Source organism: Saimiri boliviensis, chromosome 4 (assembly GCF_048565385.1).
Source record: "Saimiri boliviensis isolate mSaiBol1 chromosome 4, mSaiBol1.pri, whole genome shotgun sequence".
Taxonomy (NCBI): Eukaryota; Metazoa; Chordata; class Mammalia; order Primates; family Cebidae; genus Saimiri; species Saimiri boliviensis.
Window position 1 is genome coordinate 46,477,252 of NC_133452.1, and position 144,179 is coordinate 46,621,430.

At 36.1% G+C, this 144,179-nt stretch overlaps 2 protein-coding genes across 2 annotated transcripts; one reads left to right on the top strand and one right to left on the bottom strand.

Annotated features, from left to right (window-relative positions):
• Positions 1–23,370: 23,370 nt before the first annotated feature.
• On the bottom strand, positions 23,371–101,580 carry CLVS2 (clavesin 2). The gene is made up of 6 exons (XM_003932374.4): positions 100,784–101,580; positions 99,389–100,321; positions 86,313–86,487; positions 48,416–48,526; positions 41,838–42,058; positions 23,371–34,506 (listed from the first exon to the last, which is right to left on the bottom strand). Exons 2-6 carry the CDS (start codon positions 99,775–99,777, stop codon positions 34,419–34,421), a joined length of 984 nt encoding a protein of 327 aa, XP_003932423.1. The 5' UTR covers positions 99,778–100,321; positions 100,784–101,580; the 3' UTR covers positions 23,371–34,418.
• Positions 29,760–30,110, top strand: LOC120363209 (mitochondrial import inner membrane translocase subunit TIM14). The gene has a single exon (XM_074397553.1). It carries the CDS (start codon positions 29,760–29,762, stop codon positions 30,108–30,110), a length of 351 nt encoding a protein of 116 aa, XP_074253654.1.
• Positions 101,581–144,179: the final 42,599 nt, after the last annotated feature.

Below are 144,179 nucleotides of genomic sequence, written 5' to 3' on the forward strand. Positions count from 1 at the left end.
TGATAAAACCATCCAGCACTGTAACTTTAAAACATATAAATTGTACAAAAGTAGATGGTAGAAGTTTTTAGTGCTAATACATACTGTACACTCATTCATTCATATCTGTGAGCCATCTCTAAAAAAGAAAAATCATCCTACAAGGAGAAACTGCTATCTTATGTAATTTATATTTATTATTCCAGTTAGTCCTCACAATAAAACTAGTAGTTATATATAATCACATATTGTACATAATGAAAGTAAGGGTCAAAATGTTAACAGTTCTTCAAAGATCAAACTGCCTAGTTGGCAAGTTAAAATTTTAACCCAGGTCTATTTTGCTGAGAGTTTACAAGTTTTCCATTTATTGATTCATTCAACAAATATGTATTGATCGTTCATTATGTCTCCTCAGTGTGCTAAGTGCTGAAATATATAAACGAATAAGACAGACATAATCCAGGTTCTCATAGAGTTATAGTCTATGAGAGTAAAAATGTATTTTAAAAAATATGTATCACTTACAATTTTGGAGTACTTACTGAAATTTTTCAAAGTAATAGCATAAGGAAAAATCTTGACTGCAAATATATTTATTTATTCCACCTAGTATTAGTATGGGGAGAGTTTTTATTATTTGAATTAATTAGAACATTTGTAAATCAGAATATTTTATACTCAGATGCTGTGTCAGTCACTTTGAACTACTAAAACAGAATATTTAAGCAACAGAAATTTATTTTTTTGCAGTCTGGAGGCTTGAAAAATCTCAGATCAAGGTGCTGGCAGATATGGTGTATAGTAAGGGCACTCTTCCTGGTTTGCAAATATCTGTTTTCTCCTTCTATTCTCATATAACAGAAAGAGAGGAACTCTCTCTCTGAAATCACTTTTATAAGAACACAAATATTAACGATGGCTTCACCCTTATTATGTAATTACCTCCCAAAGTCCACACCTTCAAATACTATCACATCAGGAAATTAGGCTTCAACATACCAATTTCTGGAAAACACATTCACTGAATAATAGACACACATGCACGCGCACACGTGCACGCACACACACACACACACACACACACAAGCACGTAAGTCTGGATTCCTGGCTGATCTGAAAAATTAGATAGGGCTGCTGAGCCATAATTCTTCAAGGTAATGATTGACTGGAGTTGAGGAGATTTGGGTTCTTTTAATGACCAGAGGCCTTTGAATTCACCACATTTTCTGGATATTGCAGATGTAATGGAAGTTCTATTCAACTGACTTTAAATTACTCAAAAGGGAGTTTTTCCTGACTAAGGCTGTACTAGTGAGGTCAGCATTTTCAAGGAGGATCTAGAATTCAGACTTGAAGGAGCAGAAATAGTCTCCCGCTGGCCTTGAAGAAGCAAACTGCCATGCTATACAGAGACCCATGTGGCAGGCAATGGTGGTGATCTTTAGGAGTTGAAGTTCTCAACTCTTAGTCACAAGGAGCTGAATTCTACATATGACCATTGATCTTGAAAGTGCACCCAAAGCTTAGATGAGATCATATCCCAGGTTTTTATCTTAATTGCAACCTTATAAGCCCCTAAACAGAACACTCAAGTAAGTTATGCCCAGACTCCTGACTCTTGAAAACTATTGTTTTAAGCTGCCAAATTTGTGTTGATTTTAGATGGCAATAGAAAACCCATAGATATTTTCTAAGCACACAGATGAAGAAAATGTTAAGAATGAGAAGTAGTTTGTGAAAGACACCATAGCAGAGACTGTGTGGGCAACAGTAAAAATGTGCAAGAAAGAGAGCACAGACAGAGCTGCTGGGGACCAGAATGTGCAAGATCTACACTACACATTTTGTATCTAATCCCAAAACATTAGGAAGATTGCCTTGGACAGGTTTTAATTTTAGGATTGGTACACTCAGTCTGGTACTTCAAAAGAATGCATCAAATATGAAAACCAAATAAAATATTATTGAGATATTCCACAAATCTAGGATTAAGGAAGAAGATATAGAAAAATAAATGGATTTGAGAACGATTTAGCAGGCAAAATCAACATGACTTGATAACTGGATGCAGTGTAGATAGAGAGGCGTAAGAGCTAAAATCCAGGTACCATACTTCTATCTCCACCTTCAATCCAAGTCAATGAGTGTCTGTTTCTGGCAGATTAACTATAAACTTATATTTCTTCCAACAGGGGTTACCTGAAAAGCCTGTTAACCATTAAAATTTCACTATTTTCTGTATAGAGTAACTATTGCTTATTGAAGTTTTAGGGGACAAACATGAATAATGATATTTATCATTATAATATTTATAATGATATTTATCATTATAATATTTATAATGATATTTATCATTATAATATTTATAATGATATTTATCATTATAATATTTATAATGATATTTATCATTATAATATTTATAATGATAAATAATGATATTTATCACCATTTACACCTAAACTTTAAAGATTCTCCCTTCTTGGAAATGAAAGTGGGTCATTGAGAGGCTAATTACCTTATTCCTAAAAATAACTCCTTTTTCCAAACACATATAAATGTAGTCATGTATTGCTAACTTGTTGTCCTTTATTCCATTATATGCTGGCCATGCTCTTCAACTATTTAACTTTATTGTCATGTTGAAGAAAGGAAAGGCACTACTTGCTTAAAACCATCCAGAACTTGGCTATAGAGGAGTCCTTTATCTGACTTTAAGGAATTACATTTATTTCTTTTTCTCGTTCTGTTGCATTAGATTTAACAAACATTTGGGGGATCTTCTAAGTATATCACATTAAGAATACTGTGGTAACATACAGTGTTTGCCTACCAAAAGCTTGCAATTTCATGTAGAAAAAGTTAAGCAACTTTAATATATGAGAAAATTGGTATAATGAAGATATATGTGGGATAACATTGAGACCCATAAGGGAAGAACTAACCCAGATTCAGAATGTTCAAGGAAGGCTTCCTGGAGCAGATTACACAGGAGCTGAAAAAATAAGTAAGAATTATCCATTAAAAGGAGTATTAAAGGAAAGACTATTTTAAGTATTTATCAGAGTATGAAAAAGCAGAAAAAGAAGAAATCATCATGAATTCAGTCTCCTGAAACTCATGCTGAAAACAGAAGCAAGTCAGGAACTTATAAATAAAGCCCCACCATCCCAGGGAAGAGCAGCTGGGGATAAAAAAGTGGTTATGAGTTCTCCTGTGGCAGATTTAAACGTACCTGCCCAGAAGCTCTGAATGGAACAATGGAGCTCACAACTCAGCACCTGAGCTCCTAGAAGGTACAGATTGTCTCCTCAAGCAGCTCCCTGATACCTGTATATCCAAAGAGACACCTCATAAAGAAGAGCTCAAGCGGACATCTGGCATCCTTCTAGGACAAAGATAGCAGAAGGAGAAACTGGTAGCAACCCTTACTGTTCTGCATCCACCGCAGGTGATCCCCAGACAAGCAGGGTCCTGCAGCAGAAAGTCCTGACTGTTAGAAGGAAAACTAAAAAACGAAAGAAATAACTTCATCATCAGCAAAAAGGACATCCACTAAGAGACTCCATTAAAAAGTCACCAACTACAAAGACAACAGGTAGATAAATCCATAAAATGGAAAGAAACCAGCACAAAAAGGATGAAAACACCAAAAACCAGAACACCTCTCCTCCTCTAAGAAATTACAACTCCTCACCAGCAAGGGAACACAGCTGAATGGAGAATGAGTTTGATGAATTCACAGAAACAAGCTTCAGAAAGTGGGTAATAACAAACTTCTCAGAGCTAAAAGAACATGTTCTAACCCAAAGCAAAGAAACTAGGAACCTTGAAAAAAGGTTTGATGAAGTGCTAATGAGAATAAACAGCTTAGAGAAGAATATAAATGACTTAATGGAGCTGAATAACACAACAAATAGAACTTCACCAGGCATACACAAGTTTCAATAGCCAAATCAACCAAGCAAAAGAAAGGATATTAGAGATTGAAGATCAACTCAACGAAATAAAACAAGAAGACAAGATTAGACAAAAAAGAGTAAATGGCTAAATGCCCCAATCAAAAGATGCAGACTAGCAAATTGGATAAAAAGTCAAAACCCATCTGTGTGCTGTATCCATAAAACCCATCTCACATGCAAGGATACACATAGGCTCAAAATAAAGGGATGGAGAAAGATATACCAAGCAAATGGTGAGGAAAAAAAAAAAGCAGGAGTTATAATACTAGTGTCTGATAAAATAGACTTTAAACCCCAACAAAGATCAAAAGAGACAAAGAAGGACATTACATAATGGTAAAAGGATCAATGCAACAAGAAAAGCTAATGATCATAAATATATATGCACCTAATACAGGAACACCCAGATACATAAAGCAAGTTCTTAATGATCTACAAGGAGACTTAGACTCCCACACAATAATAGTGGGAGACTTTAACACTCCACTACCAATATTAGACAGATAAATGAGACAGAAAATTAACAAGGATATCCAGGACTTGAACTCAGATCTGGACCAAGCAAACTTAATTGCCATTTACAGAACTCTCCACCCTAAATCCACAGAAAACACATTTTTCTCAGCACCACATCACACCTACTCTAAAACTGACCACATAATTGGAAGTAAATCACTCCTCAGCAAATGCAAAAGAATGGAAATCATAACAAACAGTTTCTCAGACCACAGTGCAATCAAATTAGAACTCAGAATTAAGAAACTAACTCAAAACTGCACAACTTAATGGAAACTAAACAACTGGCTGCTGATTGTTGACTGGATAAACAATGAAATGAAAGCAGAAATAAAGATGTTCTTCGAAACCAGTGAGAATGAAGACACAATGTACCAGAATCTCTGGGACACATTTAAAGCAGTGTCTAGAGGAAAATTTATAGAAATAAATATCCATATGAGAAGTAAGGAAAGATTTAAAATTGACACCCTATCATTAAAATTGAAAGAGCTAGAGGAGCAAGATAAAAAAAAAAAAGTCAAAATCTATCAGAAGACAAGTAACAACTAAGATCCGAGCAGAACTGAAGGAGATAGAGACACAAAAAGACACTTTAAAAAAATCAACAAATCCAGGAGCTGGTTTTTTTAAAAGATCAACAAAATAGACCACTAGCCAGATTAACAAAAAAGAAAAGAAAGAAGAATCCTATAGATGCAATAAAAAAAGGATAAAGGGGATCTCACCACTGATTCCAAACTACCATCAGAGATTACCACAGACAACTCTATGCACATAAACCATAAACCTGAAAGAAATTGATAAATTCCTGGAAACTTGCACCCTCCCAAGCCTAAATCTGAAAGAAGTGGAAACCCTAAATAGACCAATAACAAGGGCTGAAGTTGAGGCAGCAATTAATAGCCTACAAACAACAACAAAAATACCCAGGTCCAGTTGGGTTCACAGCTGAATTCTACCTAACATACATAAAGGAGCTTGTACCACTCCTTCTGAAACTATTCTAAAAAAGAGAATATTTCCCAAATCATTTTATGAGACCAACATCACTCTGAAACCAAAACCCAGCAGAGACTCAACAAGAAAAGAAAACTTCAGGCCAATATCCATGATGAACATAGATGCAAAAATCTTCAATAAAATAATGACAAACCTATTGCAACAGCACATTAAAAAGCTTATCCATCATGATCGAGTAGGCTTCATTCTGGTTATGCAAGGCTGGTTCAACATACGCAAAACTGTAAATGTAATTCACCACATAAACAGGACCAAAGACAAAAACCACATGATTGTTTCAATTGATGCAGAGAAGGTCTTCAATAAAATTCAACAGCCCTTTATGCTAAAAACTGTCAATAAACTAAGTATTGATGGAATGTATTTCAAAATAATAAAAGCTATTTACAACAAACCCACAACCAATATCATACTGAATGGGCAAAAACTGGAAGCATTTCCTTTGAAATCTGGCACTAGACAAGGATGCCCTCTCTCACCACTCTTATTCAATATAGTACTGGAAGTTCTAGCTAGAGCAATAAGGTAAGAAAAAGAAATAAAAGGTATTCAATTAGGAAAGGAGGAAGTCATATTGCCTCTATTTGCAGATGACATGATTGAATATTTAGAAGACCCCATTGTCTCAGCCCAAAATCTCCTGAAACTGATAAGCAACTTCAGCAAAGTCTCAGGATACCAAATCAATGTGCAAAAATCACAAGCATTCCTATACACCAATAACGAACTTAAGGAGAGCCAAATCAAGAGTAAACTCCCATTCACAATTGCTACAAAGAGAATAAAATGCCTAGGAATACAACTAACAAAGGATGTAAAGGACCTCTTCAAGGAGAACTACAAGCCATTGCTCAAGGAAATAATAGAGGACACAAACAGATGAAAACTCATTCCATGTTCAGGGTTAAGAAGAATCAATATTGTGAAAATGGCCATACTGCCCAAAGTAATTTATAGATTCAATGCTATCCCCATCAAGCTACCTATGACCCTCTTCACAGAACTGGAAAAAAAAAACACCTTAAATTTCATATGGAACCAAAAGAGAGCCCGCATAGCCAAGTCAATTCTAAGCAAAAAGAACAAAGCAGAAGGCATCACGCTACCTGACTTTAAAGTATACTACAAGCCTACAGTAATAAAAACAGTGCAGTGCTTGTACCAAAACAGAGATATAGACCAATGGAACAGAACAGAGGCCTTGGAGGCAATGCCACACATCTACAACCATCTTATCTTGGACAAACCTGACAAAAACAAGTAAAGAGGAAAAAATCCCTGTTTAATAAATGGTGTTGGGAAACTGGCTAGTCATGTGCAGAAAGCAGAAACTGGACCCCTTCCTGACATCTTACACTAAAATTAACTCCAGTTGGATTAAAGACTTAAACATAAGACCTAACACCATAAAAACCATAGAAGAAAACCTAGGCAAAACCATTCAGGACATAGGCATAGGCGAGGACTTCATGACTAAAACACCAAAGGCATTGGCAGCAAGAGCCAAAATAGACAAATTGGATCTAATTAAACTCCAGAGCTTCTGCACAACAAAAGAAACAATCATAAGAGTGAACCAGCAACCAACAGAATGAGAAAAAAATTTTGCAATCTACCCATCTGACAAAGCACTAATATCCAGAATCTACAAAGAACTAAAACAGATTTACAAGAAAACAAACAAACAAATCCATTAAAAAGTGGGCAGGCAGAGGATATGAACATACACTTTTCAAAAGAAGACATATATGAGGCCAATAAACATATGAAAAAATGTTCATCATCACTGGTCTTTAGAGAAATGCAAATCAAAACCACACTGAGATATCATCTCACGCCAATTAGAATGGCCATCATTAAAAAATCTGGAGACAACATACGATGGAGAGGATGTGGAAAGACAGAAACACTTTTGTGGGAGTGTAAATTAGTTCAACCATTGTGGAAGACAGTGTGGAGATTTCTCAAGGTCCTAGAAGCAGAAGTTCCATTTGACCCAGCAATCCCATTACTGGTATATATCCAAAGGATTACAAATTGTTCTATTATAAAGACACACGCACATGTATGTTCATTGTGGCACTGTTTGCAATAGCAAAGACCTGGAACCAACCCAAATGCCCATCGATGATAGACTGGACAAGAAAAATGTGGCACATGTACATCGTGGAATACTATGCAGCCATAAAAAACGATGAGTTTGTGACTAGGGGAGGTACAATGTAGAGTAGGGAGTTGGGGAGGAATAACATGGGGAGAAACGCCAGATATAGGTAAGGGGGATGGAGGCAGCAAACCACATTGCCATATATGTACCTATGCAACAATCCTGCAAGTTCTGCATGTACTCCAGAACCTAAAGTGCAATTAAAATATATGTATATTTATGTATATGTATATGTATGTGTGTGTATATATATATATATATGTATATGACATGAACTCATCCTTTTTTATGGCTGCAGAGTATTCCATGGTGTATATGTGCCACATTTTCTTTATCCAGTCTATCTTTGATGGGCATTTGTGTTGGTTCCAAATCTTTGCTATTGTAATAAAAGCCAAAATAGACAAATGGGACCTAATTAAACTTAAGAGCTTCTGCACAGCAAAAGAAATAATCATTAGAGTGAACCAGCAACTAACAGAATGAGAAAAAACTTTTGCAATCTACCCATCTGACAAAGGGCTAATATCCAGAACCTAGAAAAAAATTAAACAAATTTACAAGAAAAAAATAACTCCATCAAAAAGTTGGCAAAGGATGTGAACAGACACTTTTCAAAAGAAGACATTTATGCAGCCAACAAACGTGAAAAAATGCTCATCATCACTTGTCATTAGAGAAATGCAAATCAAAACCACATTGAGATATAATCTCACACCAGTTAGAATATCGATCATTAAAAAATCTGGAGACAACAGATGCTGGAGAGGATGTGGAGCAATAGGAATGCTTTTACGCTGTTGGTGGGAGTGTAAATTAGTTCCACGATTGTGAAAGATAGTATGGCGATTCCTCATCATATTTTTTAATTCTACATTTCTCATTCCACATTACACTGACTTGTGTTTGTTCTTCGGTCTCCCTTATTGGGTTGCAAGGGCCTCAGACGCAAATGCTGCTTTTTATTCATATTTCTATCCCAACAACCAGATGGGGTCCACCAAATATTACAAACCCAACACATGTTTGTTGAGTGCTGGGTTGACTTGAAATGAATCTTGTCACAAGGGAAGCAGTGAATTGGGTTCCCCATGCCCATTGATTTTATTTGTTTACATACCCTACAGAGCAATCAATCATAATTGATTCATAATTCTCCCCTGATAATTATAAAGTGATCTTTGAAAGTCTGTAGTGGTATATGGTGATGATGGTAAACTTGGGTTGTACTTGTAAATGAGAACCTGTAAAGTAAACTTGAGGCCTTAATAACTGAGATTTTCCTTGCATCTGTGTGGTGGCTATGTGCCTAGTTTTTTTCTGCACATAGATTCTGAGTCTACAGTGTCATCCATATTTTCAAATCCTGAGTCTGTGGGGGTATTTTCCCCTTGAGGTTTGGAGATACCTTGGTGACTATGTCAATGAGTCAGTGAGCATTTCTTGTATTCTTTTATTTTTTTTATTGCATTTTAGGTTTTGGGGTACATGTGAAGAACATGCAAGTTTGTTGCATAGGTACACACGTGGCAGTATGATTTGCTGCCTTCCTCTCCCTAACCTGTATCTGGCATTTCTCCCCATGCCATCCCCCCAACTCCCCACCTCCCGCTGTCCCTCCCTTATTTCCCTCCAACAGACCCCAGTGTGTAGTGCTCCCCTCCCTGTGTCCATGTGTTCTCATTGTTCAACACCCACCTATGAATGAGAACATGTGGTGTTTGATTTTCTGCTCCTGTGTCATTTTCTTGTATTCTTAATGTGAGCCCTGAATATGACACCGGACCTGTCTCACTATGAGAACTCAAAGGAAAATCAGACTGAAAAGATCCTCTGCAATACACTGCCAGAATTTCCCCTTATCTGCATTTCATTGAAAGGAAAAATTGGGCCCCAGGCACAAATCGATTTCCGGCATGGCAAAGGCATAGGCTAAGTGGCTTCTCTCCATAATCCTTTAGTAATAAAGCCTTTCTAGCTAGGAATCACATCCTGCCTGTCTGACTTTCACTTAGGAAAACATGTTTATCAACTCAAAGATGAATCATTGCTGCATTTATGCAAAATGGACAAGCCAGGGCTACATAGTTATTTTCCACTGCTATGGCAGCCTTTCTCTTCTATTTACAGCTGAATCTCAGCCCACTCTTGCTGAATAGAAAGTCTGGGCTCCTTCCAGACCTCCCAAATCTGATTATGGAGTCCTCCAAGAAAAAATCTGATTGGTATACACTACCTTGAGGGCCCACTCCAGCTCAGTGAGAGCCTTGCTTCTGTGGTCTAATTTGTGTGTCATGGAAATGTCAGCCATACTGAGTCATCAGCAAACATGAGTTGAAGTACAAGGTGTCCTGAAACTATGCAGGGCAAGGCAGAGGCCGTCTTCAGCTTTGCTCTCTTCTGGCTGCTGATATGTACAAGATATTTAGATTACAATGTTTCACATTGACTTCTCTAATTCCTTAAAAGAAATATCTGTCTTTTGTGAAGCAGTATGTTGTGGTGGTTAAAGACACTGCTATAATCTAAATGTTTATGTGTCTTCAACATTTATATGTTCAAATCCCCAACCCTAAGATGATGGTAGTAGTAAGTGGGAACTTTGGGAGGTTGTTAAGTCAGATGGGCAGAGACCTCATGAATGAGATTGGGGCCTTTATAAAAGAGGCCTTAGATAGACTTCCCTACAGATTGCCATGTAAAGTTAGAGTGAGAAGAGCTGTCTATGAGAAAGCTTGCCATCGTCAGTCACTGAATACACTGGCACCTTGATCTTGGAATTCTCAAGCTCCAGAACTGTGAGAAATAAATTGCCGTTGTTTGTAAGACACTCCATCTGTTGCATTTTGTTATGACATTCCTAATGGACTAAGACAAAGTCCTAGGTTTATGAATGAGAAAAAAATTGGATTCAGATCCTGACACTGTCCTTGAGCAGATTAATTGATGTCACTAAATGGCAGTTTTCTCATTTGAGAATTTTGGCTCATCTTAGTATCCACTCTATAGGATTGTTTTAAAGATTAAATTGAATAAAGCATATAAAAGGAAGAGCAGAGACCCAGGTGTCAGATAAGGGCTACAAAACTGGTGCATATTGTTATGGGTGTTATATTAACTGTCTTATCTCCATAGTAATCTAATGTTCTTTTAGCTGTCACTACCATCATTCATTCTTCTCATATAGTCATTCCCTTGGCTTAACTCTCTTCAGCATGCCCCTTTACTCAAATCTCTTTCAGTTCAAAACAATCCATTTATCCAAAAGGAATAAAGACAAAATTTTCTCATGTCTGACAAGAAGCAGTAATGGGTAACACTACCATTGTTTTTAGGAACTTGAAGACTAACATATCATTAAAATAATGGAAGCCAAAGCGAATTGAAGGTCTGGTTGTACTGTTTGTTTGCTTCTGTTCATTTTTTTCCCCATAGTTTATAATTTTTAACAACAGAAATGGACTTAAATTAGGCAGTTGGACATTAAACCTTGGAGTAATTACTAATATGCCAGAAATTATAGGGTATTAAGTGATAAATAATACAAGCAAAGTATAAAACTCAAAACAAAGAAAGCTATTTGTAACAATAGCTAAAACAAAATGTGTTTCTACTTGTAGACATGACTTATACTTGGGTGTCTAGCTGTGCTGACAATCACCTGATGCTAGAAGAAGGTCATGGACCACCTGATGCTGCTGGAAATGTTTATATGAAGCAATCTGATACTGCCAGCAACTTCGTTGAAAAGGCCATTTGGTATTCCTTTAATATATTCAGTTTCATAGACTAATTAACATGTCTATGTCTGTTCTTTCATCTATTTCTGGGCTTTCAATCTCATATCTTTCCATGCTGTAATAGCTGTATTTATTTGCTGGGGCTTCCAAGTCACAAAGTTTCATGTTACAAAACTCCGTCCTACAAATTACCACAATCTCATTGACTTTAACAACAAAAATACGTTTTTTTTTCCACAGCTGTAAGGCCTGGAAGTCTAAGATCAAGGTGTTGGGAGGTTTGGTTTCTCCTGAAGTCTCCCTCCTTAGACAGTCTCTGTCCTGTTGTGACTTTTTCCTCTGCGTATGTACATTTTATGTCCCTTAGAAAATGATCTTATAGGGACAGTAGTCATATTAAATCAGTGCCCCACTCTTATGACCTCATTTAACATTAATTATCTTTTAAAAGACCCTATTTCCAACCACAGTCATATTGAGGGTTATGCCTTCATCACATGAATTTTGGAGGAACACAATTCAGCACATAAAAACAGTCTCACAGGCTAGTCATTTAATGAGGATCAACCTCTGACTCTCTTTAGTGGAACTGAGATAGCTAAGCACTACCCTATAAGCAGCTTGCACAGAGTACAATGCTCACCTTCAATGGCACCTGGGCCTCACATAACCATATTTTACAGGGTCTGAAAAACATGAACACATATGAGCCTTTTGGGGTGGTTAACAGAATGGAACTTCACAGAAATATTTAATTATGAGGACAATATTTATATAGTGGTAGAGTAAACCAAAATCATGACATTCCTTTTTATGGTGAAATATTTCAAACATACAGGAAATTTTAAAGTATAATACTTACTTACCCCACCATGCATCTTGATCAAAACTTAAAGAAAATTAAGACAAAAAAAAAAAAGAAAGAAAATTAAGACAATTCTTTTTTTAAAAAATACGTATTTTTTAAAAATAAATATATTTAAAGCTACATTAAATTTCTGCTTGATCATACTTCCTTTTCTCCCTCCCCACAGGTAATCAATTTTTGACTTCATTATGTTGTTATAATTTTGCTTTATATGAATAGAGTACTGCTTTTCTTATTCTTAAATTTTATAAAAGTTGCATCATAATATAGGTATCATTCCAAAATTTTCTATACATGTAGCACCAGTTATTTCAATGGTTGTATAGCATTCCAGGGTGAAATATATTACAATGTAACTACTCATTCTTTCCTTGATGAATGTTGAGATTGTTTTCAATTTGTTAGCTATTACAAATCATAGCACAGGGAGAAATATTGTACCTAATCTCACTATGTGCATGCTGAAATTCTTTAGAATATACCCCTGAGGGTGAAAGGATTTCATGTTTCCAATTTTATTAGATACTGCCAAATTGCTTTCCAAAAAGGTGCCACTAATTATACTCTCTCCAGAAACCTCAGCAAAATTTGGTATTATAAAATATTTTGGAGTGTCCTACTCTTTAGGTGTGCTATATTATCATGATGTTACTTTAACTCATATTTCTCTGATATCTAGTGAGCATTCTTTATGTATTTTTTGGCAGTTCAGGTTTCTTATTTTTCTCTTAAATGCTTTGCTCACTTTTCTACTGTATTATCTACCTCTTCTTTTTTATTTTCAGAAGTTATTGATAGATTCCACATTCAAATATTTGTTGGATATGTTCACAAAAAGCATTTACCAGTCTCTAGCTTATCATTTATCTGTGGTAACTTTTTCTGTATAGGGAATTTTGATTTTAATATAAGTAAACTTATCTCTCACTTCCTTTATAATTATTTGGAAGGAGGATTGAATAAATTCTTTCCTATTCTAGCATTAGGTATTCTTCTGTATTTTCTTCTAAAATTTTTATTTTACTTTCATATTCAAGTCCTTAATTTATTGAATGCAAAAACAAGTGTGTGAATCTATTAAGAATGTTGAATAAATAAGTCCTACCGACTTATTTTGTCCTACTGAACATTTACCTATATCATCATCCTTGAATGTTTAATATGTAAAACTTTCAGGGAGATCATATGCTTTTTGCAGTTTCTAGTATCTGTTGATTCTTGTTCATGGTAAATTTGTTTCTCCTGGATTTTAAAACTGCATGGCGAACTTCTATTCAGGAAGCCTTTCCATGTCAAAATCCTGGGAGCATGGGTTTTCCATGTCTTCAAAATTGTGCTTTTGTTTTTGACAGGTCTTCCGGGGTGCTGTCAGTTGGGACTACTTTTTAAACAGGATTTCTGATTATGGTTTTCTGGACCACTCATGTAGTATAAATTGGAACCTATAGTTCACATGAGCAAAACAGAGGTTCATGGTTATGAATTCTCAAAAGAGACTTATATTTGACACCAGAATCCATACTGAGGCTTATCAGCCTCCTTATGAGGGCGAGTTTAACTTTTGGGGTAAGTGGGCTCTTTCCATTCTACCCTATTACTGTGCATATATACATTTGTGGGACCTACCTTAGTGTAAGATCTGAGTTCTGATTTGTCACCCTTTTCTTTGACCTAAAAACAGCAAATTTCACCAAATTCCCCCCACTCCATTCCACAAACCCACCACCCAGTATCATGCAAGTGCTTCAGTACTCTCATTTTATCTTAAATATTTTATTTTCTTGTATGCTCAGGTATTCATTTCAAAAATTTAAGTATCATATGCATTCTAGCTATGTTGCTTGTACGTGTTGCTATAAAGGAATATGCTGTTTTTCTATTCAGAAATATTATGTATCAAGTGGACTCACTGATTTACTGTAATTGAGAAAAGCAGGATTCATGTTATAAAAAATTATCAAAAACTCACTATTCTATGGTTTGTTTTTTCAGTATTTTAATGCATTTTCTTTCTAATCAGGAATCACATGGAGGTAAAGAGTTTACAATTAGGAATCATGTCCCATAAATAGCACTGCACCATGAATTATCAGTTTTCAGAATTTCCATTGACTGTGACTGGCTGCCAAATTCCTTTTGTCATGTAAATTGCAAAAACACCCAAGTGAGATATTGTGCTATCAAGCAATGTTCTCCATCCCCACCACTTGGGAGTGAGAGCTAGGTCAACTCAAATTTTTTTCAAAATATGCCAATGTTTTCACGTCCCGTAAAGAACCTCTCTCTAAGCAGTTTCCCAGTTGATTTGCCCTTTATATTTCCTATCTAGCTATAGAAAGAATCAAATAATTTACTGTATGCTATTTTTTACTTTTCATTCCAGAGGGCTTTATCCAGAAATTTTTTTAAATCAACTAAAATTTTATTTTATATATTTCTTCATCTCTCTATACTTCTTGAATTTTTTTCAAAATATTTGTTACTATTTACTTATGGGAAACTGGTAGGAGGCATATGGTTGATCTAATCAACCAAGCAACAATCTGCTTCAGTTGTTAGAGTTCCCAGAAATCTATTCAACATCTCTTTCACTAGGTCATCTCAAAGAATAAGTAATATGATAAGATCAGACAAAGAATAAGAAATATGATAAGATCAGACAAACCAGCATAAGAGCTCTTCTTAAATTAAAAGAGGTAAAGAGGAAGATGAGCATTTAAATGCTCCTCATGCTATGCATTTTGTCCATTTCACTTACCAAGGCTGTCCAGAGAAAAGAGAGCCAGAGACTCTTCTATGCAATGGAGATCATGTATATCTTAATAAAACCCACTTGTTTATGAATAACAAAACATTAGAGACAGTTTTCTCACACATTTCTTCTTTTATACAGTGCTTTTTAAAATTTGTTTTGAAAAGGAGTCTCATTCACTCTCACCCAGGCTGGAGTGCAGTGGCTCAATCTCGGCTCACTGCAACCTCAGCCACCAGGATTCATGCAATTCTCCCACCTCAGCCTCCTGAGTAGCTGGAATTACAGGTGTGCACCACCATGCCTGGCTAATTCTTGTATTTTCACTAGAGTTTCACCATATTGACCAGGCTGGTCTCATATTACTGACATCAAATGATTTGCTCACCTCAGCCTCCCAAAGTTCTGGGATTACAAGTATAAGCCACCATGCCCGGCCTATAAAATGATTTTGGTTAAAAAGTAAATCTTTAAAAAAATTCTAACACATGTAATGCACATGTCGCATTTGTACTATTTTCAAAGAACATTAGAAGCCATTTCCTGGTGATTATTTCTAAGAGGCTTGAATTTAATATACAAACTTCTAATATTAATCTCCTTTTTGAGAATACCCATTCTTATTTTCAATTCATATATTTTATTTTGCTTTGCATTTGATATAGAAATAATGGCATTTATTCATCATAATTTTCACATCACTAGTCATTACATTGCATTAAAAATCTGTCAAAATATGTAGATAGAACTGTTTTTATGAGATAGACCTTCTGTGTATTTCAGATCTGGCTTTTACTGACACATCATGTGTCAAGAGTGAAAGCCACATTGCAGTAAATAAACATAACAGAGAGAAATTTTGTATTAATATAAAATGACTTAAGATCATTTCCATTAGCAGTTAAATAGGTAATCTAATTATGTAGATTATGCAAAACATATATAACACACTTGATATACTGCACAGTACAACACAAATTGCAAAATCTCTATGAATTAGAATTATATATAAAGCAGAACATCCTGAGTAAAAATCCCTGCCAACACCTCAATCTTGGGCTCTAGACTCCAGAACTGTGAGGACATACATTTATGTTGTCTAAGTCACCTGATCCCTGGCATTTTATTGTAGCATTAGTCCTAATAAAGTAATACAAAGGACTTAAACTCAAGAGTCTGATTTGAGCTACTACTTAACCACCATTCTAGAGTATCCACTCACATGGTTATCATTGTTTGTCCCTTATTTTTTTATAAGTATCAATTGTTCTAATCTATTCATATTATTAACAACCACTGGGAACCTTTTTAACCAGACAATTGTAGAAATATTTAAGAATCTAAAAGTCACCCTAGGTTCTAAGCAATGTTTGATAGGTTCCATGTTGGTCCACAATCAGCAAATCCTGTAAGAGACCATCATAAATCTTATAAAACACAAATTTTGTAAGAAAATTGTGTAATTCTGGACCACTTGTTCTAGAAGATATAAAATAATTTTGTTAATAATCTGCTTTAGAGACAACCTGAAGGTTCTGAAAAATTAGAGGTAGAAAGAATCCTACCCGATTATTTTGGTAAACATTGCCTCCTATAATCCCAAAAGGAATTTGTTTCTGATATGTGATTGTTTAAAAAGAAAGAAGCCAGAAGAAATGACAGACTCCATGTTGAATACGTTTATATATCCATGCCCTCAGAAAGTCCTGCCTAATATTATGGAAGAGTGCACAGGCACCAAGGACAAAGCTTTTTGCCTACGCCAATACATAAATTATCTGTAAGAGAAAAATAAATGATGAAGCAATTGTGATTCCAAGAAAACTTAATGTCAATTACAACCAATATGGAATACTTTAAGGGAAATCTTCAGGTTATAAATACAAGACAGATGTGAGTATCCAAGGAAGGATATCAGAGACTTTCATTAAAGCCACAGAGCTGGATCTTCTGCCTACTTTGCTTCACCTAAAGTTTTGGTTTGAAGAATTACTGAAGGTATGGAATAAAGCCTATGCAAGCCTGGATCATTTGAAACACAGAACAATAAATAATTACCTCAGACTACACTATATCCTGGCTCAATAGGGGAAAAAGCAATATTTGATCTCTACCATTCACTGCATAAAAATATCAATTCCACATAGATCTGGAATTAAACATGAGAGGCAAGGATGTAAAATGTTGTTTTGAAAAAGCATTTGCCAAGGGAAAATCCATCACTTTCAAAATATTTAATATTAGAAAATAGGAAAGACTTAAATTTAATAGTTTTGAACCAAATTAGGAAGTTAAAAACAAGATTCATAAAATTTACACAAGAAAGAAGCAAACAATAAATATTATAGTGAAATTAATGAATAGGAATCAAAGGTAAAGAATCTCAACCAAGTTATATATAGAAGGCTTAAATTAATTAAAATATTAATAATATGAAGAATAGAAAGAAGCAATAAAGATAAATGCAGCGTATGTATTTTTAAAGGTAGAGAATATTATAAAATGCAAGTAAGAATTTTTAAAAACTCAGTGAATGTAATAAAATTTCTACATAAATAAATACAATAACAAAATGGACTCAGTGATAAACTGAAAATAATATTAGCCCTAAAATAATTGCGGGTATGAGATTAATAATTTAAATGTTTCCTTAAGGAAAACACCAACACCAGATAATTTAACTGAATTCTGTTAAATACTTCAAAGAAGTGATCATCCCATGCTTACATGAACTCTTTTGGATAATCAAATTTACGGGAGTGAAAATGTATAATCTTCAGTACATCATGAATGAAAATCAAAAACATACTATTTAGTGCATATAAGAAGTTTGGAAAAATGCATATAGTAAGACATTTATGTAAAGTTCAAACATGTAAAGGTGTATTTTTAGAGATATACACGTAATATTTGATCCCTTACCATTATTTAAGCTACACAAAAAATAAAAATAATAGCATAATATGGGATAGTTAGCTTTGAGCAGAAATCAGAGGCCCTCAAGAGGAAATCAGAGGCAGGCAAGAGGATTTAAAACTATAGATAATTGTCTGTATCTTAGGCTGAGCAGTTTATATACATATATATATACACACACAAACACACACGCAGATGGAATACCACATATATAATTAATAGAATATATACACACATATATATTACAATCTTTAACTATTTGCAATGTCAAAAGAATGTAAGATAATTAAAGATTCAGTCATTTTTTAAAAATTTTCAGTAAGTAATACATTCACAAAGTTCAAAAATGAAAACAAATTGTAGAAAAGTGAAAATTTTCTTCTCGCTTTGTTCCAGTCCACTTAGTTTCTATCTCTTCCCAACAACCAACCAATGTGATTAGCTTGTTATATCCTTCTACATTTCCTTAAGAATATACAAGCAAATACATCCATTTATTTTTATCCTCATTGCCATATTTTTACATAAAACATTACTTATACTATACATAGTGCAATAGTTGTACCTTACTTTTTTCTGAGTAATAAATCTTTGGGATCTATTTCAGCACCTAAAATATTTCCTCACTATTTTTAGATTTGTATAGAATTCTTTTGATTGACTATAACAATTTAAGCAGATTATATTAGATTTATATAGTATTCTCTCTTTGGCAACATTATAAATATTTTTAACATTTTTTAGTTTCCTCAATTTTTTTTTGTTCTTGTAATTTAGCTATGAGTATTCTTGTACATATATTTCTCAAACATGCAAGTATGTTTGAAGGATGCTTTTCTGGAAGAGAAAAGGTGGGTCAAAGGGTACTTCCATTTGTCGTTTTAATAGATATTGCCAAATTGCCATCTACACAAATTTTATCAATGTAGTCTGCTGATAACAAGGTAGGGGAAAGATGTTTCCCATAGCCTCTTTGAGAGTGTGTTATCAAACTACTGCATAGTTTGAGTACGGTATAACATTTTTTCTTATTTTTTGAGCCACTATATTTTATTTTTTCTGAACCATGAGTTCACATTAGCTGTCTATTTTTCTTTCTTTCTTTCTTTTTTTCTTTTCAAGAGATGGAGTCTGGCTCTGCTGCCCAGGCTGGAGTGCAGTGGCACAATCCCGTCGCAATGCAACCTCCACCTCCCGGCTTAAGCGATTCTCCTGCCTCAGCTTCCCAAGTAGCTGGGACTACAGGCTTTTGCCACCACATTCAGCTAATTTTTGTACTTTTTAGTAGAGATGGGGTTTCACTATATATTAGCCAGGCTGGTCTCAAACTCCTGACCTCAAGTAATCTGCCTGCCTCTGCCTCTCAAAGTGCTAGGATTACAGGTGTGAGCCACCTCATCCAGTAGTTGTAGCTGTTTCTATATTATTTCTTTTCTTATTAATTGCTAGAAGCATTTTAATATATTAGAGATGTTAGCTCTATGTCTGTTATATGAATTGAAAATTTTTCCCAGTCAATTGTCTTTTGGTTTTGCTTATAAATGTCACTTGATGAAACTTGTTCTTTTTTTAAACTTCGGAACTTGAATCATTGGCATAAAGGTCCTATGCCAAGGTTACAAAGACATTCTTTCATGCTTTGTACTGACACTTTTATGGTTTTCTTTTTGAATATTAGAAATTTTTAATATATTTTTAGCATATAATACATGGTATAATGCATGGAGCTGTGCTATTTTTAACCATAATTTCCTTTTCTCAGAAATCCTATTTAAAATAGATTACTGTCAGCTTAGAAGAGAATAGTATGATAAATACTGTTTTTAAAAATGTATTATTTTAAGAGAGTATGACTCTGTAATGTTTATATCTTCAGTGTGAGTCTAATACAATGTTTTCACACATTATTTTAAAATCCATATAAAAGCAGTTAAACATTTAGATAAAATGAGAGACCAAGTAACTGCAAGGTTGCCCTTTTCCAAACTCAATAATAGCAATGCTAAAGTAATCTCAAGTAAAATCTGAGGCAGAACTTTCTTATTACCTTATAGCGAACCAAATTAAATATTTTTGCATAGTTAGATTAAACCACTTTATTAAGATCTACAACTTCTCTCCATTTTGTAAGACTTAAGAGAATCCAATGTGTTAACATTCTAATCCATAAACTTACTACAGTAAATCATATGAGAAAAGCACTTCGTAAGTTAATTTAATAGGGGCAAATTCCTGAGTCAACCTTTGGGAAGGACTCTCTCCATGCAGTATCAGAGCTCTCTGATACACTACATACTTGCTTGACAGCTGTAATGGTAGAAAAAGTCAACATCCGGACCTGCTACTTGCCTTAAGTCATTGACAAATGTAGAGAAGAAAGTCAAGAGCTAAGTTGACTACCTGTGTCAAGCTGCTCCCCTTTTAGCCAGCCAAATGAAGGCTATTGCAAGGGAAAGTGAAAAGGGCCCAGAGAAAACAATTTTCTTCTTGAAGTTAGGGAGCACATGCTCCTAAAACCAGGGAAGTTGACTTCCTCAAGTGACTATCATTTGAATAAGACATAGGCCTGTTGAAATCTCATCTTCCTACTAGACTGAGCTCATCCTACATTCATTGATTGCTAAAATCTTGAAAGCCTGAGAATAATCGATATGTACAATCTGTTTCCAATGTAAACATTCCTGAGTATTGTCCCCCTTTGCATTAGTAGATATTTACCTAATATAATACTGATGGAGAATTCTGAGCACATTTAATGATATACAGAAAATTAAATGAGGTCATGTCCAAGTAGAACAGAATTGAATGCAAAAAGTTTTAGCAGAGTCAGGGGAAAGTTATTAAAAGCAACAACAGCATGAATGGACTGGTTGAAATCTTGGTTCTAGTGCTAGTATTTCCCTTGACTAGTGGTGCTAATTTTACCAAGACAGATCTTGTATGTCTCTATCTACATACTAATATAATTAAAGATTTTGATCTTGATTATTTTTTAGATATAGGGTCTTGCTCTGTCACCTGGGCTGGAGTGCCGTGGCATGATCATAGCTTACTGTAGTCTCAAACTCCTGGTCTCAAGTTATCAGCCAGCCTTGGCCTCCCATAGTGCTAGGATTATAGCTGTCAGTTACTGCACCCAGCCAGGTTTTGATGATCTCTAAAGCTCTGAAGGATTTTCAAGAAGTAGCATCTACTATTTGAAAGAAAAAGAAAACAAAAAAGAAGGAAGAAAGAGAGAAGGAAAGAAAGAAAAGAAGGAAGGAAGGAAGGAAAGAAAGAAAAGAAAGAGAAAGCATCAGAGAGGGATGGAAGGAGGGATGGGGGAGGGAAAAGAAAAAGGAAGAAAGGAAGGGAGAAAGGGAGGGGAGAGAAAGAAAGACAAGGAAAGAAAGAAGAAAGAAAGAGAGAAAGGGAAAGAAAGAAAGAAGAAAGAGAGAAAGAAAGAAGAAATATAAAGGGAAGAAGTAGCTTTTGGGCTGAGAAGAAATAGGAAAATTTATATTTTGTGTATTTTGTTAGATGTTGATAATTATCTACTTGGCAGTATCGGTTATTTGAATATTTTACATAATTGCTAAATATCCTCATAATTATTCTAAATTTAAAAACATTTATGCTTAGCTATTTCTAGTTATTTTTAAAATACTGAATTTTTCTACAATTTATTTTATTTTATTATCCTATTTTATTTTTTTGGAAACAGAGTCTCAGCTCACTGCAATATCCACCTCACAGATTCAAGTTCTTCTCCTGTCTCAGCTGATCGAGTAGCTGGTATTACAGGCATGCACCACCACTCCCAGCTAACTTTCTGTATTTTCAGTAGAGATGGGGTTTCATCATGTTGGCCAGGCTGAAATCCTGACCTCAAGTGATTCACCGGTGTTGGCATCCCAACGTGCTGGGATTACAGGCTTGAGCCACTATGCCTGACCTACTTTACTATTTTTGAGAAATTTGTTAAAACGTATTTACAATGTCCACTAAATGACAAAAGAGGAACTGTGGCAGAATAAGGTTTAAAATTATTTCCTCTCAAAAAAATGCTTTCAAATATCTTTCATTAAATAAGTTGCATAAAATATCGATTTACTTGTTTTTTAGAGACTGGCCTAAATCTTCAGTACACAGTCAATGATGGAAATAAGCTTATAACGACTTCATAAAGAAAACAGTTTATATTTTTTTAAAGGCAATCTGAAAACTGTGTGTACCTCCTGCCTCCAAAAATAGGATTCTTTACTATGATCATAATAGATGCTCTGATTTCTCTCCATCATTTTTCTCCATCAAAAATCTAGTGCATCAATCGTTGATGTCCTGAAATATTGCTCTATGAAAATCACATGAAAGAAGAATCAATTTTGTGTTCATTAATTAACATGGCATCCAGCCTATACTAACATAGAAACTTTCCTATAGTAATATTTTGATATGAACAGAAATAGACGTCTGTTTCCTTAAGACAGGTATCATTTGCTGGTTGTTACTGGTTTTTTTCATAAGAGAAACTTTTATTTACTCATGGCTCCTCCTTGATGAGTATAATCAGTACTCATGGTATTTCTGTATTCTGCCCATACTTTGAAACTTTCTTATGGCTTTTTCAAGATGTTTTATAGTATGATCATCATACAAAAAGCAAAAGTTTCCATTACATTTCACATACCAGCCAAAATGATCCTTTTAATACTACCTAAATTAGCACTTCTGAAACCACAATGGTTGGGCCTTCCATCAGCTGTATTACATAAAGCATACCCAAGCCCATCAGTGGAAACCAGGAGTTGTGGTTCTCTCTGTGGGTAAGGGAGAATAACAAATTAAGTAGAAAGAGTGAATTGTGCAATTTTCAGAATTCTTAAATCTTTTGGGGTTTTTTTTGTCTTCTGATGGCAAATCAATGTTGATTTTTCAGTTATAATGAAGCAAAGGAGTATGGAATTTACCTTAAGAGAGAGAAAACTCTGCAGGAGCAGAAAAGCACTGATTAGGAGATGCATTTGCCCTGAGCATCTATAGCCCTGGCAAGCACTGCCACCTCTGAGCAGAAAAACAGAAACCACAGGACCCTGAAGCCATCCTCAAAATAGCATGGATAAGGGGAGATTATATTGGGGTTTTCCATGAAAAAGAAGGAGCCAAGTTTTCAAGAGGATACACAGGAAAACTTAGCTCATATTGTTAGTACAATTATTGCCCCATTTTACTGATGAGAAAACAGTGTGCTGGAGGTCACACAATTAAACTGGTAAGTCTTCATTGCATTTGCAACACTTACCGGCTTTTTATATGTTGTCTCCACTAGAGTGACTTTCAGAAGGGCAAAGGCTTTGTTTTGTTTATTCCTATATCCCCAGTATACAGAACACAGGTAAATGCTCAGTAAATGTGTTAGTGTAAAAAATGAAATTAACTGAAATCATCATTCAATCCAGTCCACTGCTTTAAGAGGAAGATTTTATATATAATTGACAATTTCTTGTATCTCCAATCTTTCATTCTAGAAATCAGGAAGTTCTAGTGACTTCAAGAGAATACCAATGTATCAAATATATTTGATCAAGTCAACAGTAAATTCAAAATACCATTAAAATATAGCCACATATGTTTAAAGTCAGTTTTTAAAGCATTTTATACTTCCGAATTCTAGCACCAAATTCAAATGTCTCCATATTTTAATGACAAATTTCTTCATAGCATTTTATATGATGTTTTTTAAAATTTACAGAAATTTAGTTAATGATAAAAAAACTGAAAGGGCATATACATGCACCCACATTTCTGAATCTGAAATTTCATTTAGTGACATTTTATTTAACAGTATTTCATTCATCCTCAGAAATAAAAAAAGACAGTTTCTCTTTTAAAAAGGAAATAAAATATTAATATAATGGTTTTCAGAATATAACAATGATATGATTTGTAAAGTTATTAAATCCATTATACAATGGATTATAATTAATACAATTTACCAAGGAACATATCCTTAGAATTCAATCATAAAAATTATAAAAAGAAAATTCAACCTAAGAGAACATGAACTATAGTATCTTTTATGTGCTGTGTATACTTGAGCTTGAACTCTATATTTGAAGTGATGCTAAACACATTCATAAAGGTTGGCAAAAAAGGATGTCACAGAGGGAAGTGGTTTCACTGTACAGACTATCAAGGATGAAATATTAAGAAATGTAAGGAAATTCTCCCTTGTTTGTGAGCAAGAATCATTAGTCTCTTCTCTAGAGAATGTTTTCCAAACTGTTAACCCTGATTACCATATCCTTGTGTAACTGACAAGAAACATGATCTATATTGCTTAACAATGTCATACACAGTACACAAAGCAGAACAAAACCTCTACCCATCACAAAGCCACTAAAAAACTGGATAACTTCTGACACATTTTCAAACATCTATCCTTATTCTTCAGGTTATATTTCTTCTTCAACATCACCTGCTGATCCTTTAAATTCGTTGTCTTCTTAATAGAGGTTCTGGTAGGAGATTATAAAACAGGAGGCTCAAATTATTACAGCTTTGGGAAAGGCACAACAATATAGCCAAGGAAAAGGAATAAGATGTGTTTGGCAAGGATTAAAAGTTAAACTGCCGTGGGTAAAAATCAGATACCTATCACACCAAGAACCAATATCTAGGACATTTAGTTACTCAAATTATGGAGAAGTCAGTCCAAATAGGAAATAAAATTTGGGGATAGTTAAAAAGAATTGTGACTGTAAGGCTCTAAAATGATAGCTAGAATTAAAATAAAGAGAAGGGAGCAAGTTGAAAAGCCAGTTCAAATATATATGAGCATGAGCAATTTCTATTATCTTCTGTCACAGCTATAAATTTTCATCATAAAAATTTAAAGATACATAACATGAAACCCAATTGTTAAAAGTGTTCACAGACTAAATGACTATAATATGTAGATTTCAAGATCATGTAAAGACCTTAGAAACACCAAAATACTTCCTCATTCATTTTATAATTGTTGCAGAGAAGGTACGAACACTTTCTTTCCTTTTTCCTCCTCTTCTTCTCTTTTCCATTAAAAGTAACTACATAGTCATATTCTCTTAAACTGGCTTCCAATACTGGAATTATGGTCATTTTAACCCCCCACAATTTTTTAAAAACTGAAATTAACTATGATAATGAATAAAGAACAATTCCCTATAATTTTAATCTCAAAATGACTTTTCACCTGAGCTATCTTGTAGTCTCTCCAAGAGTAAGCCATGTGGATACACATAGGGTCCAGTGACCCTGGAGTAACTTCAGAAGACAAAACTGAAACACTGATGTAAAACTTAGGCTCAGGGATAGAGACCACAATTGAGAAGAGGAGAATATCATTTTTAATTCAGGATTCCATCATTATGAGAGGAAGATAAATAACAAGATTTTTTAAATTAAGAAAACAAGAAACTCTCCTTCAATGCACACTATTGTGTGTTATGTAACTTGCTGAAACAAATTAGGACCTTCATGAAATCATTTTGGATTTGCTAAGTCCCAGGAACTGTTCAAGGCACCAATAATGCAATAGTGAACAGACAGACAGAAATTCCTGCCCTTGTGGGGTTCACATTGCTACTGGGGGAAAATGTAAATTAAATAAATAAGCTGTGTGGTATATCAGACAATAAATGCTATGGAAAGGAAATACAGCAGAAAAGGAGAATGTGAAGAACCACAGGCTGTTTCATCTAAAATTGGGAAAGAGAGTCCTCATAAAGATGACATCTGAGCAAAGACCTGAAGGAGATGAGGGAATAAACCATGAGAATATTTGAAAGAAAGAGGCAAAGGAAACCGCAATGCCAAAGTCCTGAGGTAGAGGCATGCTTTGCAAGTTACCGGAACAGCAAAGATGACAGTTTGGCAGCAGCAGATAAAGGAGAGATTCTTAAGAGATTATCTAAGAAAAGTCAAGAATCGGGTAGAGAACTTCAAAAGCAAAAAATTAAAGTATTTAACAACTATTTTTGCACATTATTGTCAAAAATGCCAGGCCACTCAGAAACCATGGTATGCTGCTATACTGATGCTTACTGCCTTCATATCAACACTTCTCATACCCTGTTATAAAGACATTGGCTTTTGCTCTTTCAGAGGATTTTGAGAACAAAATTATCTGAGCTACATTTTAAGAGACTCACTTTTGCTAATGTGTTGAAAAATCTACTCTAGAAACAAGGAGATGATTTTTTAGATTATTAAAATATTCCAGATTTAAAATGTTGAAGACTTGGGCTAAAACAGTGTTGATGAAGATTAGAGAAGTGGTTAGAGTGTGGATATATTTTAAAGAGCCAACAGCATGAGCTAGCTGATTAGATATAGTTTTGAGAGAAAAAGAGGAGAGAAAGAGAGGATGACTTCAAATTTTTTATTCCTAGAAACTGGAAGATTGGGGTTGACACAGAGTGAGATGAGAAGGCTAAAGGGGAAGCAGGGTCAGAGTGAAAGCAAAGTTTGGTTTTACAAATGTTAAATTCACATATCCATTAGCCATCCAATTAAAATTGTTAGCTATATGAATGAGGAGGAAGGGATATTACCAGTCTTCCCCATGAATCCAAGACACAAAGAACACAATTTTCTAGCACAAAACTTTGTAATTATATTTCATAAAACTTTTAGGCAATAATTCATAAACAAACATGCAAATATTTCAATCATATGCAACTAAGTGAATTATGTTCATATATGTATAATATAGCATTTTTTTCTTAAATGTCAACAAAGTATTTGTGGCTTCTGTTTGATACTTTTGTGATACCAATTAGAAAAAAAAGAGAACAAAACAGCGTATTTAATTTTATTTTTAGAGGAACAAGTAATCCTCAGAGACACGAGTTTTTGATGACATTGCTGTGTGGAAACTCGCTTCACAACAGAGATTTGACCGTCACTTCCCCATGACCTCTTTTCACTTGTCAAGTATTTAACTGTTGATATTAGAAACTCTTGACATTTTGAAATGGCTTTCTGCTTATAATTAAAAATATTTTCTCCTTGGTCCTCCTGAAGAAGGAACACACTTTTTGGCAACCAGAGTGAAAACAATGGCTTTTCCTGTGTTTTTTGGTTGCCTGGGTTCATTCTCACTGCGGATACTACTGTTGGAATCATGGTTCTCCTGGCCTGCCTTCAGGAGGGAGCACCAATAATGATTCTGGATAACCTCAAGGATCCTGTGTAAAGAAAATCCTCTGAGTTTGGACCAAAGAAATTCATGAAATCTACTTATAGATGGTTCTAGGTAAATGTAATTGTGTCTCTTTTACCTTATTAGATAACTTTTCATCCACAGATAGGGTAAGTGAGAAAAACTTACTGAAGACACAAATGTATAGTTAGTGAGTAAACATTCTTTCTCAAATCAGGATGAATTCTTTTTTTAATTTCACAACATATTTTGACCTGGAATTACTTTTTTGAGGATCTGTTTAAACCAATGCTTTCCTGTAATTCAAATTTCTAAATTTAATCTCTTGTCTAATCCATTTTATGTGTAAATGTGAAAACACTAGTTATTTTATTTACTAATCATTCCATTGCTGTATGTAATTAAAATGTTAGCTTACTTCTTTCCAACTGCCATGTGTGTACCTATGCAACAATCTTGCATGTTCTTCACATGTACCCCAAAACCTAAAATGCAATTAAAAAATAAATAAATAAAATAAAATAAACTACTATGTACTAAAAATAAAAAATAAAAAGAAAATAGCTGGAAAAAAGAAAGTTTGACTAGAAGTTATAGAATATTGAATGTCATTTTGATTAAACAACTACTATATATTTTCCTTTTTGATCCCCACACATACAAATATCACAAAATTGGAGGAATCCTAACTTAAATAGCTAAGCACAAGTTCTCTCAAACTAAAAATATTGTTAATTTTTAGACAACTTTTTAAAGACATCTCCATTTTATAGATGCAGCAGATCTGGGACTACCAAATTCAACATCAACCATATGCAAAATAAATGTATACATTTAAAATATAAAATATACAAAATTAAAGTATACACTTCTCTTAAACAGAAATGTATACCTATCCAAAAATTATATTATACTTATTGGAAATTATAACTCCTTCAAAAGGCCAAATTTTGTATAGTACTAAACAAATAATATGTAGTTGTAAAAATAACATTGGAGCAAAATAGCAAATAGTGTGCTCAGTATTCTTCAAGGACTTGTATTTTTCCTCTAGACATCTTTTATTTTTCCTGAAAAGCTTTGAAAACAAAAAATATTTGGTTTTCTGAGTTTTATTTATCATTTAAGCAAATGCAAAAATCTGAAAAATTGGATTAGAAACAAGACAATGATTTGAACCTCTGTTAAATGTAAATGAATTAAAGTTCATTGCAATTTTTTTAAGTAGCTGAGGAATGGCTGACTCTTAAAGCTGTTGTTAAAATTTATTTTGATTTTCACCTAGGGCCATCTCATTCACTAGGAAAAAAACAAATCTTACAGAATAAATGCACTAATATTATCAAGGACAGAAATATTTGCATTGAGACTTGAAACTAAGTCAAACACTGACAAAACACCTTCTAAATTTTAACAATTTCCACTATTTACCATGGCTGTATTGATTATATTAAAGTCCTATAATTAATCAATTTCTAAAATTTTATTTCAATAGCATCAATTGCACTCCTCCTTCTTTGAAAAAGGTCTAACTTGAATGTTTCAATCCACAAAGTTGTTATTTCATATTTTTATAGAGTCCCAGGAAATTCATTCCCATATTTAGTACATAGTAGAATCCACAGCACTATTTTCATGTCTGAGGTTAGCCTCTAAATGTTTATAAAATAAAACTTTAATTCTTAAAAAAGATGACATGACTATGTTCTCTAAGCCATTAACATCATAATATAATATTGTTACAAAGCCAAGCTTCTTTTGTATTTTTACTTATTTGTCCCTTTCATGTAGTAAATAATGTCAAATAGTTTCAGTAGCATATAGGAAGCTATTTTTTTCAACTAAAACAAAAGACCAAAAACAAGAAAACAAACCCTTTTCATTACTGAAGATAATTAATACACCTTGCATATTTAACCAGTCTTCTTTTGTTTCAATACATTGGTTTATAATTTGCCTCTTCTTGTATGATCAGTGACCTCACAAATTTCAAACACATTACTATGTTTCAGGCTATGTATTTATATAGCAGATCTAAAATGCAATATATGCCTATGAGCTTATTGTTGTAAAAAATGTACATATACCATATCTGAAAGTTCAAATATCATGCTAGAGCTCTGCTCATTTTAATTTGTGTGTTGAAAATCTTTCTGAAGTGTCCTCATGGCTGATGGCAACTTTTCATGTAATCATTAATGAATATACACAAAGAAGCTGAGATATTATTCACCCACCACACAAGGCAGACCTTTAAATAAAACAACAGAAGAGTGTACAGTCTCTCAGCAAGCTTTCCTGATGGAACTTATTTAAAGGACAATAGACGTGTCCATAAACCTTTACATTATAAAAGTAAAGGAAGCCTGTCCCTGAAGACATACTCTATGGCTCTGAAGGTTTCTTTTTGTGAAGAGTCATAAATACATTCCCCAGCATCTAAAACAGCTCTCCAATTTCTTGATGCATTAGGACTTCTGTTCCCTCAAGAATATTACAGAAACTTCTCATTTAACAATATGACCTAGTTATCACTATTAAAAGAAGCTAGGGGGGTCGTGCGTGCGGTCGCGGGGGCGTCGCTCTGCTCCCGGTGTGCGGGCGGCGGCCGCTGCCTCTAAGCAGGAATGAGCCGGGCTCGCGGCTGAGGCCATGGCCAGTACAATGGTAGCAGTTGGACTGACCATTGCAGCTGCAGGATTTGCAGGCCGTTATGTTTTGCAAGCCATGAAGCATATGGAGCCTCAAGTAAAACAAGTTTTTCAAAGTCTACCAAAATCTGCCTTCAGTGGTGGCTATTACAGAGGTGGGTTTGAACCCAAAATGACAAAACGGGAAGCAGCATTAATACTAGGTGTAAGCCCTACTGCCAATAAAGGGAAAATAAGAGATGCTCATCGACGAATTATGCTTTTAAATCATCCTGACAAAGGAGGATCTCCTTATATAGCAGCCAAAATCAATGAAGCTAAGGATCTACTAGAAGGTCAAGCTAAAAAATGAAGTAAATGTATCATGAATTTTAAGTACATATTACTTTATGTATATGAGTATTAACTTTTTATAATAAAATGCCTCAGAGTTACAGTTTTAAAAAATGATTTAGCACAAGCTAAATCTCAAAGCCTTGGTATAATTTTTGTTTAAACATGGGGATTTTAAATTAGACTATAGTTTAGAATATTTGCATATTAATTATGGGCAAACACACCATTTGAAGATTAATATTGTTCATTCCTCATTTGGCAGATGATTTGGGACCTATGTCTACTCTTCAAGGCAAAGTGAAGATGACAGTCCTTGCTCTCAGGGAGCCCCCACTTTAATGGGAGGCCAATAAACTGGTCATTGGACTGTGATAAATAGTATGATAGAAATTCACTCAAGCTGGTCAAGTAGGGGGTCTTAAGAGGTTTTAAAAAAAAAGGCTGTTCCAGGTAGAGACAACTGGCCCAGCAACTTGGATACTTGGAACCTTGTATTTAAAAGTGAATTTAGCCACAACTTAGACCTAAGAAATTGACCTAGGGGTGTGGGTGGGTGTGTATGTATTCTATTTACATACATATATTAATAAACAGAGTATTTCAGACATTAAAAACAGTATGATAAAGATTTCAGAGTACCGGTCTGGCACAATCACAGCTCATTGCAGCCTCAACCTCCTGGGCTCAAGCAATCCTCCCACCTCAGCCTCCCAAAGTGCTTGGATTACAGGCATGAGAAGTATTTACTTTGTATTCAGCTAGCCCCTTAAAGGTACTAACCATTTATAAATTATTCCTTCAGTTGGTTATTTCTTGACAATCAAACTTCTGTAATTGTTATGATTAAGCTTAAACACTGTTAGCAAAATGAAATGTCAATATCAAAATATTCCATTTGGACTGTTAATTTATACACTAATAAATGTAAATGATGTTTAAAAAAAAAGCTAGGTATGAATGTATGAATTTTTGGCTTTCCTGCTTATGAATGTATGAATTATTGGTACTATAAAGTTAATAAGTATTCTATATGAAAAACTTAGGCAATATCTCTGTTTACACTTATGCAAACCATTACTGAAATAAAAGAAATCATGCATGCCCACTTCAAAAACTTGCTTGCAAAACTGTTTAATACTTGTATATTGTTTTAGCATAGTGCCAGGTTTATCATTAACATGTGTTAAAGTGTATTTTACATACACAACAGAGACCTAATACTGTATGGGAATACTCAAACAAAGGCCTCAAATATCCTTCAAATATTTCACCTTTATAATAAAGATTTATGTATTTACTTTTTGGAAGAGAGTACAAATAAAATCCATATGCCAGTATCACTGCTTTATTCCATTTTCAAAGAGGCACTTCTTCATATTTCTTAGAGCATATTTTCATGATAATCTCTTCCTTCTTAAACAGTAGTCAAAAATGCAGGCAAATGTCACTGACAACATGGTAAGAGATGTTACTTATTTTTAAACCAGCTTTGGAAGCAGCTGCCCCTGAAATAACTGGAAGAAAAAAAAAGATACCAGAAATAGAAGATGGAACAGGCAGAGGGAAATAAAAATGGACTACTGGCCTATTCCAAGTCAAATGTGGTAATTCTTTGAAGCCCACAGATTTCAAGTGACAAGACAACTAAAATCCCTCTCAAAGTACAGATGCAAATTAATTAGAGCAAACAGTCTAGTGTGTTAGTGTGTGTATAAGAGTGTGTGTCTGAGAGAGAGAGAGGCAGTGAGTGGAGGTATACTATTGCAATTAAAATAAAAGGATATAGGAGTGCTTATAAGTATACAACTATAGGGTATAGATTATACAACAATAAACATAGCTATGTGACACAGAATATCATGAAGGGAAAAAGTCCTAAACAGTGCTAGATACCTGGTGCTGACGGATAAATTTATAAAGTTGAATGAATATCCCTTGACTGAGGTTCACAAGCATTACCATAAAATGAGTTTATTCACAGAATGAACTAGATATGGTAATTTCAAAAGGCATCATCATTGTAATTTGTTCATTCATTTTAAAATATTTTACATAATCTAGCCAACTCTCAATTGCTCATTTAAAGATGAGCAGTAATGCAATGCAAACTTTCCAAATGTGGGTCCGGGAGACAGTGTGAATGATACTTATAATTAGATAGGCATACATATAAAATATGCCTTTCTAGTTATTTTTATATATGACACTAACTTTACGATAGGGGAAAGAAGCTGCCAATGCTGGTTGACATCTGAAACTGGCAGAATTCTGAAAACTGGCAATAAATGATACACATCAAGAGAAATTCATGAGAATAAAATGTTTTCTGCCCTCTGCACTTACAATGTTTCTATTTTATTCCAGTGGATTATACTGCATAAGGTTTATGTAGTCTATAAAGCCCATGGCTACAAAATATATGTCAGGTAGGCAAGAATATAAGAATATCAATGGTTAGAATTCTCAAAAAGGTAAGAACTGCTCAGACATGTCCCCAGTGCCTTCCAACCTCTGTAAAAGTAACAAGGAGAGCAGAATAACTGACACTCATTATTCTTCTGCACATGACTGGAGGTTGGCATTATTAAGGTCTTTCATTTGTGTTAATTAATGTACTTTTACACACAGGAGGCCGTCCATTGATACACTATACACTGATGTACTTAGCTTGCTTTTACAATTTTTGGCTGTAGAATTCTAACAAATTTTGGAAGCTTTTGGTTCAAAAGTGTGAAGGCTGCCACATGCCTTTATTTTTGTTGGTTTCCAAGAGTTTCTGGAGATATTTTTCTTCCAAAAGAATATTTTAAAGATAAACTCTCAATCTCAAAACTTATTACGGGTGATAAAAATCTTTTTTTCACATTGAAATTTTAAATAAAGTTTTGTAAAATTTGCTGTAATTGTATGAATTTTTGAAATAAAATATTAAATATGCAAATTTCTAAATCCATGTATAAACTATTGCATGCTGTCTTAGATGCCTTCAGATGATTTCATTTTATCTCCTGACTAAATGTGTTTTTTTAGCCTTTTCTGAAAAAATCTGTGGACAAATCAGATCTCAAAGATAATTAACCTAAATTTGAAAAATAAAATTGGCTGTCACCTGATGCTACCCTACACTATGTTGAAATCTGTTGCTTCTTTGAAAGAAAAATATAGTTCAAATAAGATGGCACATATCTAAGATTGCATTATATATTAAATTGGAATTCCCTTAAACAGGTACACTGAAAGTCAGTTTCACTGTTTCTCATTTTCATTAACTTCAGTGGAATAGTTTTCCAGTTATCTCATGTAATTATCTATAACATCTTGAAGATCATTGGATATCTATGATTTATTTTATAATCCTGTTACATCAAGGATTTATTAGAGCTCAGTAAAAATATATATGAGTGAATATATATATGTTTTAACCAGTGCACAACAATTAGAAATTAACCCCTTACCTGTAAGCAGAAAATTTTATGTTCAAAATTAGCTGTCAAAACACTATTCACATATAAGTTCTCATTCTCTTGGTCAAAGAGTTTTGGGGGAAGAAATGTACTTAGAGTACATTAGAAAGAAATATAATGGGGTCTTGAATAGAGGGCACATTGTGAAGACAGCAATTTAAAAAGAATCCACTCTCTTACAATTCTATGTCTTAACTGAGGAAACACATCTTTTCACAAGATTCCAGGAATTAAACAACATAGAAGAGTTCAAGTGTTCAGTTTACCAGCTCATCTGCCATTCCTTGCCTCCAAAATGCAAGTGCAATGATAGTTACTAAGACACATTTCTCTGAAATGAAAATCACTAGACAGGAAATACATTAATCATGAAATTTCCTAGAATCATTTAGTTGTGTGCGCCCATTAAAAGTATGTTTGAATACTGACAGAGTTTCAGAAAAAAACAATGCAACAATCACTATGATAGCTGAAATATGGCTTCATAGGAAAGAGGGCTACATTTAATTCGCTTTGATTGTGTCTTTTCTGCTTTTTGTTATAGTTCATATCACTGGCATGGAGTTTTGAGCCAACCTTTTTCCAAATTGAGTTACTACCGAAATTTACAAACTTGACATGAAGATTACATTATATTTACAAAGAACTTGGCACTTACAGAATAAATTATTGACATTTTAAAAATCCAGCTCAGGGCCCCCATGGTTCAGGCCAAGGAAAGCCTGATGCCTTATTATATATTATGCTACATTAACATGAATAAGTCAGTTTCCAGCTGGTAATTCCTCCACAGTGCTGTCCCTGTTGCTGAAAACCAACACTTTCAATTTCTAATCCGTGAAGGAGATGTAGAGAAGTTATTAGTCCAGAGAAAGCAAAGGTTGCATGTTTTCTTCCTCATTTTTATCCATGCGTTTTAGTACTGTAGGATCCACTACTGACTGGGATCTGGAAAGGATAAAGCCAACATCAGTGAGTTATTACCAGATAATTGCGCAGATGACATTCCCTCCTCTGTCTTTTTGTCATTACTTCTCCCGAGAATGTGGATTCCCTTCCTCTATATCAAGGAATTTGTGAACTGTGGATATTGCACATTTAGAGAGAAATCACTGCTGGTGATGTTTTGCACTGGAGTAAGGAAACAATCCTCTCTGGCCTCTAACTAGAATAATGAGTCACCAATGGTTCTGAATAGACAATACTAGGCTTAAGAGTTCTTCATAGTTGAACAAGATTCTTTTCTTTGAGATACCAAAAATTTCTAGTGTAGGATAGATGTTTTCCAATAAAACATCTCCAAATGAAAAAAATTACAGTGAAATGATTATTATGATAAATTAAAAAGAAATAACAGGAGGCTTAATTCCAGTCTTTAAAAAATCTATGAAAAAAATGCAACAAAAATGCACCTTTTTTTCCTTCGGACCGTCATTTTTAGCTTGAATGATCGTATCAACAAAAAGATCAAAATTTGAATGTTTTTATTAAATTTCCTAGTAGAATATCCAGATAAAATCAATCTTAATCTTGAAAGTTTCATGGAACAGTTATAGAATTTTAAAAAGTAAAAACCCCTCTTGTTTAGGCCACAATACGTTATTATTGGGAAAGCACATAATTTGAAAACCTACCTATACATGACTTTGATAGCAGGTGGGGATTATATCTTAATTTATCATTAGGAAATCACATGAGAGTTGGAAAGAGGAAAATCAATGAAACATGCTCCTGTCATGGCAGGAAGCTGCCATCTTAATAGCTATAGCATTTAGGAAGCAGCTGCCCTTTTAGAATTCTCCTGGGTAATGAATTCTTCCCCTGCTGCTGCATTCCAGCCAACTGGCTTTTACTGTGGCAATATGCCTCTTAGCAGACCTCATTAACTGCTGAAAAGACCATAAGCTAAAACACAACTGCACATGCAAATGAAAAAGAACAGCAACGAAACTAATTATCAAAGTAAAAATAATGACAGAATTAACTGATAAACTGACTCAATTTAAATAAACTTAAATTATTTTTCAAAGATGGAATGAAAATGAAGGTAAAAGCATTAAAATATTGAGAGATTTTGTTCCCTAAGTGTCATTTACACTATTTTATCTCAATATTAAGTCGGCATTAGATGCCTATCACAGAAAAAAGCCTGACTAAAGTTGTGTGTATGTGTGTAAGAGAGACAGAGCAGGATGAGGAAAAGAGGGCAACAAGGAGAAAGAACAGAGAGAAGAGAGATTTTGTTTCATATTATTATGCAGTAGTACATAACCATCTTCATTTAAACTACTTTAAACCACCATCTGTATTTAAAGCAAATAAAAGACTTTTTAACAAAGCAGACAACTGCACAAAACACTAAGTAATTAGACTTTTGTTTTTAGGTAAGACCCAACTAAGCAAATTGGCTCTCAGATGAATCCATGTTAAAAGAGAAAGAGGTTCATTTAATGTCCTGTGCTAAAGTATTGACTTGACAACTGATATGCACGAGACTGCAAGTTCCATAAGCAGGGACTTTATCAGTTTCTTTTCTTGTGAATACAATGTGCATCATACAGCTTGGAAAAGAGTAAGGTCTTCATGTCTGGACTTCTAGCCAGTAAACAATTTCCATATTGAAAGAACTTCAGTATGAAGCACTCAAAATGAAGACTAATGGGATAATAGAGAAAGCAATTCTATTTTCTTTATAGAAAATAAATTTTAAATTTTTCCTAAAATTAAATCTATTATATAAATTGTTAAGATATATCCTAATAATATTCCATAAGTATATACCAATGCTTTTCAGACAGTACAAGGCACAAAATTTAAGCATTTGCCATAATATTCTCTTACACATTATGCAGACATGCACACATATACACATTGTAAGTCTGTGTGTTTCAGGACTGTTTTTGAAAAAATATTAGAGAATATGGCATTTTTAACAAAATATTTTAAATTATAGTATACTGTTCAACCTAAGATTAAGTTTCTAGTTTGCTTTTATCATGCATTACAGATATGAAGATTGTTGGATGATGAATGCTGGTTCCATATGCGGAACAATTCCTCAATCACAGACCAAAAGTGAGTCAGAAACAATTTATAATTAATTTTTTTCTTTTTGGTATTTAGTTGTCCCAAGTGTACAGTTATTTTAGTCCAATGTTTTTTTTAACTCTCTTTTATGACAGAACAGGATTATTTGTGCAGATTCAGAAGTGTTAATGAATTTATTTATTCCAGCCACAGTGGAAGGAGATGGCTGTCATTAACTCATACATCTCAGAGGCTTCTGGGTTTTTTTGTTTGTTTTGGTTTGGTTTTGCTTGAGCCAAAGGCTCACTATGTCATCCAGGCTGGAGTGAAGTGGAGCCATTTGGTCTCACTGCAACCTCCGCCTCCTTCAAGTGATCCTCCCAACTTGGCCTCCCCCAAGTAGCCAGGATTACAAGCATGCACCACCACACCTGGCTAATTTTTGTATTTTTAGTAGAGGTGATGTTTCACCATGTTGGCAAGGCTGGTCTCAAACTCCTGACCTCAAGTGATCCGTCCTTCTCAGCCTCCCAAAGTGCTGGGATTACAGGCATGGGCCACCATGTCCAGCCCATCTCGGGGGTTTCTGCATAGCTTCTATTGTTTTCACAATGAATAACTTTTCTTTCTTTCTTGAAAACCAGTAATTTAGGTTTAGGTATCCAATACTCATTTCTCATGCATCTACAATACATAGTGTTTAAGAAACTAGATATCGGACAAAAGTGGATCATAACTGCAGTTGCTAATAATAGCAGTTTGCTAGCTGTATGATCATGAGAAGACTAAACTCTCTAAAATTTTGTTCTCAATTTTTGTAAAATGGGAAAAATAACACCTACATCACACAGTTATAGCGAGGATCAGAGGCAACAATGCATCGATAAACTCTGGCACAAATTCTGGCATATGGTTAAGAAAATGGCTCTGGAATACTATTGCCTATGTACAGATATTAACATCACTACTTCGTAGTTATATCACTTATCTTTCCTGTTTTTCAGTCTCTCTATCAATAAAATGTGGATACTACTACTTTATTAGTAGCTTTAAGAAGCAAATAAGTCGACATATAAAGAGCGTTGGAACAGGGTTTGGCACAGAGTAACAATAAATGCTTAACATTATTCAATAATAATATATTCAATATTCAATAATCAGAAGTGTGTATCATGAAAATAAGTACTGTTACTCACTACTCTTATGTGCCAGGCACTATCATAGGCATTGGCAACGTAAGGTAAAAGACATTCTCCAGTTCTAAAATACTTAGTCTGGTGAACTTTGTGTCTTTACACATGACTATGCTGTTCCTCCATAAATTTAGAGAGGACCTGCCGTTCCTCCAAGAGACAAAGTCATCTTCTTAGGCATCTAGCTACATCTACTCAAAATAAAAATTATGGACAACTTTTTGGTTATGGAATGATTTTCTACCTCTTAATTCTAAAGATAACATAAAACTACGAAAAGGAAAAAGGCCAAGGGGAATCAGCGTGGAACACAGGAGCAATCTTCTCTTTTCCTCAATGGCAAACTGCCATTCGCTGACAAACAGAGCATGACAAGCAAGTGCAACATCTTTCTTAGTCTCATTCTTCAGGAGTTTTCCAATAGAATCATAAATATTCCATACGATACCAAACATACACCAAACAATGCCTAAAATTCTTATCAGCCTATGACACAAGCAAGAAACTCAGGATTTGGGCCGTTAATGGGCTATAAGCAAAGTGTTCAGGGCGGGAAATGGCCTCATTAACTGGAGAAGAGAATCAGTATACAAACGGTGGATAGATTGAATTAAATCTAACAAGACGGGCCTTAATCAATTAAAATAATGTGAACGGAGGACAAAGCTAAACTATAGGAGGACATGGATTGGTAAGTAAAGAGACTTTCCAGTTTTAGGAAGCCCCAGATGAGTCAGCTTTGGCTGCCTGAACAATAGCAACAGTGACAACAACAAGAACCCAAAGAAGCCACTGAGGTCTATCCTGCAAAGCCAGAACTCTGCACCATAAACGCAAGTACTAACACCGGGTCAGATGTCTCCTATTCGGTTACGAATACTGCACTTAAAGGGAACTACTGATGGACAGCAGAGCACCCTCTTCCATGCATTCAACTAGTAATTGCTGACCACCCTCTGTTGTTCCAGGACTTTCTCCAGGCACTGGAGATTCAGAGAACAGGGTAAACACAGTCCATATGGTCTCCATGAAGCTTACTTTGGGGTGGGGATCGGAAATAAAATTAAATAAAATCAGCTATTTCACAGACTAAAAGTGCTATGAAGAGAATAAAATAAAGAAGGGTGATAGACAGGGAGTGACCAGAATGAGGAGAAAGTAGAACTGACTAAGACCAGGTGGGTAACAAAGATCAAAAGACTCTCTCTTGAGAAGCTGACCTTTGATTGGGACCAGCCGTTTGAAGATGAAGGAAAAGAGCATTTCAGATGGTGGTGACAAGGGGACAAAGAGACTATTGTGTCTGAAAAGCAGGGGAAGAGGAAGAAAATGGGATATACCTGGAGGGGAGTGGGAGGCAGGGTCAGACAAGGTAGCATCTTGTAAGCCATGATAAGGAGGTGATTCTATTTATTGCATAAATCGTGGTCATTAAAAATATAAAGCCGAAGCCTGCACAGTGGCTCACACCTGTGATCCCTCGGCTTTGAGAGGCCAAGGCAGGTGGATCACTTGAGGCCAGGAGTTTGACACCAGTCTGGGCAACATAGTGAGACCTGGTCTCTACGAAAGAAACTTTAAAAATTAGCTGGGCTTGGTGACAGGCACTTGTAGTCCCAGCTACTTGGGGGACTGAGGTGGGAGCAGTGCTTGAGCCTGGGAAGGTTCAGGCTGCCATGAGATATGATCACCCCACTGCACTCCAGCCTGGGCAACAAAGGGGGAACCTGCCTCAAAAAAATAAAATAAAGCCAATATGCGAAATGATCTGATTTGTATTTTCAGAAGATTTTTGGATTGCTATGTGGATAATAAATTGGGGATAGGGGAGCAGGTAAGGCTGGAATCAACAAGAGCAGTTAAAAAGTTTTTTAGGGGGTGGGTGCGGCTGAGCAGAATGCAGGTAAGGTGTAGAAGTTATAAAGAAAAATGTGCTCACATGATGGGGCCACATGAGCAGTCATGCCTCAGGCGGAATGGCTGAAGGAAAAGGGCCTCATTAGCTGACAAAGAAGAACACTAGTGGACACCGATGACAGCTGCCTCCAAACCCTTATGTAGTTCAGTTCCTGAGAGAGGGGCTCTGTGCCATCAAGAGTAGGCAGGCTTTATGTCAGTGATGTTAAGGACTCCACACCTCACGCTCTGGAGCCCAGCTCTGCTACATACAGACTAGCTAACGTTGAGGATGCAATATCTGTTTAACAGGGTTGCTGTGAGGATGCAATAAATTAATGTAAAACAAAGCACCTAGTAAGGACCTAACTCATGATGAGTACCTAGTAAATGATAGATAATAACAACTATTATCATTAGGATTATCATTTTATTAGAAGAAAACTACTTTTAGAGGAAGTTGCTTTTAACCACTTTTGCTTTTAAAAACGTTTAAAGAATTTGATGAAATATATGCCTTCTCCACAGAAAATACATGCATGACATATATATATACATTCATACTTATGCACACAAAATTTTGCATACAACTTTTAGCACTTAACAGAATCCTTTGAGAGCCCATCCGTGAACCCCTTAGGAGAGCAGAGATCTCAAGAAGTTCTGTTCTAAAAGAAGGTAGTTAAGAAGCCTAAAGTTGTTTTAAATATAAACTTGCTAACTAGTGAAAAAATCGAGCAAGGAAAGTTTCTGGCCTTTCCATTCTCTCCAAGGACTTGTGCATCAGCCTGGAGAGAGGAAATGATCGCACACACATACTAACAATAATCACCACAGAGGCAGCAGCATAAAACAGCATCCTTAAAGAACAGCCACATTACTCCATGAGTCGGAGTTAGGAGGATAGGACCTTAAGGCTTTCATCAGAGAAGGATGCCAGACATTGGCATGACCTATTCAACATCCTTGCATCTTCCCTAAGCTAGGTATGGAGGCACTTGCAGGGGCTGTGGTGCCCATATTTCTGTGAATGCGAAATGAACCGGAGGAGTAATATTTGTTACTGTTATCTAAATGGACCCCGGGCTGTTGCTGCCTGGGAAGTCTGAGAATTACACATCTACTTGTTTGCAGCAGAATGCAAACTCAGAGCCAGGGATGCATTTGTGCATGCTGACAACCCCCCAGATTATTGATTGAAAGAAAAAAGGCATAAAAGTGCTGTGAGAGTCAAAGCAGGTATTTGGACTCTGACTCAGCAATGAAATTTATAAAGATTAAAACTGAAGGGAAACACAATGTTTTGTACCACTAATGTTTAGATCTTTAGACAAAGACTTGGCAGAGACATTGAAAAAGGACCACAAACTTTGTTGAATACCGTGTTTGAACTGATGTGTTTGTGTGCATCATTGCTTTCTTCAAAAGAAATCTTACACAGAATTCCAATAAATTGCTTAGATAGGAGAGTTGCTCTCACTGCAGGGGAAATGGGCACTCTCTCTACTCTACCTACTTGGTCTGAGGCACTCCATCAAAACCCTTGGTTTCTCAGGATGCAATTTGAAAACCCACCAGATTCGGTCACTTCCAAGGACCCTGCTAGACTGTCTGTGAATTGGGAACAACACTAAGTTTAGGTTACCTCGAATTACTTTATCTTTTTCTTAACTGACAAATAATTGCATATATTTATGAAATACAATATGATGGGAAAATACTGCATGATTTCACTTACATTGGAATCTAAAAAAGTCAAACTCATACAAGTAGAGAGTAGAATGGTGGTTACCAAGCACAGGGATGAGGCAGGGTGGGTTGGGGGTAGATGGGTAGATATTTGTCAAAAAGTACAAAGTTTTAATTAGGAAGAATAAGCTTTGGAAATCTATCATACAGCAAGGTTACTATAGTTTTCAAATATATAATAATGTATTATTATATATTTGAAAACTGCTAAGAGAATAACTTTTAAATGTTTTCACTATAAGAAAAGGACTTTATCTTTGACTCAGAACTCCTAGACATCCAATCATCAGGCATACAGAGTTTAAAAATCACACTAGAAAAATATATACAAAAAAACTAGAAAGCTTAGAGGTTGACTCAGGATGCCACCTCCTGCCCTGACCCCAGCCCACTCCCAGGCTACCTCCAGCATACCTCTTCATGGACTTGGGGGAGAGTTCCTTGTCTACTTCCTTCACAGGCATGCTGTAGGAGTCTACATTGTATTCACTGTCATCGTCATACTCATGGTCTAGCAGCGTTCTTGCCCATGTCCCCATGTCATAAGGAGGCAGCATTCCTCCAAACTCGGAGGGCAGGATCTCAGGATGAATTAGTTGGTGTAGACTGTTCAGGTTGTTACCATGCAAAAATATCTATAAATGCAGGAAGACGGGAGGAAGGGAAAGACACAGAGGAAACTAAATATCATCTAAATACTACATGGAGGAAGTAAGAATAGCAATAGCAAATATGAGTTTTCCACATCTGTTAAAATACTTAAGCCAGTCATCTACTCTGTGAAACAGGCAGGGATGGTACTATTAACCTAATATTCCATATCAAAATCCTGAGACTCAGACACTTTAAGTAGTTTCTGGAAGGTCAGAGAATTATTGGGTAAAAGAGCTGCAACCACAAATTTAGCTTCTGCTTCACATGCAGGAACATGAGCAGAATAATATGTGCATGCTGATCTGTACATCATCCTGGTGTTAGCTGTGCAAATTTGATGATGTGTATAATGAATACTGTGAAAACAGACCCTTCTCATAAGAGACTCATCAATTACAGAGCCTATGCAAGTTATTAGACCCAAAAGCTGTCACTTGCATGGCTTTCTCTTTATCATCAATAAAAATAAGAATATTGTAACCACTAAATTACTGTTTTATAATGCAAAGTGGGTGACGTAAATAACCGAAGTAGATTAGCATAATCATAATGAAAGGCTGAGTGAAGTTCATGTCCCAAAGTACATTATGTTCTGCAATGTTGCCAGTATCTTCTCTGCTAAAGATTTTCATACTTACTGTCAAGATAGAAAATGAAACAATAGATTAAAAATGTAAAGCTGTATGCATACCTTAATTATTTTGTCTAGATAGTGCTTTTTCAAAAACTGGAGACATATTCAAGACACATACTCAAGCTTTGTTTTTCCATAAATTCCTACCTTTCCTCTCTTTCCATTTCAGTTTTAAAATTGCAGTGGCCTTCTCAGCTATAGTACTGTTGTCTCATCTAAATTTATATAATATATATTTCAACATTATAGTTTATAAGTAACAAAAATAATTTCATTTTTCAGTTCAAGAAGAATAAGTTGACACATTCATATTTGCTTTCTGTGCCTTTAGAATCCACCAAAGTAAATATATAGGAAAACAAAGAAAGATTACTCTAAAATATCAAATAAAATCTGAAGACAGTAGTTACCAATTAATAAGCATTTTCAACAAATCATAGAAGAGGAAAAGCAGATAACCACAGGTCACTAGCCAAAACAGGCAGAGCAAATGGCTGTCTGGAGTATGTGACATGAGACCCACAGGAGGTGAAAGGTGCCGTCTTCCCCAAAGTACACCAGGTTAATTGCAAACTTTACACCTTGCCTTTCCTGTCTGAGTGCACAACAGCCAGTATTTATATCCAGGAAAACACATATGCACCCCTGTGCTCTTCTTATAAGAAGAAATGAAAATAATTTTCCAATGAAAGTTAAGTTCTGGCACATACAATCTTTATTTTATTAGATATATAACTTTTATCAGATGGAATTGTTCACATAAGAAATCTTCAACTCACGCAAGAATCATGGTAATAAATCCTTGGAGCAGTGAATGTAATCCTAACACACTACTTCCTCTCTCTTCTCTAAGACGCTGTTGCCTCCTTCCGCATCATTTTCCACTTTGGCCTTGCTTCCACTTTCACTGAGAAAATAGGACAACCAGATGACATCAACCCACCCACCAGCAGCTGTGTCTATGTATTTTGCCTCCACTGCTAGTACAATGAACAGATAAACCCTACAAAGGGTAATCTCTCCGCCTGCACACTAGAATTCATCCTCTCTCCCCTACTCAGTTGTATTTCTTAACAGTTCTCTCCTATCTCTCTCACATCCTCAGATTTCCTCTCTCTGCTGGATCTTTCTCATCAGAGAAAGGACATCCTGACTCCACTCCCCTCACACAGACACAGAAAACCTCTCTTGGCCCTATTTCTATCTCTAGTTATTATCCTATTTCTCTCCTCTTTATAGCAAAATTCACCCAAGGAGTTGTCTATATTAATAGTGCAAATACTCCCTCCCCATTTTTCCTAAATTTAATCCAGTCTGACTTTGTCTCTTATCACTGAATGAAAACAACTTTTGTCCAGGTCCTTCTCATTATTAGTTTCAGTATCCAATTTCCAGTCCTTACATGCCTTGAACCCTCAGTAGCAATAAATATAATAGATGACTCTGTTCATTGAAATATTTTCTTCTTGCATCTCTGAGTTTCTCCTACCGTCCTAGATACTTCTTTGCAGTCTCTTTTGGTGATTGCCCTAATATATTAATTGGAGAACTATTGGTCTCAGTTTTTAGATACAATCTCTTCTTTAACTATACTTACTCATTGGTGATTCCATTCAGTTCGTTTTATTCAGTCAATGACTTTAAAATAATATTGCTGCACTAGAAATATGTATCTTGAATCCAGGCCTCTTTTTTGACCTCCATAATTATATTTCCACTCTCCACTTAAAATATTTACTTAAATATTCAATGGCCACTGCAAACTTAATGTGTTCAAAATTGGACTCACAATCTTCCCCAACCCCAAATATGCTCCTCCCTATCTCAACGTCAGTTAAAGTTGTTAACATCATTCTCTGACATCACTTTCTCAGACCAAAGCTTTTGACCCATCCTTTACTCCTCTTATTTTAAGGTGTCAGTATATCTTGTTGATGCTCTCCTCAAAATGTATCCGGAATGCAATCATTCTAACTAGCTCTACTCCTGCACCCCTAACACAGCTACTATCCTTTCTGCCGTGCTCCTGCACAAGCCTCCTAACTGTTTTCCCTGTATCCACTCTTCTACCTACACTCTGTACTCAACAGGGCAGCCAGAATGACCATGTCAAAATATAAGTCAGGTCATATCTTTCTGCTCACAATGCCCATTGACTTCTTTCTCCCAGCATAAACCTATAAGGCCTTATAAGAACTACTCTGAACGCACCTCCTACTGTGCACTTGCCTCGGAACATTTATAACGGATATTTCTTCTGTCTGGAGATTTCTACTCCCAAATGTCCTCATGGCTTGTTGACCTACATCCTACAAGTCTCTTCTTAAAAGTCCCTTTGTCAGGAAGGCCTTCCTTGGTAAGCCTATTTAATACTGCAACCGTGCCCAACCTTGAAAGCACTAACCATTTTCTACATATCATGTTTCTTGACAGCACTTCTAATCTTCTATTGTATCATATAATTTCCTTACTTAAATCATGCATATACTGTCTTGGCAATTCATTAAATGTGATACTATTATTTCTCCAAAGCCAAGATTTTACTCATCTTTTACTCCTCGCATGGTCTAAGTTGTCAGTAAATCTCTTTGGTGCTGTCCTCAAAATGTATCCCAAATCCAATTGGGATATATTTGAAAAAATGCATATTACATAACAAAGATCTTTTAGAACTCTTACATGTGAATTGTATCTCTGAACTAAGCAGCAAAGATGCATTGCAATTGCCCAACTCTTAAGTTTCTACTTTGTTTTCACTAGTTCTATGTAATAATATCATTTATTAACATTTTACTATTTTTCTCTCCTTATATATTTTTTTCTTCCTCCATTTCATGAAAGAAGTCTGATCCTTGTTGGTTCCTGTCTCTGAATACCTTACATTTCTAAAAATTGGCCCACATAATGCTTACATTTTTTATTTTACTTTTCTACATTGTGCCGTTAAAGAGATTATGTTAGGTAATCTGGAGTAGAAAGGTGAAAGACTTTTGAGCTTCACCGAGTTGTAGAAGACAAAATTGGCCATATTGACTAAGAGGAAGAAATTTGTGCCAATTAGTAGGAAAACCTGTTTTCCATCAACATTTAAGTAGCAGGACCACAACCAGTGACTTCCTGAAGAATGCACTAGGGTGGTGAGTTCCGATGGGTTTTAACTTTAGCAAAGATATCTTTTTATCACAGGCAACTTGGGAGCAGAGGGAGACCATAGTTGAAGGAACTAATATTGGTTGGAACACTGAGGACATCAAAAGTGGCCATGACAGATGAGGAGTTTGGCTCTGCATGAAAGACTCCAGATACCGATGAGCTTTTGAGGAAAAAGGACGCCTCTGCTAAGGCTGATATTCCCAGCAGCCCAGTGAGTTGGAGACTCAAAGTCAAATTTAAGTTAATTTAAGAAAATGAAGCAGCAGATGAATCTTGCACACCTGAATTTGTAGGAAAAGATTCACAACTGCTTCTTCAGTTTTTTCTTTTACCAGTTTTTCAGAACATAGACTTACAGCATCTGAAGTATAAGGTGCATGAGTAATATTGTGATGCTGAGTCACTTGGAGTATCAGTGAAGGAATTTAATGGCTTTGTACTGTGTATGGATTATATAAGTAGAAATGTAAAGTATTTAAACATATAATTATTTTCTTATATGAAAATTTCTAAGTCATATAATTTTAATTATAATGGTAAAGTTCAGATACCTTACTTCCATCTGGAATAATGCTAGCAATGCATAGCTTTAGGTTGTCAAAACTGTCAAATTCAATTACAAAACCCCAAAACGCAGTGCACTCCTTGTTTTCTAGACTTGATCCTCTTCAGTAGTTTTCAACAGAGCAGAAGCATGTTAAAAATCATTTCAGTACAAGTAACCCCTGTATTCAGTGACCTTCAAGGGCTTCAAATTTTACTCCAACTGAAAGCTCAGATCCCAGCAATGGTGTACGAGTCTGTATGTGATCTGGTACAACACAGTCCCTCCTATCCCATCCTCTACCACCTACCCCAGCCCTGCCATCATCTCCCACAGCTCATTCTGCTCCAACTTTTCTACCTTCTTGCTGTTTGTCAAATACATTAGGCGTGTTTCTACCTAAGGACATTTGTCTTTGCTGTTCCTTCTGTCTGAAACTCTCTTTCTCATATTCACAAAACCAGCTCTACTCTACTATCTGCTAGCTGTGATTCACAGCAAATTGGTTAACCTTCCAAGCCTCATTTTTCCATCCATAAAATGAGAAACATAACAAAATATACTCCAAAGTGGTGGTGTAAGAATGAGTTAATGTATGCAAAGCACTGAGAACGGCATGTGGCATTGAGTGAATACTGCATAAGCATTCACCAGTATAATTTGTACTAAAAGCCCCTGAAGGTTTTTGGATCACTTGATCATCCTTTCATAAAGCAAAGCTTGAAATAGCACTTGTGGGGCACTTCAAAACACTTTCTGAATTCTAAAATATGAATTAGCTTGATATTTTGTGATAGAAACAATTTTTACTCTATATTATAATTGTTTATGGAATTCTTCCTCCTAAACTACTAAAACATTTTCAACAAATTCATTAACAGTAAATCCTCTGTTCACTAATGCTTGATATGGACATGTAATTATTTCACTTTCACAAGTACAGATTCATTTACAGTAAATCCTTTGTTTATTAATGCTTGATATGGACATGTAATTATTGCACTTTCACACTACAAGGAAGCTACTACCTGAAGTGCCTTCTAGGTCATTGAGAAAAATGGAAACTTATCTTCCATATAGATTTAGAGGAAAGCGTATTTTTCTGTGGAACTAATCATTTGAAAACTGGGAACAGCACCAGGAGGTAAAAATAGCTCTATACATGGGGCTGAAATATTCGGGTTTGTACATTAGCTCTGCAACTTTTCTTCTCTATATGTGAGTAAGCAGGTTACTTATCCATTCCAAGACTTAGTTTCTTCAGCTCTAAAACAGGAGATAATGCTTTGAACTTACTTTTCAGAGCTGTTGCAAAAATTTGTGAAATGTACATCAAGATGTATTTTAATGAAAATATGTGTTCAGTATTTACCTGTGCTCTACATTGTATTGTGTTTTATATAAATTATCTCAATCTCAGAAAAATTATTTTGTTTTATGCACTTTGACTATCCTCATTGTTAGATGAAAGTGAAATTGAAGAAACTGCAAGTAAAATGTAATTTAAAGAAGTATTAAAATTTTCACATATTAGCTTCTTTTCAAAATGTGTGATCGATCATGATAATCATAGCAAAAAAATTATATTAGATACCACAGGTGTCACTACATTCATTGTGATACATACTATGAAATAACACTCACTTATCAGCATATAAAATTATAACTTTTATTTAGATTTTGCTTCAAAGTAAGTTCATCAATAACATTATAGTAACATGGCATAAAAGATTTTTGGGTGCTTTTAAATTGAGGCTTTAACATACAATAAATGTGCCAAGATATCCTCCTCTTTTGTGAGCAACAAGGAGAGCTAGCTTTTAAACGCTTCATTCACAGACATACTGTTCATAACCACAGATCTGGAAGATTTTTTAAATGTCTTCTATGTTGATTTATATACAATGTTGAAGTATATTTGATTATAGCTAACATTATATACACATTATGCATCATAATTTGTTGAATGAGGGATGAGAAAGGATTAAAAAACAAAGAAACAAATACCCTTTTTCGAGTTTTCTCCTTCAGGAAAGGCCGGATCACGGTGTACAGGGCATGGATATACCATGGTTGATTGACAAAATGAATTCCTCCAAATCGCGCTGGGAAACTATCCTAGAGTAACATGGAGGGAAAAAAATTAAAATATGCTTTAATATACCGAGAAGGCTCAGGAAAGGTTATATGATATACATATTTCTTCTTTCACATACTTAGATGAGATTATTTGTAGAGTTAAGGAGAGCAAAGAAGAAAGAACCTCACCACGTTAAACACTGTACTTTTAATACAGTAATTGAGATAACGTATAATAAAGCAAATCCTTCCCAAGAATAGGTTATTGATAAGAATTTCAGCATTTTTAGGAGGTTCATACTTTAAACCTATAAACTGCTAATAGTCATTACAGGACAAGACATTAAAAACAAAAGTCATTAGAGATTTGTCAAATAATGAATTTCATTTAAATTATTTACATTTACATTTAAATCTATTTAAATAAAAATATTTTATTTAATAAAATATTAATATTTTCCTACATAGAGATTAATTATTAATAATTAATCCCTAGGTAGTCATCTATAGTGTGAGCAATGTCAAACACAAAACTCACTTTATTCTCTTTATCTTATTATTTTATCAACTTTGTTACAAACATTCTCTTTTCTTATTTTAACTATAAAAATGTAACATGCTTAAGCAAAATAAAAACATGGAATTGTACTATAAGAAGCATAAGGATGCATTTTGCAAGGTTAAATGAAAATCAAAGCTCTCTGATCTCACTTCATAGGAGGAAAATGTAAAGCCAGCCTCCTCCTCTTCCTACCCGTAATTAAATAGGTGTAGCCCTAGCCCATTCCAAAATATGTAGGGAACCCTTAAGCCAAATGAACAGCAATATTTGACACTACACTTTAGTATGATAATGATTCTACATAAACAGATCTGATTCTTGCTACTATTTCAAAATTACACATTGAACTGACTACAAAGGTCTTCTTTAAAAAAAAAAAAAAAACTAACCTACTAGAAGTGTCTCTGAAGTGACATCATAATACTTGGCATTCTTCTGAATTCTATTTAGAGTATAAGCAGGAAAAAAAATAAAAGTAAAGGAACTGTAATAATTGTATTTTTTAAATTTAAATGTTCTTTTCAATAAAAGTCTCTGGTCAAAAATGTGCATGGCATAATCCCATTAAAATATTTTGTTTTTATTTTGGACATTTATGAGCATTAGTGAATTAATCTAGTATTTGCATATTGATTTGCAGAGCTACCAAATTTTATTTTGCAAAGCAACTTGTATTTCTGAGAACCGTACCCTATAAAGCAATAGTAGTTCAAAAAATAATTAAAATAGCTTAAGATAAAACTTTTACTTTTTATGCCAGTGTCTTACTTCTTTTGTAAATACATGGTTTTTGTTCAAGAGGTTACTATACCAATAAAATGAAACTGAGAGAAATATAGGCATGGTATGTTTTAAAGTTATTTATTTGTATAAATAAAAAGAAGATAGTATATATCTAAATAATAAAAAGACTAAGACAAAGTTATTATTATTATTATTAATTATTATTTCACCTGGATATGGGAGTGACAGAGAGGCTTCCTTACAGCTTTCCTGGCCTGCAGGGGTTTTCCTAGTTTAATCTTTCCCTAAGAGTATAACATCTATAAGAATGCAGGGTCTCACATCCAGTCTCCCACTTGCCCCCAATGTATGCAACCCTGGTCTTTGTCAGGAAACCACTATTCTCCAAAATTCTGGGTTCCTGTATTTAACAATTGCCTCCAGAGCTTCCCAGGGTTCACCTCCACTCCTGCTTTTCTCCTGTAGATTTCTGTGTGTGCTTGGCTTAGAAGGATTTGTCTCACATTCCTGAGAGTTCAGCAATGCACCTGGAAATATTTTTGTTGTGATGAAACCAACATCTTGATACTTTATGACAAAAAGATCTTAGCCTGCTATGCTATCTGAAGCAATCGCTAGAACACAACTAAATGAACACCAGCTATTAAGCCAAAAGTCTTGGCTCAAGTGATTTTTTTTGTTTGTTTGTTTGTTTTGAGACAGAGTTTCACTTCTGTTGCCCAGGCAATGGTGTGATCTCGGCTCATGGCAATTTTCACTTCTCAGGTTCAAGCGATTCTCCTGCCTCATCCTCCTGAGTAGCTGTGATTACAGGCATCGCCACCACACCCAGCTAATTTCGTATTCTTAGTAGAGACAGGGTTTTACTATGTTGGTCACGGTGGTGTTATACACCTGATCTCATGTGATCCGCTCACCTTGGCCACCCAAATTACTGGGATTACAAGTGTGAGCAACCACACTCAGTGGCTCAAGTGATTCTTAAACTTTGAGAATCATAAGAAGGTCATATTTCTTCTTCTCTCCTGAAAAAAAGAAAAGAATATGCAAACATGTACACATAACTTGCACACAATGTCATGGACTTTCTTGGACACATCTTTAGAGGTCCTTGATCAATACCCAATCATAGTTGAGGCAGAGTAAAAGAGCAGGGAAATCCTAGACTTTGCAATCTAGTAGATTTAGCTTAAAATTCTGACTTAATGTCACCTCTCAGGCATCAAAGTCCAAAACAAGAACATGGTCCTTGATTTCTTTCTTTCCCTCACTGTGATCTTCCTTACTTCTAATCACGCCCAACTGCATGTCATTTTTCTGCATCCCTTTCAGTTCTGTTGTCATCATGCTGCTTTACGGCTTGTTAACTTTGTTCTCTCCCACACGCCTACTGCGGCCTTCCCTCCCTTTGAGTATAATCTGGTTTTACTAATTAATACCTTAAGACTTAGCTCAAAAAACATCATTTCCAGGAAGCTTTCTTTGATCTCTTCTCTCACTTCTCATCCATAAAAGCCCACTCTCTCCCATCACTAGCAAAAGCCTGGGTCCATCACTGTACTTGCCATATGACCCTGAAACTCTATTTGTCTGCCTCCACTAATAAACCATGAGCTCCTTGAGTGCAGAGGTTATGTGTTCGATACAGTCTATTGGTGCCTGGTCTGTAATCCATTTCCACTCCCATCATGCCCCACCTTATAAGGTAGGGAATGGAAGGTTAAACGTATGATTCTGAATGGGAGAGTTCTGCCAGTGAGATGTACCTAAGCAAGTTTTAAGGGACCAAGAGGAGGCAGCAGTCACCTTTTTGTTTCAGTGGCAGCTGCTAAGCACTTTATTAGCTGAGAGATTGTTTGCAGCGATGTCTAGACCCCACCTTCCTCTTTCTAGGCGTCCCTTAGGAGGTGAGAAGTTTCTTGGACAGCAGCAGCAAAGGTGGACACTAGTTTCTTGACTCTGAATCACTTCCACAAGGATGTGGCCTCAAAACCAAGGATTCGGCAGCAGTCCTCCTTTAACTTCCACTGCCCAAGTTCTTCCAATGAGGCCTTAAACACTAACTCCCGGTATTAAATCCATTTGTTCTTGAACTATCTAAAGAGATTTCTGTTTTGTTGTACTGAACTCTGAGCCAGACTGTGCCTCATTCATCTTCATATTCCCAGAATTTCAAAAATATGGTGTGTGTGTGTGTGTGTTTCTGTGTGTGTGTGTGTGTCCCAGAACAGAGGTAGATAAACGTTCACTGATTAGATCTTGATACATACTATTTAAGTAAACTATTTATCTTCTCTGAGCCACAGTTTCCTTATTTGTAAAATGGGAACAACGTTGAATAGGATTGCTGATAACTCACAATATCTCTTAATTATTCAGCACACCCTCTAAGTACAGGGCTATAATATTAACCACTAACCCCATCCTACAAATGTGGAAGTGACCATGAAGGAGTGAAAGGAAAATCAAGTGTCATGACGCCAAACTCACTAAGCCAAAGGGAAAAGTTAAGCTTGGAAACCAAGTCACACACACAAAAATCTACCTTTCCTTTTGTTCCCAAATAGATAGCTGCAAGATAGAAGGCCACATATCTCCCCAAGTGGCCTCCCTCATCCTGACAATATAAATTAACAGCTTATCTTCACAAGTCCAGGACAAAGACAAGATTAGAAATCATCCCTCTACCAGCCGAGACAAATGCAGATTTACCAAGTAGCAGGAGATGAATGCATAATTGACTGTTCTACTAGACCCTCCCTTCACACGTAATATGTAGATTCAGTGAGCCACTAATCAAAGTCTCACAAGAATGTGACCCCTTATCTCACTACCTCTCCTCCCCTTTTTTTCTCTTTTCCCCATTTCCCTCCTGCCCATTCGTCCCTCCTTAAATAATGAAGTCCTCAAAATACTCTATGGAAAGAAACACAGGCCATAGATCCTACTGTGATTTGAGTCTCCTTTTCCCAGACACATCCTCCACCTTGGCAAAACAAGCCTCTAAATTGATTGAGGCCTATCTCAAGCACTTTTTGTTTTACAGAGGTGGTTTTATAGTGTGGTTTAAGCAGCAGTTGTTTGACACTAAATAGCACTACAAAGTACAAACTAATAATAAAAATCACAACACACAATATGCCAATAGTTGATTCTACTGGCTGCATGGTTCTTCGCTGGAGACAATGAAATAAAATGGCTTGGCAATCAGGAAGGGTACAGCCAAGATGGGTTGAAAAGGTAATAAAATTCCTAATTTCCAAATGCTTTGCCAATTCACCTGCTTCCACTCCTTTTTTTTTCTTTAAGCAAAGCACTTTGTGCCTAATGCAAAGATTGACTTGCCTGAATGTTTCAATTAATGGAAAGTTGGACATTATTTATGGGGTAAATTTATTTATATGTATCATTATGTATGTGTGTGTATGTATCAGTGAATTATTCACATATTTCTAGCAAAAATATGTTTGTCTCACGTATCTAACTATTCAAAAAGAAAAAGTAAAGAGTCTGAACCATAGCATATTATTCTAAATTTTAAATAAATTTTGATGAAACACAAAAATTATGTGTCAGGATAAATACTATTACAAGTAATATTCTCTGATTTATGAATAAATCAGTGTAATTCCTAATACAATCAGTCAGGATAGAGTGTTTGGCTTCAAATGAGAGCAAAATGAACTTTACTATGAGAATTAAACTCACAACTTTGGTCTCATTTCACAAGAAACACTGTCTAGGTTCCTAAACCAATCAGTTGCATTAAGATGTATTTTCAGTGTGAACATAAGCAGAAATTGTATGTGTAACTCACTTATTCAAAATTAAATCTATCAGCCTTTAAAATATTTTTGTTTAATCTCTTTCTTGTACTTTTTTGAAACATTTAGATTCAATTACTATATGCCCCATAGCAAAGGGCATATAGTTACAAGATGTAGCACCCAGCACCTAGAAATTACATGTTTAATTCCATAACTCTACCCATAAAATTATACTACTAGAACCTAAAATATTGCATTATTTCTATGTGACACTAGGAATATACTATGTGTATAAATATAAAAGATACTTACTATAGAAATTTTGAATACAAAAAAGTATAATTTTAAAAATCACTCATAACTTTACCAACCAGAGGAAAATACAATACTCTAAGAATCTTGATGTATGCTCCCAAGTTTTTTTCCAAGTTTTATACAGATGATATGAAACTTGATTACTCATCTGGAATTATGACAATAGTTATTGGGAATGACTCAGAAGTGTACAACATACATAATATCACTGTTTCTGAAAGGGCTTTGGTTTAGAGAGAAGAAGTGATGTCATAGCATTGGTATTACTAATTCCCTCAGGAACATTACAATTAGCTTCCTTCAGATGTGTTTATTTTGGTCTACCTTGACATGCTAGCCACACCATGTTTCCCTAAATATGTCTTTTGGGGCTATCCTTTCTAGATAGTGGAACAACATTTGTATATCTTGTATCCATCTTTTAGAATGTTCTATTAGCTGTTTGTATACATGTCTTATTCATCTTCTAGAAGGTTCTGATTCCTGAAGAAAGTCATGCTTTTCCCAGTTCCAAATCGCTGCTCATTGTCGTTAGTGGACAGACAGATCCAGGAAAGTCATTCACTTGCTTTCATGATGAAAGCAAAGATTTTTACCAAAACATTCCAACCAGAGTCTTCTGCCAAATTGAGAACAGACAGCCAGGAAACTATTTAATTACCAGCTAATTGGAATGTTTTTTCTGTGCCTCACTTATAACTGGTAATGAGCCATATTTGAATGAATGGATTGAAAACAAAAGATTTCATCCCTCATACAAGGATAAGAGTTTAAATTTGGATTGTACACATGGCAGAGGCTGCTCCACCTCTGTCCACTTAACTTTCACTCCTCATTAAAATCTCATGCTGTCTTGGCACACATACAATAAAGGAACTTGATTAGATGCAAAAAAATTGTGTAGAAGCAAAATTTCACCAGAAAAAAAAGTAATTAATCTGATATGTAGGCAAGCAAGAATACATAATATTTTATCTAACTAGGTTGTTTAACATTTAGGAGTTTGCCATCAGAGAAAAGAGGAAAAAAGATAATGGAATGGCTAAAAAATGAATAGTCAATTCCTGTTACAGAAGACATGAGTCTCTATAGATATACAACACTGTATGTTAAAATAAGTGCTTAGAAAGGCTTTTTACTTCATCAAGATTCTGTAAAACAAAATGCAAGTGAATCACATAGTTACATTTTTGTGATTACTTACAAAATAGTGTCTTAATTTTAATAAGAGTTTTATGAAAGAAGCATGGATTTATCATGATGAATCACTTAAAATAGAGGTTAAAAATGATACAGTTGTTTCCCATTAATACGTGGCTTTGGAGGTAAAGTTTTTTTAGAATATTCAATTTTTTAAATGTGAATATATTTTGAAATAATTGTGCCCTCTCAAATACTAAAATCCTAACTCCAAATATGTACTAGAATGCAGACAATTTTTAGGATTAATTTTTAAATTGAAAATTGATGTTCTAGGTTCACAGCTAGATACTTTATAGTGTCTGTTTAAGACCCTCAGCCAAATGTCAGCTATTGTTTAAATTTTCCATCATGTATAGAATTGTGTCAACATGTATTTCTCTTAAGTGTAGTCAGAATGTGCTCTACCCAAAGGTATACATATCTTTTCTGGCATTACTATTAAAAAAATCATTTCCCCATTCTATATGTGCTAATATTGGCTGAAGAAGACCTCACAACACTGTGACTCCTAGAAAATCTCTTTTGCCCTGTCACTCCCCTTTTAGAGAATTTGGTTCTCACTATAGAGACTTGTAGCTTTATCCTGTTTCATTTCTGTCTGAGGGTGTTCTCTGGTTTGTTTGTTGTTGCTGCTGTTTTAAAGTTAGAGATAATGCCCAAGTGACATATCTTCTCAGTGCACACTACTAGAAAATCTGCCATAGGATCCTTAAGGTTTTACAGAATCGTGTTCTTTAAACTGTGGGTGGGCATTGATTGTAGAGACAGCAGGTCTCACACTAACATTTTGAAGGCAGAAGGATTTGGCTGCATTGCTTTGGTGATTCTACAATCACTATTTATAGTTTGGACAGGGAGAGTTTTTAAGTTCTACTCAAGATGACTGGAAGGAATTTTCCCTGACAACTCAGAACTGTCCTTCTATCAGGTTCTTTGAGTTTTCCTCTATGCAGTCTGTAGAGGAGCCTATCAGACTCCTCATTGCACTTGGGCATTATTTCTAATTAACTTTAAAAGCTACCATGGGGCTCAGGGCTGCTCCAGTTTATGAAAACGCAGGCCCACAGCATGGCACAAGTTCTACTTGCTTCATATAAGATAACACGTGACTGTCATCTGCCTATGGGAAAACGAGAGTTTTGTGATGGTATTGCCATTGCTGTAATCTTAATGTAGACTATCATTTCCAGATTTTTAATTTTTTTAAATCTGAAAAAAAACTGTATAAATAAGTTCAAACCTATAATGAATAACTTTATTTCCTCTTTAATCACTTAATTGACTTTAATTAACAATTATATATTGATTCCCTGGGGAGGACACAATGTTACTCCTTTTTTTCTTTTTCTCCTCCATTTTAAATACCTATGCTGAAATAATATATAGCATTCTTGACTCCCAGTTTCCAGTAATAAATCCACTTACCTATTAGATAATGTGTCTGTATCAGCAAAGATACTCCTGCTCCTCAGTACCAGCCACATACTCAGAATTACCAAATAGAGCAAAGGGATTGTTATGGAGAAAAAAAACCTACAGAAGTACATTATGACTACATGCACAGGGTCTCTGACATGTGTGGGTTAGATGTGATTAGGCTATCTCAAAATCTCAGGCATATTCTAATTACTGACAAATCATTCTTTTGTTATCGTTTTTCAGTACCTACAGTTGATCACTTGGTGCTGCCTAACAGCACTTCAAATACAACTAACCCCTGCCCAAGCCTGGATTCTTATACAATGTTAATGTATTTGTATGGATAGATGCCTCCACCAGGATAAAACTCTCAGCTTTGGTGACTGTTTCATGAGTGATTCAATGACATGAACTTTGCATATGGAGGGGAATGTCTGAGTCCTGAGTACAATAAAACATAGACAACTTAAAGTAAAATACTATATAAAATATTCTCCCTTGAAAGAGGGAGATTTACCTAACTAAAGAGCTAGTTTTACCTAGCTAACTATTTCTCAAAGTAAAACAACACTAAAAACTAATCTGTAACATGATTAATCATCATAACAGAATCGGCAACAAAATCTCTCTTTTGTGAGCAAAACGTACATGGCCTTTCTTACAAGTTACCTTTTCTGCCAGAAAAGGCTGATAACAGATGGAAGCAAATCACAGCCACACACCCTCAACATGAAGATATGGGGCTTATTTAAGTCAGCTGCTGCTGATGTGTGCCTGATACAATGGGGAAGTAAGACAGTCTGGAGAATGTGACACAAAGCCATTCTCACACCACCTCACAGTCTAGGAAGCACCAATCTCAATCAGGTACAACAGCAGGAGAGAACACAGAGCAAAAACTACCACCTTATAAAATTGTGACATTGTCGTGTTCCTAGGTCAGACTCTTTTATTAAAACTAAATACATAGCAAGGGTCACAAATAATTGTGACATTTTTAATCAAAGGAGTGAGTGTAGTAATTTTCTGTGAACGATATTGAGGCTTGTAGCCCCAATACGTCAGCTGACAGCAGGAAGGCCTTACTATGACTCCAGCTAGTGTATCAATAATGGATTGAGTCTCCCACTTGACTTTTAAACTACTATAGATAACACACATTTAGAAGTGCTGATGTTCTCATATCCAAAATTGCCAAAGGGGAGTTAAGTGGCAGAATGTAGGCTAGAGAAACTGAGAGGAACAAATTACAGCAAGAATCAGGCTAAATTCCTTAATGGATATTTCAGGACACTCCTGCCTACATCAGGCATGTGAAACTAGCCAAGATTGAATTTAATGATGAAAACGCTGCAAGGGTTTGCAAGACAGGAACTGTCATATTCTGAGGAGGGACCATACATCGGTAAAATATTATTGAAATACACTTCAAGACATACTCATTATGTCCCTAATGTTGCTTAGACATCAGTTATAAGAAAATTACCATTAATTTGAGCAAAAATTTTTGTGCAAGACTGTTTGTTTTATTTTCACATTTTGTAATTAGGAAAATATTGCAATGAATTGAAATTTACTTCAACAAAAGAGTAAGTAGATAATGTATTTATAAAATGTAATATCAAAGAACCAGTAAGTGGCATTTTCAAAGAATTCCTAATGACAAAATAAATTGAAATATAACATTAGGTTAATAAATTAGGAAAAAATAGTTTATGTAAAAAAAAATAAGTCTTGGAAAAAATACATTAAAATATTAACCTTGTTAACTGTGTATAATAATAGATAACTTGTTATTCTTTGTACATTTTAATATTTCGCAAATGTTCTGAAATGGCCATTATTTTCCACACATGCATGCATGTATACAGTTATAAATATATATAATAGAAAAATATCACATACTTCAAAAAAAATCAGCACAAAGACAAATTATATAGTATTCTAAGCATCAATTAAACTTAACAAATATTTCTAAGACTTACCCAAAGATAGGAAATGTAAGGGGAATATGAATGAAGTAGTATATACCTTTAAGGAGTTTATATTCTGGTAGAGAATAAGTAACATAAAGCAAAGAAAGATAACTTCCAAAAGGCGTTAAGAGGCTTAAAGAAGAGAAAGAATGAGAGATTGAAAAGTTGGAGGGATGTGGAAAGAACTCACAAAATAGATAGCATTTGCAATGGATCTTGGGTTATCAATAAAAATCTGGTAGAAGAGTGCCCCAGGAAGGAGCAGCAGGAACAGAGACAGGAAAGATAAGGCCATCTTTAGGATCCAGTTACCAGAACTGTTTGTCTGGAGTTGAAGGTAAGTGTGAGGGAGTCTTGGCAGGTAATTGAAGGTAAGTGTGAGAGAGAAGATGATGTGGAGCCTACCTGGGTAGTGCCAGCTGCCTCACAGAAAGGTTTGTGCGGATCTTAGCACTGGGTGTTCTTGAGAAAGGAGTGGTGACACGCTGAAGTTGTGTTGTGGGAATATTAATTTAGTAAGGGCATGTGGCTTGATATAGAAACTTCACATTTTAATATTTATATTTTAGTGCAATCAATTTAATGTGGAGACATTGAGTCACAAGTAAAGAAAAAAACAGCAGTAGCAACTAGAATTTTACTTTAGTTTAGTTTAGCTTTTTTTAAATGCCTAAGTAACGTGTGACACAGACATCCATATGCCAGGTTCCCCCAGCCCACATCATGGGTTCTCCACCTCTGGGCAGCAGCTTTAAGGCAGTGAGAGTCAGAGCTGGGTCAGTTCTGGAGTCAGATTTGGGAACTGATGGAGGTATGAATGGAATAAGGATCGTGAGTATCTATGGTGCACATTTCTTAGAGTAAAAAATGGTGATTTTATGTTTTGGCCTACCAAGGTTGTTTGATAAACACCTGCAAAAGTCTTGACTTTACTTGATTTCAAGTAGAGAGAAAGTGAAGTTGGAGACATCAAGTCAAAACCATTAGTACTGCGCAGATAACCAGAGCCCAAATCTGAGTTATACCAAGGGGTTAACTCTGAAAGAAAAACTAGGTATCCATATTGAACGTATGAGTGAGATGAGGCTCTACAACTTCATGAACAATTGTATGCAAAGGGGACCTGGGAGAGATTGGCTAAAGTAGTTTGATACAGTTTAATCTGGGTTAGTTGAGAGACCACTAATTGTGCTGAAAACTGAAAAGGATCATATTTGAGAGAGTGATGTGATTTCAAGTATCTGTAGACCACGCACATGAAGATGTTCCTGAACTAGGAGAGTTCAGGCCAGGGTAGAGATGTAGAAAAGCAGAAACACAGAAAAAAAATAAATAAATAAAAGATTCATGAATACATGTAAAGGCATTGTTAAGTGTTACAGTTATCTGTATATTTGAAAATAATAAGAATACACATTTTTCTCTCTAATTTAAGTTATTAACCAATATCACAGAGCTGAGTTGGAGAGAAGAGGGAGGCTACTGAGCCAGAGTGATGATTTCCAATCATTTGCCAGAACGCTTTTAGCTCTACCACCTCCTTTCAGAACTGTGTGGTGTCCATATGGATTGTGAGGCAGTAGATTATAAAGATAGCTTGAGAGGATCTAAAGATGTATCGGGCACATGTTCTTCAAAAAAGCACACATGAACAACAGCAAGACTGGGGCTCAGCATGCAGGCAGTCCCTCAGTCTGAAACTGCTGATCAGGAACTCTCATTCTGTCTCTAAATGTTTCCTGAAAAGGTGAAGAAAAACGGGATGGTACCTCAGTTTAGCTAATCTGGGAAGATCTGCTTTCTCTTACCTGCCTGTTAGTTTTATTTAATACAGCAAGAAGGAAGCAAGGGTTCATCTTGCGATCATCGCCCTGTTTTCAAAATCCAGAAACACTTAATGAATGTACATCTAAATACAAAAAAAGAACATCCAATTCAATGCTTCAATGATTTTACTGAGCTTTTCTTGCATTTATCACAAAAACATCTTAAAGAAACTTGTTAATTTTGGTTAATTTAAGATTGTAATTGAAACACCAGGAAATTCAGATGGCCTGAGTAAAATTCTTCTTCCTTTTGCTTTACCCCCTGTGACTTTATTGGAAGGTAGTAATCACCCAAAGCTATTCTCCAGAAGTTTCATTTCATGTTGTTACAAAGTCCTTCAACAAATAAAGCTTCTCAGGAAACAATATGCAACAGGTTGTTGAACCACCACGGTGCAGATAACGGGAGTGGAGATGTCAGTGATTAGCACTTACTGTCTGCCCCTAGCATTATTGTGCATTCAATGCTTTCATTTCCTCTTGAACTTTACAATGGAGTTGGAGTGTTTATACTAGTATTTTGTCTACTAATACACATGAGGAAGATATGCAAGCATCTCTGTTTGCCTGAGTGTTCACGTCAGAGCAACCACACACATCTGCAGTCTTTCCTTCCATGAGCTCAGTCATTAAAGAAAAAATTTCCAACCCAGCTACATCCCTATTGCATAAAATCCTCTAGGAAGAACAGATCTTCTGAATAACTGTTCTTTCCAACAGTTGCTGTGTATGTGGTATTTGTGTGGTTAACTTTTTCCTGGAAAACTCATGAGTAAAAGTAAAGAAGATTACATGCCTTGCCTTCCCACCCGCCCTTGATACCTAAATGAACAAAGCAATTCTGAAAGGAGGAAAAAAAAAGCTGGTTCAATAACCTGTTTTACAGAACATAAGAATCTGACTGACACTGGGGCAATGCAGTCATTTTAAACATGGAAATATGTGACATATTTATGATATTTCAATCTGTATTATTTTTAGAAACCCAATCTCTCTACAATAGATAGTATAGCTCAACTAGGTAGATTCCAGAGATTTCTGAAGACAAAATATGAGACCTTTTATTCAACATCTTCATCTTCAACACTCTAACTGACCTCATCCATGTAGTTTGTCGTTGGATCAGATTTTGATAATATTCCTTTTTTCTACCATCATTTCCCATTCCTTCAACATGGGTCTTATGTGTGTTCATGTTTCTATTGGTACATGCGTGTGTACCCAATGGTAATTTCCATTTTAAGGTTTACATATTAATCTAAAAAAATCCTCGCATTAAAAAAAGCATCAAAAATCCTTCACTCATAAAAGTTAATAAATAGGTAGATTTTACTTTGAAGAATTCCAATTTTATGCCTTTTATTCTCTCTGCCATATAGATTTGACCAAAATTAAACAGTAACAAAATACCCTACTTCTTTTAATGATCCAAAAGTGCTTTTTGAATGTAATGTCATGGTGTTCTTCAAAAGATACAATAAAAATGGTTTATTTCTCACTCAACATTTATTGTACCTGCTATCAACTGTATTGGCACAATACTGGGAATGGGAGGCTGACTGTATATTTTTACTTTTCACTACTCAGAAGGTACCTGAATCTATTGATTCATTAATTTTATTTCATTTTGAAATATTAATAGACTCATGGGATGTTACAAAAACTGGTCTCATGCACCCCTTGCTTGGCTTCTCCCAATGGAATGACTAGAATGACCAAAACCGGGAAATTGACAGTGGTACAATCTGTGGAGTCTGTTCACATGCCGCCAATTTTGCAAGCACTCATTGTGACTGTGTGCATGTATGTACTTGCAGACAATTTATTATCTGTGTAGGTTTTTGTAACCACTACCACATTCAAGATACAGAAATGCTTTATCACCCCAGGGCTCCTTCATGCTACCCCTTCAGAGTAGCACTCAACCTATCTGGCCTCCATTCCTAACCCCTAGTAAGCATTAATCTCTTCTCTATCTCTGTAATTTTGATAATTTTTTGAGAATTACGTACACGATGCAGTATGCTGCCTTTTGAGATTGGCTTTTCTCACTTACCATAATGCCCTTGATATCCACAAAAATTGTGTGTATCAATAGATTTGTTTTTCCTTCTATGGCAAAGTAGTATTTTATGGTATGGATCTATTAGAGTTTTAACCATTCACCTATTTTAAGACATTTGAGTTACTTCCAGTGTTTGGCTATTATGAATAAAGCCACTATAAATGTTTGTGTACACGTTTTTGTGTGAACATAAGTTTTCATTTCTCTGCATTAGATGTTCCTGAATGCAATTGCGGAATCATATGGTCTCATGTTCAGCTTTACAGAAAACCGCCAATTGTTTTCCAGAGTATCTGTGCCATTTTACATTCTTTCCAACAAGGAAGGAGAGAGACAATTCCTCTTCATCTTTGCTAGCCTTTACTATTTTCACTTTTCAAAAATTAAATGATTTTTAGAGGTATATAGTGATATCTCATTGTGGTTTTAATTGCATTCCCTAACAGCAAAGATGTTGAACATCTTTTCATGTGCTTATGTGCCATCTGTATCTCTCCCTTGGTGAAATGTCTATTCATGTGTTTTAACCATATTCTTATTGGATTGTTTTTTTCATTGTTGAGTTTTTAATGATTTTTTATATGTCCCTAGATAAAAGTCCTTTGTCAGATATGTCATTTGCAAATATTTCTTCCCTGTCTGTGGCTTGTCTTTTCATTCTTTTAACAGAATGTTTCACAGAGCAAATTTTTTTTAAATTTTGGTGAGGTTCCATTTACCAATTTTTTATTTTCTTGATTATGATTTGAGCATCAAGTCTATGTACTCTTTGCCCAGCTATAGATCCTAAAGATTTTCTCCTATTTTTTTTTCTAAAAGTTCTACAGTTTGCTGTTTTACATTTAAATAAATAGTCCACTTGAATTAATTTTTGCCTAAGGTTTTAGCTTTAAGTTGAGGTCTTTTGTTTTATGTGCCTATGCTTTTCCAATTACTTCTAGCAACATTTGTTGAAAAGTTATACTTCACCTGTTAAATTGTTTTTGTACTTTTCTCAATTATCAGTTGGGCATATACATATATGTCTATCTCTAGGTCCTCTATTCTGTTCTACTGATCCATGTTTATCTCTCTGTTAGTTCCACATTCTAATATTTATCTCTCTAATACTATTTCTGCTATATCAATTTGACAAAAAAGAACAAAATCTACTTCTTTTCAGTATGCACATTAAAAATATTTATCAAATATAATCTTATGTTGTTCTCTAAAAGATAAAGTTGATTTTTAATAAGATAATAATTCCCTGCCCCCTAAAGCTGACAAATTATCTTGTCATTTTAAATTTTTCATCTTCATAAACCAAATGGTATTGGTCTGAAATGTTTCCTTTAAACCAAAAAATAACTAACATGCCACTACGAAAATGATAAACCATATACCTGAGTCAAAGATACATTATCTAAACATTGAAAAATACTTGTAGAAAAAAATACAACTAAGAAATAGCTGGTTCAAAAACTCTTACCTATATAAAGAAACAATAGACAAAAAAATCTTTGCTGGCCTGGATTTCTAGAATACCCATAATGTCTTGTACAAACCTGTCATTGTATGATCTTAATTTTAACCTGAAGAAACTGAGGCACAGAAAATTTAAAGGCCTATGTAATCAAGCTATTGTTAGTCAAGGTAAGCATGGACCCTACCACAGTTTCAAATCTACTGCTTACTCCACTTAGCTATAATTTTTGTATTCCCTGGTAATGGGAAAGATATCAAAATTTTAATATTAAACAAGAGCTCAGTATCATACTAAGAATATACTACTTCACATACTCCTATAGCTGAGAATTATTCAGCCACTCTATAATCAACACTCACTTTTATAATTTTCTTCATTTAGGTTAAGAAAAATCATATTTTACTGATGATAAAGTAATTTAAGAAATATTCATTAAATGCCATTTTTTGCCACTCCCTTAGTGATTGTAAGACACCATGCCTGCCACCATGGATTCTGCTATCTAATTGATGTAATATTTTTATGCTAGATATTTTACCAGAATGCCTTTGATAAACACAAGTATCATTATAAGTAGGTAGATCTGATTTAAAACGACAGACTGAAAACACATATATGTCTCTGCTACTCTTGAGATTTTATCTCAAATGACAGGAAAAATATTTTTTAAAAGAATACCACAAATAATGAGAGAACTGAAGAAAAAAAGTCATATCAATTATTTCAAAGTATTTTCAAATAGGAAAATGAGATAAAAGCCTACTGGGAAAAAAAAATCACAGGCACTATAGATGCAAAAACTACTGGGAAAGGTAGGTGAATTAAACAAGAAACTGTAGGTTTAAGGCAAGAGTTAAGTGAAACCAATACAGGATATTAGCCCTGAAACAAAACCAGAAATCAGTTAGACAAATTAGAAAAGAAAGTGACGGGGCTAAGAGACTAATTTTTAAAAGAATAGAAATAATTTCCCAAATAAATATTATGAAAAGTTAACTATAAGATATTGGCAGTAGTGAAAAAGGAGTTTTGGCCCGTAACTATAATCTCTCCTACTTAATCTTTATGACGATTTAAGTATCTTACTTGATGTAATATTAAATCAAGTTAAGTGTAAAAGAAAGCAAAATAAGACCAAGTTCCTCATAATAAGACTAAGGCAATTAAAAAAAAAGTTCTACTAGTAGACTTCCAATATATCCCTGGGTGTCTTAGCAGCAGAGTTTGGAGTATTACTTCCTGACAATCTTCTGGAAACAGCCACGTAAAAGATCATTGGATTCTTTTCTCCCCAGCTATATTGAGGTGTAATTGATAAACAAAAATTATATCTATTTAAGGGGTACAACTTAGGGTTTCAGTAGACACAGACTTTGTCAAATAATCAGCATAATCAAGATAATTAACATAGTCACCATGCTGTACGTGAAACCTCCAGAACTATTCATCTTGCATAACTGAAAGTTTGTCTCTTTTGACCGACATCTCTTCATTTCCCCCTCCTTTAACAGATATGTGAACTGGAATTAGAACTGACATTTGTTTGTGTAAACAGCAGTAACGTTAACCTTTCAGATAGGATTGAGATTCCAGTCAAGGCATGGTGGCTCACTCCTGCAATCCTAGAACTCTGGGAGGCTGAAGAGGGAGGATTGCATGAGCCCAGGAGTTTGAGAACAGCCTGGGAGACATGGTGAAATCCTGTCTTTACAAAAAATACAAAAAATTAGCAAGGCATGGTGTTGCACAAAAAATACAAAAAAATAGCCAGGAGTGACAGTGCATGCCCACATTCTCAGCTACTTGGGAGGCTGAGGTAAGAGAATCACTTGAGCCCAGGAGGCTGAGGCTGCAGTGAGCCATGATTGTGCCAGGGCACTCCAGTCTGGGCAACAGAGTGAAACTCTGCCTCAAATAGCTATCTCTCTCTCTCTCTATCTATCTATCTATCTATCTATGTATCTGAAATATACATGTATTTGAGATATAGATATATTTAAGAATATATACATAGATATATTTGAGAATATATATGAGACATATTGAGAATATATATATATTCTCCTTACACATATATATATATGTATTTGAGATATATATATTTGAGAATATATACATATAATATTTGAGGATATATATGAGATATATATTTTGAGTATGTATATATATATATATATATATATATATATATATACATATTTTTCCTTACTAAAGTACTTTGACACTGCCCTAATGCTAGCAAACAAAGTAACCTTTAAAGCCCTAGGATTAACTCCACTTAGTTTGGCTGAGTTACTCCTATATTAACATAAAAAATAAAGTATGTGCTGTTCTCAGATATTAACATGAAGAAGAAAGTATATGCTATTATTTGGATATGCACAGTCTACAGTCTAGTTCCACTTCAGTATTAGCTGGACTGCAAAGTCCAGTTTGGAGCTACGGAAAGAGACAAAGGGAAGCAGAACTGGAGAAATGTTACTGAAGATAGGGCTGACCTTTATGCTCAGCCAGTGGGGAATGAGCAATTCTCCAAACAAGCAATCATACATGAATCTGAACGACAAATAGTTTTAGGTGGCATAAAGCTTGACTTCAAAATGACTCATTCCTTCTTCTCCCTGCTAAAGCAGTGAAAACATTAAAACAGAACATTAGACAAGTTTCTTGGATAACTGGAACTCCACTGAAGATAAAACACTACACAATGAATTCAAGAATCCAGTCTCTTATCTGTCTCTTATAATAGCTCCACAGGAACAGAGATGAGATGAAAGATCAGACATAGATTGAAACGAACAAAAAAAGAACTAAATTTACATAATTTTATTAACAGCCCATTTAAAATTCTGTTTCAAAGAAATAAGAAAAACAATGATATGAAGGGAGACAACGGAATGTTACAAGACAACACTGTGATAGTGATAAACTGTACTTCTTTTTCTGACAGTCGGCATTTGCACAGCTTTCACTCTGCTCTCCCTGTATGACTTGCTAAATGTCCAGTGTGCAGAGGTTATGAGCATTTCACTAAGTGACAGTGATGCATCTTCAGGTCTAGCCACCATTCTCCATGTAGGACGATGCATGAGAACTGGTCAGACCATGCTCTTGACAAAAACTGCTTCATCGATCTAGTTTAATATCCAAGCTCCTTGCTCCCTATGAATTCCATCATTCCATCCTCAGGCAATATTTGTAAGAAATATGGCTCCTGACATACTTAAAGTGAACCAACTGCATGTTGCAACTGTGACAGTGTCTTCCCCTATTTAATCCATTATTTAGCATAGGGATGCTAGATTTATCTATTAAAATACACTTGTCCTGTCAAATCAAAAACTCTCCTATAAAAAAAACTTAAATTTTTTTACAGTGGCATTAATGACCTCTAATATTTGATCTCAACTAAATTTTCCAACTTTATTTCCTATTTATTCATTAATGCTAAGATACAACTAAACTAACCTACTTCCTAGTACCAAAGCATCATGTATATGATGATCTCTGTCCCCTCCATCAACTGTTTCTTAGTCTATAATGCTTCCAACAAAGTATTTTCTTTCTTTCAAAGGAGACTTCTATGGATATCTTTTTTCTCAGTCCTTTCCCTAAGTAAAATCTAATGGCTCTTTTCTTCCTTTTCCTTTCATATGTTGTTTGTACTTTTACAGAGCATTTTAAATTTTAAATTAACACAGCCTTTAGCTTTTTAATAAGATGCTTTTCTAATACTGAAAAATGTGCACCACACAGATCAAAACACATGTGGAGTGATTATTTTTCTATTTCAGTATCTTAGTCAGTATGAGAAACTCTAACAAGAATATCACAGTCTGGGTGGTTTACACAACATTTGTTTCTCACAGATATGGGGGCTGGAAAGTCAAAGATCAGGGTGCAGGCATGGTCAGGTTCTGGCGAGGGTCTTTTTCTTGATTTCCTCATGTGGAAGAGAGAGTGAAAGACAAAGTAAACTCTCTTGTGTGTCTCTTCTTATAAGAGCAATAACCTTACCATGAGGGCTCCACCTTTATGATCCAATTACTTTCCAAAGACCCCACTGGGGATTAGAGTTTCAGCATATGAATTTGGGTGCAGGGGAAATCCAAACATTAAGTCCCTAGCATTGAAGATAAACTGACAAAATTGTTGTGAGTTTGGAAGGTGGCAACCAGAATAATACACTATTTTAAAACTATGTCATGAAAAGAAAGGGATGGAAAAAAAAGTCATAAATATTTGGAAAAAAAATTATAAAAATGAAAAATATCAGCTAGCTTGCAGTGTTCTAAGAAACAGGCTGCCTATGTCTTTGAAAAATTGTTTCATACAAGACAGTGCATTAAGTAGAGTGGCATTAATCCTGTGTTCAAGATTTTAGCTAAATTTAGGAAAGAGCTTTGTTGCCAAACTCAGAGATAAAAAGAGCTGCTCTGTGAAGAAATACAATAGCTGCTCTGAATGTGCACAAACAAAAGCTGCATTACATTGTTTTTTCTGTTTGTTTGTTTTTTGTTTTTTGTTTTTTGTTTTTTGTTTTTTTTTAAGACAAGGTCTCGCCATGTTGCCCAGGCTGGTCTCAAACTTTTGCGCTCAAGCAATCCGCTGTCCTCAGCCTCCAAAAGTGCTGCGATTACAGGCATGAGCCACCACATTTATGTATACATACATACAAGATGTTCTGTGACTTCTAAGTTTACTTTAAATGCTAAAATTCTAAGATTCTAGACATGTCTGCAATAAACTTTTCATTACAGAATCTAACATAGCATGTGCTTCCTTATCTGCTAAAACTGATTTAGATCTGTATAGCACATCCAACAGTTCTACACAAAGTTACAAGAAATAGAATCCCTATTAAATGAGAACAATCACATTCAGGTGCTCTCTGATATTTTAATACTCAGTTTTTCACTCATGTGCACTAATTATTGGTATAGAAAGTCTAAATGAAAAAGAAGTTGTCCAACTGTGAATTTCTAACCCTTAAAACTACAGAAATAATTGCTTATGATTTACCAACATTTAATCAGATTTTAGAAGAAAATGAATATTATTAAAAATTCATGTAAGACATTATGCTATTAGTGTACTTCTCTGTAAATGTACAATACATAGTACATTAATATAATAAACACAATTTATCATCAGATACAGAGCAAATGCAAATATAAACCTTTTCAAGCAAATCCTTTTCCCAAGAGATTTTAACATGCATAACAACTTTTTTTTTCCAAAGAATCTCTTTAAGCAGCATTCTAAAATAGGTCTCAAACTGTTGTCCTGCCAAGACTCCTGGTTTGTTTCACTTAAGTTAAGCCTGATGAGCTCCAGGTACACACAGCATGGCAGAGCCCTCACTTCTAGTCTATGCAGAGAAACAAGAAGAGAAAACCAGTGGACCTGGAGAGTGACTGTGAGAGAGATCATACTTTCAGAAGACAATTGTGATCACCATGCACAGGAGATACTGAACAGGGGCAGGCTGAAGGCAAGGCAATGTCCTTGTCTTCTGAGATAACCAAGGTGAGCTGAAACAGAGATTTAAATGAGATGGAAGAAATCGTGAATGGGAGAGGACATAGACGAAACTACCTTCCCTTTCTTTTCATTATCGCTTGGCCTCCACTAATGTGGACTTTAACCACCTCTGAACTGGATAGCTATGAAAGTCTCTAAACTTCTTACTTTCTGAACTCTTTTTCTTTAAAATGATCCCATTTTATGAGTATTTACAGGATGAAAGCATAAACAAATGAAGGGTGGCACATTAATTTTTCTATTATCCATTTTTCATGATTTGTTTCTCTATTCAAGATGTCACTGATTCTCCATTCTTTATAAAATATAGTTATTCAAAGTTTATTGCATTTTGACCCCTATCTAACAGATGACTTCTTCACTTTATCTTGCTTGCCTTCCCTTCATCAGCTGTTCACATCAGACAGCCTAGACTCATTATGATACCCATAATGCAATATATGCATTTTCACTTCTGTACCTTAGCTCATGCTGTTAACCTCCTTTCGTCTCTCCATATAAACAAAGAAAATCCTGTAAAATTTGTTTTGCCATTTGTTGAATTGATGCTAATAATATAAGAATATAACTAACAGACAAGAACAATGCATATTGTTTAAAAGCATGAGTGCCTTCATTTGATGTAATTTTTTCACATTTTTGGTTTTAACTTCATCATGCCTATTTTATTCTAGATTTTCATAAAGCTATTTTTAAGTGGTGCTTATTGATGGCTGTTGGACTGAATTCAACTTCTTTCCTTTCTCCTACCAAAAACTGGTCAGTACATGCCAGGTATGATATTAGCATTATACTTGGGATTTTATAAGTCTGATCACTTCAGAAAATACACTTTTCAAAAGATGCCTGATCTTTTTCTCTAAGGCATATTTACATTTGCCATAATTTTGCTTCCTCAGATCTTGCTGTAAATTTCCTTTGTGGTCCAAATGTAACCCATCACAGCTATATGTATTCATAATGATAATTTTTTAAAGATGAGCAGCTGCAGCTGCTGATTCTATTAATTTGCTCATCAAACTATGCTAATATTATTTTTTAAATAAACACTAACCTTTTTAACACAGTGAATTGTATGTTTATTTGCAAAATAATTTGCTTTACTTTTTACTGTATATCGTGTCTCTTTGAAATAAAATTTTTACGGTAAAAAAGTTATGTTCCAAATAGCAAAATATTTATGCAGAAGATAAAAGAGAAAATTTCACCATAATCCTATTAGTCTTAGGTAAACATTGTGTCCATCCCAATGCCTTTTCTTCTGTCTTTGAATGTATTATTTACATCAATGTGACAATATTTTACATTTGTTTGTATTGCATATATTCCACTTAATATTATGCACAATCATTTTTCATATTACTACACTTTGCAAATATTACTCTTAAAATGGAAAGATCATCCATCATAAAAATCTGTCTCACTCTATTTCTTTACTATTTGCCTATTAGGTGGGTCACTACTTTTCAACATTAAAATTATTAATGTATTTATAAATTTATAATAAATATTACAAATAGTGCTATGTGTTTTAAGTGGCATTTCCTAGGTAACAGATGCCAAGATCAATATTTGCTTGCAGAAGTTTTATCAGGGAGTGATCTCTGGAGCAAAATTCATAAGGAAAAGAAAGAAACTAGGCAGAGGGGGACATTCAAATATGATGCAGTTACAAGACAGGAAACTCCACAAACAGCTCTGGAGTTGAGGTGGCCTATCAGGATTGTCCAGAATGGAGGAAATGGGGCACAGTATTTGTACTTGTGCATTGAACCTATTGTTTTATGTTTACTTATGTTCCCTGGGGACATAAACTCTGGGGAAGTAGCTCCCTTTAAGCAAGGGCAATTCTTAAAGAGGGACTCAGCTTGAGCTACTGGCAGCGAACATTCCTGGCAGCTGGAAGTATAACTGCCTTGGTCCTAAGGGAGGGATCTAGGCAGCGCACCACATTATCCATTCGAGTTCACCCTTTACACCACTCAGATTCACTTGCCTCATATGTGTTCATCTCATTTTGTGGAGAGGAACTTAAAACAGGATAGTGTGACAAATCACAGCTCTTACAGATGCTACTGGTCTCAACGCACTTCCTTCTTAAGCAATGAATTTTTTCCTGACCAATGACAATGAGCCCGAGAGCTGGGCTATGGATTCAGTCCACCAACTGTGAGTCAGATCACAGCTAACACTCCATGTATTCATTTTTTTGCACCTATTCGCTCCCACTCTAATGTGAAGGGAATAAGGGCTTAATGACAGCTTTCCAAGTCCCCGGATATTGATGTCAACTTAATTTCTGTGTCCAACCGATCTTTAAATGGCTGGGCAATCCCTTTATTCCAGTGTACAGTTACCCAAGTGAATGGCTGTGAATCCCTTTGAAAACAACTGATGAAGTAACTATATACCCTTGGAATTGCAGAGCCTTTCTTCATGGGGATCTATTTTCTTCTTCAGTTCATGAGTTTGGAGTCTGAAAACTGGCTCAGGTGAAGAAAGTCGGCATGCTATCCTAAGTTTATATTGGGATAGCTGCCCTTATACTTTTAATTTCTTTTGGTTGAATATTTTAATACCTTTATTGTCTTCCATTTATATTTATCATAGAAACACATGGTTTAATAATTACACCCAATGCTCCCTGAGTACTAGGCATCCTCTATGTTGCCATTCCAAGTGTGAAACTTGTTGCTATAATTGCACCCCAAATTATTCCAATCTTAAAATACTACAACCTGGACAGTACTATTTCCAAATCTTATCATTGCCATTTTTCAAGAAAGTATACCTCTAATACATTAGATATCTTTCTTATAGTCATTTGGATGACTACTTATTCTGAATCTTTCAAATGCCTGAGACATTGAACCCTCCAGGGTGTGGTCTCTGAAGAGAATCCTATCCTATTTCACATCAGGTGAAAGTTTTAATAATCAAAATTCTGCCATATGCCTTTAGTCTACCCAGAGCCAATGGTATGAACTTCCTTGTTAGCCACCTTGTGAGTTAACTGAATTGAATGTTTTTCTTGCCATTGAGGGTCTCTTAATCTAGTTGAGAACAGTGAGGAGATATGCACATATTAATCATGTCTATACAAATCTCTTCATGTGATTTCAGTAGAAAATGTTTGTGGTATTCCCAAAAGTGAAAATCTCAAGTCTTATATCCTAGGAACAAACCAGTGATTTCCATTTGTTATAAAGAGCTAATACTTATAATAATTTTAACCATTATCTTACAACCTGGAAGACCAGAGATAGTGGCTAGAAACTTCTAAAAGTAAAACTGCCTATGATTTTTTAAATTATTTTCAGAAAATGGCGGTGTTGCATGTTCTTCATATCAAACTTCAGTTGATGAGTTTTGTATAACATGCCAGGTTTAGCTGGTTAATTACATTAAATAAAACCATATTTCAGCCTGAAGGGTTAATCTTCTTGTTACATAAGTTTACTTACATTCTCTTCTTGAGCATAGGACAAGAAAGAAATGAATGACCAAGACTGATTTTTAACCTTATAGGACTGGGTACCATGCTAATTTCTTTCATATATGTCAATTCATTTAATCATCATGATACCAGGAAGAGGCATTAACACTATTTTTAGATATGATAATGAAGACTTAGATCAGTTAAGTATTCTATCCAAAATTAAAATGTGGACATGACAGGGACAAGATTTAAGCCCAGGAATGCTTTTATTCTAAACTCTAACCTATCCCAGCAGTTGTCAGGAGAAAATAAAACTCTGATTGGACTATATCCTATATAATTGTTCTCTAAGATCTCTTTATGAAGAAGGCAAGTAATCAAAACATGATTTTTTCAGAAATCATGTTTTGCTTGGATGAAGAAAGTAAATCTCTTTCTTCCTTATGTGGCCTCATGATAAAACTCAAATCACAGTACATCAATTCTCTCTTATTGTATGTAACTTAAGGATGTTTTGTGTCTGTAAATTAGGTTATAAATAACCTTACATGAAGTCTCTAAGGGAAAAGAAAAGGGAAGAGATAATTCTATTCTTCATATCAACACGTGAGCTTCCAGTAAATAATTCAACCAACTCTAAAAACAAAGCTGAATACTGAAAAACAAGGAATCTTGTAGAGAGAACCTTGGCAACTCAGTTACATAAACTGTGAGATTCGACGACAATGCAGAAAGCCCTACTTCTGCAGCAACCTCAAATTATTCTAATAGAGGGACCTTCTTTAAAGGCCTTCATGGGTATAGAGAACCAGAACTGCAAAGGAGAAAAGGACACACCACAGCAACTGAGTTCCAGAGAGCTCTCCATGGTGCTGCTCAAGTCCTCCTAGGCTTCCTCTGATGGTTCCTAGGCAACATTTAAGTCACTTGTACTCTTTTTGAGTTAAGGTCCTTCCTAGTTCTAAATATCTATAAAACTGAAACACAGTGTCTGTTATTTACAAAAGAGTATTTTCACTACTTTTTCACTAACTAAATTACATCTCCACATTTAGCATTTAGTAAGAACCTACTTTGATGCTTATCATCCACCTATGTTGAGACACCAGGGCCTCAGTTATCATTAAATATAGTTTGTTGTCCAGTCCTGAAGAAACCCATGATTGTCCTGTGTGAGGCAGAATGTGCTTCCCCTTAGCCATCTTAAGAGAAGTAATAGGCTGACCAGATGTATCTCCTGGAGGTCTTTTGAAAACAGGTGACAAAGTTGTCTATCTGCTTGCATCACTATCCAGCTACAAATAAGCATGGTTTTCTAAGCTTAAGAGTCTTAGTTCAAATCTGGTTATATTTATTTGCCAAAAATTATAAGTATGCCCATTAGAATTTTGGTTTTGGAAATAAATTTTTTTCTTATTTTACCCCATGGCGGGGGACCTCTCTGGGGATTTAGATCAAAGAGTATTATCTTTTTCATCATCGTTATCATCATCATCACCATACAGCAATTACCATATAGAAGAAGAACAATTTATGTCCTAGGACCATTATGCTAAGGTAAAAGTAATAGCTAATGACCTTCAGAAGAAAACAGGGCAAAAAGGATGAAATCATCAAAGACCAGAATGCCTCTCCTCCAAGGGATCAAAACTCCTCACCAGCAAGGGAACAAAACAGGATGGAGAATTAGTTTGATGAGTTGACAGAAGCAGGCTTCAGATGGTGGGTAACAAAAAACTTCTCCAAGCTAAAGGAACATGTTCTAACCCAATGCAAAGAAACTAAAGACAGAAAAAATGTTAGACAAAATGCTAACTAGAATAACCAGCTTAGAGAAGAACATAAATGACTTGATGGAGCTGAAAAACACAGCACAAGAACTTCACAAAGCATACACAAGCTTCAACAGCCAAATCTATCACGCAGAAGAAACAATATCAAAGACTATTAGATTAACTTAATGAAATAAAATGAGAAGGCAAGATTAGAGAAAGAATGAAAGGAAATGAACAAAGCCTCCAAGAAATATGGGATTATGTGAAAAGACCTAATCTATACTCGATTGGTGTACCTGAATGTGACAGGGAGAATGAATCCAAGCTGGAAAGCACTCTTCAAGATATTATCCAGGAGAACTTCCCCAGACTAGCAAGGCAGGCAAACATTCAAATCCAGGAAATACAGAGAACACCACAAAGGTATTCCTCAAGAAGAGCAACCCCGAGGCACGTAATCATCAGATTCACCAGGGTTGAAGTGAAGGGAAGCCAGAGAGAAATGTCAGGTCACCCACAAAAGGAAGCCCATCAGACTCACAGCAGATCACTCAGCAGAAACCCTACAAGCCAGATGAGAGTAGGGGCCAATATTCAACATCCTTAAAGAAAAAAATGTTTAACCCAGAATCTCATAGCCAGCCAACTAAGCTTCATAAGTGAAGGAGAAATAAAATCCTTTACAGACAAGCAATTGCCAAGAGATTTAATCACCACCAGGCCTGCCTTACAAGAGCTCCTGAAAGAAGCACTAAACATGGGAAGGAACAACCAGTACTGGCCACTGCAAAAATGTACCAAATATTAAAGACCAATGATGCAATGAAGAAAATGTGTCAACTAATAGGCAAAACAACCAGCCAGTAACAAAATGGCAGGCTCAAATTCACACATAACAGTATCAATGTTAAATGTAAACAGCCTAAATGTACCAATAAAAGACATAGACTGGCAAACTGGATAAAAAGTCAAGATCCATTGGTGTGCTGTATTCTGGAGACCCATCTCATGTGCAAAGACACACACAGACCCAACATAAAGAGTTAGAAGAAAATATACCAAGTAAAGGGAGAGCAAAAAAAAGCAAGGGTTGCAATCATAGTCTCTGATAAAACAAACTTTAAACCAACAAAGATAAAGAGACAAAGACAGGCATTACATAACTGTAAAAGGATCAATGCAACAAGAAGAGCTAACTATCCTATATATATATATATATATATATATATATATATATATATATATATATATATGCACCCAATACAGGAGCACCCAGATACCTAAAGCAAGTTCTTATTGACCTACAAAGAGGCTTAGAGTACCACACAATAATAGTGGAAGGCTTTAACACTCCACTGTCAATATTAGACAGATCAACAAGATAAAAAAATTAGCAAGGATATCCAGGACTTGAACTCAGATCTGGACCAAGCAGACCGAATAGACATCTACAGAACTCTCCACCCCATAGCCACAGAATATACCTTCTTCTCAGCACCACATCAAACTTACTCTAAAATTGACCAAATAATTGGAAGTAAATTACTCATCAGCAAATGCAAAAGAATGGAAATCATAACAAACAATCTCTCCGACAACAATGCAATCAAATTAGAACTCAGGATTAAGAAACTCACTCAACACTGCACAACTTCATGGAAACTGAACAACTTTCCCCTGAATGATGACTGAATAAACAACGAAATGAAGGCAGAAATAAAGATGTTCTTCAAAACCAATGAGAATGAAGACACAATGTGCCAGAATCTCTGGAACACATTTAAAGCAGTGTCTAGAGGGAAAATTATAGCAATAAATGCCCACATGAGAAGTGAGCAAAGATCTAAAATTGACACCCTATCATCAAAATTGAAAGAACTAGAGGAGCAAGATTAAAAAATACTAAAAAGCTAGCAGAAGACAAGAAATAACTAAGATCAGAGCAGAACTGAAGGAGATAGAGACAAAAAAAAAAAAACAACCCTTCAAAAAATCAACAAATCAAGCTGGTTTTTTTGGAAAGATCAACAAAATAGACAGACCACTAGCCAGACTAATAAAAAAGAAAAGAGAGAAGAATCGAATAGACATAATAAAAAAATGATAAAGGGGATATCTTCACCAATTCAACAGAAATACAAACTACCATCAGAGATTGCTACAAACAATTCTATGGACATAAACCAGTACATCTGGGAAAAAAAAAATGGATAAACTCCTGGACACTTATACCCTCCCAAGACTAAACCAGGAAGAAGTTGAATCCCTGAACAGACCAATAACAAGGTCTGAAGTTGAGGCAGCAAGTAATAGCCTACCAACCAAAAAAGTCCAGGCCCAGATGGGTTCACAGCCAAATTCTACCAGACATGCAAAGAGGAGCTGGTACCATTCCTTCTGAAACTATTTGAAATAATACAAAAAAAAAAGGGAATGCTCCCTAACTAATTTTATGAGACCAACATCATCCTCATACCAAAACCTGGCAGACACACAACTAAAAAAGAAAACTTCAGGCCAATATCCATGATGAACGTCAGTGCAAAAATCTTTAATAAAATACTGGCAAACCAAATGCAACAGCACATCAAAAAGCTTATCCGTCACAATCAAGTAGGCTTCACCCTGGGGATGTAAGGCTGGTTCAACATATGCAAGTCTACAAACGTAATCCATAATAAACAGAACCAAAGACAAAAATCACATGATCATCTCAACAGATGCAGAGAAGGCCTTTGACACAATTCTACAGCCTTTTATACTAAAAACTCTCAATAAGCTAGGTTATCGATGGAAAGTATCTCAGAATAATAAAAGCTATTTATAACAAATCCACAGCCAACATCATACTGAATAGGTAAAAACTGGAAGCATTCCCTTTGAAACGGGCACTAGACAAGGATGCCCTCTCTCATCATTCCTATTCAATATAGTATTGGAAGTTCTAGCCAAAGCAATCAGGCAAGAAAAAGAAATAAAGATACTCAATTAGGAAAAGAGGAAGTCAAATTGTCTCTATTTGCAGATGACATGATCATATATTTAGAAGACCCCACTGTCTCAGCCCAAAATCTCCCAAAACTGATAAGCAACTTCAGCAAAGTCTCAGGATACAAAATCAATGTGCAGAAATCACAAGCATTCCTATACACCAGTAACAGACTAACAGCCAAATCAATAGCAAACTCCCATTCACAATTGCTACAAGAGTATAAAATACCCAAGAATACGACTAACAAAGGGTGTGAAGGACCTCTTCAAGGAGAACTACAAACCACTGCTCAAGGAAATAAGAGAGGACACAAACAAATGGAAAAATATTTTATGCTCATGGTTAGGAAGAATCAGTATTGTGAAAATGGCCATACAAAAAAGAGCCCACATAGCCAAGACAATCCTAAGCAAAAAGAATAAAGCTGGAGGCATCATGCTACCTGACTTCAAACCATACTACAAGGCTACAGTAATTAAAACATCATGGTACTGGTACCAAAACAGATACATAGACCAATGAAACAGAACAGAGGCCTCAGAAGTAATGCCACACATCTACAACCTTCTGATCTTTGACAAACCTGACAAAAACAAGCAATGGGGGAAAGATTCCCTGTTTAATAAATTGTTTTGGGAAAACTGGCTAGCCATGTGCAGAAAGCTGAAATTGGACCCCTTCTTGACACCTTGCACTAAAATTAACTCCAGATGTATTAAAGACTTAAACACAAGACCTAACACCATAAAAAACCTAGAAGAAAAACTAGACAACTTCATTCAGGACATAGGCACAGGCAATGACTTCATGACTAAAACACCAAAAGCAATGGCAACAAAAGCCAAAATAGACAAATGGGATCTAATTAAACTTAAGAGTTTCTGCACAGCAAAAGAAACAGTCAATAGAGTGAACTGGCAACCAACAAAATGGGAAAAAATTTTGCAATCTACCCATCTGAAAAAGGGCTAATATCCAGAATCTACAAAGAACTAAAACAGATTTATGAGAAAAAACAAAAACCCATTCAAAAGTGGGTGAAGGATATGAACAGACACTTTTCAAAAGAAGACATTTATGAGGCAAACAAACATATGAAAAAATGCTCAATATCACTGGTCATTAGGGAAATGAAAATCAAAACCACAGTAAGATACCATCTCAGTTAGAATGGCGATCATTAAAAAATCTGGAGACAACAGATGCTGGAGAGGATGCGGAGAAATAGGGACAGTTTTACACCGTTGGTGGGAGTGTAAGTTAGTTCAACCATTGTGGAAGACAGTATGGCAATTCCTCAAGGATCTAGAAATAGCAATTTCATTTGACCCAGCAATCCCATTACTGAGTATATACCCAAAGGATTATAAATCGTTCTATTATAAAGACACATGCATACATATGTTTATTGTGGCACCACTGTTTACAATCGCAAAGACCTGGAACCAACCCAGATGCCCATCGATGATAGACTGGATAAAGAAAATGTAGCACATACACACCATGGACTACTATGCATCAATAAAAAAGGATGAGTTTATGTCCTTTGTAGGGATGTGGACGAATCTGGAAACTGATTCTCAGCAAACTGACACAAGAACTGAAAACCAAACACCACATGTTCTCACTCATAGGTGGGTGTTGAACAATGAGAACACATGGGTACAGGGAGGGGAACCTCACACACTGGGGTCTGTTGGGAAGTGGGAAGCTAGAGGAGGGACAGTGAGGAGTGGGGAAGTTAGGGAGGGATAACATTGGGAGAAATGCCCAATGTAGGTGACGGGGGGATGGAGGCAGCAAACCACCATGGCATGTGTGTACCTATGTAATGATCCTTCAAGATCTGCACATGTACCCCAGAACTTAAAGTGCAACAAAAAAGAAGATAAGTATGTCGATGTTATCAGTATCTACAGAAAATCCTGATGCCATTGAGTCCTAAACTAGTGTTTTAAAAGGATAAATCGTTGTTCATATTTTGCAGTTTTGATCTGAAGAGAGAAAAAAATGAGGTTTTGCTGGGAAAGAAGAATACATCAAGATGCATTTATACTGCTGCTGGAAAGAATAAGGGAGAGCCTGCATTCCCTCATCTTTTTGTTCTCCAGTTCAGGACATGTCTAAACAGCCAGTAAAATGAAATGCAGTGTGGTTCATACGCTTTGTTCAGTTTTTCATTATAGGTAATTACTTTTTAATCCATTTGTCATTAGCTCGAGGACTCAGACCAAAAAGTGTTATTGTCCTCTTTCCCTTGTATTACTTCAATTATTTGACTATTTGAAGCAAAATTATAACAAGTTACATTGTCAGTGGTTGAAGGTGTAGAAGTATTAAATTTTATTGATAATTAATAATTCTTTTTAATTCAGTAAATGTTAAGTAACTGTAGAGCACTCATTTCTCTATTTTACTTTTTGTCAGGGTTGGTACCCACTTCCTTCAACTAGACACTTCTAACAGATTTAGCTACTAATCAAAAGAAATGAACAGCAATTTTAACACAAGAAAAATACATCCATCAATTTTGCATAGATGCATACATAGGTATATGTACAGAATTAATCCAATACATTATCAAAGGTTATATAATCCTTAGCCTGCTTTCTGAACTGAATAATATATATAGCTTTTAACTATTGTCAGCCTTTAAGGGACATGGATGAACCTGGAAACCATCATTCTCAGCAAACTGACACAAGAGCAGAAAGTCAAACACCGTATATTCTCACTCATAGGTGGGTGTTGAACAATGAGAACACATGGACACACGGAAGGGAGCACTACACACTGGGGTCCGTTGGGGGGAAATGGGGGAGGGACGGGGGGTGGGGAGGTGGGAAGAGATAGCATGGGGAGAAATGACAGATACAGGTGAGGGGACGGAAGGCAGCAAACCACACTGCCATGTGTGTACCTATGCAACAATCTTGCATGTTCTTCACATGTACCCCAAAACCTAAAATGCAATAAAAAAAAAAAGAATTACAAGGTCCTATTTCTGAGAACTAAACCTCTCAGCCAAATAACATTCTCAAACCATGAAATAAGGCAACTTTAGGGTTTTCACTCATCTTGTTTTAGGTTAAGTAACAACTAAAAGGAAACACACTTATCTCAGCCAGTTATGCATGTGATGAACAAAATGTCACTTTTTTTACACACTGCCCTTGTCACTGTTTCTCAATGTGGTTATGCCTGTGCATACAAAATGTGGAAATAAATGTTCCCACCACCGGGCTGCCTGAATGAATACAGTTCATGGATCTGTGTGTTCACTTGCAGAAAGACAGGCATTGCTTCAACGCCCTCCCATCAATGCATCATAATGCTGCCTTCAGCTTAAAAGGTAGCTTGTAAACAAGAGGTTTCTGCTATTATCCAAAGCATTCTAAGCCTGAAAACTATTGGCAGCTTAACAACCACTGCAAAGAGCACTGTTGTAAAACACAGACTCCTTTTGTTTTATTATGAATTCCTAATTTAGTCAATATCTCACTAAGTTCTTTTCTACACTCTCCCTTAACCATCTTACAACACATGTGCACACACACACACACGCACACACACACGCACACATGCCATTTCAAAGCTGTTAGAAATTACAAATAGGTAGGACTTGGAGGACTGAAAAAGTAAATGCTATAGTGAAGCTAAGGGAGCTCCTCACCCACCAGCTTTGGTCAGTGATGTTCCAAGTCATTAGCATGTCCTCTGTGTTTGGCAAGATTCCCTAGGTAAGAATGGGCTTCCAAATGCTTAGAGCCAGAATGTGTAGCAGCAGCACTTCTTGCCTTACACATGAGCTAGCAGTTTGGTGGCTGCTGGTAACACTGGGCCCTTGAGTCAAATGAAAGGGCCAGTGAATTGGTTCCATATTCTTTATTCTGTCACAAGTCCCACTTATTAAGGGCTCTTACAATATCTGGCACTATTTTAGGCATTTTGTGATGGCCCTACATCTGAGTCTCATGTAGCAATTCAAAGAGCTATTCAATCCCTCGTTACAGCCAAACCCCTTGCCAGCAAGCCATGTCTTGACTACATTATGTACTTATTGGCAGACGGAGTTCAGGAATTTCTGTGAAATTGTGAAGGCAAAAGCACAGGAGACCCAGGAGGGCAGAGCTAAGGGAGAAAAACAGATAAATATGTCTCGAGGGCAACAGAAAACAGAGGTAAGGCTAAAACAAGTTTTTAAAAATCTACAAATTTAGAGATTCGGTATTTATAAAAGAATCAAAGTTTCTCATTAATAAAGAGTTTTGGGGTATTTTTTTTAAAAGAGCAACAAAAACCCTCCCCCCAAACAACAACAACAAAAAAAGCACGTAACTTCACTGTAAATTCAGTCTAAACTGTTGTAAGCATTTCTAAACAATTTGTGTTTTTGTTAGCTTCCCAGGCAGATACCTTAGTCTACCGGTCACATTCACTAATCTTGTATTGATTTTCTAAGAAACTCCCTGTTTCTATGACTACCCTAATCAATTAACTTCTTGTAAGTAACAAGACAATTTTCCCTTTTTCTTTTCTGACAAATGAAGGCTAAATACTTTCTTCCTTTTTCTTTTTGCCACCCTGAATACTTTCTTTCCACACAAAAAAAATCTGATGTTATGCCTTACCTATCAAAGAAATACATTTTGTTGGTAAAAATGGTTGCTGTCTTTTATATTTGAAAACATTTGAAGATTTTTGCACAGAGAAAGCATACAAACTTGCCTTGGACCAGTATTATGAATGGTTTATCACTTTGTTGTTATATTAATAAAAGTTATCTTTGGTTATCAGCAGGTGTCTTCCTCTTGGCCTCCATGCTTTATCCTGGAGAACTGGGAGGCTGATAGTCACTTAAGGAGATGGCTCACTAGAAAAAGAAAATGGTTCTGCCACATGGTGTCAAAAAGGTCCATAGCCACAGGCAGCCATTTGTGACTTCTTTAGTTGGAATTGCACTGTCCATTACAATAAATAAATTTAACATATATTAATATGTGAGAATTTGAGTATTGGTGGAAGAAGTCACTTTGATCTCAGCCTACCTACTGTTTCTTAGACACAGGCCTGGAAACAATAGAAACACAATTCATCAAAGACATTGGCCTTTGGAGTCAGACAACCAAAACTCAAGCCTTGAGGTCAGCTGAGAAAATTTGATTAAGCATCTTAGACTCCTTCAAGTTTCATTTCCTATCTTATAAAATGAAACTAGTATAATTATTTCAAAGCTAGTATGGGGTTCTCCAGATCTAACTTCTCCGTCCTTTGATCTAATAGATCTTTCCAAAGCAGAGAAGTGATTAGGACACTTTTCTGTCCCAAGCCTCCCTATACTTGGAAAGCGCAAGCCACACCATAAAGCATGCAGTCTTTTATGCCATAGAGCCAGATTTCAGCCTGCCTTTCCAGGTTCACCTCTGGTTATTTTCCAATTCACTTCTCATTCTAGCCATGTCAAAACAGATTCATCCTGTACTTTCAGCCCCCTATAGCTGCATGATTATTTAGAGTACTTCCCCAGTGTTGCTCTGATCAGTATGCCCTTGCTGTTTTTGTCCACTTTTTGCTCAACTCTCAAAGCCAAGGATATCTCCATAATCCCCACCTTTCCAGCTATGCCTGGAGGTTTTTCCAAAAGAAACAAAGATTAAATTTCACCAGGTGAAACATCTCATTTTTTGCTTCTACCATGAAAATGTATTTTATTTGCCATCTAACATAAAAATATCTAGATACTATTTAACTACAGAAAAATTATAGATAAGACTACAGTCTGTGTATCTATAGTCTGAGCACCAAAAGAATACTATGATAATATTGAGATTCCCAAAGCCCATCAACTTGAATTCATCATGGTTTATGTAGTCACTGACTTGTGAGAAAGGCAGTGCATATCCAGAAAAATATGTCACCTGAAAAAATGAGCTGACCCAGATCAATTATTTCAGTCATTGCTATTACCTGCTAGGTACAAGATGTATCATTTCCAATATGATAAAACTTGAAAATTGGTATAAATGAGTAGACCAAGATTCAAACAAGTGCCCAAGTACTTGATGCGTGGCAGGGTTGCCATCCACATCCTGGTCTGTCTGCCTCTAGACCATTTTCTGTTCTACCCTTCCACATTGTCTCTTAATTCATCTCATAATATATTTACGTATGGACTTATAATAGTGGTTCTTGTATCTTTATACAAGGTATTGGGTGCTATCTCTAGCCAGGTCACTTTAAATACTCTTTTGCTTAAGAAAAAAGCAGGTTCATGATTTGGATTGATAGGTCATAGCCAACGCAAGAGGAAGAGAGACAAGGAGGCTTCAAAACAGAGTTACATCCCATTTATAATGCACATAGTTGTCTCTCTAGCTGTCAGACTGGTAGCCTTTCTTATTTTTAGTTCAATTCCCTATAGTATTTTGTATGTTTGCCTAAATAAAAGTGACATGATAGCAGAATTATGGCATACGTTCTAAATGACATATTTAAAATCTTCTCATTTCTTCGTTTTCCTGACTAGGTTAACTAGAAGGGCTTTACTACTGTTGTGGAGCTGGTGATCTTGGTATGGTGGTGGCTGTGTTGAGCAACCTAAAACTGTGGGTGTATCTTTACTTCAAACATTTTGTGGTCATATATTGATCTTGAAAAAATGTTTATATATTCTGAATGAAACATATAGTGGTACACAATATTTCTCACATAGTAAATGCAAAGTAAAATAGAAACGATTTAAAAAGTCAGAAAGTGTTACTTCACTATGAGACTAAATATGAGATCAAGAATGTCACAGCAGAACATTTCTAGCAATTCTGTATTCTTATTAAAATTTACCATTGTTTTTAGATACACATATGTAGACACAGATGCAGATATAGACACAGACATAGGTATAGATGTAACTATATGGCATTAAAAGTCAATTTCAACTGAAAACAAAAATGAGTTTAAAGATTAGCAACACATCAAATTTATTCACAGGAAGACCTTTCTTCTTGTAAGTGGCTTCTTAATTAAGAATCAGGAAAAATCAATCCTGCTTACTCTGTCTTGTGTTCTGAGAAAAAGGAGAAAGAGACTGAGGCATTTGTGGGGAACAGAGAGAAGGCAGCTCCAAATGTGCAGCCAGCACAGGCCCATGCAGGGATGGGGATTATTTTCTTCTCTAGACATATGCACAGAGGTTTAATCTAACTGTAGTTCCTGTGGTGTTTACATGTGGCACTTTAAAAACTTCTGATAGTGGTTATGGCTAACAAGGAAGCTCCCAAACATCTCCAAGTTGTCAGTTTGTTCTCCTGCAATGACTTATCACATTATTATTAAATAACTCCATAAAGTAGGCTGGAAAACAGCAAGATACTGAGTCTATTCTTTAAGTTTTTTTTTTTTTTAATTTCTTGGGAAAAAATATGAGCTCTCCAGTCCTTCATGGAACTGAAGGCCTACCCTAGCCCTAGTGCAAAGAGAAGACACAGGTTAAATAGGGATAACAATTATAAAAGGCTAGGTTACTATTCTGTGTTAGGTAACACAGTGGGTGGTAACCAATCTTGTTCACAAACTGAAGAACATCATATACATTGCTGGAAATAGGGCAGAGTTAGGACTGATTCTATATGACATGTACATTTGCAAACGTGCATTATCTTGTGCTCTCTACCATTCTGTATTAAATGTTCCTGCGGAGTTTTCAAAAAACGTTTAGGATAAGACAGGAGCAAGGCTGACTCACCAAGAGCAAGTCAGGAAGCCTGTATCAGGAAAAACCTATATGAAGAAGAAACATCAGTGTTTCTTATTCAGTCCAGAGGCAGAAATCAAAGATTTCCAGCACCTGGAAAAGTGGCCCATTTTTAGAAGGTCAATTCTCATCAATTTAGGTGTGTATAGATGCAGTCAGAAATTACTAATGAGTAAAGATCTAGATGACTTGTGCTTATTCAACATTAATGCACTGGTCTAATGAATGATGTTACTCAAGGATTAATTTGCAAATATTTTTTACAAGTTTAAAATCGATTCCATAAGTATTATATGCAAAGTAACATAAAGCAAAGAGAGAGAATAGAAGGACATCCTGGAAGTTAAAAACAACTTGATAAAAGCAGATTTATGACAGACCACTAAATAATAATATATTTCTCATCTTCTAATTCCTAAGTAGTTAAATATTATTCACTGGAAGAAGCACTATTCCTATATAAATTCCATGTGACAGCCCCTCCCACTCACAGAAAAAAAACTCATGAAGTCTAAAGAAAATTTCAGAAAGATGGTCTTTGTATCTTAGAGACCAAAAAACATATTGATTGACTGTCCAACAGCTGAACATATTGCTGATCAGAACCCAAATTCACCAGGTTAAATGAAATAATGAAGCAAATATTTAGCTAATTAATATACACAGAAAAAAAAAGCCTAAATAGCTAATCATTACAATCTAAAAAATGCTGCTTGTTCTAATTTTCAAGATTAAAAAATCTCAGTTTATTACTCGTGTTTATGTTTAGACAGTGAGCATTGTACCAGTATCACAAACTCTCATCCTTCAGTGTTTCTTCTATAATCCTTTGTTCAGTTAGTATTTTAATGTTTGTGCTCAACAACCACAATTTTTTTGTTGTTTTTGTTATTCTGTAAGTAAGACATCTTGTCATTCTAACATATTAGACAAGAGAAGTCAAACACAAGAGACCAAGGAAGTAGGTAATTTGCATATCCTACCTGTAGGCCTTCAATAGCTAATCGCAGCATACTTGGTGTGAGTTTAGAGGCTTGCTTGAAAGTGAAGTTACTCCAGTCTATGATCAAAACAAACCCATTCACTTGAAGCTCAGGATCTTCAATCATGGCTTCTAAAGAAAGTAAGATGGCACGCAATATATCCACCAGTGTGTACCTATCCGCAACAGAAAAGTACTAAATTAGGTCTGACAACCACTTTTATAAGAAACTATAAAACATTTTCTAGCACACTAAAAATTCACTCTAAAATACCTTCAGAATCTTAAGGAAATAATTTTGTTTAAAAAAGTATTTTAGGCACAGGTTTAATTTATATGTACTCGAGGAGCATAATCAATTTAACATGTATTCTGCCCAAACAAATGGCAATGCTTTCTCACATTTTAGAATCATTTAATTTACCTCTAGGCCTTCTTATGATTTTCTGAAATTACCTCTAGGCCTTCTTATGATTTTCTGAAATCTCATTCAACAAACCCAAAACTAGGCATCACACTTTTTGAGTGGTTCAATAATGCCCCAGTAATACTGACATTTCATATCTTCATATTTGAAAAAATTAAGAATGAGATTTGAGGGAGTATCATCAATAAATGAGAACACTGTACATGACAGCTATGGATAAAAGTTACTCAATTCAAATTAATCGTATTGAGTTTGTATCACAAAGAAAAGGAAAGGTGGAAGGGATAGAAAGAAAGGGAGATGAATATAATTAAAAGCGGGAAAAGTCATGGAAATTTACCTACTATAATACAAGCCATCCAAATTCGAGGGTTGGATTTTTTGTTCTGTTTTGTTTTCTGTTTTCACCTTAGTACAGTTACTGGAACATTCCAGTAACACAATAAATGCTCTTTATATTCCTGTAAAAGGGACTTGACTATAGTAGAAAGACACTGGTTGGAGATTAAGACATTGCTTTAATGAAGGGAATGGAACCAATAACAAAAATAAGAAGTCAAATTTGAGTGGCATTTTAGACAATCTTATTATATCATGACAATGTGAGAACTGAGATTAGGGAAGAGTAAGTCACACAAGTATTTTAGCTTTGGAGCCTGATACACAGAAAATTTTTAATCAGTGTCAATACTGCAAAAAGAGGACTGTTGGAAATGGTTGAAAATACAAGTTTTGAATAGAACTTACTGTATTTGAGAAACATATAGTATACCCAGAGAGATATATCAAGCAAGCTTCTGAAAAACATGGATCCTAAACTCAGGAGAGAGCTTAAAACTGAAAATTTTGGAATCAAAAGCATATAGAACCTAAGTTCAAGGAAGCGAAGGAGGTCATGCAGTCAAAGCAGAGACAAATATCAGATAATTATTCTATAAAGGGAATTCATAGAAACACCAGTACTTTAAGAGGAGTCAGAAAATGTATGGAAGAAATTTATGAAGTTAGCAATTTCAATGCATTTTAAGTTTTTTCCCGAGACATTCAGGGAAGATTTCAGGAATATCTAGAGAAAAACATCTGGACCTCAGGGAAGAGGTAGGATGGGGAGGAGAGTGGATTAGAAGTGGAAATCTTTCCTATTTAGTGGAAATGATGGGCTCATTAGGAAGATAGTATTATACAGTGAAGATATACAAGGGAGTAGGTCTATTTTTTACTTCTAAAACCACATAGAGGTGCTAGGAGAAAGCATAGTAGTTCAGAAAGGAAAGAATAATTAACATTAGAACTTTGGGCAATTTCTCATCATTTCAGGACCTAATTTCTTCATTTGTAAAATCAGCAGTTTGGAAGATAATCTTGTTTAGAACCCTAGCATTAATCAAGCACAGGGCATGGTGTCAGAAGACTTCAAGATGCAATCTCTGCCCTGTGCCTCATTACCCATATGATCTTAGATATGTCACTGATTTATAATTCTGAGGATCAGTTAACTATCCCTATCTCCGGCTATTCTCACTATCTTACTAGCTGTGGTTGAGGGAGGGTTGGGGCCAGCACCAGAGAGTCATCAAAGAGATGACTCAGGTGAAAATATTTGTACAACTTTGCACAATACTAGTTATAAGCAGGTGTTCAGTAAATGTTGGTTGGAATACACATGTAGCATACTTTTTGTTACAATGATATCCATATAGTGTACTAGGCAGAGTACAAATCAGAAATGATCATCTTTAGTATAGCCTATTAGTATTTAAAAAGGCAACAGCCAAAAGGCCTTGGGATACAGCATCCAAGAAACTACCTGAATATATAAAATAATAAAACTTTTTATAGAGCTCTACTATGTACTTGTTATTAAATCTCTGAAACATATGTGGCTGAACACCTTTAAAAGTCACTTTATGGCTGGCCTGCCTCCATTTTAAACATAATGGCCTGACACACTGTTAGATACTGAAACCTATAAACACACGCACTGGAAAGTTGAAACACGAAGATTGTGTTTCTGGTTGAAATTCAGACCCTCACCAAAAAAAAAAAAAAAAAAGTTTTACTTTCTGAAATTCATAATAATATCGTGGTAAAGAAAATTAAGAATTTGAAAAGTCCAACTTCAAAGGTTTCCCTCATTAAGAGGTTCACCATTCTTATGTTATCCATAAGAAATCAAACAGCATTAATACCAAAATGCCATTAAATAAAATTTGAATTGGAAATCAGCTTTGGAAGGATGAGACATTGTACATAGTAGTAAAGATTAATCAAAGTACCAGTAAGGACTGAAAACAAGAGGGAAGGTGTTTTAAATAACACACCTGAAGTATGGTTCCCCTAAAGTATTTCAAAATCAACATAAATGTTTATACATATTACACTCTTAACTCCAGTCCTCTGTTGACAAACATGTCACATTATTATCATTAACAGCTCAGCAGCCTATTCCTCAGCAGAACAGGACTACACAGGATCTTGCCAAAATCTGTAAAATATCTTCCAAAGAAATGAAGCATCTATTAATTTTATCTCTTCAGGACTCCTGCCATACTCTCCTTTTTAAAATTATTTTAACTGTTATACAAATTAGAGGTCACTACAATGAAATATTCTGTATGGTCATGCTTAGGATTTACATTGAAATTGTGTGAGTTCCACCATTCCTATTATTCTCTGTATGCTGAAAGAAAGCCATAAATCAAAACTATCACATTATTTTAGCTCTTGACTCCTGATTGTACTTCCCAAAATAGCATTAAGTAAAATTTGAATTTGTGAAAAGAATGCTGTGTAGCATGTAGTAAGAAGAAATCATGACACAGATAAGAAATTTTACAACTGACACCAGATTATGTAGACCACTGCTCTTGAAAAGAATCAAAGCTGCTAAACACACAGACAACATACGGGGAAGACTTTGATACCCACAGCAACTATGTACTACCTGCGCAACCAGAAGGAAAACATCTAATCCCTCTTGAAATTTCTCAGTTATGAAATCAGTCTTCCTTGCAGAGTAGATATATATTCATGAAGTAATTATTTGGGCACATTTTTGTAACTTACAAGTCTTTTTAACATAAAACTCACAGGTATTAACAAATACAAAAAAAAATGGGGATCTTTGATTATTCTTCTAATCTTAGTTTGTTCTCAAACACCTTAAAGTTACTGAATTTTGCTAAGCCTCCATTTTCTCTCATAAAAATGGTGATACTAATAGTTACCTCATAGAACAGAATGTAAAATAGCCCAATGGGCATCACCCAGCAAACAGTAAATGTTAACTACTATGACTGCTGCAATTGTATGGCTTTTGCTCTTTCAACAATCACATATTCTATACTTGCTTTTTGTATTTTTTAACCACTTACTCTTAACTTCATAGAATTGTTGTGAGGACAAAAATGAAACAAAATAATATATGTAAAGTTTTTAACAGTCCTTGACATATAATAGAAATGATAAATATTTGCTGTGATCTTGCTGTTGAAACTCTTCTATTTGGTTCTGTAATGCTACATTGAACTTTTTCTCCTTCCACTTTTCTGGTCACTCTTTTATCTTTCATCTTTGGTTCCCTGCTGCAATCATCCAAATGTAGAAATAAGACTTTGTTCCCCTGTCATCATCATATAGCAGCTCCTAGAGTTACCGAATCATGCACTCATCCCCTTGGCCAACACATTGGTGATGGCTCGACATTCCCAGAGCTAGTGTCAGTCCTGTGCAACATCCTCATCTCTCTAGTTCCCATCTGAACATCAGCACCTTAGTGACTCATTGCTACCTGAAATATGTTAGTGTAACTCAATGTAGTGCCTCCTGTTTTCTTCTGGGATTGCCTACATAAATCAATTAACAAAGAATCATTCTCAAATATTCCCTTTATTTCTCACTTTACATTTATTCACCAAGTCCTAAATATTTTTCTGGCCTTTTATATTTATACATTTTTGGCATCTAACTCTTTCTACTAGAGTCTTAGCTTTATTTCCTAATACAATAGTACTTGTGTGTCTTTTTCTTTCTTTCTCATCTTTCTCTTCCAGAAATCATGCCTACCCTCTATTGTGAGATTAATTGTCCTAAAACATTAATTGGCCTGAAAAATTGTCCTACACACGCTACTTCCCCATGGCTCTTTCAAAACTGCACCATTCCCTTAATAACCATACTTCTTATTTTGTACACCCATGCACAGGCTCATTCCAGCCATCAAGATCTTGTCATATCCAAGCCCCAACAAACTGGTACACTCAGATGCTTTATCCTCATTTAAATCCATAGAGAATACCCCCCTTCCTGTTCACCTCACCTAAGTTTTACCCTTCTTCGGGCCCACCACCAGCTTGCCCTGCTCTGCAAAATTATCTTTACCTGCTGGATACCTCAGTGTCCTCTCTCTCTCCTAATCTGAAATACTAGTGCTTGAGTGTTTCTTCTATAGCCCCAGACATATAAGCTTAGCTTCAAACTCTTTCACTGTTTGATACCACTTTCTATCTTCGGCACCAAATACTGTGCCCTGCACACTACAGGTACACAATCATATATGTTAAAATCAAATTATTTCCCAAGGACATAGAACATGCTGCTTTATTTTACCTACAACAGTCATTGAGTGCCACAATGGCATCATTTTAAAATTATAACATTCACTTAAGGCTTCTCTGACAGCCCAAAGGGCAGTACAAAACATATTCCTGGACCAGAAAGAGGACAAGAGCCTTGTCCTACCACACCGTGGAGAGGCTGCACCCTGCCTGCAACCAGGGGCCCTCTCAATTTTTTAGATCAGAGAAACTTCTTCTCCTGCCAATGGCCATGCAGGCTTTTTGGTGACTACCTGACCCATGCTTCTTTTTTGGGGTTCACAGCGTCTCTTCCTCTACCATAGCTTTCAGTCAGTGCAAAGATCAACTTAATGACAAATAGGTCATTTCCCTCTACTTTTCAACCTTTTCAGCATAACAAGAAAAAAATTGGCATCTTGGCATCGCATTGAGTAGCACAACACCAGCAATTTCCCTTTATCACTAAATCAATCAGCCATTATTAAATTCTTCATTAAGGCTGCCCCCACCCCTCAGTTTTCATTAAGCCACATTTTCTAATGTCTGAAGCACTTCATAGTAAAAGGTGCTAGGGGGAGGGAAAAAAGGAGAAGAATTACCTTTATTAATGCCTCAGGGTGTTGTTAATGCTAAAGCTGATGAACTCTTCTAGGTGTTTTATATTACTGAATGATAATAATAATAATAATAATATTATGTCTATCTGGGTAACAGTTTAAGGTTTCCAAAGCAATTGCAAATGCATTATCTTAATCTCAAAACCATTGCAAAGTCTCTGAGCTAGATTTCTTCCTGTTATTTTACGGATGAGAACAGAGGGTCTAAAAGAAAATTAAAGTTTGCTCAAAATCACTGTAGGAAAAAGAGGAACCTAGGTTAGAGGTCAAGTCTTTCTGATGCCACATAGACCAGGACCTCTTTTCCACCCCATGATGCCTCCTACTCATAACAGAGTGTGATTAATAGATAGCTGGTCTGCTTTTTCTTTCTTTTTCTTTTGGAGATGGAGTTTCACTCTTGTTGCCCCAGGCTGGAATGCGATGGCACAATCTCAGCTCACTGAAGCCTCTAACTCCTGAGTTCAAGCGATCTCCTGCCTCAGACTCCCAAGTAGCTGGGATTACAGGCGCCCACTACCAGGCCTGGCTAATTTCTTTTATTTTTAGTAGAGATGCACTTTCACCATGTTGGCCAGGCTGGTCTCCAACTCCTGACCTCAGGTGATCCACCCGCCTTGGCCTCCCAAAGTGCTGGGATTACAGGCATGAGCCACTGTGCCTGGCCTGGTCTGCTTTTTCATGGTAGCATAATATGTATGTCAGATGACAGGATATCAGGAAGTCAATATCCTGGCACTGTCCAGCCTCACTACAGGAGGCGGCTTTGGTAGAGGAAAAGCAGTAAGACACCCTAGGACTCTGAATAAGAAATGGCTAAATCCACCTCCCTAGAGGAAATATGAACTCTTGAAATTTCATCTCTCTGGCTTGTATCACTGAGCACAGAAGATTAGATGTCTGAGCCTTGCTTCAATTTTACTGCTGTAGGAATATAGGTGAGCAAGAACAAGAGAATCATTGGAAATGAAACATCTTCGGGCCAAATATTTTTCTTTGAAGAAGATGAGTAAAGAACAAGCTTTTGCACTTATTGCCACCAAAAATATAAAATACAGCAAAACAGAACTGTACTGGGAGAATACAAACACATCAGGAAGGCAACTCTTTTAATCAGGGCCAGGAACTCTAACCAAACATCTAGTGAGTAAAGTCTTTGCCTTCAGAAAGTTTATTCTTCCACTTTGACATTCTGTTCCTAACTGCCTGTATTTGTGACATGTAATCAAGATTTTCTAAACCATAGATGGAATTATCTTTAATTATCAGAGCTTGATTTTTTTGTACATTTGTCTTTTCTTAGATTTAGGTTGCTAACTGTCTACACACACAAAAAATGTTACTAATTCGCTTACTAGTTGTGTGATCATGAGCGAAGTACTTAATTGCTACAACACACATAGAATTATTTTTAAATGAATAATGAATGAAAGTGGAACAATAAATGTTGAATTCAGTTAAACAAGCAGGCGCTGTTTTTCCTGCACAACACTGAGTAACCCACAGCTACCTGTCCATCCCCAACTTCCAGCATTGGTATACAGTATCCTCATTAACTGCATATGACCTCTGATAGTTACTCAGCTTTACATGCTTTTTCTTCCATGGAGGTACGTATCACTTAATAATACAAAATGTGTGTCTTTTTTTTTTTTTTTTTTTTTTTTTTTTTTAGACGGAGTTTCGCCCTTGTTGCCCAGGCTGGAGTGCAATGGCACGATCTCGGCTCACCGCAACCTCCGCCTCCTGGGTTCAGGCAATTCTCCTGCCTCAGCCTCCTGAGTAGCTGGGATTACAGGCACACGCCACCATGCCCAGCTACTTTTTTGTATTTTTAGTAGAGACGGGGTTTCACCATGTTGACCAGGATGGTCTCGATCTCTTGACCTCATGATCCACCCGCCTCGGCCTCCCAAAGTGCTGGGATTACAGGCTTGAGCCACCGCGCCCGGCCAAAATGTGTGTCTTAATTTGCCCCTAGCACCTACTAAAATTCTGTGTACCTAGCAATTGCTCAACCAAAGTGTATTTTTTTCAATTAATTTAACTAAAATATTAATCACTTGGCTTGTTATATGATATCATAAGAATCCCACATACTGGAGTATCCTTTCCTTCATGTTAATAACTCCACTTACTGTAATAGTGACATTGATGTACCTGCCCTCAGTAAAGTAAGAGAATTTAATCTTTCCCTCAGAAAGGAGGAAATGTATTAATTTACCAAGGATAACTTGTTAATGTTCTAACTGTTGACTCATGTTTTAAAATATCTTTAAACATTCCTTTCGAGACACTGTAGTAACCTCAAATTCTTTGCTTCTCTGTCTTATTTGAAGTTGCTTTTGAAACATGAAAATAGCTTGGCTCAGACCAGACTTAGTCAATGTCCTACTGAAAGTTGGCACTGGAAGTTTTTGCTGTTATTTCAGGTTTATTTTACTAATTGTTGCATAATTGCCCCAGTTTTTAGAGATTGTCCTATTTTTACAGAGATTCATCACAATATTCATCTAACATTTCTCAGGACAACGTTTTTCCTCCCCTGTTTTCCATGATATGTACAGGAGTACAGTTTGGGATAAGTTGCAGTTTCCAGAGGATTTGCTAAAGAGTTTCCCTGAAAGGAAGCAAGATGGAAGCTCTGCTGGGACAGAAGTTGCATGAAATACACACTTGCCATTTGTGGTTTTGCCCTAACCGGTATTCACCCATAAGACAGCATAGCAATGCCTCCAAAATTTTTAGGGGAAGGGCTTCTGACTGTGCCACTAAGTATGACAATGTGAAGCAAAAAGTTGGGAATTATTTAATATGTTAACAAACTGAGAAAGGAATCCTTGAAGAATCAAGGAAAAATTGTTAACTTCTTTTTTATTTTTTTGCTGAGCATGAATATTTCACCATAATTATCTGGATAACTACCCTTGACTCTTTCAATCCATTCCTGTTTATATTTATTTTGTTTTATTTTTTTAGTACAATTCCAGAGATGAGTATAGCTTTATGACTGGCATTAATGTCAGCATGATTATAATTCAAACCAAACCACAAATAGCTACCATTTATACAATGTTTTCTTTTTTATAAAAGCCACACAATAGAAGCAAACTGACAAGTTTTTTGGGCAAATTCCAGGATAAGTTAGAGGATTATGGCAATGTCTGACCACTCAGCTTTCTGACCCTTCCAGAGCTTCACTACTGTAAGTGGTAATCAGTGTTCACTATGATAAGACAAAGACCATGCAAGGTGGTCAGTGCTTTCTGGACTGCCATCATACTAACAATCATTTTGGTTTTAACTGTGTTTGTGTTTGAATGAGCATTAACTAGACTCCGGATAAATGGTTGCTATACTAAAGTTCAGAGAGTTACTGAGAATTACTGTTTCTAATGACTATTAACCATATTCCAGAGAAATGGTTGTTTGCTGTACTAAAGGATAGCAAACTACATACTTCTAATGAGATCTAGAGAAGTAAAATACGACTTGCAGGTTCACAACTTACAGGTGAACTCTCACACTTCCTATCATCATTATGTTTCAGGTGACAGAATTTCACTCATGAATATTTCCAATAATTATGTGACAGTGGATTTCAGTTTCTTAGATACCTGCTTGCATGCTCTAGGACCTAGAATGCCATGTACTTTCTTTCCAAGCTTCTTTTCCTCAAGGAGTGTTATCTCTGCTAGTTATGGCACATTATCCTCACACTCTGTGGATAAGATCGTGTGGACCATTTGAAGGTATTTGCTGAATCCTAAGCAGCTCACTATCATTTAGGAAGGAAAAGAGCATGCAATGCATGGAGGATGAAGGCCTCCTCGTGATGCTGTGTAACAATGAAATCATTTTTAATTCCATGGCATTTACTTTTGTTGTCAGAAATTATGTAAGGCAATCTAAAAGGAGACAAAATTGTATGAATCTTTTCCAAGGTACAGCTCAATAAATGTACCAGGCCATCTGGGCCTGCCCTATTCTTTTTTGAAAGAACCACAGACCACACTGAAAGTCATTTTGACCTTTGAGTATTTCCATTTGTTTTAGATTTGTTAGAAGGTGGGTACACTATAAATATTATGATTTTACATTAGTCTTTTTAATGATGCCATGTCTCTCAAAAAGGTTTTGGAAATCGTCCAATTCTTTAAAATAACCTAAAAATAACCTGCACTATATTGCAGCAGAAACAGACACTATTTTATTTATAGTCACTGTCTCACAAAATTTTACCGTTTTCAGTGTCCTGTGGCTCACCTACAAATTTGATATAGGAGAAAGCATATATTATTTTTATACAAATGCATAACTCAATTCAACTCAAATATTTATTGAGCATCTATTCTAGTTCAAGTGCTGTAATAAATATAATAACATGACATCGTCTTTTTGTTAGATCAATTCTGTTGGGGGTCTTTACAATTTTTTTCAAAATTCATAAAATCCTGTTTTTCCTTTTGTAGTTGGAAAGTTACAAGAAATCTGTTTTCCAAATAAATGGAGGCATTTTCTTCTACTTCAGGTCTGGATTTTACCTATGTAATCATCTATACTTCTCAAACATTGTTTCTTTAAAACAGGCTACTTTTTTAAGAAAGATGTTGAAAGCCAGGTGATTCACTTAACAACTCAAAGAATATTGTCAGGATTATTTTCAGACATTCAGTCTTCGGGAGAAATCCAGGTAGAACTGGACTGGTGGGATTAGGGCCAGGAAGGTGAGAACATCTGACTCACAGAACAGAGAAGGGATGAAGGACAAGAGGACCTAGAGCATGCCATAACCCCCTAAGTAAGAGAGCAATAATAGTAACGTAACCATCTAGGGAAAGAGGCAGACTTCCGTAGGAGTCAAGGAGCCTTTGGGGTAGAGGAAGGGCATTCAGGTTGAGAAGAGTTGGTTACATCCTGGCATTAACAGAAAGGCAGCTGTGCTTTCAGAGCAGGAGCCAAAGAAGTTTTTATGCACATGCTCCAGTGATAAAGGTTTATCGAAGGTGCCCAGAGGACAGATCTGTTTGTCACTAATCCCTGTCATTAGTTTATGTATATTTGGAATAAAGGGGAGGTGGGGAAAAAGAGAGAATTTTTTTTAAAATATACTTAACTGAAATTTCATCTAAGCTCTAAATCATTTGTATACCTTTTTGCCTTGTTGTGCTATAACTTCTTGATTATACCTGTTTATTTCCAACCATAGAAATAGAATTCATAAGTCTAGACATCTTGACAGGATATTTCTACAGAACACAGCTTCTTATTTTGTTCTAATATACAACATTCTAGTATTTAAGATTATGTGTAAGTTTAATAAAATGTAATTCTACATACCAATAATTAACTCCCTTTCCATTGTAGATTTCCAGAGGAAGAGGATTTGATTACTAGTTACCTGCCCTGTATATGGAAGCATGAGACAGACAACTTTAAAACAGTGTCTTTAAAAAATTCAGAATTATTACCTTCTCACTATAAGTGACTTCATCTTAATTAGGTTTACAAATTATTATGAATATTAGTGCATTTATAGAAATAAATGAAAATAGGTCTGATGTATATGTATGCCTCTCTGAATGCAATCTGCCTCCATAGTGATATCTCTAACAGACTTCAAGATTTATTTAAATATAAAATTTCCATAGTTTCCATTTCACTATAGCTCAATTAACAAGGTTCCAATCTGACATATGGAATATTAGTTTTTTCCTTGAGTAAAATTTTTCAGTTTTGTTATTCACAGTCATTGATTTGCATGACCCTACAATTTACTTTTATGATTAAAAAAACATTTTTTATTGCATTTTAGGTTTTGGGGTACATGTGAAGAACATGCAAGATTGTTGCATAGGTACACACATGGCAGTGTGGTTTGCTGCCTTCCTTCCCCTCACCTGTATCTGTCATTTCTCCCCATGCTATCTCTTCCCACCTCCCCACCCCCCATCCCTCCCCCATTTCCTCCCAACGGACCCCAGTGTGTAGTGCTCCCCTCCCTGTGTCCATGTGTACATTTTTAAACAAAAATTCTGGTCAATGAATAAAATGTCATAATTCATTAGAATTGTAAGCTACCTGATAAAAAGTAGAGTAAGATCTCTATTAACTGACCAAAGTAAGTAACAAAACTCCATTCTCTTTCAATAGCTAACTGTATGAGTTTCTTAGCTTTATGAATCTTCAGGTAATAGTCTGTCTTTCTATTTACCTAAAAAAAAAAAATCAGAGTGTTTCTCAACCTAGAATTACAGGGAAAAATAAAACACAATAAAATGAGAGAAAAAAATTAAAAATATTAATTTGCATTCCAAGATACCAAGACTCAGAAACGTATCTGGAAATCTCTAAGACCTACAAGACGTCTCAGTAACTGTAAACGTCTGCACAATGGCTCCAGAGATTATTTAAACTAACTAGATGCATCGAAAGTCACCATTCACAGAACTAAAAATACACCAATGTTTTAACAAGAAGCTTCTTATGATTCATAGCTCTGGTAGCATTTTTAAGTTCCATGAAATATATTTAACTTTGAACTTAACTGAAACTACCTTACACAAGAGCCTTTTATAATTTCTCACATCTTTCAGTCTGAAAAATCAGTTCCGATTGAGGATAGAGAAGTGTTATTGTCAACATTTTTCTATAATAATGTAGATAAAAAGAATATTATGTCTCCTCTATTGAATAGCATATGAGCTCAAAAAGTCCATCAACTGACACATCTGAACATTTTCCACTTCCTTCCAAAAGATGAAAAATCACATCCGACAGGAAACAGATTCTTTAGATTAGTGGCAGGTGTAGAACACACACACCAGTCAGTGTACATTTTCAGTGTCGACAGGCATGCTCAGTGACAGAGAGTGCAACTCTCCCTTTCATTGAGGGGACGCACATCATATTATTCCTTCTTCCACACATCACCAAGCAGAGAAGTTCCCAAGCAACAAAACTACCTGCTTTTGGTCGAACACCAGGCTACTCTTAAAAGATAAAAACGTCAGTACCAAAGAGAGGATGATTATGATGATGATGGCCATGATGATGGGTCTAGTTTAAGAAATTTTTTAGGAAGAAGGAGGAAAAGTTGTCCCCATTTTCATGCTAGTTTATCTAGCCCAATATAGTTATTTAGAAAGAGAAACATTTAGAAGCTTTATTTACAAGTTAAATAATTTAGATATCGCTGCAATAATATGGTTAAGGTAGAACCTTAAAGCTGCTGTAAGTAGTAACTGGGTGTTAGTGAGGTAAGTTTTAAAAGTAAAAATACAAGCCCTCCTCTTTTCCCAGAGTGCCCACCAAAAGCTCATCTCCTAGTTTGTGTCTCTTTTCTCCAAGCCAAATAAACAAAAATATCAAATCTACAAAATCGTGACACTACTCGAGGTAAATTCTGGAAAATGGTAGAGTTAAAGGAGAACACAAGTTTGGATTTCAGATTTACCTGCTCTGATCCCAATTGGCAGCAAAAAGGACTAGAATCTTCCTGCCATAGTGGTCCAGATTGGCCAGGCCCCCCGGGAAGCCATCCTTCAGTGCCTGCTTGATCCCGGGATCGGTGGCCTTGAAGCTTTTGAACATGTCCAGGTTCTGCTGCCGGTACTCAAAGTACTGCGCCAGGAGGCGGAAGGCCTCAAAGTGATGAAACTTCCTAGCCCGCAAGAAGCGTAAGATGAAAGCATCATCCGTGCGCAGAAAGCCAATGTCCGGCCTGGTGATGACCATATCCCTCACCTCCTGGATGTCCTGGTGCAGCGTGTCTGGGTTTTCATTGAGCTCCAGGCGAGCTTTCTCCAGGGTCTCAGGGGAGAGTCCAGCTTGCAAATGAGTCATTGTTCTGCCTGTTCCAGAGCCTTCACTCAGAAGCCCTAGCTGACTGTCCCAAAGCAAATTTGGCCTTTACCACCACACACTCCAGCCCCCAGACCTCCTGCTGTCTGCTTCCTCTCCCCTACAGGAAATTAATAGTCTTGGTGTCCAATCAAGTGCCCTGTTGCTCCTGCTTTCCCCCAGCTTTACCGGGAGGGGGGATGTAAACTTCTCCCGCCCCCTAAAATACAACAGCCACTTTGGCTTCCTCCTCCCTTTCCTTTAAAGAGATGGGAACCCCTGAAGGGATCCGCACTCCTTGTCCTTTCTCCCTCCTAACAAATCACCCCTAATCCCACCTGGCACGGGTGGTTCCGATCTTGGTACTTTCCTCTTCTCTTCTCTTCCAAGATGTAACAAAAACAACCCCCACGCACATATCAGCCCTTCACTGTGAATGTTCCTGCGGTCCCTACTGAAGGATACGCCTGCCAGGAGTGGCGATGGAAATTGTGATTAATAATAAGGTAGCTCTTCAGCGCTGAGCTCCAGGGCGGAGAGAGATCATCTTTGCCAGAAAGAAAAAGAGAGAGAGAGAAAGACGGGGGAAGAAAGGTTATTTCTCCCTCTACTTATTCAAATAAGCTATTCTTAAGAGACATATTTGTGGGATTTATTTAAGATTATTGTGATCCAGTTAGGTGGAGACTCTGCAGATAACGCACTTTACCACGTCCCCTCTGAGATACATCGTGATCTCATAAGGCACCAGTAGGGGTTCTGGTGGCGTTGGTACCAGCGTGGGCTCCCCCAACCCCACCCCCAACTTCTGCCTTCCTCTAGCCCTGCATTTCCACGGACTTCCCGCGGGGTGGGGGAATGGGGGGGAGGGGGAAGTAGAGGATCGGGGATCTCTCTAGGAACGCACATTTCAAAAACGAGAAGGGGAGGGCGTTGTGAATAAAATAAAAATGTCCTTATCTTTTCTATAAAACCCCAAAGCAAGAAAAGAAAGAGCAGCCGCTCCTACCAGCAAACCCGGAGGCGGGGTCGCTAAGCAATGCGACACTCCCAGGCATCCATCAGCCGCGGCTTCAGCAGCGGCGGCGGCGGCGACAGCGGCATCAACTCCTCTGGGCGGGATGGAAGGAGCAGAGAAGAGGGGCAGGGGCGGGGGCCCGGGCAGAAGATGCGCTCGGGAGCAGCCGCGGCCACATCCTCCGCGGGCAGCCAGCCGCCTCTCCCAGCAGGAGGGGTGGGGATCGCAGGGCTAGAGCCGCCGCTGTCCCAGGTCCTCGCCTGGCCCTGCCATTTCTGCCTTCGGGAGAGAAGGTGGGGAGCGGGACCCGAACGCCTGGATGGAGAAGGCCACTCGGGCGGCCACCGCCTTTGTGCGCCCTCCGAGCAGCCGGGGTGGTGGGCGCAGCGGGGCGGCTGCTGCGCGGCGCGGGGCTCTCCTGGGGGCTCTCCCGAGCGGTCCGAGTCCGGCGCGCCCCTCTGGGCTGCTGCGGCGGCTCCGGCTGCTGCTGCTAAAAGAGGACTCGCTCAGCCCAACTCCTCTCTAATTATCCCAGCACAGATCTCGCTGCGACGTAAGCACTCACTCAGCTCGCGCGCGCACGCCGCTCCTCTCTCTGCCTCGCTGGAGTAGGACGGCAATTTGGGTGGCCTGGAAATATCCCGAGCTCCAAGTTTAGCGTGCTCCTAGATCCCACTGTCCAGCAGGCTGCGGAGCGGGCATCGCCGGGCCAGGTGGGGCAGCGATGCTCTCCAGCCTCCCCACGCCCCTCTCTCACCCTTTGTGTGCAAGACCCCAGAGCGGCCAGGAGAGTGGCTGTTGCAGACGGTAATTCACATTGACATGCATCTTCTAGTTCCTGTAGGAGGCAATTTTGATGTAGAAGGAGTACGGAAACATTTTGTACTTTTTGCATTTGTTGTAGACACAGATATTTAATTTAGAAAAGACCAGACTGGTTCCAAGGCAATGTGTCGATGATTAAGCCTCCGGAGGAACTTACATGAATAACAATTTTTCAACCATACACTCTTCCTGTTGAAGAGGATGAAAATGAGCACTGGGACAAATTAAAAAAAACATAATTCTCAAAAGGAAAAAAAGGGCACCTCACTCATACCTCATAATAAAGCAAATATTTCTAGAAACACATACCATCCTTCCTTCAGTTGTATGCATCTGTGTATCATTATAAATGAACAAGAGTCCTTGCGCTCAAGATGACTATCTATGGATTTGAGGGAAAGGGATATTTTCTATTTCCAAAGCACAGCACGTACTGCTGAGCATGTTACTAAGAGCAACTTTTGATTTACAAACTGTAGAATGGGGTCTTGAATTGAAGTTAACGTTAACTCAATGCAACTAATATTTACTGAGTTCCACTAGGTGTGGGGCATTTTTCTGGATTCTGTGAATAGGAGGTGGTCTTGAAGATAAGCACGTTTTGTCATGTTCTTAACTTGACATTTCTTATCTGCTCATTTTCAGTTTTGAAGACTATAAGAACCCTCAAAATACAGGCACACTTTTTGTTGTTATTCTAACAGCGATGGTGTTAACAAGAAGAAAGAAGGAAACAGGTTGTATGGCGGAACAAGAGGAGTTATTAATTAAATTAATGCAAATTAATATGGGAACCAGAATAAGACAATAAATTACACACACACAGAGTCATTATTCTCAAGTCTAATATTTTATAGTTTGAAGAAAATTTATGGTTCATATCAACTGTATGAGGAGATTTTAGTCATCACCACCATGGAGAGACAATTCTCCCTGGATCTGTTCTGTTACTGCATGTCTTATGAGCAAGGGACTATAACTGCCCTTTGTTCTAGACTATCTTTTCAAGGGTATTTGCACAGTAAATAATCTTGGGAGATATTGGAAGATAGAGATAGTACCTCCATCTGAAACAAAGCCTTGAAAGCTGTGATATCTCTCTCCTGACCAAAGGATAGGCAGACTTATTTGAATTCACTAAACTAGGAGCTACTCTATTGTAATGACACCCACTGTTTATGCCAGTATCACTTCTTTGCTCTGTAGAAATTAGAGCTCAGGTGGCCAGTGCAAGTTATGCAGATGCTCATACTGCCCGCTAAGTGCCTGAGTGACAAAACCCTTTATTTCTAAGCCAGGAGTTTTCCATGAAACTATTTCTAAGCCAGGAGTTTGCCATGGAACTATAGCCAGCTAACTTGTTAGCCTGTAAATAGAGTTAAAACTCAGATATTTCACCTTGATGAAAAACCCGTTGCTTGTTCCTTAGATAGACATAGTAGACTATTTTTAAGGGAATTTATAAAATAAAATTTATTTTTCTGGCCCAGGGTATGATACAACCAATATTGAAGGATGGCATTTTTATTATTTATTATTTACCAATAATAGAATCGCTTCAAATAGATGTATTTTAACACATAAACGTAAGATAGAAATAGTCTCTATCCTATGCAACAATCTTGCATGTTCATCACATGTACCCCAAAACCTAAAATGCAATTAAAAAAAAAAAAAAAGAAAAAAAAGAAATAGTCTCTATCACCCAGTAGGATTGTTGGAGTACATCGGTTAGGTATATATAAGATTTTTAAATCATATTTACAAACTATTAGTGATTATACTATTATTCTTTCTCTATTTGTACATTTGAACACAGTTCTGAAAACAAAATAAATATATAAAGCCATCTAAAATTAAACAAGGTGTTTATTCAAATGACGTCAGAGCATTTGATTTTCATTCAATATTAATTTACCTTGCCAAATTAATGCAAAGTAATGTAGGAACTGGAATATGAGAGTAAATTAACTAAACAAAGGATTAATTAAAGCATCATTGGAAAAATAATTAAATCAAGAGCTTCAGGTGTTTTCAAGCAACTAGAAAGGAAAGCTTGGTTTACTGCTAAATTTAAAATGAATAGAGTAAGTAGTTTACATTTTAAAACATTTTATTGCATTTATTGTTAAATAAAATATATGCACAAAAAGAGGCACAATATAAAGATGTATAGCTCACTCCTATATTACAAGCCAAACACAAATATAAGTGTCCAACCAGGTTAAGAAACTGAAAATTGTCAGCAGCCAGAAAGCCCCCTCCCAGCCCCTCCTAACTCCTGGCCTCTTTACAACAAAGGAAACCACGCTGTCTTTATTTTTAAAATAATCCTTGTTTGTTTTCTTTAATTTTACCAGCTAAACAACTACAATTTAGTTTTTATGTTTCTGAACTTAAATGTAATCATTCACATATAATGGTATCATTGACCTCTTCTATTCAATATCATCTTTTATGATTCATCCATATTGTTGTATGTAGTTCTCTTATATTCAGTAATGATGCATAGAATTGCGTTTTTATACACATGCTACAATATGTGTATCCATTCGACTGTGGAGGGAAATTTGGGTTGTTTTCAGTTTGGAACTCTTATGAATCATGATGTATGAACATTCTGGTACACATCTTTTGGTGCACATGGAGAGACCTAGGATTGAAAATTTCTGGGTCATGTGTGATGTGCACCTCCAAATTTAGTAAATAATCCCAAACTGTTTCCCAAATGGTTGTTTCACCATCCCCCCAGCAATAGATGAGTGTTCTTACTGTGCCATGTTCTCAGAAATCTTATTATTGTCTATCATTTTAACTTCATCCATTCTGATTTTGAACCAGGGTATTATTGCATTATGGTTTTGGTATGCTTTCCCATCATTACTAATGAGGTTAACTTTTCACATTGTTTTGGGCCATTGGTACATCCTTTGTTTGAAGCATCATTTCAGAGATGTTGCTGATGTTTACAGTGGGGTATTGATTGCTTTAATATTGAAATGTAGAGCTTCTTTATAGATTCTGAATATGAACCTTTGTCAGTTGCACATGTTGTGAATATCTTCTCCCAGTCCATGGCTTTTTTTCTCACTCTCTTAGCCTTGTCTATTAATCAACATAATTTTAAATATTTAAGTAATTCAGGTTTTCTCCTATGAACAGTACTTTTTGGGTCCTGCTTAGAATACCCATAATTACTCAGATATTTATTCTCCAGTATACTTTCTAGAAGTTTTGTTGTTACTGCCTTTCACATTTAGACATGCAATTCACCCAGACTGTGTTTTGTGCATAACACGAGAAAGAGATCAAGTAATTTTTTTCTCTATATGAATAACCTGTTTACTCAGTACCATTTATGGAGACTATTGAAAAGATCATCTTTTTTCCCTACAGGACAGGGCAACCGTTATCACAAAAAATAATTTTTCACATGTGAGTAGATTGTGATTCAATATAAATTTTAAACTCCACCTTTTTTTATACAACCAATATTCCTCAGTGGTTCCCAAAGTGTAGGTCCCAGACCAGCAGGATTAGTATTACCTAAGAACTTGTTAAAAGTGTAAATTCCCATGCCTGATATACTGAATCAGAAACCCTCCCTAAGATACAGGGACTCACAAAGTCTCTGCGCAGCCCTTTGAGTGATTCTAATTTACACTGAAATTTGAGAATCAATGCTTTAGATTTAACCCCACACGTATCCTTTTTACTCTTTATTCTTTCCTGTATCTCTGAGTTTCCATATGGTATTGATCTGTTTGTTTCTTCACTAGAACACATTGTAATGTGTCTTTTAGTACAGATCTGAGGGTTATAAATTATTTATTGGTCTGAAAGTCACTTTATTTTACTTTTACTCTAAAAAATATTTGTTAGATATAGAATTCTAAATTAGCAGCTATTTCTTTTTAATTCTTTACATATTTTATTTCTATTTTTCTGGCTTCTCTTATTTCTGTAGTAAACTTAACTGTTAATTATTTCATTGTTCCTTTCAAAATCATAGCCATTTGTCTCTATCTGATTTATTTTCTCTACTTATCTTTAATTTTTAGCAGTTTTACTCTATGTTTTTTATTACTTTATTCTTTTTTATTATTATACTTTAAGTTCTGGAATACATATGCAGAACGTGCAGGTTTGGTTACATAGGTGTACACATTCCGTGGTGGTTTGCTTCATCCATCAACCCATCATCTACATTAGGTACTTTTCCTAATGCTATCTCTCCCTTTGCCCACCACCCACTAACAAACCCCAGTGTGTGGTATTCCACTGCCTGTGACCATGTGTTCTCATTGTTCAGCTCCCACTTATGAGTGAGAACATGCTATGCTTGGTTTTCTGTTCCTGTGTTAGTTTGCTGAGAATAATAGTTTCCAGCTTCATCCATGTCCCTGCAAAGGATGTAAACTCATTCTTTTTTATGGCTGCATAGTACTCCACAGTGTATATGTGCCACATTTTCTTTATCCAGTCTATCATTGATGGGCATTTAGGTTGGTTCCAAGTCTTTGCTATTGTGAATAGTGCTGCAATAAACATACATGTGCATGTGTCTTTATGGCAGAATAAGTTATAATCCTTTGGGTATATACCCAGTAATGGGATTGCTGGGTCAAATTGAATTTCTATTTCTAGATCCTTGAGGAATCACCACAGTCTTCCATGATGATTGAATTAATTTACACTCCCACCAACAGTGTAAAAGTATTTCTATTTCTCCATACCCTCTCCAGCATCTGCTGTTTCCTGACTTTTTAATGATTGCCATTCTAACTGGTGTGAGATGGTATCTCATTGTGGTTTTGATTTCCATTTCTCTAATGATCAGTGATGATGAGCTTTTTTTCTTATGTCTGTGGGTAGCATAAATGTCTTCTTTCAGAAGTGTCTGTTCATATCCTTCACCAGCTTTTTGATGGGGTTGTTTGTTTCTTTCTTGTAAATTTGTCTAAGTTCCTTTTAGATTCTGGATATTAGGCCTTTGTCAGATAGATGGATTGCAAACATTTTCTTGCATTCTGTAGGTTGCTGGTTCACTGTGAGGATAGTTTCTTTTGTTGTGCAGAAGCTTTTTAGTTTAATTAGATCCCACTTGTCAATGTTGACTTTTATCACCATTGTTTTTGGTATTTTAGTCATAAAGTCCTTGCCCATGCCTATGAATGGTATTGCCTAGATTTTTTCTATCGTTTTTATAGTTTTAGGTCTTAACATTTACATCTTTAAACCATTTGCGTTAATTTTTTATAAGGTGTAAGGAAGAGGTCCAGTTTGTTTTCTGCATATGGCTAGCCAGTTTTCCCAACGCCATTTGTTAAACAGGGAATCTTTTCTTCATTGCTTGTTTTTGTCAGGTTTGTCAAAGATCAGATGGTTGTAGATGTGTGGTATTATTTCTGAGGCTTCTGTTCTGTTCCATTGGTCTATATAACTGTTTTGGTACCAGTACCATGCTGTTTTCATTAGTGTAGCCTTGTAGTATAGTTTGAAGTCAGGTAGCATGATGCTTCCAACTCCCCCTGACCTTTTTTTCCATTTGTTTGGTAAGTCTTTCTCCATCCCTTTATTTTGATCATATGTGTGTCTTTGCACATGAGATGTGTCTCCTCAATGCAGCACACCAATGGTCCAGTCTGTGTCTTTTAATTCAGACATTTAGTCCATTTACATTTACGGTTAATATTGTTATCTGTGTATATGATCCTGTCATTATGATGTTAGCTGGTTATTTTGCCCATTAGTTGATGCAGTTTCTTCATAGTGCTGATGGTCTTTACAATTTGTATATGTTTTTGCAGTGGCTGGTATCAGGTTTTTCTTTTCATATTTAAGGCTTCCTTCAGGGGCTCTTGTAAGGCAGGCATGGTGGTGACAAAATCTGTCAGGATTTGCTTTTCTGTAGGGATTTTATTTCTTCTTCACTTCTGAGCTTAATTTGGCTGGATATAAAATTCTGCATTGAAAATTCTTTTCCTTAAGAATGTTGAATATTGGCCACCACTTTCTTCTGACTTGTAGGGATTCTGCAGAGAGATCCACTGTTAGTCTGTTGGGTTTCCCTTTGTGGGTAATCTAACCTTTCTTTCTGGCTGCCCTTAACATTTTTTCCTTCATTTCAACCTTGGTGAATCTGATGATTATGTGTCTTGGGGTTTCTCCTCTTGAGGAGTATCTTTATAGTGTTCTCTATACTTCCTGAATTTGAATGTTGGCCTGTCTTGCTAGGTTGAGAAAGTTCTCCTGGATAGTATCTTAAAGAGTGTTTTCCAACTTGGTTCCATTCTCCCCATCACTTTAAGGCACACCAACAAATGCAGGTTTCATCTTTTCACTTAGTCCCATATTTCTTGGCCCCAAGTACTGGACTTATCTCATCTAAACTTCTTCTGATTCTACCATAGTAACTGTCTGCTATCATTAAGCAAGATTTGCTCATATTCATTGTTTCTTCTAGACATCCTCAGCCAGAGGATTGATCTCCTAAATATCTAAACTGATTCTTTTTTCTTATGAGACTGGAGAATAATTTAAGCCAGTTTCTAAATTTTCTTCTTACTGATAGACAATTTTTTAATGTCAGAGATTATAATTTTATATCTCTATCCATATTTATGTGTATAATTAGAAGATATTTAGAAACTATTCCACCAGAAAAAAATTATGTCTGCATTATTAAATCTCTACTAGGAGCTCACATGTTCATAACAACAACAAAGAATTTTACTTAAGCATTAAAGCATATTTCTAAATTTTCTCTTTAGTATTTATTTTTTCAGCACTTATTTATTTCATCATCTGCAAGTATCACCCACAGACAAGTGACAGCTGATCCAAAAAGTATGAGAAAAGATTTATAGGTTTAAAATGTAATTAAATTAAATTTAAAATTAAGAATTATTATTTAATTTTTTATTTTGAGAAAATTATACATTCACTGCAGTTTTAAAAAATTAAATACAGTGATCCCATGGACCCTTAGCCCAGTTTCTCCCAATGGTAGCATCTTACAAAATAATATGGTTCAGATCTGTGTCCCCACCAAATCTCGTGTTGAATTATAATTCCCAATGTTGGAGGTGGGGCCATGTTCACATGGAAGGTGATTGGATCATGGGACCATGTTTCTCATGAATGGTTTAGCGTCATCCCTCTTCATACTATCCTGATAGTAAGTTCTCATGATGTCTGGTCATTTAAAAGTGTGTAGCACCTCCCCCCAACTCTTGCTCCTGTTCCTGGCATGTAAGATGCCTACTGCCTCTTTACCTTCTACCATGATTATAAGTCTCCTGAGTTTTCCCAAGCAGCATAAGCCACTATGCTTTCCATGTAGCCTGCAAAACCATGAGCCAAATAAGCCTCTTTTCTTTATAAATCACCAAGTTTCAGGTATTTCTTAATAGCAATGCAAGAATGAACTAACACGCAAAACTATGGAACAGTGTTACAATCAGGATATTGATACAAAAAGAGTCTGAGCCTTTTAGTCAACACAAGTATCCATCATGTTGCCCTTTTACAGTCACACTTAGTTCCTGTAAGCTCTGTTTAGCTCTCAGACCCAAAAGACCAGTGTCTCTAATATATGTAAGGGCATCAAGAACTTTAGAATATGCTTCCTGCTACATCTGTACCCATATTTATTTGTATAATTTAGAAAGTATTTTACCAAAAGAGACTATGCATTATTAAATCACTACTGGGAGTTCATCTGTTCATAACAACAACAAAGAATTTTACTTAAGCATTAAAACATTTTTCTAAATTTTCCCTTTAGTATTTATTTTTTCAATGCTTATTTATCTCATCACCTGCAAGTATCACCCACAGACAAGTGACAGCTTGTCCCAAAATTATCTGTAGGTAGTACTACAGATAAGTTAAATTAAAATGAGGGCATTGCTTTTAAAAGCATCGCATAGAATAGATGTTGCAGATGTAGTTGGCAAATTCTCAGATTGGACTCTTTTCTGTATCAATATCAAAATCCAGATTAAGTAGTATAGTTTTGTGTATTATTCCATTCTTGCATTGCTATTAAGAAATATCTGAAACTGGATAATTTATAAATCAAAGAGATTTACTGGGCTCATGGTTCTGCAGGCTGTACAGGAAGCATAGTGGCTTCTGCTTCTGGCGAGGCCTGCTGTATTAGAGGGTTTATACCTAGCAGTCTCCTAAACATAGGGGAACATTAAGAACAATGAAATCATAATTTGGCAATCATCATTGTCATTATAATAATTCACAATCACCATTGTTATTGTTGTATTTAATGGGCAAACAGCTTACCTCCAGATGTTTACTTCAGTTTCTTCTTTCTTTTTTCTTCTTATCTAGGTAGAACCACAGATAAGTTACTTAAAATGAGTGTATTACCTTAAAAGCACTTCATAGAACAGATGTTGCTGATGTAGTTGGCAAATTCTCATTTCATCTTAGTGTTGTGTTATCAATAATATCATACCTTCACAGAAGCCAGTAATAGAGAATTGATCTAGCTAGTCCCTTTGTGATAGAAATGCTTTCCAGATATCCAGTTAGATGCAGTGAAAACTGTAGTGCTCTCCTTACTTTCTGAGAAGTAATAAGGCAGTGATTATATTAAATCTTATTCGTCTGAAGAGTTTTATCTAAAATTATAATACATACTATATAGAAATATTTTAATAGTTTTTATTTTATAGATCTATATTAATTTTTTATTTTATTTTACAATGATACACTCTACTTTTAATAAGGGCTTTCATAAAAGGATATAATTTGCTTGAGTCATTTAATACCATTGGTCAATAGTTCCAACATAATTATACAGGTAGAACTAGATTGAAATAATCATCAAGGGTCACCTCAAGGAAAAACACTCCCTAAAAAATTTGGGAGGGGTATGTGTGTGTAACTATGTGTGTGCATGTGTGCAGGCAAAAACTGATGAAGGTCTGGATGGATGTATAAGAACCTCAACTGTTTTTAACATAATCAGCAACCATGTGCTCACCCCCTGAGCAGCAGCTTGGTATAAGCAATGCTGACCCCCATAAAGCATCTATTCAGGGTGAAGACACTTCAATAGATAAACATATGGAAAACTGTTATTTTGCTGACTCTCCCAGAGTTGTCATTTCTTATATGAACGCAATTATATCTAAGCTTGTCAATGGCAGCAAACACGCCTGTGACTAAATGTCACCCTGTTGGTGATGTCTCATCAGTAGATAAGAACAAAGTCAGTTCTGTCTCATTGCTCTTGTTTTGAGACACGTAATTTCAGTTGTAACATATTTTCATACCAACTGTTCAAACTTGAATCCCTTTCATTTTCTCAGGAGCAATTTTGTTCTCAAAAATATTGACAATCTTGTTATTGCACCCTCTCTGTTTAAAAATCATTCAATAGTACTTAGGTTTGTTTTAGTGGAACATGATTAGCTAAACTTTACAAGCGTTGGAAGTAAGCTTTTTTACTACAAGTAAGTTTTGTTCCAAGGTTTCCAGAAACATGAAAATTATACGTCTGTTTGTCCTGTCTCATAGCCCTCATGTCCAGCATGCATTAAGCACTCAAAAAAGCCATCAGTAGAGAAACAAGTAAAAGAAAAGTGAAACTCATGAAGGTAAAAAAAAAGAAAAAAAAAGAAAGAAAAAAAAGAAAAAAAAAAAAAAACCCTGATATGTTCCAGATATAAGCCGTGTTTTCCTTGTGGAAATACTTCATATGACCTACAAATAAAATATCTTAAATTTAAAGTAATTCTTTTTGACATTTGACTCAATGTGTGATCAATTGCTGTGATTTCTTTTGCACTTCAGTTAAATAGTCCTCTGAAAGTGTTTCTCTTAGATTTCCATTGGTTTACCTTTTCTCTGGCAATAGTTACAGATACTCATGTGTCTTTCCAAACTGTTTATCTTCTGGATTACTAGGCAACTAGTGTTGCTTATACAGTACAAGAAGACCTTGAGTTTGTTCAGCTGGATATTCATTCATGGGTTAAGATAACAACCTCAGTCATATTTTTTTAAAACCACTTTTTTTTAGGAGGAGCAGATTTATTTTTATTTTATTTTGTTTTCATTTTATAATTTGAACTTTTATTTTAGATTCAAGGAGTTCATGTGCAGGTGTATTACACAAGTATATTGTGTGATGCTGAGTTCTGGGTTATGAATGATCCAGTCACCCAGGTGGTGAACATAATACCCAATAGTTTGTTTTTCAACTCTTCCCCACTTTTTTCCTCCCCATCTAGTAGTTCTCAGTATCTATTGTTTCCATCTTTATGTCCATGAGTACCCAACATTTAGCTCCCACTTATAAGTGAGAATCAGGCAGTATTGGTTTTCTGTTCCTGCATTAATTTGCTTGGGATAATGGCTTTCAGCTGTATCCATGTTGCTGCAAAGGACATGCATTTGTCCTTTTTTTAGGACTGTGTAGTCTTCCACGGTGTCCATGTACCACATTTTTGTTACCAATTCACTGTGATGGGCACCTAGGTTGATTCCACGTCTTTGCTATTGTGAATAGTGCTGTGATAAAAATGCAAGTACATGTGTCTTTTTTGGTAGAACAATCGGTTTTCCTTTGGACGTATACCCAGTAAAGGGATTGCTGGATCATATCGTAGTTCTGAGTTCTTTGAGAAATTTTCAAGCTGCTTTTTATGATGGCTGGACTAATTTACATTCCAACCAACAGTGTAGAAATGTTCCCGTTTATCCACAACCTGGCTAGCATTTTGTAGTTTTTTGATTTTTTAACAGAAGCCATTCTGACTTGTGTAAGATGGTATCTCACTGGGGTTCTGACTTGCATTTCTCTGATGTTTAGTGATGTTGAACATTTCTCCATATGTTTTAGGCTGCTATATATTAAGGACCACCTTAAAAATCACTCATAGACATCATGGGTTCAATTCTCACATGAAATTTTTTAAATATTTTTTTAACATACAAATGGTGTTTCAGTCCCTTACTAATACATTTATTCTTTCACAAAATATTTCTTGAGAACGAATTATGACACAGGCTCCGTACTAGGCAACTCTCCCCTCTGCTTGATTTTCAGCTCACTACTGTAGAATATGCAGCAGGTAAATTATCTAAACTAAGAAAGGCTTATTTCCCAAAACTTTATTTTTAGGATTCTATAGCTATAGTCATGTTTTCTGGTATAAGATGGGGACATGCCTCTAAATTCAAAGAGTACTTTAGGATAGTGATCAGCCCCTACCAGTGATACTGTGGCTGTTCAAATCAATGCTGTTATACCAAAAATGGTATCCTTTAGCAACTCTTCAGGAGCAGCCCCATTTTTCTTAACCACTAAAATCAGGTTTTCTCAACATATTTAGGATATCAACACATGTGAGGACACCATCGAAAAATCCACAGAGAAAATAGGCCTTTAAGTTTTGTTAAATCCCTGGAAGGCTTGCTTTATCCAGTATTTTTCCACGCAAAAAAGTATATCAGGAAAAGGAGAATGAGCTATAAGAATATAACCTGGAATTTTACTGGTTTTATGTGTAAAGGTCGATAATTTTCAAAATTCAGTCCTTCAAGTCGTAGTGGCAACACATTATATGCAATACACCGCAACTGATTATTCACAAAGTGTGTGTGTCGGCTTCATCAGTTGAAGTGAGGCTTAGCTAGTTTCTGTGCCTGAATAATTACATGTCTTTGATAACAGTACTTTTGATGACAGTTTTCCTTTTAGCAGTGTCAGTAGCAACTTTACTTTCTCTGCCTCTGATTGATCCAGGTTTGCATAGCTGAATTCAATATTGGCTGCATTAGAAGATTCTGGTCCTTCTTTGCTTTCCAGATCAACCAAAAGAAAAGTAAAGTGTAAACCAATAGCCCCAAATGTCATTAAGGGCCCAGAAGCATGTCTGAAGATATGAAGCTGCCTGCATGAGGCCACAAGTACTGATGGTAATTGTGGCAAACTAGAGAATATGCTCAGCCTCCCCATGTCCTGATTTCTTTTCATACTGCGCAGGCATCCAAAACACATGCAGGGCTACCAGTTTGCAACTCTTGACATTACATAATACCTTCTGCCCAAGCTACTTCTCTCTCATTCTTCAGACCTGAGATTTTGGGGATGATCCCAGTTTCTAGATGCCCAAGTTGTGCAACCCCACTGACCTCCCCCAGGGGCACCTGAAAACTTCCTAATATCTGAGCCACAGTGGACTCAATCCACAGGACTGAGCTGTGAAGCGTACCCCAGATCCTTACATACTAACTAGCCATCTGTTATTCTGCTTTGCTCCTTCTGGTTGCTCTTCCTGTGGCTGTGTTAGTCGTGGAAGAGATCTAAGTTACCCCAAGTTACCAGCAGCAAATCCACAGGCTCTGCAGCAACTTCAGCCCTTGCTTTCTCAGAAGAAAAAATTCAACGGAGAGGCATAAAGCAGAAAAAGAGACCAGACCGAGGCAAGTTTCAGAGCAGGAGTGGAAGTTAATTTAAAAGGCTTTAAAACAGGAAAGAAAGGAAAGTTCACTTGGAAGAGAGCCAAGAGGGTGTGTGAAGATTAAAGAGAGAGGTCAAGTCCCCATTTGACCATGATCCTAGGACTTTTGTAGGCTCACCTCTTTCCCATGAGCCTTTCCTTACGTGGGCTGCCCGCATGAACAGAGTCCTCCTTACCCTTGGGAGTGAGCATGCACTCTTCCCAAGGGAGTTGTACCCATGCCCATCTGAGGCTTTCTTCATTTTTCTGGTAGAAACTACCTTAAAGATCATACTTCACCGTTTTTATCTTTTAACCTGCATGCCCAGGAAGTTGCTTTTTCCTGGGATCTGCTTTTAATTAACATTTTAATGTTAACAGGTGTGGGCCATCAGGAAATCGCCTCTCCCTGGTGCGGGCTGACAATTTATCACTTTGAGAGAGGCAATGAAATAATTGTTGAATCATCACCTGACATTTCTAGTGGGTGGAGGGAGAGGCGTGGGCTGCCCCACTCATGCCTATCTACCTGTAACAGCTGGAACATTGCCTTGTATCTGAAATTAGGTGCCCATTTTTAATAGACAATTTTTCCAGACGCTGACCACGAGCCCACCAACTTCAGGATGTTCTTCGACCCTGATGAGGACTGGAGGTTGTACCCCGTCTACCTGAACATGCAGCCAGGTCCCAGGATCTGCTGCCACTAGAATCATGGTTGAGAGCATGTCTCTCCTCTAATTCTGTGACCAAAGAATGCAATCCCCACAATGTAAGCACCTGAAGCTTATTAGCATCTCAGATAAATTTTAGGGCTTCATCTTTCTTTCCTTATCCAACAAATATTGTTCCTCAGTTCACCAAAACTGTAATTCAAGGAGAATATATCATGAATGTGTCAGAATAGGACTTTAGTTTTCCACCCACTGAATTATACATGTTTCTCTTCACATTTCAAGAATCTTTGGATAATTTATTGCTGACCACCAGAGGGAAACCCATTCATAATATATTGACCAGGATACTCTGCCCTGTAAAAGTGGCCATCAGCTTTGTCAAACTGTGAGCGATCCATTTGCATACTGCTTGGTTGCTAAAGTTAAGAGGCATCTTTACCATAAATACTTTAGTACAACTCAGCAACTTTGTAGCATATGCCTGTCCAGTCATTTTGAAAAAGATATGAGCAACTCTCACAATAAGGCAAAACATAAGAAGAATATTACATCATTAAACTGTTAGTCACAGTTTTCTCCATCTAGTGCTTTCAAATTGTCTATTGCTAGAACAATAATCCCTGAATATTATATCTTACTTCTTTCTTCTGATCTTGTAATCCTCTAAAAGACACAAAACAGGGCACTAAAGATAGCTTCAAGTTTGCTGAAAGGCAGTACAAGGGAATAGCAAAAGAGTTTGAAATATATTTATTGTGAAATAAAAGAAATAAAATACTGACATGATTTCAAAATTAGTCAAAGAATAATTGACTTCATAAGGCTGTAATAATTTCTTAAATATAAAACAATTTATGTAAAAAAAAATTTCAACCCAAATCTTCAAAATACTTCCTACTTCATGCAAAGTGATCTGCTCACTATCCCCTATAACCACCATATCCATTCTCCCAGTACCATCCATCCCTCCAAGCTCACAGCCTCAGTTATAGCCAAAGATTTGGTGTGGCTTCCCAGCAGAGGGAGCTGTAAACTCGATAGAGACTGAATGACATCCAATGACCAAAAGCTTAGCGGTCACTTGGGCTCTGGGCTATTGAATGTCATGTTAGAGGATTTACAGAGGAAAAAATAAAGATGCTCAGATAAATTTGAATTTTAGATAACAAATAAAAATTTTCAGCATAAGTATGTGCTATACAATATTAGAGACATACATATAATTTAAAATTTTTAAATTTAAATCTAATTGGACATCCTATCTTTTCTCTGGCAACCCTGGTTGAAATGTCAGTTGGCTGACACAAGAACAGAAAATCAGACACCACATGTTCTCACTCATAGGTGGTGTTGAACAATGAGAACACATGGACACAGGGAGGGGAGCATCACACACTGGGGTCTGTTGTGGGGGGCCAAGGGAGGGACAGTGGGGGGTGGGGAGGTCAGGGAGGGATAACATGGGGAGAAATGCCAGATGTAGGTAACAGGGGGATGGAGGCAGCAAACCACATTGCCATGTGCATACCTATGCAACAATCCTTCATGTTCTGCACATCTACCCCAGAACCTAAAGTACAATAAATAAAAAAAAAAAAAAAGAAAAGAAAAGTCAATTGGCTACAGAGGGGAAGAAAGAACAGTAACATTTAAAAGGTAACAGTAAAAGATAGGCCCTCTTTTATCAATACTAGAAACAGGAGCAGGAAGGAACTGATTAGCAACATCAACCTTATGGCGATGGCACTGAACTTGTCAGGTCAAATGATTAGATGTCTGCAGGAGAGTAGCCTGTTAGAATATGAGATAGTGGTAGTGGGTGGATATAAAGAGTGGACTCTAGAGGGACTTCGCATAGGAGCTCAATAAGGATGCCTGCCAGCTGGGAAGCAGTCATTTGACTTTTCTGATCTTTCTTATCTAATTGCTGTAACTAGTTTTGGAAGTAGGGCAGAGACTCTAGAAATTTCCCTGTCTCATGAAAGGGAACCAAGGAGTTGAAGAGTTGGAAGTTCAGGTAAATTTCGTGGACGTTTGAGTTAAATGTGTCTTTGATTATAATTCCAGCCTTTGAAATGTCCTGTGACTTAAATGAACTAAAAACAGCAGGCACAACTATGTTTGTCTTGCATCCACGATGCCCTTCAGTTTCTTCAAGAAAATGATAGAATCTTGTTCATCACTGACTCTCCAGTAGTGGATACAAACTTGTTTCAAAAGACATGACTGTATCTATTGATTTGATTTCTGATGATTATGAGACTAAAAATAGTGTTTCTCCAAAGAAAATAAATGGTTCCCTTACAGCATCGAAAGCTACATTTGTTTTTAAAAAGATCAATATATCACAGTATAATTGGGAATGTTTTAAAAGACAAAAGGAAAACAAAAGTAATCTGGTTAAAAAAAAAGTTCCTCTTTATATAAAACTGTACTATTTCTCTTTGAACACTAAAAACTATTGACATCTCTATGTGCAACCAAACACTCCACCTTTACTGGAAATGCTTAGCTATACTCCGGCGGCAGAGTGATCTCAGTGTGACCAGGATTTAAATCACTGGACAAATGAAGAGTGCCTTGTGGAAAAGCAATGAGCTTAATATACACTGATGTGTCTGGAATAATGTCCTGTCTTGGCATCCCTCCATCTCACATCCCTGGTCCACTGCCCTAACTTAGACTGCTGTGAGACTCAGCATGTCCTTTCCAACAGATGAATAGCATAGTTCAGATGGAAGCACTTCCGCCTATGAGACTTACCCTGGAAAATGTCATTTGAAGAATAAAATGTTATATCAGACACCATGAGAATAAGGAAATGATATGAAATTAGGAGGATCAGATGAAGCAAATGTTTTAGTTTATATCATAAGCTTTATCTTTCACATTGATGCCCAGACTGACTGGTTGACATGAAAATTCACTTAGTGGGTGTGGCTTAAGTCACCCTCTAAAGTCCATTTTACTACTTGTCTAAAAATATATTTTTGAACTGTTTCAAAATTGAGATTTTTATACTGTCAAATAGAAAAATAACATTATACTAATTTTTACTAGCTGTCATCTTACTTCCATGTAAATGACAAAATGAGAATATATTCTTAGAATTCCTCTTGCAGAGGATTCACTAAATTCATAATATTTGAAACTATTCAGGTAAAGGCAGAAAGAGAGATAAGATCAAAGAGGTATCCCATGAGGTTTTAAATTATCTGGTGCTATTTTATATTTTAGGATGTATGGTGAGTATAAAGACTTTCTTGTAGGACTCTTTGTATCTGTTTCTATCTTAAATGTTTCACAGTAAACTTTTAAGATGAAAAATCATAGCTACTTCATTCATATGTATACTATGGTGAACTTTATACAAAGGTCAAATTACATGCTACACATTTATTTAGTATAAATTTTATCTTTAGGAATGTAATCACCCATCTTCTCTGATGCTTTTATAGTCATTCAATTACAAATCAAAGGAAGATATTTTGATGAGCTATCAAAATAGCTTTAGGTTTTCAAAATCTATAATCTGTAAAATATGGTATTGATTGTAGGCTTCTTCAACCCCATAAACCTGTCTAACTACCACCCTCTTCCTCTGTCCCCTCTTCAAACATTTTGAAAAGCTGTTTAAAGTAAGCATTGCCTCTTAGCCATTCTCTATTCATCCTCAGCTGTGTCCTCTGACTCACTCCATTAACACTGAAGTCATGCATTAGCGGTTGTCACCAACAAATTCTTGGTAAATCTTACTTAATCTCTGTAGCATTTGCACTGTTCATCTTCCTGTCTTTCTTGTCACATTACCTTGTCATCTCTAGGCTTCCCTAATATGATATTACTTGGCTTTTCTCTTTCGAGTCCAGTTTTCACCACTCAGTCACTTTCTCTTTATAATTTTACTCTAAACCTAGTTTTACCTACAAGCCTAACTTTCTTTACTGTAAAGATTACTCATTGCAGCATGACCTGGCCTGCTTATCGTATCCATACAGGAGAATTCCAGACAACTCTTTTAAAGTACAAGGTAAATCAGTTAAAATCATTTGGAAAAAGTAAGTTGCAACAAAAGTAACACATTATAAAAGAAGAGAATTGTTGATAGCAATATAAATGTTCAGAGTAGAAAAAAATACAGAAATATGCACTATGCTTTACCAAAAGTTGTTTTATAGAGTGGATTACATAGAATATTTACCTTCTAAATTAAATATTTATACCATTTTGAATTTTGCATAAGCATATATTACTTTGAATGCTATAAAATATGAAAGAGAAAGTGAGAAGTAGAGATATAATAGATTTCATTGCATTGTCAGATTGATTAAATGGCACAGCATTGCCTGGATTTATTGTGGGTTTAACTGTCTACAGGACATAGTAAACCCACAATAAATTTTAGCTATTATTATTATCTCATTGCACCTTTGTAGTTTCATTATCCTTCTCCCAATCCTAAAAAGCTTTGTTCAATAGGGTTGCCATGTAAGCTCTTATTCTGTCTTTCTACATACTTCCCCTGATATTCCTATGCCAATAACTCCCACATTTCTAGCCAAATTATCCTGTGAAGCTCCAGACTCACCTGCCGCAGTCTTGAGCACAGTTCTATTTGTATATCCTACAGGTCCCAAAATGCAACAGGCATCAAGCCAAAGTCTTCATCTCGACCCTCCATAAGTACTTGGCCTCTGAGGTCCCCATTTCAGTGCCTAATACCATCATTAATCCATCATACAAGGCAGAAACTTGAAGGTCATCCAATATTCTGCCATCATCCCTTACAACTGATACATACGTCTAGTTGATTCTTCCCCTTTATCTCCTTCATAGCTCACTTCTATCCATCTCTCCTGCCATTCCCTTGGTCAGTTCCTACAACATACCTGTAACTGCCTCCTATTGAACTCACTGCCTCAGTTGTACACCATCCCAATTCATTTATTCAACAAACATTTACTGAGCAGCGTGTATAACCACTAGGGAAAGAAACAAGTAAATTTGCAATCATATCTTCTGCCTCCAACAGTTCTGGCGCGGTTATTCTTACTTCCTATATTATATACCCATATACATATCTTATTCATTTTCAATTTTTTTAAGAACACAAACATTTAAATGCAATCATGCTATAGGATGACAATGGTATAACAGTGGTGGTACAGAGAATCTCAAAGACACAGAGTAGATGGAAACCAGCTTATAGTCGGTTATTTCAAGGAAGGCTTCCTGGAGGAAGCAACATCTGAGCTGAAATCTAAAGTATGTGTGGGTGTTGGCCAGACAAAGACCTGTCCCAGGTCAGAAACAGCATTTTCAATGTTCTAGAAGCCAATCTTCTTAGCATGAAAAAGTCTGTTCCAGTGTAGCTGTTATTTGTCATCAGAGCGGAAGAAAAAAAGGCAGAATCCTGCGAACTTTATAAGAATATTAGATTCTGTCCTAAGGAGAATGGGAGCCATTGTATGATTTGAAGCAGGAACACAACGTAGTAAAATGATCACCCTGGTCACAGTGGTGTCTGTCCCTGCCCTCCAAATCAGAGTGAATTTTATACCTTCTACTTAATACCCTTCAACAGATGTCTATTTCCCTTAGTTTTAAGCCCAAGTACTATCTGACCCCTGCTTACTTCTCTATTCATGTATCTTATTATTCACCCAGCTTTAACAAACTCAGCTTCAACAAAACCAGTCTTCTAGCTTTCCTTGTAAACAAAAGACAGCACGGTTTGCTTCCCAGTCTTTGCAAACTCTGTTCCACACTTCCTTCACTAATTCTGGAACATAGTTTCACCCTTCTTCACTATAGTAACAACTAATCATTTAGAACTTAACACAAAATTAACCCCATTATGTGGCACCCACCCTATCCAAAGTTTGATCTGTGTGCCCTTTCTCTGTAATCAAAATGCTATTTGTAAGATGATATTTATATTTTATCATCTATCATGCTCCATTGTAAGTGCCTGCTTTTCTCTTTTCTTTTCTTTTTCATGACATACTTTGATAAAGGTATATAATGCATTTTTTTCTTTTCTTTTCTTTTCTTTTTCTGGTCTTGCTCCCTAGTGTGCATATGTTCTGTAAAGCTAGGGCTTTGTCTAGGTAGTCATGTGATAAATATACGTTGAATTAATGTATAACAACATTTGGCTTACTTGTTTAGAGAATGTAGCAGGTTTCTAAAGAAATGCAAAAGCTCAATTAATATATTAAGTAAAATATTATAATAGTATTAATTTAAAACATGTAATAAATAGCTTTATAAATTACATGGTATAAACTGTAGGATTTAAGACACCTAATATTAATTACATTTTTCTTAATTGCTGTGCTATTTAGATCATTTTAATATTTCTTTCAAATTTAAAATCCTCTAATCAGATAATAAATCTAATTGTAGATAGAATCTATGTAACGTACAAATGTTTCCCAGACAATATAACTAATGATATAGTTTACTTACCTCTATTCAGTTAAAACCGAAGTGGGAGAAAAAAAATCTTTGTAAGCCATTGATGTTTGACTAAACGTCTTTCACACTATCCTGATAAATTGGTTTGTTTTTGCGATTAATTCTTAAATAAAATAGTGAGGGAAAACAATTTGTCTCAACCATAAATGGTGCCTTGAAACCCACTCTTAAATCTTCTCTTGGTAATTCAATTCTAAGTACTATAATTCAACCTTAGATAGAAACTCATTCATCAATTGAATGGTCATTTCCTCTGACTCCTCTATGTTTTATCTTTTTATGTATTACCTTCTTTAATTAGAGAAATACAGAAACTGGCATAGAGAATTTCAAATATTAGTATTATACTTCTTCAAATGAATTTAATGTCAGAACATTGCCATGTGGCTATAAATGTAGAATTCCCAGTTTTAGATGAACAAGGTAATATCACCTTTGAGAATCTATCCACAAACTGCCAGAGCAAAATTAAAAGCAGTTCATCAAAAGAGCATACTGACTGTCTTAGCAGAATGGACATTGATTATGTACCAATTAAAGCAAACATGACTCACACTGAATGGAAATCAATCAACTCTATCTGTATAATAAGCATGCTCCTCCCTTCACTCTTGCAGAAGGAGCCATGCAGACAGCTGGAGAAAGAGATGTGCACTATATGTCACATTAGTGCTGTATTGGAGTTCAGGAAAGATGAAGGTGAGTCCCAAAGGATGTGTGGCCAAGGAAACACTGGACACAGGCCCGTACACACACAATCCTCTGTTTATTTAATGGCCAGCCAGCCTGCAGAGGGAACTGTAGAGGGAATTCTGTGACCTGCTGGCCTCAGCCAGACTCAGGGCTTCTCCTAAGGCAAAAAGAATACACTAAGATGAGTGTCTGGATGACGGACAGAAGAGGCCCCTTCTCCTACTAGAGTCAGCCAGTATGCATTCCTCGGTGCAAGAGCCAAAAGTTTCTGCCTTTACTTTTCTTTCTTACCTTTTCATCTCTCATTTATTCTTTTTTTTCTTTTTTTTGTAACAGATTTGTTGAAATATAATTCACATACCTTGTAGTTCACCATTTTATAGGGTACACCTCAGTGGTTTTCATAAGGTCGTGCAACCATCACCACTATCTGCTTCCAGGACATTTGTCATCGTTCATGCCATTGGCACTCATCCTCTATTTCTCCTCTTCCCACACCTCACCCAAGGCAACCACTAAGCTCCTTCTGTCTCTATTATATTTGCTTAATCTAGACATTTTATGTCAATGGAGTGATATAATATGTGGTCTTTCGTGACTGTCTTCTTTCACTTAGCATGTTTTCAAAGTTCATCCATGTTGTAGCACGTATCCATACATTCCTAGATAGGACTGAATAAGATCCTACTGTTAGGATATTCTGTGTATCTATCCACCCATTGATAGACATTTTGGTTGTTTCTACATTTTGGCTATTATGAATAGCGGCTTTGAACATTCATGTACATGTTTTGTGTTTATATACGTTTTCATTTTTCTTGGGGAAATATTCATTTTCTTGGGGAGAAATGCTGTCAACCATTATCCTAAGCGGATTAACACAGGAACAAAAAGCCGAACACTGCATGTCTTCACTTGTAAGTGGGAATTAAACTTTGAATATACATGAACACGAAGGGAACAATAGACACCAGAGTTTACTTGAGGTGGGAGGGTGGGAGAAAGGTGAGGACCGAAAAACTACCTATCGGTCACTATGCTTGTTACCTGGGTGAAAAAATAATTTGTATGTAAACCCCCAGGACACATAATTTACCCATGTAACAAACCTGCACATGTATCCCCTGAAAATAAACCTGCACATGTATCCCCTAAAATAAAAGTTGGAAGGATAAAAGAAAAGTACCTGGCATTAAAGTGGTGGGTGTCAATGCATTCCTCACCTTCTACTTCCCCATAACTGAGTTCCACACTGCGTCCTCCCAGTGCTTCTGTGACACACGCAAAGGTTCCCCAACAGCATTTCTTAAAAGGAAAAAAACAAATGTTTATATTTTACACATTCTGTTACATAGCACTAGGATGGCAAGAGTGAAGGACTTAAAATCTCATCAGCTCCATTTATTAGATGTTGTGAACCTTTTATGGTTTGTACAGACAATTGAGCATTGCAGTGCAATGAAACAAGAATAACCACATGGTGCCTTAAAAAGCTCTTTGAGTTGTGTGAATTCAGTAAACCATATACAAATCGTGAGACCAGCTGCTTTGACTAAAAAGCATACTATAATTTGATGCTATTTTTTTCATGGAAACTATTTAAACCTACAATGTTATATAGTACATTTAGAAAAACTCCTCATTATACTCTCTTTTCTCTCATTAAAATTGTTTTTCTATTATTGACTACAAATAACACATATTTTATCAACCTTCCTTTGAGCTCGTGGATTTAAAAAGAAAGAAAAACTTACTCTGTTTTCCTTAGACTTCACACTTGTCTCATATAATTGCTTTATTTTGTTTTAAGTGGTCTCTCAGGGCAAGAAAATATATTACCTTATATTTGATTTTCGCAGGTTCTGGAGATAAATTGCAACCCTCTAGTTGAGCATTTTGTTTCTTTCCCACTCTTCTTTCCTCTGGATTTAATTGCTCCTTTCTCTGACTTCATTTATTTGGAGCTCTATTAAAGTACTTGTTTTATTCTGTCCAGTAGTGGACCTCTTTTGCATGTTTTCCTCCATGGAAGGATGTGCAAGCTCTTAAGAGAGTGGTGCACATGACTTTTTCATCTTTACATCCCTGACAGACAGACAAAAAGGGTTGTTTCCAAAGAGACACTGTGTCTGATTGAACTAAGATTTAACAAAGCAGTTCAAAAAAGTCATGCTTTTTAAAATCATTCAGAGACAAAAAAAATTATTGACCACAGTCAACCACTGTGATCACTTTGGACAATCTATGATCAACCAGAATCCCTGCGAGATGATCCATTTAGTGATCACATTAGGCAACAATGTTCCCTAAACACACAGGTTAGAAACTAGATGCAAAGATCTGATGTTTATCAAGAGCGGTTGTGTGCAAAACATAGCATTTTTCTTGCTCTTACTGAATAATAATAAAGGACCAAAGTAAAAAAAAAAATTGTCAATTATACGGTTGTTTTAATGACAAAAGATTAAAGTAACAAATGATTTAAAGGCACACATCTTACATGCTGTATACACAATTGCTATTTCCAAAAAGCTGCCTATTCTATGTCAATTCAGTAAAGTATTTGTTTAAGTAATCTAACTTTATACGTTCCACACAACCTTGTACAGATAATAACTTTAATTCATTTTTTACATGCACACATTTAACACACATTTATTTAGTGCCTCAAAGCTCTATAAAAGGTATCTTAATACTTTAGAATTTCTAAAGTGAACCTGTATTATTTATATATTTCATCCTCCTCACAAGTCAATATTTACCTCTGAGCTAAAGGACAGTTTTTTTCTTTATTGCATTTGAGGTTTTGGGGTACACGTGAAGAACATGCAAGATGGTTGCATAGGTACACACATGGCAGTGTGGTTTGCTGCCTTCCATCCCCTCACCTATATCTGGCATTTCTCCCCATGCTATCTCTCCCCAACTCCCCACCCACCACTGTCCCTCCCCTATTTCTCCCCAACAGACCCCAGTGTGTGGTGCTCCCCTCCCTGCGTCCATGTGTTCTCATTGTTCAACACCCGCCTATAAGTGAGAACATTCGGTGTTTGATTTTCTGTTCTTGTGTCAGTTTGCTGAGAATGATGGTTTCCAGGTTCATCCATGTCCCTACAAAGGACACAAACTCATTGTTTTTGATGGCTGCATAATATTCCATGGTGTATATGTGCCACATTTTCCCTGTCCAGTCTATCATCAATGGGCATTTGGGTTGGTTCCAGGTCTTTGCTATTGTAAACTGTGCTGCAATGAACATTCGTGTGCATGTGTCCTTATAGTAGAATGATTTATAATTTTTTGGATATATACCAAGTAATGGGATTGCTGGGTCAAAATAGAATTTCTATTTCTAGGTCCTTGAGGAATCACCACTCTGTCTTCCCCAGTGGTTGAACTGATTTACACCCCCACCAATAGTGTAAAAGTGTTCCTATTTCTCCACATCCTTTCCAGGGTCTGTTGTCTCCAGATTTTTTAATGATCGCCATTCTAACTGGCATGAGATGGTATCTCAATGTAGCTTTGATTTGCATTTCTTTAGTGACCAGTGATGATGAGCATTTTTTCATATGTTTGTTGGCCTCATGTAGGTCTTCTTCTGTAAAGTATCTGTTCATATCCTTTTCCCATTTTTGAATGGGCTTGTTTGTTTTTCTCTTGTAAATATGTTTTACTTCTTTGTAAATTCTGGATATCAGCCCTTTGTCAGATGGGTAAACTGCAAAAATTTTTTCCTATTCTGTTGGTTGCTGATTCACTCAAATGACTGTTTCTTTTGTCATGCAGAAGCTGTGGAGTTTGATTAGGTCCCATTTGTCTATTTTGGCTTTTGTTGCCAAAACTTTTGGTGTTTTGGTCATGAAGTCCTTGCCTAGGCCTATGTCCTGGATGGTTTTGCCTAGATTTTCTTCCAGGATTTTTATTGTGTTAGGTCTTATGTTTAAGTCTTTAATCCATCTGGAGTTAATTTTAGTGTAAGGTGTCAGGAAGGGGTCCAGTTACTGCTTTCTGCATGTGGCTAGCCAGTTTTCCCAATATCATTTATTAAATAGGGAATCCTTTCCCCATTGCTTGTTTTTGTCAGGTTTGACAAAGACCAAATGGTTGTAGATATGTTGTGCTGCCTCTGAGGCCTTTGTTGTGTTCCATTGGTCTATATCTCTGTTTTGGTACCAGTACCGTAATACCGTACTGTTTTGATTACTGTAGCCTTGTTGTATAGTTTGAAGTCAAGTAGTGTGATGTCTCCCACTTTGTTCTTTTTGCTTAGAATTGACTTGGCTATGCGGGCTCTCTTTTGGTTCCATATGAAGTTTCAGGTGGTTTTTTCCAGTTCTGTGAAAAAGGTCATTGGTAGCTTGATGGCGATAGCATTGAATGTGTAAATTACTTTGGGCAGTATGGCCATTTTCACAATAGTGATTCTTCCTGACCATGAACATGGAATGTTTCTCCATCTGTTTGTTTCCTCTCTTATTTCGTTGAGCAGTGGCTTGTAGTTCTCCTTGAAGAGTTCCTTTACGTTCCTTGTTAGTTGTATTCCTAGGTATTTTATTCTCTTTGCAGCAATGGTGAATGGCAGTTCGTTTTGATTTGGCTCTCTTTAAGTCTGTTGTTAGTGTATAGGAATGCTTGTGATTTTTGCACATGGATTTTGTATCCTGAGACTTTGCTGAAGTTGCTTATCAGTTTCAGGAGATTTTGGGCCGAGACGATGGGGTCTTCTAGATATACAGTCATGTCATCTGCAAATAGAGACAATTTGACTTACTCCTTTTCTATTTGAATACCATTTATTTCATTTTCTTGCCTGATTGCTCTAGCTAGAACTTCCAGTACTATATTGAATAGGAGTGGTGAGAGAGGGCATCCTTGTCTAGTGCCAGATTTCAAAGGGAATGCTTACAGTTTTTGCTCATTCAGTATGATATTGGCTGTGGGTTTGTCATAAATAGCTTTTATTATTTTGAGATATGTTCCATCAGTACTTAGTTTATTGAGGATTTTTAACATAAAGAGCTTTTGAATTTTGTCAAAGGCCTTCTCTGCATCAATTGAGATAATCATGTGGTTTTTGTCTTTGGTTCTGTTTATGTGGTGAATTACATTTATAGACTTACGTATGTTGAACCAGCCTTGCATCCCTGGGATGAATCCTACTTGATTATGGTGGATAAGCTTTTTGATGTGCTGTTGCAATCAGCTTGCCAGTATTTTACTGAAGATTTTTGCATCTATGTTCATCATGGATATTGGCCTGAAGTTTTCTTTTCTTGTTGAGTCTCTGCCAGGTTTTGGTATCAGGATGATGTTGGTCTCGTAAAGTGATTTGGGAAGGATTACCTCTTTTTGGATTATTTGAGATAGTTTCAGAAGGAATAGTACCAGCTCCTCTTTGTATGTCTGGTAGAATTCTGCTGTGAACCCATCTGGACCTGGGTTTTTTTTAGGGGGTGGTAGGCTCTTAATTGCTGTAAAGGACAGTTTTTAATTCCTACTTTAGAGATGAGAACTGAGGATATAGAACATAAGGTACATGACCAAAATCCCACTGGTAGCATATATCTGGGTCAGGACATCTAACTCAAGGGAACTAGAAACTTGTCAGGGCTCCTCAATACTGTACAATATGAACATATCCAGGGTAAAAACATGATTGTCACATTCATTTGAATATTTTTCTTGCATAATTATTAACCTTTAACAATGGCTCCATGTAAATAAAATTACTTACAGGTGAAATGATGTGATGTCAGCAATTGTCTTTAAACTACTCTGGGGGAGAAAGTAAGAGTAGTGGAAAGTTTCAAAATAATTGAGAAAATGTTGATAAGTGTTGAAGCACAGTTATGGATACATAGGAGTTGCTATGCTAGTCTCTCTAATTTTGGGTATGTATAAAAATGCCCAAAATAAAAAGTTAAAGAAAATAGAGACAATTTTAAACACTCACTTGGGAGCATAGATGGTAAATTATTCAAGTAAATGGTTCCTTCTGATGTTGACAACAGAATAATTCTGGAGGAAGTCCAAGATTGTAACTCTTAGAGCTTTAGACCTGTGGATTCTACTTCAACTCATTTCCAGTTAATAAACAAAATGTTCACTCTTCAAAAACATTTACTGAGTATTCAAATTCTTTCATGAGCTAGCCAAAGAAAACAAAGCTAATGGGAAAATTATGCATAAAAACAAAAAATTAAAATTTCTTTCAGAATAATGGAGGAGAAGAGCTATTGGGAAAAGGAAATGATAAGAAACACCAGTTGAGTATATTGTTCTCAAATTCTTTATAATATGCATATGGCTTGGCACACTTTAAATTGCAGACTTTTTATGGAACTTAGAAAATACTCTTTAAAATAATGCAAGAATAAATTTTACCAAGGGTAGAAACAAATTTAGTATAGTATGAAAAGAAAAATGAAAAGTGTGATCTTAAAAATTATGATGTTGAGTGACTGCTTTACTCTGGACCACTTTTATGGCCTTACAGGGGAAAAGTGATGCAGGAACATGACCTCATATTTGTTATAAATGCACCATGTAGTAGGTGTGATGGCCCTTATCATATCATCTGTAAAGGAAATGCATTTTTTTCCTAACCAACTAAAAATGAAGATGTGAAATATCAGGCTTGCCTCTACCCATAGTGACAAAAAATAGCACTTAGCATAAGAGAGCAGGTATCCTCTCGACAATCTGCTTACGGGTCCATCAGGCCAATTTGTCCAACTTTTCTAAAGAAATACAGAACTAAACTTTCTGCAGAGAGTAGCTAACTACAATAAAGGATTATGGCAACCTCTCTGAGCATTTGATTATATTCAGGGCTTATAAAAGCAGGCAGAAGTTAAAAGAGAAGAGTGGAAACATTAAGAGTCTCTGTTTCTGCATTAACTTAGGAAATCAGAGTTTATATTTTTATGTTAGAAAGTCAAGATCATCCCATACTCGAACAGTGAAGGGGAAAATACAAGTTGGAGCCATAGCAGGAGAGGCAAAATATTATCATTAAATGATTCTTGCTCTTTCCTTTATCTTTAAGTGATTACACAAAATGTTGTGAATCAATGTTAATATTTTTGTTGCTTTTATGCTCCTATAGTGATTTTGTCAATCACTTAAGGCAGACTTCACTCTAAGGCAAATTTTCTTATAATAGAGCCCTCTGACTTTTCTCTGGAATATTCTAAGGAAGTAGGCTTTGCCATTTTACTCCTTGGGTTTGAGTCCCTCTTCCACATATTACTTATCTGGAGCAAGTTGCTGAAACCCTGAGGCTTAATTTTCCTATCTATGAAATGGACATCATTATACCTACAGTAGTAGAACTATTGCAAGGCTTAAATTAGGCAACACATATATGTCTTTTTTTTTAATTGTACTTTCGGTTCTGGAGTACATGTGCATATCATGCAGAATTGTTGCATAGGTACATACACGGCAAGGTGGTTGGCTGCCTTCAACCCCCATCACCTATATCTGGTATTTCTCCCCACAATATCCCTCCCCACCCTCCCCAACTCCCGCTGTCCTTCCCCTAGCCCCACCCCACTGACAACAGTGTGTGATGCTCCCCTCCCTGTGTCCACCTGTTCTAATTTTGCAACACCCACCTATGAGAACATGCAGTGTTTGGTTTTGGGCAAATTTTTCATTTCCTTTTTTTAATTCAATAGGTTTTGGGGAAACAGCTGATGTTTGATTACATGAATAAGTACTTTATCCTTTCCACCAAGTCCTCAATGCCATTATATTATTCTTATGTCTTTGCATTCTCATAGCTTAGCTCCCACTTATGAATGAGAACATACAATGTTTGGTTTCTTCATTCCTGAGTTACGTCACTTAGAATAAGCATCTCAAATTCCATCCAGGTTGCTACAAATGTCATTATTTCATTTTTTATGGCTAAGTAGTATTAGATGGTATGCGTATATCACATTTTCTTTATCCATTCATTGATTGATGGGCATTTGAGCTGGTTCCATATTTCTGCAATTGCAAATTGTGCTTCTATAAATGTGCATGTGCAGGTATCTTTTTTGTATAATGAATTCTTTTCCTGTAGTAGATATCCAGAGTTGAAATTTCTGGATCAAATGGTAGATTTACTTTTAGTTCTTAAAAAAAAAATTCACACTGTTTCAATAGTGGATGATCTGGCTCTGTGTGCCCACCCAAATCTCATCCTGAATTGTAATCTGAATTGTGATCCCCATGTGTTGGGGGAGACACCTCATGGGCAGTGATTACATCATAGGTGCCGTTTCTCCTCATGCCACTCTCATAATAGCGAGTGAGTTCTCATGACACCTGATGGTTTCATAAGTTGATTTTCTCCCCTTCTTTGTTCTACACTTCTCCTTCCTGCTGCCTTGTGAAGAAGGTGTCTTGCTTCCTCTTCACCTTCCACCATAATTGTAAGTTTCCTAAGGCCTCCCCAGTCATGCTGAACTGTGAGTCAATTAAACCTATTTCCTTTATAAATTACCCTAGTCTCAGGTACGTCTTCATAGCAGTGTGAAAACAGACTAATACAGTAGTTTAGTACTGCAGAGAATGGGGTGCTGCTGTAAAGATATCCCAAAATGTGAAAGCAACTTAGGAACTGGGTAACAGGCAGAGGTTGGAACAGTTTGGAGGGCTCACAAGAAGACAAGAAAGTGTGGGAAAGTCTGGAACTTCTTAGAGACTTGTGGAATAACTTTGAAAAAATATTGATGATAATGTGGACAATAAAGTCCAGGCCAAGCTGGCATCAGATGGAGATGAGGATCTTCCTGGGGACTAGAGTAAAGGTCACTCTTGCTATGCTTTAACAAAGAGACAGTGGAATTTTGCATTTGAAGATTCAAGGAGTCTAGCGATCTGTGGAACTTTGAACTTGAGAGAGAAAATTTAGGATGTCTGGAGGAAGAAAGTTCTAAGTGACAAAGCATTCAAAAAGGAAGCAGAGAATAAAAGTTGGGAAAATTTATAGCCTAATGATGTGAGAGAAAAGAAAGGTCAATTTTTTCATGGATAAATTCAAGCCAGCTGCAGAAATTTTTCAAAAGTAATGAGGATTTGAATGTTAATCACCAAGAAAATGGGGAAAATGTCTCCGGGGCATGTCAGATGTCCTCACAGCAGCCCCTCTCATCACTGCCCTGGAGGCCTAGGGGGAAAAAAAATGGATTCGCAGCCTGGGCCTAGGGCACCTCTGCTCTATGCAGCCTCAGGATGTGGTGCTGTGTTCCAGCTGCTTCAACTCCAGCTGTGGCTAAAAAAGAATAATGTACAGCTCAGGTGGTTGCTTCAGAGGGTGCAAGCTCCAAGAATTGGCAGTTCCATGTGGTGTTGGTCCTGTGGGTGCACAGAAGACAAAATTAAGGTTTGGGAACCTCTGCCCAGATTTCAGGAAATGTATGGAAAACGGAAACACCTGGATGTCTAGGAAGAAGGCCACTATAGGAGTGGAGTCCTTACAGAGAATGTCTGCTAGGGCAGTGCAGAAGGGAAATGTAGAATTGGAGCCCCTACACAGAGTCCCCACTGGGGACCTTTCTAATGGAACTGTGAGAAGAAAGTCACCATTCTCAAGACCCCAAAATGGTAGATCCACCAACAGATGGATGGCACCATTAACCTGAAAAAAATCAGATATTTAATGCTAGACCACGAAAACACTGGGATGGGAGCTTTACCCTGCAAAGCCAAAGAACAAATTTGCCCAAGGCTGTAGGAGTCCTATGTCTTGCATAAGTGTAACCTGAATTTGAGACATGGAGTCAAAGGAGATCATTTTGGAGCCTTAAGATTTAATGACTGCTTCACTAAATTTTGGAATTGCATGAAGCCATTTTGGCCATTTCGCCCATTTGGAATGGATGCATTTATCCAATGCCTGTACCCCATTATACCTTGGAAGTAACTAACTTGCTTTCATTCTTACAGGTTCATAGATGGAAAGGACTTGCCTTGTCTCAAATGAGACTATGCACTTGGACTTTGGGGTTAATGCCGAAATGCATTACAATAACTTTGGGGAACTGTTGGGAAAGCATAATTGTGCTTTGAAATGTGAGAAATATGAGATTTGGGAGGGCCCAGGGGCAGAATATGATATGGCTGTGTCCCTAACCAGATCTCATCTTGAATGGTAATCTCTCTGGGTTGAGGGAAAAACTTTGTGGGAGGTGATTAGATTATAGAGGCAGTTCACTCATGCTGTTCTCATGATAGTGAGTGAGCTCTCATGAGATCTAATCATTTTATAAGGGGCTTTCACCCCCCCCCTTTAATCTGCACTTATTCCTGTCACCTTGTGAAAAAAAGTGCTGTGTTTCCCTTCAGCTTCCACCATAACTGTAAGTTTCGTGAGGCATCCCCAGCCATGCTGAACTGTGAGTCAATTAAACTTCTTTATAAATTACCCAGTCTTGGACAGTTCTTTATAGCAGTATGAAAATTGATTAATACAGTCGTTGTACTAGTTTACATTCCCACCAACAGTGTAAAAGTATTCCTTTTCACGACATCCATGCCAACATCTATCACTTTTTGATTTTTTAATTATGATCATTCTTTCAGGAGTAAGATGGCATCACACTGTGGTTTTGATTTGCATTTCCCTGATTATTAGTGAGTAAAGCATTTTTTTAAATATATGTGTTGGCCATTTGTATATCTTCTTTTGAGAACTGTCTATTAATGTCCTGAACCCACTTTTGTATGGGATTGTTTGCTTCAATTTCTTGCTTATTTGTTTGAATTCCTTGGAGGTTCTGGATGTTATGCCATTGTTAGGAATATCGATTGCGAAGATTTTCTCCAATTCTCTTGGTTGTCTGTTTACTCTACTGATTCTTTTGTTATGCAGAAGCTTTTTAGTTTAATCGAGACCCATCTGTTTATCTTTATTCTCATTGCATTTGCTTTTGGGCTCTTAGTCATAAAGTCTGCCAAGGACCATGCCTAGAAGGGGTTTTCCAGTGTTATCCTTTCAGAGTTTTATGGTTTCAGATCTGAGATTTAAGTGTTTGAATCATATTGATTTGATATTTGCATAAGGATAGAGATGAGAATCCAGTTTGATTATTTTACATGTGGCTTGTGAATTATCCCAGCACCATTTGTAGAATAGGATATCTTTTCCCCACTTTATGTTTTTGTTTGCTTCATTGAAAATCAGTTGGCAACAAGTGTTTGGCTTTACTTCTGCATTCTCTATTCTGTTCCATTGGTCTATGTGCCTATTTTTATACCAGTACCATGCTGTTTTTGTGACTATATACTTATAATCTGAAGTCAGGTGTGCTAGTCCATTTTCATGCTGCTGATAAAGGCATACTTGAGACTAGGCAATTTACAAAAGAAATAGGTTTAATTGGACTCACAATTCTATGTGGCTGGGACGGCCTCAAAATCATGGCAGAAGGCAATGAGGAGCAAGTCACATCTTAGATGTATGGCAGGAGGCAAAAAGAGAGTTTGTGCAGACAAACTCCCATTTTTCAAACCATCAGATCTCATGAGACCAATTCACTATCACCAGACCAGCACAGGAACAACCACCCCTATGATTCAATCATCTCTCATGAGGTCCCTCCCACACACATGGCAATTATGGAAGCTACAAGATGAGAATTTGGTGGGGACATAGAGCCAAATCATATCACCAGGGAATTTGATACCTCCAGATTTGGTCTTTTTGCTTAATCTTTCTTTGGCTATTTGAGCTTTGGGTTCTACAAGAATTTTAAAATTATTTTTTCTAGTTCTATGAAGAATGATAGTGGTATTTTGATGGGAATTGCATCAAAGTTGTAGATTGCTTTTGGCAGTACAGTCATTTTTACAATATTGATTCTATCATCCATGAGCATGTGATGTGTTTCCATTTTTGTGTATGTGTCATCTATAATTTCTTTAAGCATTGTTTTGTAGCTTTCCTTGTAGAAGTCTTTCACCTCTTTGGTTAGGTATATTCCTAAGGTAGTTTTTTTGTTTTTTGTTTTTTGTTTTTTGTTGTTATTTTTTTTTTAAGCTATTGTAAAAGAGGCTGAGTTTTTTGTTTAATTCTCAGCTTGCTTGCTGTTTCTGTATAGCAGGGCCGCTAATTAGTGTATATTAATTTTGTATCCTGAAACTTTGCTAAATTCATTTACCAGTTCTAAGAGCTTTTTGGATGAATCCTTAGGATTTTCTAGGTATAAAATAAGGCATCGGCAAACAGTGACAATTGACTTCCTCTTTAACAATTTGGATGTTGTTTATCCTTTCTCACCTGATTCCTCTGGCTAGAACTTCCAGCACTTTGTGAAACAAAAGTGGTGAGAGTGGGCATGGTTCTCTTATTCCAGTTCTCATGAAAAATGCTTTCAACTTTTTTCTGTTGAGTATATCTATTTAACTGAAGTTTTCCATTCATATCTTGTATCTGGTTTTTTGTTCTGTTTTTTTTTTTTTTTTTTTTTTTTTTTTTTGTACTTTAAGTTGGACTTCACCTTTCTCTGTTCCCTCCTTTTTGGGCTTAATAATCAATCTTCTGAATTCTTTCACTGGAAATTCAGAGATTGGTTTGGATCCATTGTTTGTGAACTAGTGCGATTGGGTGTACGGGATGTTAAAAAATCTTGTTTGTTTTTACCAGAATTGTTTTCCTGGTTCCTTCTCATTTGGGAAGACCATGTCAGAGTGGACTCAAGGGCTGCTGTTCAGAATCATTTGTCCCATGGGGTTCTCCCTTGATGTGGTGCTCCTCTTTTTCCCATAGGAATGGGGCTTCCTAAGAGCTGAATTGCACTAATTGCTATTTCTATTCTGGATTTGGCCACATAGCAGAGCTACCAGGCTCTGGGCTGATACGGGGAATTGTCTGCAAAAAGTCCTATGATGTGTAATATGATCCATCTTCAGGTCTTTCAGCTGTGGATACCAAGCCCTGATTCAATGGAGGTAGCAGGGGAGTGAAGTTTATTCTATGAGGGTCTTTTGTCATATTTTTGTTAAGTATACTGATTTTGTGTTGGTTGGATTCCAGCCAGGAGGTGGCATTTCCAAGGATGCATCAGCTGTGGTAGCATAGGGAGAATCAGGTAGTCAGTGGAGCCAAAGAGCTCCCAGGAAATTATGTCCTTTGCCTTTGGTCCTCAGGGTGGGTAGAGAAAGACCATCAGGTGGGGCTGAAGCTGAAGCTTCTACGGGGGATGGGGATGTGGTTCCCAGGCCAATGGAGTTATATTCACAGTGAAATTATGATTGCCTCTACTATGTCACACAGGTCACCAGTAAAGTGGGGGAAAACTGGCAGCCACAGGTCTCACCCAGGTCCCATGCAGCTCACAGCACAAAAGGACAGTCTCACTCCCATTGTATGCCCCCAACAGCATTGAGTTTATTTCCAGGCAGCCAGTGAGCAGAGATGAGAACTTGCCCCATGTTACAGCCTCCCAGCTGAGAAAGCAAGCCAACTCACAGTTCCTTGAATATCCCATGGTGCCAGCAGCAGCAATCCACCTCCTTCAAAGGGTCTGTGAATTCTCTCAGCTTTCCTGGTATATTCCTGTCATAGTTCTTGGAGCAAAAGTTCATAATGTAAGCCTCTACACACTACTCTGTCCTTCAAAGAGGGAGCTGCAAATTAGTCCTTCTTCTTAGCCACCATTTTTTTCTCTCCAAGCAATGTTATTCATACTAATTTTTATTTTTACTGTATTGTGGCTGGTATCTTTTCATTTTTTTTTTTAATTTGCTAAGAATTGTTTTATGGCCAATTTTGTGGTTGACTTTAAAGTATCTTCATGAGAATAATGTAGGATTTTGTTGTTTTGGGGTGGAGAGCTGTGGAAATATCTGTTAGGCCCATATAGTTAAGTGTTGAGTTCAGGTCCTGAATGTCTTTGCTAATTTTTGCCATCAATGATCTTTCTAATACTGTCAGTGGGGTATTAAGGTTTCATACTATTATTATGTAGTTATCTAAGTCTTTCCATAGGCCTCTAAGAACTTGTTTTATGAATTTGGATGCCTTTGTGTTGAGTGCATACATATTAAGGATGTTCAGTTCTTATTGCTGAATTTTACCCTTTTCCATTATGTAATACCCTTCCTGGTCTTTTTAGATGGTTGTTGATTTAAAGTCTGTTTTGTCTGGAATCAGAATAACAACCCCTCCTTCTTTCTCTTTTCCATTTGCTTGGTATATTTTTCTTCATCCCTTTACTTTGAATCCATGGGTGTCACTGCATGTGAGATGGGTCTCTAGAAAACAGCATACAGTTGGGTCTTTCTTCTTTAACTAACTTGCCACTCTGTGCCTTTTATTTGAGGACATTTAGCCCATTTACATTTAAGGTTAATATTGATATATGCAAATTTGACCTTGTCATCATGTTGTTAGCTTATTATTATGTGGATTTGATAGGTCTGCTCTTAGCCTGATGAATTTCCCTTTGTAAGTGACCTGCCCCTTTTCTTTAGCTGCCTTTAATATTTTTCTTTCTTATTGACCTTGGATAATCTGATGATTGTGTCTTGGGGATAGTTATCTTATGCAGTATTTTGCAGGAGTTTTCTGCATCTTCTGAATTTCAATTTTGGCCTCTCCAGCAAGGCCAGAAAAATTTTTATGGACCATAACCTCAAATACGTTTTCTAAGTTGCTTGTTTACTGTCCCTCTCTTTCAGGGATGCCAATTGGTCATATATTTGGTCTTCTTACATAATCCCATATTTCTCAGAGGTTTTCTATTCTTTTTATTTTGTTTCCTTTATTTTTGTCTGACTGGGTTAGTTCAGAGAACCAATCTTCAAAATCTGATATTCTTTTCTCAGCTTAGTCTATTCTGCTGTTAAAACTTGTTATTATGTTATGAAATTCTTGTTGTGTGTTTTTCAACTCTATCAGATCAGTTTGGTTCTTTTTTCATAATGGTCATTTTGTTTTTCAGCTTTTATATTATTTTATTGTAATACTTAGGGATATTTTGTATTGGGTTTCAACTTTCTTCTGAAAGTAAATGATCTTCCTATATATATTCCAAATTTTATGACTATCATTTCTCTTGTTGTGGAAATGGTATGGTCATTTGGAGGAAAGAAAACACTCTGGCTTCTTGAGCTGCCAATGTTATTGTGCTGGTTCCTTGTCATCTGTTTGGGCTGATGTTTCTTTAACAGTGTTATAATTTGATTCCAGTCACTTGGGGGATCTCCTGAGCCTATGATTGCAAAAGTGCATGGAAGAAGTGTGAATCCCCAGGGACTCTCACTCACTGTTTCCCCACAGTTGGAGGCATCCCCTAGCTCTACACCACTCCTGGTTGGTTAGTTGTCCAGTCTTGCTCATCTCCCATTCTCTGTGAATTGCCTTGCTTCCTTAGTAAATTCCAATGTGTCTCCCTGGATGATCCAGTTGAAGAGCAAGTGTTTACTTGCTACTCTCTTCTCTCCATGAGTGCAGCACACAATAGCTGCTGCTAGTCGGCTGTCTTGGCCAGAATCTCTATTCTCTGTTTCTATGAGTTACACTTTTTAAGATTCAGCATATTAGATCATGCAGCATTTGTCTTTTTGTGTCTGACTTATTTCACTTAGTTTAATGTCATCTATGTTCATTCACGTTGTCACAAGTGACAGGATGTCTTTCTTTTTTAAGACTAAAATTTCATTTTATATACATACCACAATTTCTTCATTCATTCATCCATCAATGGACGCTTAGGTTGTTTCCATATTTTAGCTATTATGAATCATGCTGCATTGAACATGGGCATGCAGATATATTTTTAAGATACTAATTCACCATTCTACTTTCTATGAGTGTGATGACTTCAAATACCCCATATAAGTAGAAACATACAGTGTTTGTCCTTTTGTGACTTTCTCATTTCACTTATCATAACATACTGAAGGTTCATTAATGTTGTAGCATATGATAGAATATTGATCTTTTTCAAGACAATAATATTCTGTATGTATATACCACATTTTCTTTAAGTATTCATCCACTGATTGACAATGAAGTAGTTTTTACCTTTTGGCCTTTGTGATATTTCAGAATAAACATAGGAGGCCAAATGTCCTTTTTATATCCTGTTTTCAACTTTTTGTATAAGTATCCAGAAGTAGGGTTGCTGGATCATGTGGTAGTTTTACTTTTAACTTTTTAGGGAACTTTTATACTGTTTTCCATAGATATGGCACCATTTTGTATTCTCACCAACAGTGCACAAGTATTCCAATTTCTCCGCGTCCTTGCCAACACTTGCTATTTTCTGCTTGTTGTTTCTGTTGTTCTTGTTTTTGAATAATTGCCATCTCAACAGCTGTAAAGCCATTCCATTGTCGTTTTGATTTGCATTTCACCTATCTTTTTTATATACCTGTTGACCATTTGTAAGTCTTTTTTGGAAAAAAGAAAGCCCTTTGCACATTTTTAATTGTGTTTTTTATATGGAGTTATGAAAGTTTCTTATATATTTTTGATAATAACCCATCTTTCCTTGGCTATGCAGAAGCTTTGAGTTTAATGTAGTCTCACTAGTCTATTTTTGCTTTTGTTATCTGTGCTTTTGCTGGCATAACCAAAAAATCATTTGTTATGTAATTGGTTATGTAACAAGTGTAATAAAGCTTAATTTTTTCATCCAATTTGAGTTGATTTTTATGTATGGTATAAGATAAGGGTTCAATGTCATTTTTGTGTGTGGTATAAGAGTTCAATTTCATTCTTTTTCATGTGAATATTCAATTTTTCCAGCACATTTATTGAAGTGCTACATATTTTTTTTCATTGTGTAGTTTTGGCATACTTCTCAAAGATCATTTGACTGTATAGATGTGGGTTTCTTTCTAATCTCTTTATTTTGTTTTATTTCTCTATATATCTGTTTTTAAACTAGGGCTGTACTGTTTTTATTACTATGGATTTATAATATGGTTTGAAGTCAGAAGTGGTGAGGCCTCCAGTTTTGTTCTTTCTTAAGATTGTGTTGGCTATTCAATATTCTTCGTAGTTTCATATGAATATGAGAATTTTTTTCTCTTTTGGAAACAAATTGCATTGGAATTTTGACAGATTCCATTAATACATTTATAATGTGTTTTACAGTCAGCAAGTATTAGGCCTCTAGTTTTGTTTTTCTTTCTTGAGATTGTTTTGACTGTTTTTTTTTTTTGTAGTTTCATATGAATATGAGATAAAGATTGCATTAAATCTGTAGATCACTTTGCATAGTATAGACATTCTAACAATATTAACTCCTTCAACCCATGAACATGAGATGTATTTTCATTTAATTGAGACTTCTTTAGTTTCTTTTCAGCAATTTTTTTTTTCTTTGAGACGGAGTTTCGCTCTTGTTACCCAGGCTGGAATGCAATGGCGCGATCTCGGCTCACCACAACCTCCGCCTCCTGGATTCAGGCAATTCTCCTGCCTCAGCCTTCTGAGTAGCTGGGATTACAGGCGTGCGCCACCATGCCCAGCTAGTTTTTGTATTTTTAGTAGAGACAGGGTTTCACCATGTTGACCAGGATGGTCTCGATCTCTTGACCTCGTGATCCACCCACCTCGACCTCCCAAAGTGCTGGGATTATAGGTGTGAGCCACAGCGCCCTGAGCAATGTTTTATAGTTCAGTGTATATACGTTTTGCCTATTGGTTAACTTTATTCCTAAGTATGTTTAAACTTTCCTTTTGATGCTATTGTAAATGGGAATGTTTCTTAATTTCCTTTTTGGCTTACTTTTAGTGTATACAAACACAACAGATTTTTGTGTGTTGATTTTGTATCCTGCAAATTAGCTGACTGTATTGATTAGTTTTAAAAGTTTTTGGAGAATCTTTGAGTTTTCTACATGTATTATCATGCTTTTAGAGAACAGAGACAATTGTGCATCTTTCTTTCTAATTTAGATGCCATTTATTTCTTTTTCTGGCCTAATTTCCCTAAGTAGGACTTCCAGTGCTATGTTGAATAGAAATAATAAGAGTGGATATCCTTGTCTTGTTCCAGACCTTAGACTTAAAGAGAAAAAGCTTTCAGTTTTTCACCATTGAATGTAACGTTAGCTGTGGGCTTTTTATATAAAGCTTTTATTATGCTGCTCTAATTTTCTTCTATTCCTAGTTTGTTACTTTCTTTTTTTTTTTTTTTTATCATGATAGGATATTGCATTTTGTCAAATGCTTTATCTGCATCTACTGAGATGATCAAATAATTTTGATCCTTCTTTCTGTTAATGCAGTATATCACACTGTTGATTTTCATATGGTAAATTAACCTTGCATCCCAGGGATAAATTTCACAAGGTCATGGTACATAATCCTTTTAATGTACTGTTGAATTAACTTGCTATCATTTTATTGAAAATTTCTGCATCTATATTGATCAGGAATGAATAGTTTGATTGATTGATTTCCTATAGGTTTTTTTTTTTTCTTGCATCTTGTCTAGCATTAACATCTGGCTAATGTCAGTCACCTAAAATAAATTATGAAGTTTTCCCTCTTCTTAAACTTTTCTTTAATAGTGTGAGGATTGGCAATAATTCTGTTAAAAACGTTTTGTAGAATTTATCTGTAAATCCATCTGGCTCTGGGCTTTTCTTTGTTGGGATATTTTTTATTCCTGATCAATCTCCTTATTAGTAATAGGTCTGTTAAGATTTTCTATTTTTTCAATTTCCAGCTCTCATAAGCTGTATGTTCAAGGAATTTATTTACTTCTAGATTATCTAATTCAATCACAAATAATTCTTAATCATAATTTATTATAGTCCTTTTTACTTCTGTTGCACTGTGTTCCCTTTAATTTCTGTTTTGAAATGTTTTTCCTATGTTCAAGCTAACAAATTATCCTCCTTCATTTCTGATTTCATTTATATTTTCCTTTTAATAAAACAAAAGCTTTTTCAATTTTGCTAATTTTCCTAAAAATCAGCTGTTAGTTTTGCCAATTTTTTATTGTTTTTATTTTTTTATTTATTCTGCTATAATCTTTATTATTTCTTTCTTTGCATTTGCTAACTTTGGACTTAGACTGGTGTTTGTCTGTTTGTTATTTCTTGTTCTTCAAAATGTGAAGTTAGTCTTTTTATTCAAAATCATTAAACTTTTTAAATGTAGGCACTTACTGGTATAAGCTCTCCTATTATAAATGTTTTTGCTATTATTCACAATTGCTACAAAGACAATAAAATATTTAGGAATACAACTAACAAAGGATGTAAAGGATCTCTTTAAAGAGAACTACAAACCACTGCTCAATGAAATAAGAGAGGACACAAACAGATGGAAAAACATTCCATGCTCATGGTTAGGAAGAATCAATATTGGGAAAATGGCCATACTGCCCAAAGTAATTTGTAGATTCAATGCTTCAAAAAAAAAAAAAAAAAAAAAAAAAACACCTTAAACTCCATATGGAACCAAAGAAGAGCCTGCATAGCCAAGTCAGTTCTAAGCAAGAACAAAGCTGGAGGTATCATGCTATCTGACTTCAAACTATACTACAAGGCTACAGTAATCAAAACAGCATGGTATTGGTACCAAAACAGAGATATAGACCATTGGAACAGAACAGAGGCCTCGGAGGCAACACCATACATCTACCACCATCTGATTTTTTACAAACCTGTCAAAAACAAGCAATGGGGAAAGGATTCCCTGTTTAATAAATGGTGTTGGGAAAATTGGCTAACCATGTGCAGAAAGCAGAAACTGGACATCTTCCTGACAACTTACACTAAAATTAATTCCAGATGGATTAAAGACTTAAGCATAAGACCTAAAACCATAAAAACCTTAGAAGAAAACCTAGGCCAAACAATTCAAGACATAGGCATAGGCAAGGAACTCATGACTAAAACACCAAAAGCATTGGCAACAAAATAGACAATGGAATCTAATTAAACTCCAGAGCTTCTGTACAGCAAAAGAAACAATCATTAGAGTGAACCAGCAACCAACTGAATAGGAAAAAATTTTTGCAATCTACCCATCTGACAAAGGGCTAATATCCGGAATCTACAAAGAACTAAAACAGATTTACAAGGAAAAACAAACAAACAAACCCATTCAAAAGTGGCCGAAGGATATCAACAGGCATTTTTCAAAAGAAAACATATATGAGACCAACAAACATATGAAAAAAATGCTCATCATCACTGATCATGAGAGAAATGCAAATCAAAACCACATTGAGATAGCATCTCACACCAGTTAGAATGGCAGTTATTTAAAAAAAAATGGAGACAACAGATGACGGGGAGAATGTAGAGAAACAGGAACACTTTTACACTGTTGTTGGGAGTGTAAATTAGTTCAACCATTGCGGAAGACAGTGTGGTGATTTCTCAAGGACCTAGAAATAGAAATTCCATTTGACCCAGCAATCCCATTACTGGCTATATATCCAAAGGATTATAAATCATTCTATTATAAAGACACATGCACAAGTATGTTCATTGTGGCACTGTTAACAATAGCAAAGACTTGGAACCAACCCAAATACCCATCGATGATAGACTGGACAGAGAGAGTGTGGCACATACACACCATGGAATACTCTGCAGCCATCAAAAACGATAAGTTCGTGTCCTTTGTAGGGACATGGATGAATCTGGAATCCATAATTCTCAGCAAACTGACACAAGAACAGAAAATCAAACACAGCATGTTCTCACTCATAGGCGGGTGCTGAACAATGAGAATACATTGACACAGGGAGGGTAGCATCACACACTGGGGTATCTTTGTGGGGAATAGGGGAGGAACAGCAGGGGGTAGGAAGTTGTAGAGGGATAACATGGGGAGAAAAGCCAGATACAGGTGACGGGGATGGAGGCAGCAAACCACATTGCCATGTATGTACCTATGCAACAATCCTGCATGTTTTTCACATGTACCCCAGAACTTAAAATGCAATAAAATATATATTTTAAAGAAAGAAATCCTTTTGCTGCATCCCACAAGATTTTATATGTTTTGTTCTCATTTTTTGACTCAAGATATTTTCTTCTTTCCTCTTTGATTTTTTCATTGATTCATTGATTTTTCAAGAGTGACTTGTTCAATTTTCATGTAATTATAAATTTTCTAGTTTTCCATCTGTTATTGATTTCCAGTTTTATTTCATGGTGGTCAGAAAAGATATTGATATGATGTCAGTGTTCTTAATTTATGTTTGTAGCCTAATGTGATCTATACTGAAGAATGTTCTATGTGTGCTTGAGAATAATGTGTATTCTACTACCATCAGATGAAAGATTCTGTATATGTCTGTTGGCTCCATTTGCTCTGTAGCATTGTTAAAGTTCTGTTTTTTTAATTGATCTTCTATATAGATGTTCTACCCACTATGAAAAATGATGTATTGTAATATTTTATTACTATTATTTTTCCCTGTAATTCTGTCAATGTTTGCTTCATGTATTTGGGGACTCTGATGTTGGATATATACATATTCATAACAGTTATACCTTGTTGGTGAATTAACACTTTTATTACTATATAATGTCCTTCTTTGTCTCTTGTGACAGTTTTTGACTTAAAGTCTATTTTATTGGATATTACTATGGCCACTACTACTCTCAGTTGGTTACTATTTAAATTAAATAACTTTTCCCATTCTTTCACTTTTGGCCAACACCTGCATTAAATCTAAAGTAAGTTTCTTAGATAAGGTATATATTTGGGTCTTTTTGTTTTAATCAATTCAGCTGCTCTATGTCTTTTCATTGGACACTTTAATCCATTTACTTTTTTAAAAAAATATTTCATTGCATTTTAGGTTTGGGGGTACATGGGAAGAACATGCAAGTTTGTTGTATAGGTACATGGCAAGGTGGTTTGCTGCCTTCCTCCCCATCACCTATATCTGGCATTTCTCCCCGTGTTATGCCTCCCCAACTCCCCACCCCCAACTGTCCCTCCCCTAGTTCCCCACATAGACCCCAGTGTGTGATGCTCCCTTCCCTGCGTCCATGTGTTCTCATTGTTCAACACCCGCCTATGAGTGAGCACATGCAGTGTTTGATTTTTCTGTTCTTGTGTCAGTTTGCTGAGGATGATGATTTCCAGGTTTATTTATGTCCCTACAAAGGACACCAACTCATTGTTTTTTATGGCTGCAGAGTATTCCATGGTGTATATGTGCCACATTTTCTTTCTCCAGTCTATCATTAATAGGCATTTGGGTTGGTTCCAAGTCTTTGCTATTGTAAACAGTGCTGCAATGA

Excerpts from the sequence above, each read along its gene's own strand:
- LOC120363209 (XM_074397553.1), top strand. The coding sequence starts at position 29,760 with ATGGCCAGTACAATGGTAGCAGTTGGACTGACCATTGCAGCTGCAGGA.
- CLVS2 (XM_003932374.4), bottom strand. The coding sequence starts at position 99,777 with ATGACTCATTTGCAAGCTGGACTCTCCCCTGAGACCCTGGAGAAAGCT. Across the intron at positions 42,059-48,415 it reads AGGAGAAAACTCGAAAAAGG|ATATTTTTGCATGGTAACAA; the intron begins GTATTTGTTTCT and ends CTGCATTTATAG. Across the intron at positions 34,507-41,837 it reads TCCCCCAAGTCCATGAAGAG|ATCCCAGTCAGTAGTGGATC; the intron begins GTATGCTGGAGG and ends TATCCTTTCCAG.